The sequence below is a fragment of the Eulemur rufifrons genome, chromosome 9 (genome assembly GCF_041146395.1).
Source record: "Eulemur rufifrons isolate Redbay chromosome 9, OSU_ERuf_1, whole genome shotgun sequence".
Lineage (NCBI taxonomy): Eukaryota > Metazoa > Chordata > Mammalia > Primates > Lemuridae > Eulemur > Eulemur rufifrons.
In genome coordinates this window covers 43193446-43308144 of record NC_090991.1, presented here as the reverse complement: position 1 = coordinate 43308144, position 114699 = coordinate 43193446, and the positions used below count along the sequence as shown (strand labels likewise).

The following is a 114699-nucleotide window of genomic DNA, read 5'->3' as shown; positions in this document are numbered from 1 at the left end:
AGACTAATCCTAATACAATTTTCAATTTTTTTTTTAAATAAAGGCCTTTTCCCCTCAGACCTAACACCCCTTTCTCCATGTTGCAGGAGGGGGCAGGCGAGGCACCTCTAGGGTTCAAGTTCGGCAAGTCGTGGGCCTGTATAGAACCTTCGTGTGAACTTGCCATCGGCATGTGCGTACTGCTCCGGCCCCTTTTGCATTTAATTGGTTTTGTGTCCATGGTGCCATACATTCGAGTTCCTGTCCTTGCTATTTTAAAATAACTACGCCAGCAGGACGTCCACACATAGCATGGTCTGCCTTGCCCTCCAGCCAGCCGGACGTTCGGGTTCTTTGCTTGGCGTTGTCCTGCTGGTCCACTCAGACACTTGCTTAAATCCCCACGCCTGGAGCGGTGTCAGCTGCCCATCCTGCCACTCTCCGGCTCATTCTCTCACCTCTATATCTTAGCTATTTCCTACACAGCAATGTTTCCAATTTGAAATTCCTGTCTATTTTACCATTATATATTGATTTGTTTGCTGTTGTCTCGCTCCAGGAAAAAAACGATTGTGTCTCTTGTTCATCTAGGTATGCCCACCTTCCTGGTGCGACGTCTGGCATATGTTACGGACAACCACTGCTTGTTCAATCAATTAATGCTCGAATCAGAGAGTGAGGGAATCAATGAATAGATGAAAGGCGGGAATTCAGCCTCAAAGAGCTTCCAGTCTGGTCAGCAGAATAAGATGTCCACAAATAACCACAGGACAACGGAAAAGGAGGGAGAGGTTATTTCCGGCTGAGGACACCATCAGGAAAGCACCCCAGACTTCCCACACCTGCCGGACACACCTCAGTGCTTACTACTTCTTTTTCAATGGGACGGTCTCCCGTGGGAATAACAGCCAAAGTGAAAATTACTTAGCACGTCTGGTTATGTAGATGGTTATGTACTTCTTGGTTACTCAGAGATCGTCAAGCAGTGTCAACAACAACCCATTGATACACGGGAGTTCCTGCCCCTGTCCTCCCCACAGCCCTCCAAGGCCCTTCCTCCACGCATGAACCCCCCTGGCCACATCGTGTGGCAAACTCAAGGGTCCAATGAGATACAGGAAGTGAAAATGATGTACAATGAAACGTGCAATACAGATGTGCAGGACGCTGTGACTTGGTTCACTAAGCCAGGCTACCTTGGGGTTTTTCTACTGCTTTTCTTAGTGCTTGTAGACACCTTATTCTGGGGCTGAAGTTCCTTGCGTTCAATTCCCCCTGGCTTCGCTGAACATCCTCTGTTTGCTGGGACTTCATTCCTGCCTTGCTGGTTTTGCACTAAGCAAAGTCCTAGCCATGATCAGAAGCACCACCATCTTCACTAGAGCTTGGCACAGTGGAAAGATGGGGGGCTTGGGTAGCCGTCGCTTAGGAATGGGGGGACCCCCTGAGCAAGTCACTTTATCTTTTTGAGCCTCTGTGTCCTCAGCTGTGAAAGGAGACTCACACCGTCTGTTGCTCAGTAGTGTGCTGGTACGCGGCGGGCACCCAAAACGCTGCCCTTCCTCCCCGCCTCCCCAGGAAGGGCCCTCGGGCACCCCCACATAATGTCCTCTTATGACCTCCACCCGGTGGGCCGAGTGATCAGCCTGGTGCCAAGACCCAGGGAAAGGTTGTTGGCAGCGAAAAGGAGGCAGAGTGTGTCCCGGGCACAATAACCAGCCTCTGACCTCAGGAAGGAAGGACGGAGCTGACGGTGGGAAGTGGGGGCCTCAAATCACCCAGAGTCCTCCGGCCACCCTAATTCTGGGGTCGACAGAAGTGAGGGGTGAGAGAAGACGCTGCCTTCCCTGGCTGGTCCCACCTGTTCTTGGCCTCAGCCACGCCTCACTTGTGCCCACCTGTCAGTCCCCAGTCCCCTGCCCACCGGGCAGTCCCCAGCTCCGTCCCCTGCTGCCCTCACTCCTAAGGGAGGCCGAACTTCTCCCGTGGCCCAAAGTCCACACTCAAGTCCTCAGCACTGGCCAGAGCCTCTGTCACGGGAGGTTCCACGTCCCAGGTGACATGGGAGGAAGGATGGCGTGGGAGGCAGTGACCCTCCTCCATTCCCACCAGGCTCCCTCTCTTTGGTGGAGCTGGAAGGAGAGGAAAGGGATGTCCTGGCCTTCCCAGCACCCCCATCCTCAGAGCCTGTATCTGCGACGTCACCTCCTCTCCTGCCTGGAGAACAGCCCACGGCCTGTGCCCTCCTGGTGGCGAGGCAGGAGCACTGGGCGGCAACACTTCAGTGACAAGGAGGAAAAGGAGCTGTCTTCTGGCCCTAAAAGGGGGTGGTGGCAAGGCCCCAGCACTCACACCTCAGCCCACAGGGGTGTGACTTTTCAGTGTGATGCCAACACTGTAACCAACCACTCCTAGAAGGGCTGGTTGTTGGTTTGTTTTCACACAGGGTAGTGTTCTTGGGCTCAAGAGGTGGGAGCTGTAAATGCAGGGGAGTGTGCTCTTTCCTGCTGTCACTCCTGGGGGCAGCTGATGCCCGTGACCTCCAGCTCTGAAACAGCCCCAACCCTGGGCACCAGGCGACGACAAGCCCCAGCCTTCTCCGCCCTCGCCTTGTCCTGCTGTGAGGCTTCCAAAACGCACCCCGTGCCACTGGGCCCCTCGTCCCTGGGAACTGAGGGAGAACAATCTTCCCCTTAGGAAGGACAAAATGAGGCAAAGGGACCCTTGTGACCAGGGGCAGGAGGCCTGTATTCAGAGGTGTTTAGAAGCTAAAATAACCGAGCAGCACCACACAGTCCCCTTTGGAGAAAGGACTTTGAGGGACGCAACACGGGAAGAGCAAGGCTATGGAGATCTGCCGCCTGGGCTGAGGCAGCTCATGCCCGTCAGTCTCTCAGCCTCAGTGTCCTGACCTGTAAAATGGGAGGGTAACACTACCTCCTCCGCAAGACAGCTGTGCGGGTCAAACGTGAGAACGCACAGGCGGGCCTTCTGCGGCTGAGTAAGCTCTACACAGATACGAAGAGGAGGAGGAGAAGGAAAAGGAGGGGCTGCCACGACTGGACAGGGCATGTTTCCAGGTGTGTGCTCTGAGTCTCAGTGCTGGGGAGGGGACACAAACCCCCAAGGACTCCTCCAACTTTGAGATTCTCGGATGGTTGCAGAGCTGTGGGAGGAAGCTCCCGTGGTCTGTGTCCGTTCTTGGGATTTCTGCGTCTTGGTTTGCATCTCTGTGGCAGGTGGAAGGGGCAATGCCTCAAGTTTGGGTCCTTTGCCCCTCGGACCTGGCCCCTGGGAGCCTCTAGGCTTGGGGCAAGGGGAGGGCAACGTGCAGGGTTGGTGCCCTCTGGTGGTCAGTGTTAGCACTGCATCAGCTGCCTCAGCTGGTGGGACCAGGCAGGAGCAAAGAAAGTGGCCCGTGCCCTGAAACCCCAAGATCTATTGGCTGTCCTTGGCCCCCTTTTCCAGCACACAATTCTCTCTGTTGGGTGGAGGGAACCATGCAGAGAGGAGGAAAGGGACAGGATAGAGAGTGGGAAGGGTTGGCATAGATCTCAAGGATTGGCTCTCCTGACATCGCCTCGTTTCGGGGGATCACGTGGGGGCCTCCTCACCCCAGTGGATGACCCCACAACGACACATTGCCACCTGGATGCAGGCAACCCCCCTTTCATTGGGTAGTCTCTCTAGCTGAGGCCCTCTGTGTAGAACCCTCACGAGGCAGGTGACGATGGGGAGGGAAAGGTGAGAGGCCGGGGACGTGATCCCATGATGAGTGGAAGGAACTTCTAAATTATCCATCAGCACACCTATGCATAAATGTACACAGAAAAGAGGTGGGGGCACAGGTGGCCAGGGTATAAAAAGGGCCCACAAGGGACCACTGCCAGGATCCCGAGCCCCAGCTCCCCGAACCGCTCAGGGTCCCGTGGACAGCTCACCCAGCTGCGATGGCTGCAGGTAAGCGCCCCTCGAGTGCCTCTGGGCATGGTGTGTCCAGGGGAGATCCGGGCCCTACAGGAGGGATGGGGGCACTGACCCTCAGGTTTGGGGTTTCTGAGTGTGAGTACAGCTGCCCAAGCCCAGATGTTCGGCCAAGCTGAGAACGTTCTCAGTGCCTGCGAGGAGGGGGAGGCAAAGGCACAGCACCTGGGACAGGCAGGGAGCTGGCCTCCTGCTCTGGCCCTCCCTCGCCCTCTGCTCTCTCCCCAGTCTCTCGGACCACCCTGTTCCTGGCCGTGGCCCTGCTCTGCCTGCCCTGGCCCCAGGAGGCCGCCGCCTTTCCAGCCATGCCCTTGTCCAGCCTGTTCGCCAACGCTGTGCTCCGAGCCCAGCACCTGCACCAGCTGGCCGCCGACACTTACAAGGAGTTTGTAAGCTCCCCCAAATGGGTGCTGGTGGGGGGTAGCAGGGAGGGGCGAGCTTCCCCCAGAAACAATAGGAGGGCAGTGAGGAGCTCAGGGTTGTTTTATGCAAGTGAAGATGCAGTGAGATGAGCATAGCCCGAGGGGGTCCTGATAAAGTAGCCGTGAGAGCCGCCCACCGGCATTGACCTTCTCCCAGGAGCGCACCTACATCCCGGAGGGACAGCGATATTCCATCCAGAACGCCCAGGCTGCCTTCTGCTTCTCGGAGACCATCCCGGCCCCCACGGGCAAGGACGAGGCCCAGCAGAGATCCGTGAGTGGCCTCCCTCTTTGGAAGCAAATCCCCCTTCTGTCCCCAGGCGGTCCCCGGTCCCCTTTCTGCCCCCCAGGCTGGGAAGGAGGGAGGCACGGGCACCCACGCCAGCCCTCCCTGCAGGACATGGAGCTGCTCCGCTTCTCGCTGCTGCTCATCCAGTCGTGGCTCGGGCCCGTGCAGTTCCTCAGCAGGGTCTTCACCAACAGCCTGGTGTTTGGCACCTCGGACCGCGTCTATGAGAAACTGAGGGACCTGGAGGAAGGCATCCAAGCCCTGATGCGGGTGAGGGTGACACTGGCGGTGCCCTACTCTGGGGTCCCGCCTGCTTAGCAGAGGGCTGGGGAAGAGAAGTAACGCTGCTCTCTTTTTAGCAGTCAGCCTCCACCCAGGAGAACTCATCTTACTCCTCATTTCCCTCTTTGAGGGACTTCCAGGACTTTCTTTAGGCTCAGGAAGGGAGGGAGGAAAAGGGACAGGAGAGAGAGGGAACAGCTCCTAAGCACTCAGCCTCTCCTTCTCTTCCCTTCCCTTTGCAGGAGCTGGAAGATGGCAGCCCCCGTGTTGGGCAGATCCTCAAGCAAACCTACGACAAGTTTGACACAAACTTGCGCAGTGACGATGCACTGCTCAAGAACTACGGGCTGCTCTCCTGCTTCAAGAAGGACCTGCACAAGGCTGAGACGTACCTGCGGGTCATGAAGTGTCGCCGCTTTGTGGAAAGCAGCTGTGCCTTCTAGTCCCACGGCATCTGCTACCCGTCCCCAGCACCTCTCTTTACCCTCCAAAGTGCCTCTCCAGTGCCCACCAGCCTGTCTTAATAAAATTAAGTTGCATCATGTTGTCTGGCTATGTGTCTTTCTATTATGGGGTAGAGGGGGATTCAGGGGGCAGGGACCCATCTTGTAGAGTCTGTTGGGAACCACGCTGCTGAGATGTAGCTGACCTGGCTCTTCCTGGGCCAGAACAAAGCCAACGCGTTACTCCTCTCGATTACATCGAGTCCACCTCCCCAGGCCAGCGGTCCCAGCTTGCTGGGCAGGCATAGGTCAGCAGGTCATAGGTCACCCCCATAAAGTACTTGGAGGCATTTCTCCCTCCCCCACCAGCACCAACACCACCAAACCTAGGCGCCGCCCCCACCCAAAGAGTGGGAAAAATGAAAACGAGACAGGCTATTAAGTGCAGAAGCAAAATACCCCAACAGGTGGGAAAACAATGAGTAAAATCATAGAAGTACTTGTGTGCATAAAATTGAAGGTGAATGCATATTAGGTCCAGCTACCCTTGGGAAATGAGAACTGTGCCAAAATAAGTTTAGAATGTACAGAACCAGAGTGTTTTGGACCTGAATTGGGGAGAGAGAAGTGGAAGAGAGATTCTAAATTGGGGGTTGCAAATGCCAACAGGTGCCAGGCAGATACTAGGTAAGTAATAAGGGCTGGATGGGAGGAGTTAAATCGCAGCTGACATGGCCTCCTTGGGAGGGACGCTGCGGAGGGGCGAGGACAGGAGCAACCTGCAGACCTCAGGCCCCGGCTAAGGTGAGGCCCGTCCAGCCTGTCGTCGAATGCAAGGGACAGGGCTGCCAGACCTGCGGATTCTTCGAGACTGCCAGGACATCCAGACGTAGGTAAAATCTAATTTTTAAATATTGGCAGCTAATACATATTAAAAAACACTTTAAGGGCAAAAATTAGCCCAAACACATTTGGTCTTCAAGCTGTCAGTGCTCAATTTGCTCTAAGCGCAGTGGACTGGGATAACGTGGTATAAGAGAAGGAATCAGGCAGATTTGGGCTGTATGTAATTTGTGCTCCTGAACAAAGTACTTGAGTGATCCAAGATAACAATCTGTTGCTTTACAAGGCCTATGTGAGGACTAAATGAAATGATGTTTCTGAAGGAATTGACATAGCACTCAAGACATTGTGGTTATTTTTGCATTGAATATTGGGGTGTTTCATGTTTTCTAATGGAGTGTCTAACACCTGCTATTAAATCATTCGAGGCTGGGCTTGTAGTCCCAGCACTTTGGGAGGCTAAGGCAGGAGGATTGCTTGAGCCCAGGAGTTCAAGGCCAGCCTGAGTAACATAGCAAGACCCTGTCTCTACAAAAACATTAAAAATTAGCTGGGTGTGGTGGTGCATGCTTGTAGTCCTAGCTACTCCAGAGGCTGAGGCAGGAGGATCGCTTGAGCCCAGGAGTTCCAGGTTCGAGTGAGCTGTGATCACACCACTGCACTCCAGCCTGGGCAACAGAGTGAGACTCTGTCTATAAATGAATAATTCTCTTTTCCTAAAAGCATCTCAGATGTCTCCTATTTCCAAATGAACTTGAAAGGCAGTGATTAATGCTTAATAGTTAATTTTTAAGTCTCCCAAGTACCCTGGCTAAATGACTAGTGACCTATAAATCAATACTAAGATGTTCACTGCAACTCTATTATCCAAAAATGATTTTATGAGGTCGAGAATTCTTCTTCAATGCAAATAATCCCCTAATTAATCATCTTGAAGTTCAGATTTTTATGTGCTGTTGTGAATTTTCTTTATAACAGGACCCACCTGTATTCATTGTTAGATTTCTTTTTTTTTTTTAATTTAGTAACATAAGTCCTTGGGAAGTGATTGAAGGTTAAAATATCAGAACTCCACAGCTCCATTTCTTAGCTCAGAAATCATTTGTCTGCCTTACATCATTCTCTTATTGTCTGGCATTCAAATTATGGAATTTTGGAGTTCAAAGGGCCTCATAGATCATCCTAATTCCTTCGACTTTAGGACTCTTATTCTACATGATCCATCATAGATGGTATTCCCATTACGACTGTGTAGCACTAGAACCAAGGGAATCACTATTAAACAAGACTACTCATTCTATTAAGCCACTTTGATTTCAGAAAAGTATTTCTTTCATTAACCCTGTAATGTCCTTCATTTGGCCTTAAACTTTTTAGGAAATTTCATGGTCTTTAGAAGTTGATGTAATGAGTACAAATATATTGATCTCTTGGCTTGAGTAGGTGTTTTAAAAGGGTGAGCCATCTTAATGAGCGTTTGTTGAATGAATGTGGCTGGGGAGTTACAATGTTCAGTGCCTACACGGGTGTAAAAAGAGGGTTCTAAAGTGGGGTTATTGGCCGGGCGCGGTGGCTCACGCCTGTAATCCTAGCACTCTGGGAGGTTGAGGCGGGTGGATCGCTCGAGCAAGACCAGCCTGAGCAAGAGTGAGGACCCCACCCCCCACCCCCCGCCGTCTCTACCGAAAAATAGAAAGAAATTATCTGGCCAACTAAAAATATATATAGAAAAAATTAGCCGGGCATGGTGGCGCATGCCTGTAGTCCCAGCTACTCGGGAGGCTGAGGCAGTAGGATCACTTGAGCCCAGGAGTTTGAGGTTGCTGTGAGCTAGGCTGACGCCACGGCACTCACTCTAGCCTGGGCAACAGAGTGAGACTCTGTTTCAAAAATAAAAAAATAGGCCGGGCGTGGTGGCTCACGCCTGTAATCCTAGCACTCTGGGAGGCCGAGGTGGGCGGATCGTTTGAGCTCAGGAGTTTGAGACCAGCCTGAGCAAGAGCGAGACCCCCATCTCTACTAAAAATAGAAAGAAATTATATGGACAGCTAAAAATATATATAGAAAAAAAATTAGCCGGGCATGGTGGTGCATGCCTGTAGTCCCAGCTACTCAGGAGGCTGAGACAGGAGGATCCCTTGAGCTCAGGAGTTTGAGGTTGCTGTGAGCTAGGCTGACGCCACGGCACTCACTCTAGCCTGGGCAACAGAGTGAGACTCTGTCTCAAAAAAAAAAAAAAAAAAAAGTGGGGTTATCTTAACAGAACTGGACAGCAGGGGGCGCTACACTCCAGAGTGTCCACTCAGCTCCAACTGCGTATAGCAGACTCAACTCCTCCACTGCTAGTTGAGAATTACAAAGATGCTAGCAGATTTTGCAAAGTTTTAGAATTTAAAAAGACCTTAAAGACCCTCTACCCTAAACTCTTTGATTTGCCAACTGTTATTAAGCCTTTCAACTCTTTGGCTGGGCAGTGGGTGGCAACCTTAGCTACAAATTAGAAACACCTAGGGTGTTTTCTAAACAATGGCTGCGTTAGCCTCCACTCCCTGAGATTCTGATTTCATTGGCCTGAAGATAGGGTCCAGGCAAGAGTAGTTTTATTTATTTATTTATTTATTTTTTTCACCTACCTGTTTCTGAAGCAAGAGTAGTTTTAAAAGCTCCCCAGGTGATTCTAACGCGCACACAAAGCTGAGCACCATTGAGTTAGGGACCACAAAGATGAGATAACGGTGTCCACGGCTATTGTACTGGTAAAACAGGGAAAAAGAAGACGAGAGACCTGGGCCAGTTGTGGCACTGTCTGCTTCTAATCCTAACCAATTATTTAAAAATTTTTGCTAATGAGCCAGTCACAAAAAGACAAATACTATCTGATTCCACTCCTACCAGGTACTTAGTCAAGTTCATAGAGAAAAAATGGTGGTTGCCGGCAACCGAGGGGAGGAGGGGGGAGTTGTTTACTGGGCACAGAGTGTCTGTTGTGCAGGATAAAAAGCGTTCTGGAGATGTGATGGCGCACGACAGTAGGAATGTACTTGACGTTACTGAACTGTGTGCTTAAAATGGGTAAGATGGTGAATTTTATATTTTATCACAATTTAATTTTTTAACAGTATTTTCTAATGAAAAAAATCTTCCCTTGGGTAAGATTAGCAAGACTCGCACGAGGAAGAGTTCAGTAGGCAGGACTCAAGTAATCTTTGACCCCTGGAATAATGTTTTTCTGACTCCTTGTAATCTTTTGAATTTGCTCTAACCTGAAATGGCCACTTCTGAATTTCTTCCCTGAGCATTTCCAAAACACGCAAGATGAGTTTTGTCCCTTTGTACGCAGTTGAGAGCAGAACTGACACCTTCCCCAAGTCTTCCGTGGAATTACAGGATCTGGACTTCTGGGCCAAGGCAAGCTGACACTCTGCTTCTTTAGTTCAGAAGGCCTCGGTGTGGCTGAGAGATGCTCTTGAGTGCTGCTAGTATCAGGGTTCCCAACTCGTCCTGGTTGCATGAAGCATTCCCAATTTTAGCAGTGAAAGTCCCACGTCCTGGAATGCCTCAGCTCAGTGCAAACCGAGCTAGTAGGACTGGTATTCGTACTGGAAGTCCTAAATCTCAGGAAGCCGAAAAGGGGGGTAAGTAGAGGAAGGAAGAGGAAAAAGACTAGAAAAATAGGAAAAGGTATGTATGACTTTTGATGGCCCTCAATGGTTGCCACGGATTTCTGCCTCTTGCTTTGAGTTTGTGATTATAATTATGGGTATAATTACCACCAGGATTATTAGTGTAATAATAAAAGCCAACACTTGTGAACACAGATGTATAGCACCATACCAGTGTTTTATAAGTACCATGTCATTTCTTTCTAACCATAATCCTATAAGGTAAATACTATTATTATCCCTATAGTAAGAAGCCCCATTGAAGATTTAACTTATGCTTTCTCAGGTCTAGAAAGATGCCAGAAAGTCACCTTGACCATCCTTAAGAGGATGAACTTTTGGAGTATTAAAGGTCAGTCTTCCCCTGGAGAGAATCAGGGTAGCTGCAGTTTAAGTGTGAGCTGGTTGCTCTAATGCTGAGAAAGAATATGATCAAAGCCTCTTACGGGGTGGGGCCTCCTGGAGATAGTGAAGGCAGCTACCCTTAGAAGCTCGATTATATAGGGAAAGAGATGTTATGAGACCCTTTGTGCTTTAGGAATTGATGAGGAGTGGCTGCCTGACCCTGGCTGTGTGGGTCACTGGGGAAGGAAAGGGAACAGGTTCCAGGCCTACACAGGGAAGAGCCTAGCCCAGATCTGAAGCACTCTGTGGGACGGCTACTCCAAACTACTGAGCTCTGAGAACTGTAACCCTGGATGCCGAAGCACCAAGGAAGCCAGTCCCTACCCTCCACCCCACAACCTGGACCTGCAGAACTCCTTGGTTTGATGGCATCTGTCAACACTGACACCCTGTGGCAGTGAGAAGCAAAGGCACTAGGAGACTAAGCCATCAGACTCTCCCTACTGGAACTAGGAAGTCCAAATGACGTCTTCTTCCCTTCATTTTGGCTTCACTGTGCCGCAGGGCACTGAGGCCATGAGGTGGGGGTTGCAGCTGTGGGACAGCCACAAGTCTGATGCCCCTGATCCTGATGCCAAAATGGCCATGGATCCCTGTACTGGGCTGCTCTTACTCCTCTCCTAAACCTGCTTCCTAACTTACTTTCCCAAGTGCTCTGTTCAGGAAGGTGGATAATGTATATTAGACTCACATGATGAGAGAACAGTGGCTACTAAGTAGAGATATTGAGGTTGAGAAGATTATTTGGGGGGATGCTATTTTGCAAAGTCCAACAAGATATTTCCAGTCTCCTTCCAGGAAGGCTTCCTTGATCCAGGTCGGGCTTTCTCTTAACAACCTATGCTTTCCCAGTCATAGGACTTAATGCACAAACGTAATCTCCTGCTCATTTGTCTACCTTCCCTGATAGACTACAAACTCGTGGAAGCCAGGGACAATGTTTAGTTCACCATCGTATCTTCACTGCCTCGTATGTGAAGGCAAAGGGTTATTTTCACGCCAAATCCACAACCCAAGACTCAGGGGAGGTCTGGGAAGAATGGGAGAATTTTTTCCCTTTGGTGTCTGATACTGCATTCTTTCTAGCTAGTATCTGCAATTTGGAAGGCTAGGGACCTCTATCTTTTAGTTTTGAGAGTAGGTCAAATAGGCTACTGCCCTGAGCTAATGTACCACCTGCCCTGGGCTGGTTGTTTATGTTACCAGCTTGGTACTCTTTCCTTAGAAATTGTATTCAAAGTTCTAAAATGCAACCATTTGGCTTAATGAAAGCTTTCAGCAATGACACAGAAGAGAAATACATTCAGATATCATAAAATCACTTTTATTTTTTACCATAGCCAACATTTCAGTGAACATTTCATGACTAATTTGGGAGGAAAAAATATGGTTTTATGATTTCTTATGCCTTCTCCAGGGGTGAAAATACTACTTCCAAAGAACAGAGAAGGAAGCTGAATCATAAAATCACATGGTGAATATTGTCACAAGAGGATTCCTCTTGAAACTTAAAGGAAACAGTTTGCAGACAGATGAAAATAAGCACTTTATGGAAAGGGAGAGTAAACACGGAACTCTAACCTAGGAGCACATACAAGTTAAAAAAAAAAACAGAAACTGTCAAATGTGAGCTCAAAGATGATTACTCTAAAATGGACTATGAAAAGGAATTCAAAGATGTTTGGAGCCCTTAACCTATGATGCCAATTTCATGGAAGAATTCTACCTTCTACTTCAGAGACAGAACACTGGGCTAGGTAAGCTGCTTGTCTGGCCCAATGTCTAATTTCTTATGATTTTTATACCCCGCCCCCCAAGAGCCACAACAGATGGTAACTCAGTTGACGCTTAACCAGTCATGGACCTTTAATGATATCATCAAGCTCAGCTCTGGGAGTTTGCATTCCAGAAACCCAGGTGAGGGGGAGCAAGGGAAAGCAGAGAGGGGAGTATCCCCTTCAAAGTCTTGTCCCTGGACTAAAAAATTAGTTCCCAGTTAGTCATCTGGAAACCATGAGAAATGAGTTGCATTTCTAAGATGTGTCTGAATATCTCTTTAGTCTGATGTTTGAGAGAAAAGGGCAGGATCTTCTTTTCGGAATCTAACAGTGGACTGATTAAGCACATAAAAAGAAGCAAGAGACCTTCTCACTAGTTGAAAACTGAGAATGAAATTCCTAGTGACTAGTGTGAACTCAAAGGAGAAATGTGAGCTGTGGATGGATTGGACACAAGGGACATGGGGGCCTGGAACACTGTTTTATGGGACAGAAGAACAGAAAACTTAATGCAGCCTCACATTCTGTTTCTTCCTTTCTCCTCTCATCCTCTCTTCCCTCCCTGGGAAACCCCAGTAATAGAAGTCTCATTCAACCAAAAGCTATTTCTATTCAACAATTATGTGAGTTGCACTTTTCTGCTTGTTGAACAGCAAACTGGCTTTCCTCCTCTTTGTTCTTCTCTTTCTGCCTATAGGGCAATGTCCTCCTCTCTATTTTTCAGGGCCGATAGTTCAAATATGGTGCTACAGTGATTACACCGAGGATGATGATAATAATGATGAAGATGGTAGAGCTGACTCCTTCATCCAGTCCTGCTCAGGCACAGAAAACAGAATTGGGAAAGTTTGAGGCAAGAAAATCACCCCATTCCAGCCCACCAAGCCCCACTTCTGAGTCTCATCCTCCCCAGCCCAGTAAAAATCTTTCTTCTTTCCGCGCTTGGATAAGAACTCCAACCCCCTGAGGGATCTCCTTCCCAGGCCTGGCAGCAGGGCAGCAGCAGTCACCTTCAATGACAACAGCAATGTCTTTGCTCACAGAGCCCAGCTGGTTAGTGGCTGTGCAGCAGTAGGTTCCAGCGTGGTTCTGGGTTGCCTTCTGCGGCACATCAAGGTTGAAGGTGACCCCGTTCCAGGTACACACCAAGGCTGGAGCTGGGTTTCCCTTTGGGATGCAGGCAAGCATCTGCTCCATCCCTTCTACCCACGTCTGGTTGCCAGGGCAATCGGATTCCTCTAACCGTGGCTTGTCTACAAAAAAAAGAGTCCCCCAAGGAGCCGAGCTCAGTGCACCACATTCCCTCCTTACCTCCCTACTCAGCTCCCTCTCCCTCCCCTAGCCCAAATGCTGCCCCCTCCACCCAACAGCTTTCTTTCCCAAAGGAGCACTCTCAGTTCCTTGCTTGGAGCCAACTCATCTTTCCTCCCTTCCCTATGGACAAGGAGTCTGAGATGCAGCCTAGGGTATGTTTACAGATTCAGACTAAAGCTAGCACTGCTCTGCCCATGGTGGGGCCCTGGAGCCCTGCTTCTCATCTTTGCTTCTCATCTTTGCTTCTCAATGGATAAGGCTAGGGGTCAACTCAGGAGGATTTTTCTATTTTTCAAAATCCACACTTTTATATGGAATTTTTAGAAATTTCCCTCCTAAGCATAAGCTTCAACTATCACTTCCTATGTTCTCCTCAGCCATCAACGCTCAGCTAATACTGCCTGATCACTTTAACCGTTTTTCTTTCTATTCTCAATTTCCCTTCATCTTTCTCCCCATTCACTTCCCTGGGGGTAGGTAGGGTAAGCTTGGAGAGCTCTCATTTTATTTCCTCCTTTGATTTTTTTTTTTTTAATGAGAAAAATGTGGCAACTCTAATAATGAAGCTACTGGCCAAGATCTCTGGAAATGGGAAACTAATAATCTTTGTTTTGATGAGAAAGATCAGGCTTCTACTCACATAAGACGTGGAGCTGGATCACAGTGGTTTTAATCAACTGCTGACCCTTCACCTCCAAAGAGGCCTCACAGGAGAAATTTCGGCCATCATCTTCCTCTCTGACCGTAAGCAGAAGCCAAACAGGCTCCCCAGGGGCAGGGAGATCTGGGGCTCCCTGAAGCCGAAGAGTAGGGCTGGGTGATGTTAATACATGCCCTGAGCAGGTCACGTTAATGTCTGTCCCTGCCAACGGGTATGATTCTTCTAGCTCCAGAATTGGTGGAGGGAAACCTAGAATGAAAGGAAAAAGAGAACCACATACATTTCTCAAAACTAGCAGCGACTTCTGTACTCTTGCTGCTGGTGGTATCCCTCAGGTAGACAGACAATGGGAAAAACTTGAGATACCATTGCTGCTTCTGCAAAAGAAGGAGCAAAGACTAGCACTCTGGGAGGCCAACGTGCGCAGATTGCTTGGGCTCAGGAGTTCAAGACCAGCCAGGTGTTGTGGCACGTGACTGTAGTCCCAGCTACTCGGGAGACTGAGGCAGGAAGATCACTGGAGTCCAGGATTTGGAGGTTGCAGTGAGCTAACATGATGCCACTACTCTCCACCTGGGGCAACAGAGTGAGACTTTGTCTCGGAAAAAAAAAAAAAAGAAAGAAAAGAAAGGAGCAAAGGGGTGGTTTGGGGATTTGAGAGCTTCTCTTACAACAAATGCAGCGTGTACACATTTGGCTATGCCTCTGCTGCAAGGACAGCAAGATGTCTTTTCATCTTACAGATGTCCTCCTCACCTCAAATAAATATTCCTGGAAAGAGGTCAGGCATCCACAATCGCTCTGTAAGCAGGATGGCCTAAGGAGACTGAGGGTGAAGACTGGAAAGAACTATCACAATATATGTCCCTAAACTGCCTGCACTTACCAGAGGAAGATGAAGACTAACGTTCATTTGAGAGTATTCAGCAAAAGTTAGTAGGGATATCTACAGTCAAATCACCAACCCATCACTATGTAAGTTTTCAGCAGCAGAGAATCCATGTGGGGAAGGGAAGAGGCTGGTCACCTACTGTAGACTTGCACTGGCTTTCTTGTTTTCTGTTCCATTGGACCCAGAGATACAAGGCAGGACAGCTCCTGATCACCAGTCTCCATTGCCCGAAAGGTGGCATTGGCCCATGCTGTGTCCCCCTCCCAGGAAAGGAAGAGGCTCAGCTCCTGATCTCCCAGAGACATGTGGAACATAACTTCTTTGGCAGGAAACACCCTGGCCACCTCACAGCTCACAGTCTCTGCCATTCCAGCCTCCACAAGTGAAGAGACCCAGATCTGGGGGCTCTCAGAGAATTCTGCCAAAAAACAAGGAAAGAAAAGAGAAAAGCCATGATAAATCATGTGTCATGCAGGACCCCACAATGTAGGAAGGGAGTGGGGCTAAAAGATCTCTCTTCCCCAGGTTGACTTTAAAGCCCAATAGAGGTGGAGCACAATCATCCCCACACCTAAGCCCTGTGGGAACTTAGCTCCAAAGGCAAAGACAAGAAGAGCACAGTGAGGCACAAACTGGGCTCTGACTCACCAAAAATCCGGAGTACTTTGATGAGTGAGCTTCTTTGAAAGAGCCTTCCACCTTGTGAACTCAAGTCCAGTTCTGCACGGCAGGAGAAATTGCACCTGTCATTCTCCCTTTGGGCTCTGACACTGATGGTGACCTCAGCTCTTTGGGAGGCCACAGCCAAGCTCACAAAGTTCTTTCTATACAGTTCTTGGTACCCTTCCTGGAGAAGGGTAAGGGTGAGGTTCTCCAAGGGTGCTACACTGGGCACATGGCATGTCACTGTAAAGGCTTCATCCACGGCCACCCATGTAGGCTGCAGTTCCAGGATCACTTCCTTTGGTGGCTCTTTAAGACAAAAAGGGAAGGCTTGATGAGTGCTACCCACCCCTCCAGAAAGAAATGGTATAGGACAGGAAGCCTGATCCATCTGATCATTGCTGATCAACATCTGATCAACAGTGTCAGCTTTCGGCCATCCCTGCCCCAGATGGGACAAGTTAGCCTTCTGGCTCTTTTCTGCCACTTATCAAAGGCAGCTAGAGCCATAGCTAAGAAGTGTGACTGTTGAGGGGAAGTCCCTTGCTTTGATTGTTGCTGCCATTCTGGAAAGCCTTTATCTCTTACCAGAGGTGCTTCAGAGGCATGAGCAGCTTCTGAGGGACTCCTTAGCAGTATACAAAAACTGTAACTAACCAAATTCTTACCCCCAGAGACCACATGTATTCTTATAGCCATATCTCTGCAGACGCAATTTGCCCACCTTAAAGACCCTCTTCACCCATCTCCTTCCATTAAAATCCTAACCATTCTGCAAGAGGGCAGCTCAAGAGCCTCTTTTTTCATGGAGACCTTTCTAACTATCACAGGTCATAAAGACCCTCCTTTCTCTAATCTCTATTTATTCTAAGAGCTTGCATCAAATAATTCAGCACTAACTTTACATTTTTTGATACTTCAGAAGTTAGCATTATCAGCACATGCTTCCTGTATTTGAGCATATTCTCAAGCACAGATGTCTGGATGCCCTCTATGGTCTGTTCCTAATTTAAAACCCAGCAGGAAGCCTACATCAAAGGGCAATAGAAGTATTGGCTCTAGCATCCCTAGAGTATGACAGGAATCTTTATTGCAGGCCCTTATTCTCTCTCGCAATTAGAACTATTTGTCTATTCTTCCCTAAATAAGACATATTGATGTTTCCCTACACCACCCTCTTCCTCTCCAACCCTCAGTCCCACTCACCATACACAGTGATGCCAAGGCTTATGTCCTTTTGGATCCCTGCACAAGAGAAGAAGCACTGCAGAACAGAATTCTTTGTGACATCCTCCAGGAGAAACTCTTTCCACTGAGGCCCTTTGCCCACTTGGGTTTTCTTTAAGAAGGTCTCAATTCCACTGGGTCCTGGCTCTGGACAGGTGGTGCTGCAGTTGACCGTTAGGGACTGTCCATACTCCACCAGGGCCTGATTTGGCCAAACAGAAACCTCAAATAGCTTTTCTGTGGCCCCTGAAATGAACCACATATGCCAAAGACTCTGGTGAGGACCATGAGACCCAAACAAAATATAGAGCCTATTCTATGTAACTATAAGTTAGAGACCAGGGAACCTGCCCTGAATAAAAAGGTTCAGTGGAACAGACAAGAAAAAGACCTTTAATTAACAAGTTAGAGCCCTGCTTCTACCCTGTCTTCTTTCTTGAGATCTTCATTTCTCCATTAGTGTCACCAAGGAAACTATGGAGTTGCTAAAAATCATGCTCAGGAAACCATTCTCTTTATAAACTTTAAGAATTATTGGAAGCTCCCCAGGATTGGTTGCTGAGGTCCTGCATAGGGTCAGGAGATCCCTGAGCAAAAGAACTTTATTACTTATACCTCAAAGTAGTGTCTCACTCAAATTATGGTTAAGGACTGCCTTCACCAGGATCACCTGGAATTCTTGCAAAGCTGCAGATCCCAACTCCACCTCAGAGTGAATGTTTAAAAACATGCGAAGGTAGGACCTGGAAATATGCTAGGGAATAAAACAAGCCTCCTGGGAACCCTTATGCACAGCAAAATTTGAGAACCAGGGGCCTACAGGTGACTCCCAGGGTCATTCATTTCCCATGGAACTTTACACCGCTTCTTCTCAGAGTAAAACCATTCCATTTTGATTTTATGCTAAAGCAACAGATATTTCTGGATGCTTGCAAGTTAAGTCCATTAGGGAAATCTTCTCAGATGCGGTGAGAAAAACATCAGATAGATTTCAGACGCCTGATGTAGGTAAGGGACACAGTCTCCTGAAGACTTCCCACAGGTCCCCTTTAGCTAGACCATGCCCACCATCCACTCTCTCCCAAATACCAGTCCCCTCTGGGAATACATCACACTTTTAGCAATGGTACCCGGAAGCTCCAGTTCCCCCTCCCGCCATCCAGAGCACTCACTTCTTGAAACTGAGCTATGGGCTTTGTTCTGTCAAGATCCTACTGTAGTTCACTATGACGCAAAGGATGGCAAGAAAGACATAAAAATACTCTCGAGATGAGAAACACAGGACAGTCCTGGGGAAAAAGGGAGCTAAGCTGAGAAAGCATATTTCCTAGGGAGAGTCCTCTATGATAGTCTATTAATTTGGGTTTCTCAAGTGATCCAAGAAACTGGAATCTCTCCCCAGGGTCCAGATGAATGAATACTGAAGTGTCACCCCACTCAGGACTTCCCATTCCCTTCCTCACTGACCAGACACCGGTGTCCCGGCATACACTGGCTAAAGAAATTTTTCCAAATAGCCTCACCTGGGCAAGGGATCAAGACCATTAGGGCCCAAACATCAAACAGAAGCGTTTTCATCCTCATGAGAAGAGCTAAAGGCTGGAGAGGAAGAAAGAAGACAGCAGTGCTGGAGAAAGTGACCAAAAAAAAAAAAAAAAGTACAGAAAATTCTTTCTTTGACATTGCTAAAAGTCATCCCCTTTCTTTAAACCTCAATAGTCTGGAAAATATGCAGCAAAAACATCAGTAGTGTGAGTGTACTAGAAGAACTTCTCACATCTATTTCAGTTTGGCTTATGTGCACAGCAAAATGGGAAAATATGAGACAGAGTGAAGGGATATTTGATTATCAAGAGCCTTGTATAAGCCTGTATTGCACTTACCTTTTCACTAGTTTGCCCCTATTAGACTGAGTCAATAGAACAGTGTTAGCATGGAAACATGAAAAATTGAGTTTAGAGAGATGAAATTTGGCAGTGTTTATCTGGCACTATCCAGTGGAAAGTGACCCTGAATCTAGAATCCTGTTCTCTGATGTAAGGGAGAAATGTTTCACCAGGCCTCTCTCATGACCTCTATGAAATATTCCTTAAGACAAATCATCTCTTTCTGATCTGCCTCCATGTTTACCAAGGAAATTTTGGATTATTACTTTGGCTAAGTCTTAAGTGACCATTTCTCTGTTCTCCACCAATTCATATCAAGTTTTGTCTTTCAAAACCCCATTCAAACTAATTTCTTCTGAGAAAGGTTTCTTAACTAGCCTTGTCCTACTTCACAATCCCTCACTTGTACATTATCTGTAGCTCACTTTATGCCAAACAATATTTCTGAACCTGTGTACATTAAAACGTAATTCACTTTGGTGAATTATTTCAATGGTGTAATCATCACTATACTAGGAACTCCTTGAGGACAAGAAGCTATATTTTCCTTATCTCGTAAGTATCTCCAGCACCTACCACAGTACCTATGATATTGCAGGTATTCCATAAATGAATGGCTATCCAAATTTTGTAGTTGAATTTTCATAAATTGGGTTGGTACAGGTCTTCCTCTACTTCTGTGCTGGTCTGAAAGAGTTTTTTTGTCTTTTTTATACAGCCATAATGTAACAGGCTTATCAAAATTTATACTCCCAAGTGAATGTTACCCTTCAAAATAACCAGTTCAGGAGGCTACAAATAACCCTAGTTCAGTGATGACACCATTATTCAAAACTTTTTTTAGGAGTGATTTAGAACTGGCTTTTAAGAAAAATCAGTCTCTTTACTAAATTGTCCTATTATTCTTTGAGCAAAAATGATATTATTCAGTTGCTGTATTCACCAAACTTAGCTCTAAGTGACTTACGTCTCTTTCCAAGAAAGCTCTGTTATCATTGAAGATATTCTAAATAAAGACCCAGACTCTGAAGGAAATTTCAAAACAAGAAATTTGAGTAATAACAACTCTGTTGGAAAATGTACAAAAGCCCCAACTGGGACTACTTAAATTCATACATTCTTTCTACAAACAATTACTGAGCACCTACATGCCAGGCTCTTAGTAAGGTGTTGAAGATACAGAGATTTAGCCGGTGACAGTAATTCCTGGAAGTCTAGTGGGAAAGGCAAATGCAAATAAAAATAACAGTACTCTGTGCAAAGTGTTATTATAAAAAAGAAGGGGGAATAAAGTGAGGATTATGTCAGTTTATTCAAGTCAAGTATATCAATAAAAATGTCAGTGTTCTGATTTTTCATACCTTCCATAAGATTTAGAAAATATCAATTGTGCATATCTAATATTATTATGGAAGTGGCATGGGAAGAGCAGAGGAAAATGACCTTCCCACTGCTCGAAGGGCATGCATAATATTCATTTAACTGTATCATTTTTTAAAACATCAGTCATAAATTTGTACATAGTATTAATATAATCCAAATTAACTTTTGAAGTCCTTGAAGTAAAGTGCTGTCTTCATAACACCTACTTCAGGGCTAGGCACTCAGCTGCTCTACAGCTCGTTTCTATGACTCTTTCTCTATCACATCTGGTCTAATAATTTCTTTTTTTATTTATTTTTTTTGAGACAGAGTCTCACTCTGTTGCCCAGGCTAGAGTGAGTGCCGTGGCATCAGCCTAGCCTAGAGTGAGTGCCGTGGCATCAGCCTAGCTCACAGCAACCTCAAACTCCTGAGCTCAGGCGATCAATCCTCCTGCCTCAGCCTCCCAAGTAGCTGGGACTACAGATTTGTGCCACCATGCCTGGCTATTTTTCTATTTTTAGTAGAGACAGGGTCTCACTCTTGCTCAGGTTTGTCTCAAACTCCTGAGCTCAAGCAATCCTCCTGCCTAAGCCTCCCAGAGTGCTAAGGATTACAGGCATAAGCCACCTCACCTGTCCAATAATTTCTAACATTTAGTGAACATAATTCTAGACACTGGACCAAGTGCTTTACTTTCATTATCTCCTACCAATCCTACAATTATCCTCAATTTTACAGATGAGAAGATGGAGGTGAAAAGAGGTAAACTAACTCAACATAGATCACACAACTAATAAAAGGTGAAGCCAGGTTCAAACCTAGGCATTTTGACTAGAGCGCAATCTTCTTAGTCTTTCACTGCTTCTTTGGATTCCATGAATCCAGATTATTTGTGTTTTGATGAGGCCACAGTGTCACAAACAATTCCCCAGCCACCAGGAGGGTGGGTTGCAGGAGAGGGGTAGGCAGTGAGGGGAAGGTGGGGAGCCCCAAGGTTAATCCATGAGTTCTATTTTATTAGTCTCTCTCTAGCTTGCTGATGTTACCTTCCTCTGCAAAGCGTGACCTTGCTGTGAATTTATCTCATAGACTATTTTCTGCTCTTAGAGTCTTAGCTAAAAAAAAAAAAAAAACCCATTTCTGATCACTATAAGCCAAGCTAGTTGGTTTTTCCTTGTAGTTACTACTAGTATATATCTATACCCATAAATAATCTATAAGAAAACAGTCCTGGGAGGGCTTCTTTTTGTTTCATTCTCATGTACTGACACATACTTTGTTCTATGTTGTTTCACAGAATTCACTAAAGTCCCTCTCCCCTATTATCCCCACAGCTCTATTCTTTCATCCTTGTTTTCACGGGGCACGTTAAGATCAGGTTCTGAAACATGAGATTTTTGTCTTCATTTTGTTAAGGAGAAAGAAAGCAGCATCCCTGAAGGGAAATTATTTTGAGATCTTTTAAAATTCCTTTTGCTTATTCTGCAGATTATATATCCCAAATGAAAGGTTTAAACTGCCTGAAAGTCTAGTCCTGCACTCCAGCCACCAGGAGAGGGGTAGGCAGTGAGGGCAAGGTGGGCAGCCCCGAGCTGCTGTCGGATCGCTTTGGCGGCCCAGCGTGCACTGGACTTCGTGTCCAAGGTTGGGATTCTCACCTTCCATTTATATGCATGGGTTTCTTATAAATACGAGTCACAGTCAGCCCTTTGCATCTTCTCTTCCCTCCGCCTGGAACGGGGGCTACTCTGACCACCCTCTTTTGACCTCCGCGTGGCCAGGGCCCCCACCACAGCACCCCCTCCATCCATGCTACTGCCGTCTGCTCCCAGGGCACCATCACCTTCCAGCGCACGATCGTTTACTTACTAGGCCTGTAAGCCCCATGAGGGCAGGGCCCTAGAACGGTGACAGCCAACGACCGTGAACCAATGAATGAGTGAACTAGTGAAAATAGGTACAAATCAGTGTGTGCGGGACTTTGCCCCCTGCATGTATACAGGGCATAAGCCAGTTCTTGCTGGGAAGGAATTTCCGTCTAATGGGAGAGGGAACTGTACACAACGTGGCCATGGAGGCTTATAAATGCGGGTGGTATTGTAAACATTTAAAAATATGTGGAAGAAATACTTCAACGCGTGCTCCTCGGGGCTTCCAGCCCACCACGGGGCGGACCTCCACAGATTTGACAGGACAGCCGGGAGGAGAAACCGGCATGAACCGAAGCAACAAAATAAGACCGAAATCCTTACTGAGCCTTAGTAAGGCAGTGCCGTTCGCACACCCCTAGCCCTGGCAGGGCCGCTCCTAGCCGCTCGGGTCACCACTTCTACGGTAACGGCTGCGTAGCCAACTCGGCTCGCAGGCGTCAGCACCGCCTGGAGCCGGCGCGCGAGGGCGCTCCGGGTAGCGGGGAGGACCTGCCTAGAAACTCGTGACGTCACGTAAGAACCTTAGCGGGATTGGTTGAGACAAGTAGGGCGGGAAGGAAGCTAAAACGACAAGAGGGTGAGACGGGAGCCTGTATCCTGCTTGGCAGAGAGCGCAGGATTTGACGCACGATAATCACTATTGAACAAAACAAAATGAAAACAAAGGGGAAAGGGTTGTTGCAGTAAATAATGACTCTATAAAGAAAACAAGAGGTTGTCCTCCCCTGTGCATGTTCGTTCCATGATGCTGCCTGATATCGTGAGACGTCCCGTGGGACAGGGAGCTGCGCGCGCAGCCGCATTCCCGCCTCGGGCCGCGGCCTCGCTGGCGTTAGGTCTTGTTTCTTACTCCCTCGGAATCCTGCCACGGCCGTTCCGGCTGCTCCCCGCGGTGGGGAGGCGGAGGGGCGCTGGAAGATGGGTTTGGCTGGGTTTTGGCAATATTCGAAAAGTCCCTTTTTCGCGCCCCGCCCCTGTTTTCATACCCTGCCCTCCACAAACAAATAATTTGCTTGAGCAATTTGCATTCCCTTCTTCGCTTCCTACCGAACGTGCCTGCGTTCCTGCTCATCCCTGCCCAGGAGCTATCAGTAAAGTCTTAAAAACGGGGTGAGCTGGGACATTCTCTGTTGCATCTCACCACCTGGGACCCCTACCCTTAGCTTCCACGTCAAACGTTTTCCGAAGCCTCTTGAGGGTCCGTTCCCAAAATACTTGCCCTGAGCCCAAGTTGGGTCGTCTCGTCGGCTTCCTGGTGTGTCTTTGGCTCTCCCTCAATCCTTGGCCTGACCGTGAGCCATGGGCTGAGTTCCTTGATCCGGTAACATATGAAGATTTGAGAGGTTTTTGTTTTTAAGGAGGGCAGTTACGTGCAGCTACCATCTTATTCCATATAATTACCCTCGAGGGAGGCACTGCTGTTACCCCCACGTTTGGGGTGAGGGCACAGACTTGGACCGCAGGACTATCCTGTCTCTTCCCAATTCTGCATTTAGTGTTGTCAGGTTGATACCTTAAAAACAGCCATGGTGGAAGTATTTGTGGCTCTGAAATTGGCAAAGGTTAAAAATCAGGGGTTTTGTTTTGATTGTTTTGTATAGAACAGCATCTTCTTTATTTTGCTTACTTTAATTTCAGAACAAAATAAACAGAAAACCACAATACACAGTATCCAACCCCATTGTCAAATTAGGGAGGGCATGGTGCTTGAGGTCCTTGTATCCAGCTATAGACACAAAGATAGGTGGGGGGGGGGGAACCAAACTAGACATCAGCAGAAGGAGCCAGGTGGGACAGGACCACTCAAGGCTGCTGTGGGAGTCATGGGGACATTCAGACTAGAGTGAAGTGGGATCATCATGGCTCACGGCAAGTTCAAACTGCTGAGCTCAAGCGATCCTCCCTGCCTCAGCCTCCTGAGTAGCTGGAACTATGGGTGAGCACTGCCACGCCCAGCTAATTTTTCTATTTTTGTAGAGATGGGTCTCGCTCTTGCTCAGGCTGGTCTTGAACTCCTGAGCTCAAGTGATCCTCCCGCCTCAGCCTCCCAAAGTGCTAGGATTATAGGCGTGAGCCACTGCACTTACATTTGGCAGGATTTTTCATCTACTTACTTCTTTCAGGTACTTTTTTTTTTATACTAGTCAAGTGCAAAAGCGAGAAGCGGGGAAAGTAGTAGAACAAGGAGCTGAATCTGTAACTCACTGTGAATAGCTTTCAGGTACTTTTGAATGTCATTTTTTATTTGTCAAATGCTTACATTTTTATTCTTTTTTCAATTCCTCAATGGCATATCAGCCTTAACTTTCATTTCTTCAATGAAAAACTTAAATTTCAACATCATTAGGATGGTTAAAATAATCCCATCTGATAAAAATAGCTATATGGTATAAAAATATTTCTTTAAATTTCTGGTAATTTTATAAATTGGTCACTTAGTTGAATTTTGGGAAATGGGCTTGCTCCAGCTGACCCATTTCTTTACTTGAAAGGTACTTTTCTAAGGAAATGGAGAAGCCATTCCTTCAAACAGATAATTGCTTTGGCCCAGGTAGTCCTGGTTTGGGGTCTGGGTTGTAGAAGCAGCTGGTTTGAATCTGACAAAAGCAGGAGAAATCCCAGCTAGGCACTGTCCTCTTCTGAAGTTGCCTCTCTTTTGACTGCTTTACTTGATTTCTGGGCTCCCCAAATCTGCTGCTTCCCTGATCCCTCAAGAGTCTCCTTATTCTTCCCCTGCTCTTTATTCGTGGGGCTGTCAGCACCTCCCAGTTGTTGTTTATAGAGGCTAAATGGTTAGTTAGGGTCAGTGCAGTCTTAACCAGAATTAGAAGAACAGATGGGTAAAGAGTTAAAATCAGGAGTTAGTACTAAGTGAATCAACCTCGGTTGGCCGATCAGAGTCAAGGTGGGACTAAGATCTAGGCTAAGGAAATGAACAAAGAAAAATCCAGGAATCCAAAAGGAAGGTCACAAATCAGTAAGTCCAAGAGAGTGCGAGCATAAAGATCAAGACTTTGGTAGCCAAAGTTAACTGTTAAGATTAAGCTGGTTTTGACCTTCTGTCCTGATGAGTTAACTGCTGATCAGGATTGACTTAGAACAGACTCCTGGAGTGGGGAGTGGAGTTGACTTTTACCAGCATTATTTCCTGAGCAGGCATAGTTTCCACAAGGTCCTTATCCTCCTGGAGTTCACACTGCAGGGGTGTGTGGGTAGACACAGAATGCCAAACAAAAGCCACAGCGCAATGTGATGAGTACTTTTACAAAAACTTAGACCAAGTGCTATGGAAAACAGAAAAGAGAGCAACAAATTGATGATGGCAGTTGGAGGTTGGGGATAGGAAGTCATGGAAAATCCCAGAGGCAGTGACATTTGGGTTGGCCTTGAAGGATAATCAGAGAACTGAGGAGGAACAATTATTCATTTAATAAATATGTATTGAGTATTTAACTTTATACCAGTTGTGGTTCTAGGTAGTTGGGGCACAGCAGCCAACAAGACAAAGCCCCTGCCTTTGAGGAGCTTACATCCTACTGACATCATAGGCAGAAGGAACCACAGCTGTGAAAGACCTGGGCCTGTTCAGGGAGGGGTGAATTCAGTGTGGCTTGCAGGTAGAATACATGGGCTGTTGGTGAAAATAAAGCTGAAGAGAGCAGCATGCTGGTGCACGCCTGTAGTCCTAGTTACTCAGGAGGCTGAGAGGGGAAGATTGCTTGAGCCCAGGAGTTTGAGGCTGCAGTGAGCTATGACTTAACTGCACTCCACCACTGCACTCCAGCCTGGGTGACAGAGTGAGACCCCATTTCTAAAAAAAAGAAAAAGAAAGAACAGGCTGGGCACAGTGGCTCACACCTATAATCCTAGCACTCTGGGAGGCCGAGGCAGGAGGATCACTTGAGGTCAGGAGTTCAAAACCAGCCTAAGCAAGAGTGAGACCCCATCTATACTAAAAATAGAAAACATTAGCTGGGCTTGGTGGCATGTACCTGTAGTCCCAGCTACTCAGGAGGCTGAGGCAGGAGGATGGCTTGAGCCCAGGAGTTTGAGCGTGCAGTGAGCTAGGCTGATGCTATAGCACTCTAGCCCAGGCAACAGAGTGAGACTCTGTCTCAAAAAAAATAAAAATAAAAAATTAGCTGAGCTTGATTATACATGTCTGTAGTCTCAGGTACTCAGGAGGCTGAGGCAGGAGGATCTCTTGAGCCCAGGAGTTGGAGGCTGCAGTGAGCTATGATTATGCCACTGCACTCCAGCCTGGGCGACAGAGTGAGACCCTCTCTCAGAAAGGAAGAAAGAAAACAAAGGGAAGAGAAGAAGAAAGGAAAGAAAAGAAAAGAAAGTAGAGTTACTTGGTTGAGGTGGGGCAGGGGGGCTGGGGAGAGGAACTCCGCTTTGTGCTCTCTCCTTACTCTCTGCTTTCCTCAACAGCTTCTGAGGCGTTTCTGAGAAATACGAAGGACAGTGGTTTAACCGCACTGCTAGAGGTAATGGAGGGCACACCAACATGGGTGAGTGGAGAGATGTGATCTGATTTTCTTTCTTGGGATAAAACTGGCAAAGGGCATAGAGTAGCATGGCCAGTGGGTACAGAAGCCCACTGGATGGGTCAGGGAAGAACTGCTGAGGCCCTACCTAAGGTGGGTAGGCTGGATCCAAGAGAGAGCTGGGAGGCAAAACCAGCAGAACTTGGTGACTAAGAATGAGGGGAAGAAGGAGAGGGAGGAGAGAAAGATGATTTCAAGCAAGAGCAGAATTTGAATCCTTAAGGCTGTCTCTATTCTCTTCCTTGCTTTTGGTTGCAGGCACCTTGGGCATCTGGTGGGGTCACTCCATCTTCCTTGGCTTTCTGTTGCCTGCAAGACCAGTTTGAATGTCTCAGCAAGGCATGGCTGGCCCTTTGCCATGTCCTCATGCCCTTAACCAGGATAGGTACAGGGGAGGAAAGGTAGACTGAGAGGACAAAGAGACATTGATTTTAAACAGATGGCTTCAAATGACTAATGGAGCATCTAGCAGGGCATTGGAAATATGGATCTGAAGCTCAGGAGAGAGGTGGGGTTGGAACTAAGAGATTTAGGGTCATTAGAAAGTAGACAGTAATTGAAGGGTTGGGAGTGGATGAATATGTCTGGGTAGATCAGGGATAGAGAAAAGGGCTAAATATAGAAACCCAGAAAACAAGGACGCTTAAGGACAAGTCAGAGATCCCAGTGGAGGCTCTTGCCTTATTGTTCCTCTGTGGTAGCAGTCTGTTTTTTAATTCTATCAATAGCTCTGGGTCCAAATTCAAAAGCTAGAAGGTCACCTCTGAGAGGGTCTAAGGAGTGACCACGAAGAGGCCTGCAAGACTACAGTGCCACCCAGGTCTCTCAATGTGGTATAACTCTTCTCTGCATGGGAAGAGAACAAATGGTAGAATCATGCCCCTGACCTTGGCTCCAGAGATTCCAGGAGTGTCACCTGGACTGGTTGTAGCCCCAAAGTCTCCTACTTCTTTCTTTTTTCTTTTATAGACTTTTTAAGAAAAGTTTTAGATTTACAAAAAACATTGAGCAGATAGTGCTGAGAGTCCCCTATCCCTCTCCCTCTATTCCCCGTGTTATTATTAATAATACCTTTCATTAGTATGGTACATTTGTTATAACTAATTAACCATTATTGATACATTATTATTAAAGTCCACAGTTTATGTTAAAGTTCACTCTTGCTGTTACACAGTTCTATGGATTTTGACAAATACATATTATCATGTATTCACCATTACTGTATCATACATAATAGTTTCACTGCCCTAAAAATGCCCTGTACTTCACCTATTCATCCCACTTTCCCAATCCCTGGCAACCACTGGTCTTCTTACCATGTAACCTCAAACTCCTAGGCTCAAGTGATCCTCCTGCGTCAGCCTCCCAAAGTGCTGGCATTACGGGCATGAGCCACCGCACCCAGCCTATTTTGCCTTTTATAGCATCCTTTTTAATGGATGCATAACATTGTCTCATGAATTATCCTGAGCCAGTCCTCTATTGTTGGACACTGGTGCTGTTACATGACTTCAAGAAAAGACTGGCATGGTAACACCAAACCTTGGGTTCACACAGCAGCAAATCACACTTTGCTGACCTGACACAGGATTCGCTTGCCTATGTTCTTCCACTTAACTGTATTTACCAACATTTCATTATCTTTGGGCAAAAGAGCCTTTTAGATGGAACACACTATCTTGGAAACCAGAAGAAAACATCTGGTATTCACTCTGATGGAAGAACCAAAGCAAAGCAGTAAACACCATCTGTCAATTTTTTCTTCAAAGGAGACTTTCCAAATTTCCAAGGGTTCTCTTTGCCAACTCCTTGTTGCAGCAGCAACAGAAGCAAATGAAACCATTGTGGTTTCTCATTCTGGCCTAGGAGGCTGGGTTCCCAGGGCTGAAGCCCACTTCTTGTATGCTGGTATCTGCTTCTACATTGGAATTCTCTATTCTTCAGGCATTTTACCTGCTAGCCTGTATTGACTGACTATAAAAATGTGTGTTGAGAATTGTGACCACAATGTGCCCCCAGAAGAGGCGCTCTCTGTCTTACACTTGATCCAGCAACACTGATGCTGATCCCCCTCACCCTGTACTGCTTCATGCTTTTGACTTACTCTGTCTTTGCCTAATGCATGCATGCATTACCTCCTCCCAGAAGTCATCATTAATCCCTTTCCTTCATTAAAGGACACCTCTGCTCCCCCACCTTGTGAATACCTTTATGTTAGCAGTTGTCACATGGGGAAATGATCTATTTATGCACTTGTTTACTAGCATATGTCAGGTATTGGCACAAAGAAGGTACTTAATAAATGTGTCTCAAACACTGAATACAACATCTGCTGCTTTACCCTTGCATGCAGTCCTTCTGCTTCTCTGACTGGCCAGTGGCCTGGGCCAGGCCCCACCACTGTATCTGTGTGGGAGATGGATGCTCCAGCTAGGACAGGCTCCTGGTACAGCCCCAGCAGTGCTTCCATCTTGGTAAATGTTTCCCACCATGACCTGACTATTCACATTGCTTCTCGTGAAATTCTAATCTCCTGAGGGACATCCATACTGAAGAGGGATCCTTTTCTGGCCTGCTCTAGGGGAAGCACTGGGCAACCCTGCTCCAAAGGCCTTTCTCCAAGCTGTTTGGTAGGTGCTATTTTGCTCACCATACAGCTGGGCAAGGAACCACAGAGTCTATGCTGTGAATTGTCCCATTGGTTATGATTATGTTAAATCCTTTATTATTAAATTACTTTAGTTCCATTCAGCCTACACTGAGAATCTGTAGATGTAATAGGGTCCAGAGGTACTGGGAAAGTCCTTCCTCTAGATTGTAAGGCTGGGACCATAGAAGGGCTCAATAAAAGTTGTTGAATGAAATCCCTGAAAAGTGGGCACTGAGCAGAGTAAGTATCAAGGGGAGAAGAAGGAAGAGAAGAGGGCATTCCATGCTGAGGGAACAAAGGCACGGGGCCACCAGTCCTATAATTGGCAGTGGGAATGCCCACCCCTCGCCCCAACTTCTGTGGATTCTCCACAGGAAACTCAGCAGTCTCTTTTCACAAGGTCCTGAATTGTCCTGAAGTGATACAACAGGTCCCATTTGCCTGTTAGTTGAGCACCAATAATATTTCCTCCTTCAAACTAAAGTTTTCCAGGAAAGAAACCTCTGATTAATCAGGATCAATCAATCAATATCCCTTTCTCTGAATCCCCACAATATTTGCGTTTCAGTTTTAACACTATTTCTTTGTAAGTAATAATAGATCTGACACACAATTTGTGGCATGTAGTGGTTAAGTTCCTACATTGTGGATTCTAGAGCCAGATAAGAACCAGGTTTGAATCCTAGCACCATCACAGTGACAGGAGGCAAGTGACCGGATCTCTCTGCCTTGATTTCTAAAATAGAGGTAAAAATGGTGTCTACCTCATATATGGTACCTACTGCATATGTATTATGGGGATTAAATGAGCTGCTATGTGTAGTACATGCTCAGTAAATCTTAGCTATTCTCTGCCTGCTGTGTAGGAAATCTTTTATCCCTAGTGTGCCTTAGATAGCTTTTTTCTCCCTGACACCTTGAGGATATTTTATCATAGCAATTGCTTATTGTTGACATTATCTATTTATCATTCTCTCTCACTACACTCAATGATCATTTGTTCACATACACTTGTTGAGTTGGTTACAACAAAGATCAAGAGAGACATCGTATATACCTAAAATAATTGAAAACAAGTACTCAAATACAAGTACATGCATGTTAATAGCAGCACTACTCAGCATAGCCAACAAGTAGAAACAGCCCTAATGTTCATCAAAAGATAAATGGATAAACAAACTGTGGTACATACATACAGTGGATTATTATTCAGCCATAAAAAGATAAAAAGAAATGAAGTACTGATACATGCTACAACATTGATGAATCTTGAAAACATTATGCTAGGTGAAGGAAGCCAGGCACATAAATCCACATATTATGATTCCATTTATATGATATATCCAGGAACCCAGGTTGGTGAGTGGCAGGGGTTGGAAAGAGGAAGGAATAGGAAGCAACTGCTTAATGGGTGTGCGGTTTTCTTTTGGGGTGATGAAAATGTTTTGGGACTAGATAGAGGTGGTAGTTGCACAACATTGTGAATGTAATAAATGCCATTGAATTGTTTGCTTTCAAATAGTAAATTTTATGTTATGTAAATCTCACCTCAATTAAGAAAAAGAAAAAGAAATAGGAAGAGAGAGGGAGGGAGAGAGAGAAAAAGAGAGAGATTGACTCTCCCTTCAGAGGGCCAATTTCCAAAACTTTCTCAAAACCAGCACACATAATTACATACCGTGATAATCACTTGGTGGGAAATAAAGGGGATAAAGCAGAAAAGTTAAGAAAGAGCTGGGAGGCCGGGCATGGTGGCTCACTCCTGGCGGTTGGCCCTGACAGCGGTAGCTGCGCATCCTGCTCCTATGGTGGCTCACTCCTGTATGTAATCTTAGCACTCTGGGAGGCCGAGGCAGGAGGATCCCTTGAGGTCAGGAGTTCAAGACCAGCCTGAGCAAAAGCAAGACCCCCCATCTCTACTAAAAATAGAAAAAGTAGCTGGGCATCATGGCACACACTTGTAGTCCCAGCTACTCAGGAGGCTGAGGCAGGACGATTGCTTGAGCCCAGAAGTTTGAGGTTGCTGTGAGCTAGGCTGACGCCATGGCATTCTATTCAGGGCAACAGAGTGAGACTCTTCCTCAAAAAAAAAAAAAAAAAAAAAAAAGAGCTGGGAGCAAAGAGGCTCTGAGGTGGGAAGGGGTTTGGTGGTTTGAGAAATTGCAAGGAGACCATCTGGGCTGATATGTAGAGAGCCAAAGGCAGTGGTTTAAAGTGAACCCAAGGAGCCAGTTCCTGCAGAGTCTTAAATGTCACAGGAGGGAGTATGACTTTCAGTCTAAGAGGAGTGGGGAACTGAGGAGAGTTTGAAGCAAGGGATTAACAGGACCTGAATGATATTTAACTGTTTTATCTGTTTTTAAATGCACTTAATTAGATTGCCTCTTTTCTAGAGTAGCAGTTCTTTTCAAGGGGGTTTGTATCAGAACTACCTGGGAGGCTTTTTAAAAAATACAATACTGAGAGCCATTGGATTGGGAAGGTGGCTAGCAGGAATATTTTGGAATAGCTCCCCAGAGGACTCTGATTTTCTCCCACCCCTACCACTTCAAGAACGACTGTTGCTCTAGAAGCTTGAAAGGGTTGAAATGCCATTAACTGCCTTATCATGAATTCTTTACCCACCTTATGAAGTGGGAGGGGCCATGGTTTAATGACTGTAACTATTCCAGTGGCCTGTTCCCAGACTGACAGCTACTGGACTTTTAGGAAGAGTGGGACCTCTGAGAAGAACAAGAGGAAGGAAAGCAGCAGTAGCGGGGTTATCGCTGATGGAAAGGAGGTACAGCTGAGGACAACTCATTCCTAAAAAAGGCTGGAGAACTGTAAACAGGATCTGGGGTGCTATGGTGCAAGGAGGGAAGCTATCACTTGGTTGGAGATAAAAACATAAAGGATTTTATAGTGAAAAAGTCTAGCTCCTGGCTACTCAAAAGTGTGGTCTGAGCAGCAACAGCATTGTTTGGCAGCTTGTTAGAAATGCAGAATCTTGGGCTCTGCCCCAGACCTAATGAATTATAATCTGCATTCTTAATAAGAGCCTCAGGTGTTTTCTTTATATGCTCATTTAAGTTTAAGGTGCACTCCTGTGTATAATGGGGTGGAGACCCCTGACTATCAGAGCGTAGGCTCCCTAGCACCACTGAAGCACTTTATTTTGAATACTTTCGAATACAGGACAGTGTTTCTGAAAAGGTATTGAATTTTTAAAGATTAAGTGCTATAAATGCTGGAGAAAGACCATATTTAACTGCAGGAAGGTTTTTCATAATCCAAATTTCCTTTAACTAGAAACATCTCCTGGGGAGTAAAGTACCAAGTTTCCTTAAAGTGAGGCAGAGCCATGTTAAAAATGTGTGATAAGAATTGAGCACTTGGCCAAGTCAACCGTTCACACAGCTGGATCAGGTCTGGAGCCACTCATGTCCCTTGGCAACTCCGAGCCACCAGGATGAGCTTTTAAAGGAAGTTGGCGGCTGTTCTGCCCCAGAGAGCAGCTCTAAGTTGAGTCTTTAAGGCTGAAAATGCAGAAGGGAGGCTTAACAAAACTATCTTCAGGGACTGTGGCCGGGTAATTAGGTGAGGCGGATACACCCGGGAGAGTAGCAGCAAGAGCCTACACACTGTTGATACCGTAGCTCACCTTCGACCTCTGACCCTGCGCCTCACTCGGCGCTTCCGTGCCCAGCTTCCGCTCCCGCCCCTCGGGCAAGGAGCTGGCCCAAGGGGTGTGGGCGGGGCTCAGAGGCCGGCGGTTAGGGGCGGTACCTGTTGGGGGCGGGTCTCGCGAGGGGAGGGATTTGAGGAGATGTTCTAGCATTGGGCGGCTAGGTGGAGGCGGGGCCTGGTGCTGGGCGGGGCTGAGCGGGGCAGGGAGTTAGTAGCCGCCTCTTGGTAACTGGACTTGGGCCGCCAGACCTCCCGAGGCCGGGGGCGGCAGGAGAGCCTGTAGCAGATCCCGGACCTGGAATATCCGGAACAGGAAGGAATCAGGATCGGCCGGGGCCCAAACCAGGCCTCTGTGAAGAGCTGGGGAACTTGAATTAGGAAATCCCGGAACCCGGATCAACAAACCCCGGAACCCGGAATACGACCAGAAAGTCCCGGATCGCGGAGTTCAGAGCGCGGAGCGGATTCGACGCGGAGCCTGGAGTCCGGATCGCGACGCCCCGGGACGGGACGGAGCGATGTCGGGTCGAGGCGCGGGCGGGTTCCCGCTGCCCCCGCTGAGCCCTGGCGGCGGCGCCGTTGCCGCGGCCCTGGGAGCGCCGCCTCCCCCAGCAGGACCAGGCATGATGCCTGGACCGGCGCTCCGGGGACCGGGGCCGGCTGGAGGCGTGGGCGGCCCCGGGGCCGCCGCCTTCCGCCCCATGGGCCCCGCGGGCCCCGCGGCGCAGTACCAGGTGAGGAGCGCGGAACGCGCCACAAGGGCGTCCCAGGCAGGGGGCGGAGAGGACCTCGAGTGAGGCCCTAGACAGGAGCTCCTGGACGGAGGGCACAGGGGCCCTGCGTGAGGAACTCACGACGGTAAAGGGCAGGACCAGGGACCCTCGGGCTGCGGCTAAACCGTGGTGGAAGAGTTGGGGGAAAGGGTAACACCGATTCTGCAGTGGAGGGTTTGAAGCAGTTGGGAGGGTCTGGGGTCTTCCTTGGTCCAGGGATTCTGAGTACCTGAGAGATGGAGGAGTTGTGGGGGCTAGTGAATTGTGGGCAGGTGGGTTGAGAAATGTAGTGTAGGTCCTAGGGTAGGGGGGCCTGGGAAGCAATGAGAAAGTTTTGGAAATTGGCCCTCACTGAGAAACCAGGGTTACCCTGCATTGGCCTTGGGCTCACTCTAAGTATGCCCTGTTTTTTCTAGTTGGGAACTGGTAGAATTCTAGCATGTCTGAGATGGCTGCCAGCTGCTAATGAGAAGGAAGGAGGTCTGGCTTCCCACGGGCATGGGAGGCTGAGGCTAGGGCAAAGGGATTCCCTAGTGCAGGGGCACACCTGGGAGCCTTTGCTCAGGATGACTCCAAGTTAGACCAGAGACGATGGTGGCCAGGCCTGAGGAAGGCCCAGCCCAGTAGCAAACTGTTCCCAGCAGACTCTGTTCTGGGCTTTCTGCCTGGTGTCATAGTGTCCAGGAGTTGATTAGTCTGGAGGAGCAGAGAGGCTCCACCAAGTCCTGCTAGTCCGGGACTGGAGGAGTCTGCAAGAGTTGCTTCAGAAGGTGCTGTCCTGACTCCTTTGGGGTTTGGCTTTGAAAAGAGCTTCTCAGGTTGCAGCTTCAAAGGCCATTGAGAGGCAGAAACTTATGGTCAGTGTTTGAGGAACTCAGCCTGACCCTGCTGGTGGGACTCGTTAGTACCCGTCTCTCATTCCAGGTTGCCCAAGAATGCTTGGGAATTGTGCCCATCCTTCTCCCCCCCCCCCCACTTTTATTTAGCCTTCAGGTTCTAACTCCGCCATATTCCAACCCAGGTGCTCCAGCATTTGGCACTGGCTTCTTGCTAATCTTCCAAGGTCTGCGCTGGGGCTTTCTCCAGGTAGAGGTCTCAGATGTAAATGGATCCTCATGGGGTGTACATATCCTGCCAGGACCCCTGAGCCCTCACTTTCTAAAGAGATGCTTAACTGGGACAGTAACTTTTTCCCCCTCTTACTCCTCATTTGTCCTCCGTCCTCAAAAGGAAACAAAGGGTCAAAGAGATACACTTGGTCCCAAGGACTCTAGCTGGGGTCCTGTCTTTCCTATCTTGCTCTCTCCCTTGGGGATTCATGGGCCCCCCCCCCCGCCCCCCCAGGGTATCGCTGAGGGGTCCCTGCCTCAGTCACTGTAGTCCTTGGGCCTGCCAACTGAGACCTGGCCTGGGAGCCTCCTGTGGGTCTTTGGCCTGGAAGGGACCTGGAACAGTTTCTTTGGCATGCAACCCATAGGAAATGTGCCCTTGGGAAAGCCCCTGTGAGGATGGATTCCACCATGTTCTGTGGGGAGTGGCCTTGGGCCTGTGGCAAGGCCAGGCTGGCTGGCTGGGTAGCCCTGGGTGACTAGGTGTGGGGAAGTAGGAGATGGCCCTGAGCCTGGGCTTCTCTCCTCCTCCTCTTCTCCTCCTCCTCCCAGCTGGGAAGGGGAACCCAGCTAGCAAACTTTGGCTTAGTTCAAGGAGGATTCTACTTGCCCTCTTTGCAAGTGCAGTCGTATGATTTCCAGAAGAAGGGACTTGAGATCTGGGAAACAAAGGGGCTGCTGTCTGTTAGGGCTCATGAGTGAGCCGGAAGAGCAAGGATTTGAGGGCCCAAGCTGTGCCAGTAGGTGGGAGCCTGTTGAAAGAAGGAAGTGACGATTCACCTCCCTCCAGACAGAGGTTTTAGCTGTTGATCACAGTTACCTGTGGAGCTTAGAAAAACAAAAAACTGGAAAAAAACAAAAAACCACAGATTAGCAGGTTCACTCCAGAGAATTCAAAACACTTTCTCATGAGGGAGGGGGTGGTATGTTCTCCTTCAACCGAGGTCCTTAGGCCCAACCACCAGGAGCATCAGGGCTGAGGGCTTTGGGGCAGGGCAGAGCATGTTCACCTGAGTCCGAGATGCCTCACCTGGAGGCCGCAGCACAGGCGCAGCTGTTGCCCTGCTCTCCTGGGTGTTGGTAGAAACCAGCTTAGAATATAGGCTGCTGCTGGGCCAAGGGAGAGGAGGTTGCTGCCTGCTTCTGGGGTTCAGGGGACTGAGCCAGGCCTACCTAGTCCTGCAGCAGGCAGGGAGTTGGAGAGGCTGAGAATTCTGGGCTGTGGGGGTTGTTTTTGTTGAAACTCCTGAGTTGTTTTTTTTGAAGGGGAGGAATTAGTTACTGGTGCTTCAAAGCCCAGGTGTAGAGCTTGGCAAGGCTGAGCTGGGACTTGAACTGTGAGCAGCCTTCCCCTGGGGCCCTGTGTGAGCTGGGGGCTCTCAGCCCGGGAAGTCTGGAGCAGATGTCTGGGTGGGACCTATTCCAGGGCCTGCCTGTCTGTGCTGCCTTGTCTTGGGACTTCCTATTACTGGAGCACCTGCCCAGGAGGGGTGGGTGGTGCTGCAGGTTTTGTAAAGGCCCCAGGGTGTAGCTTGGTGGGGACCACAGGGCCCTAATTCACACTCTGTGGGTTCTTCTGCTTCAGTGGTTCCTCCTGTTTGTCTCAGGCACTGGGAAAAACTCAAGTCTGGGCTGTCTGGGGCTTGGGCTTACTGTGGCCAGTAAGCTCAGCTGTGGCCACACTGAGTTTTTTTTCTAGAGTCTCGGCCATGGCTTATTAAGGCAGAGAAACAGGCTGTCTTTTGCCTTTCAGCAGCTCTGATGAATCTCTTCCTGATGGGGAGAGACATGTGGCAGGACTCTCTGGGCACCAGAGCCCCTACTTTGAACTCTTCATCCTCCCAAGCACTTCCCTCCACCCTTCTCCTCTCCCCTTCCCCATGTCTCTGGGCCGTGTTTCTTTTCATCTCTGCATCTGGTCAAGAATCTGACCCTCCAAGATGGGAGCATGGGTTTAGTGCTAGATAAAGTGATGGGGGAAGAATCTTCTCTCCGTGATGCTGGGGTGGGGGAGGCTCCTCTGATTTGGTGCTAGTCTCCACCCAGCCTGGCTTGGTTGGCTGGTTGTGCTGGTTGCATAATCTGGGCCCTGGGGCCAGCCCTGTGAAGCTGCCAGGGACAGTGTGTGCGAGGCAGAGCTGCCAAACAGGCCTTGCAGGCAGCAGCCATAGTGAAGGTGATGGGGGGCAGAGGTTACTCCCAGATGGGCTCCACGGGAATATTGGGAGCTGGGCCTCAGTGGGAAATCCTTCTGAAGGCTTCAAAAAAAGCTATTTCTGTCACCCAGATTCCTGCTGCTGTCCTTGTGACTCTGATCCTTGCATCCCAGGATGATTTTATCCCCATGCTCCAGCTTGGGATTGGTATAGGGCCAGATGGAGCTTGAGCCAGTCCTGGCTGCCAGGTGGTGCCTGGACCACAGACAAAGTCCGGGTGCCAGCTGTGCTCTCTCTGGCCACCCAGGAGCCATAGCTTCCCTTTCAGGGTCTTCTGGCATAGAGGCAGTGGTTGGGCAGCAGGGAGGTGAGAGAAGGATCTGGTTCTGGGTTGTGGGTAAGGGCCATATGGTGACTAGAAGGTCTCTGTACTCTACCTGAGGCCACCCCCACCAGCTGGGACATGTTCCAAGCCATCCTGTTGCAGCTGGTTCCTCACCTGGGGTGCTGCCGCCTGATGGGCTTGCGGCCCACTGGGCTGCCTTTCTCCCCCAGTCACACACCAGGCTGGAGACAGGGGATGGGGATTAGGACTCTGTGCTATCAGCCTCTTATGTCATACTATACCCCTCTGTTTGGCTGCGACACTGGCCCCCATGCAGGGCTTCTCCTCACAGTGGAGGCAGGAGGAGGAGGGCAATGCTGAGTGGAACTGTCTGAGGGCTTCAGGAGTGCCTCAAGGCCAGCTGGTCGTAGGGAGCAGGGGGACAGCACACTGGGGCTGGGAGGCTGTGATGGGCCCTGAAAAGCTCTCCCAGGCCCTTCCCTCTGCAGGCAGGACTCTCCGCCCACCCCTGGGCTCTGGCAGGCCTCATTTGCTGGCACGGCTGCCAGGGCAGTTGCAGGGGGCGGGGCAGGTATGGTTTACACTCTGTGTTCAGGCGCCCGCTCCCCTTTGTTCCTGGCACTCCAGCGGGGCTCTGTGGTGTGCTGCTCAGGGCTGGCCCTGGCTGAGGAGAGGGATGGAAGGCATGGGCTATGGGCCCCAGAGGGCCCTGCCCTTGACCTGTGCACCCCCGTTGGCTCACTTCCCCCAGCGGCCTGGCATGTCACCAGGGAGCCGGATGCCCATGGCTGGCTTGCAGGTGGGACCCCCTGCTGGCTCCCCGTTTGGCACAGCTGCTCCACTTCGACCTGGCATGCCACCCACCATGATGGATCCATTCCGAAAACGCCTGCTTGTTCCCCAGGCCCAGCCCCCGATGCCCACCCAGCGCCGGGGGTAAGACCATCCTATTTCTCCCACCCTACCTAGCCCAGCTCTGGTTGTAGCAGAGGGTTTCCTTCTATTCTGAGGGCCTCTATGACTGAGGATAACTCCTGGCTCTCTTGGCAGAGGGTCCTAGGGACTGAAGGGGTGGATGGCGGGGCGGGGGGGGGCGGTGAGCATCCTTTGGACCATTGACCTCTTACATGGGTTTCTGTCCTCTCCAGGTTAAAGAGGAGGAAGATGGCAGATAAGGTTCTACCTCAGCGAGTAAGTGCTGGCAGGAGGTCTAGGAGGCCTGCCCAGTGGCTGGCTGGGGATGGGAGTCCATCTCCTCCAACCCTGGAAGTGGGGAGGAAGGGAAGGAGCCAGAGCTGTGGCTGAAGCAAGCTGAATTCCTTCTCTGTTCCTCCAGATTCGGGAGCTTGTCCCAGAGTCTCAGGCATACATGGATCTCTTGGCTTTTGAGCGGAAGCTGGACCAGACCATTGCTCGCAAGCGGATGGAGATCCAGGAGGCCATCAAAAAGCCTCTGACGGTGTGTGGAGCCCTGACCACCCCTGGCCTTCCCAAACTTCTCGCCCCTCCCTGGCTTGTTTTTCAGGGGCCAAGCAAGGGTTGGTGTTGGGCTAGAGCGGGATTTTTCACATGCAGGATGCAGCCCGTTGGTAAAGCATGAACTCAATTTAATGTGTTGGGGCCAGTATGTTTTAAATGAATATAAAATAGTAGAAAATATAAAAGTACTTCACAGTAGTAAAGTATTTGCCATAGTAATGAAGGTATTCTTTAATGAACTTTTTGTTTCAGGTATTTATATATAGGTATGCAGATCCGGCGTCATAATTTAAAATGTAAATCTTATAGATTGTGGTCAAAAGTTTGAAAACCACTAGAGAGCAGATAAAAGTAGTTCCTTTTTCCTTCCCCATCCCTAGAGAAGTTTTTCTTTTCCTAATGATAATCTAGAACAGTCACCTGAGTGGTGAAGTCTTTCCAGGAGACTGGGATATTTTGGGGTCATGATGGGTGTTTGGGTTTCATTTAAAATCTGAGCCAGAGGTTTCTGATTTGCCTGGTAGCGCTCCACCTGCCTCTGTCAAGCCGTACCACTGATCCCACTGTGTTAGCATTGTGGGTGATGCATCTGTTTCCCCCATAAATTGTGAATTCTTTAGGGCTGGGGCTGGGATCTACTATTAATACTTCCAATTCTCAGTGCCTAACAAGGTGGAAGTCACATATGCTTGATACCGACTGTCGGATGATTTCATAAGGGAAGATTGGGTAGCATTGTTTTCCAATATTTTGGTCCACCTCTAGTTGTCATTCTCTCTTTAGCAAAAGCGAAAACTTCGGATCTACATTTCCAATACGTTCAGTCCCAGCAAGGCAGACGCCGATAGTGCAGGAACTACAGGGACCCCTGGGGGAACCCCAGCAGGGGACAAGGTGGCTTCCTGGGAACTCCGAGTGGAAGGAAAACTGCTGGATGATGTGAGTTGGGGAGGGAGGTGTCAGGAGGGCAGGAGGCCTGTGCAGGTTTAAGATGGACCAGACACTTACGCACTCCCAGGAGGTGCTGCTTGTGGTCCTGCTTGCCACAGCTCCCAGCCAGAGGTTGATTGTGTGGTTTTTTACAACGATGTTCCTGTGGATGGCAGTCGAGTGTCTTGAAGTCCCTCGCTGGCTGGCAGGGGGCTGCATAGAGAATCTTTTCTCTGCCTCCAGCCTCTTTGCCCAGAGTCTGACTGCTTTCTCCAGGGCCCACAAATGCTCAGTTCCCTGAGCTCCAGGGTTGAAACAATCTGCTTTTTGGGGGAGTTAGCATAGCTTTGGCAGCGTTAGGTTTGAGAGCTCGCAGAAGCACCATCTCACACTCCTTTCTATTCTCAGCCTAGCAAACAGAAGAGGAAGTTTTCTTCATTCTTTAAGAGCCTCGTCATTGAGCTGGACAAGGAACTGTACGGGCCTGACAATCACTTGGTGGAGGTGAGCGTGGACCTGGGGCACAGGGAGAACAAGCTGCCTGAGGACACCAAGCACAGGCTGATGTGCTGGTTGGGCAGAGAAATGGCCTTGGTTCCCTTGGAGGGCCATATGTCCATGCCTATGCCCTTGGTGATAAGCTCTGCTCCCCTCCTCCTCGCCAGTGGCACCGGATGCCCACCACCCAGGAGACAGATGGCTTCCAGGTGAAACGGCCTGGAGACCTCAACGTCAAGTGTACCCTCCTGCTTATGCTGGATCATCAGGTGACATGTCCTGGTGTCATGTCTGGGGCACAGGGACTCATCTGGGGGAGGGGAGGAGATTCCTAGAAACACTTCCTGTCCCTGCCCGATTTTCCTGCTTTGCTTCTTCACAAGAACCTGTTGCCTGACTTCCCTGTGTCCACCTCCAGCCACCCCAGTACAAACTGGACCCCCGACTGGCGAGGCTGCTGGGAGTGCACACACAGACACGGGCCGCCATCATGCAGGCCCTGTGGCTTTACATCAAACACAACCAGCTGCAAGATGGGCATGAGCGAGAGTACATCAATTGCAACCGTTACTTCCGCCAGGTTAGCCAGATGCCATCCTCTGTTCTCTCAGCCCCTGCTGGGCTAGTTCTTGGCCACAGTCTTCAGACTGCTGCCCTTACTGGCCATGGAATGGTTCACTTCCCCCGTGCCCTCAAAGGCATCATCGAGCCTTTGGTACTCTCTCCAGATCTTTAGTTGTGGCCGACTCCGTTTCTCTGAGATTCCCATGAAGCTGGCTGGGTTGCTGCAGCATCCAGACCCCATTGTCATCAACCATGTCATTAGGTAAATGGAAGGTGGGGGATGGGAAGGCTCATCTAAGCAGATTCATCCTTGGTTTGAACCAAAGCCAAAGAGAGCAGCAGCAGGTTGGTTTCTTGCTCCCTGTGTGCAGAATGGGGCCCAGGTGGGTGGGATGAAGACATACACGCTTCCCTTTCCCTTGCTGTGTGCTGCCTGCAGTGTGGATCCTAATGACCAGAAGAAGACAGCCTGTTATGACATTGATGTGGAGGTCGACGACCCACTAAAGGCCCAGATGAGCAATTTTCTGGCCTCTACCACTAATCAGCAGGAGATTGCCTCCCTTGATGTCAAGGTGGGCCTTCACTTCCCCAGCCTCCTGTGGGGCCCAGGATGGGGGTGGGCCGGCCCTGTGAGGCACTTCCATCCATGTAGCTCCTTGGGGATGGCATCTCTGGCTCAGTCCTTTGGGTTTAGGCCTGGGAGCAGACCAGAGGCCCAGTATGACACATGCATCCTTCCCCAGATCCATGAGACCATTGAGTCCATCAACCAGCTGAAGACCCAGAGGGATTTCATGCTCAGCTTTAGCACTGACCCCCAGGACTTCATCCAGGAATGGCTCCGTTCCCAGCGCCGAGACCTCAAGGTATAGTCTTCTTTCTTGAGGATGGAATGCCATTTGAAGCACCGGATGATTTTTTTTTTTATCCCCAAGCACTATTGTTCCAGTTCCAGGGGCAGATTGGCTCAGGGGTAGGAATTTTGCTACAGCTTTCCTCCTGGCTCTTTGCAGATCATCACTGATGTGATTGGAAATCCTGAAGAGGAGAGACGAGCTGCTTTCTACCACCAGCCCTGGGCCCAGGAAGCAGTGGGGAGGCATATCTTTGCCAAGGTGAGGCTCCGTCTGTCCTGGTTGTCCTCCTTGGTTGTGAGGCGCAGAGACCTGAGTCGCTGGTCTCTCCCTTCTCTAGGTGCAGCAGCGAAGGCAGGAACTGGAACAGGTGCTGGGAATTCGCCTGACCTAACTGCTCAGGGATCTCTTCCTTTCCTCCCAGCCCTGGAGCCTGGAAGGGGAGCCCCCTCTGGGTCTTGGCTGAGGCTGCAGACATGTAGGATGGGGTGAGGGGTGTCTGCTTTCACCCTCTACTCCCCAGCTTTAGTTTCATAAATGTAGAGATAGGATTCCTTATTGCTTGGTCCCCAAAGCCTTATTACTTACTTTTCGCATTGGCTTTAATGGGGTTCTCATCAGATGATGTCTCCTCCGCCCCCGGCAGGCAGGCCCAAGTAGGACTGCTGGAGGCTATGCTTTGCCTTTGTAACTGAGACATTTCTGAACCAAAGGCGGCTGGGTTTGCATGTTTACAGACTTCCCTCTGGGGAGAGTGTCGGAGCTGGGGAGCTGGGCGAGGAGGCGGTGGCACAGCCCAGACTTTTCCTAGCCTTTCTAAACCAAAGTTCTTTGCCATTCCTACAAGCTCAGCCTTGCTGCTGGTTTTTTCCTTTGGGTATTTGCACTATTTGGGGAGCAAGTTTTTCTATGTGGGAGCCACTTTTTTATACAGGGGTAAGTTGGGGTTTTTCATGGAGCCCTGTTTGGTGCCTCCTTACTTAATTTCTTTCCTCAATCTATGCAAGCGGCTTTGGCCGCCATCATCTCCTGGGATGCCTCCCCAGATACTTTGGGCTGGGGAAGCGAAGCCTCCTAGAGGAAGGAGACACTGCAGTTCTCAAGCATGGCCTGAGGTCTGGGTGTGTGCATGGTAGAGGGCAGAGGAAGGGGGCTGGGACGATTGTTGCTGCCCTTTGGGGCTTGGCAAGTACCACTTCTGGCAGGTTTGGAAATTCCCAAATAAATCCTTTTGTTTACTGGTGGTGCCCAAACCTGGTCATTGAATAGTACGGCCACTCTGGTAACAGATTGGAGTCCTAGAGGGCTTGTCCCACAGCTTTATTTGAGGGATCCACACAAAAGATGTCTGCTCACTTCCATAGTTTCTTGATGGACATGTTTTTCTCGCTATCCTTCTGCATGACCTGGAAAGAGAGCGAGCATTAAGTTATGAACCGGGTGAACACAGGCCCTGGCCCACTGCTCCAGACCCACCATCAGCAGAGGTAGAAAGATGGAGACAAGTACCTTAGCTACTGCCATCTCAAAGTCCTCCTGGGTGACATGGACTCGCCGTTCCCGCAAAGCATACATGCCAGCTTCTGTGCATACGCCCTGAGCAGGAAAAGGAAGTTAAGGCCCCGTTGCTGTGTCCCCTCAACCCTGAGTGTGGCCCTCGAACCCTTGCTGCCACCTCCAACTACCTTCACTTCAGCCCCTGATGCTCCTGGCATGAGCTCAGCAATTTTTCTCAGGTTGATCCCCCGGGTCAGGTTCATTTTCCGAGAATGGATCTTCAGAATGTCTAGTCGGGCCTGCAGATGGGAGAAGAAAGGGCTGAGCCATGTCCCCACCCCCACAGTCAGAGCCACTCTGAGCACTGCCCATCACAAACCTCCTCATTGGGGGGTGGGAATTCAATTTTTCTGTCGATGCGGCCTGGGCGAAGTAGCGCTGAATCCAGGATGTCAATTCTATTAGTAGCCATGATAACCTGAGTGGAGAAAAGAGAGGAATCAGCTAAGTTCTTCCTCAGCCTGCACCTCAGCCAGGGCCTGCCGCAGGCTCAGCCTGAGGCTGATACCCTCTCACCTTGATATTCTTCGTGGCCTCAAAGCCATCCAGCTGGTTAAGCAGCTCCAGCATCGTGCGCTGCACTTCACTGTCCCCTCCAGAACCCCCTTCCAGCCTCGAGGAGCCAATGGAGTCAATTTCATCCATGAAGATGATAGACGGAGCATGTTCTCGTGCCATGACAAACAGCTCCCTCACCATTCTCGCCCCTGTGCAGAGGCCAAGCTAGTGTTAGGGAGCTGATGAGCCAGCTCCCCACACCCTTTCCATTTGGTTCTCACATTCCTAGCCATGGTTACCTTCCCCGATGAATTTCTGTACCAATTCAGAGCCAGAGACACGAATGAAGGTGCAGTCCGTATGATGAGCCACAGCCCGGGCCAGCAGTGTCTTCCCAGTGCCTGGGGGTCCATACAGCAGCACTCCCTGGAGGGGAACAGCAGACTCAGGACAGAAAGCTGGGCCCTCATTTCATTCAGTGAACATTTACTGAGTGCTGGCTTTATGCTGGATCCCTTGCTAGAGGCTGGGGATGTGAAAAATCAACAGAGTCCCTTCTGAAGCTTATATCTAAACCACCTCAATACCCTGGAAACATTCCCTCCCACCCCCGCCCTTCAGCAGGAAGGGCCCACCCAAACAGGCTGCAGCCTATCCCAACACCTCCCCACCCCTGCACTCAGCTTGGCCTGGGGCAGGAGGAATAAGTACAGCAAGTCCTCCCAGAGAAGCCCTGCTCCTCACTTTGGGCTGTGCAATGCCCAGTGCTTCAAAGAGCTCAGGATGCTTAACAGGCAGCTCGATCACTTCTTTGATCTCCTTGATCTGCTTGTCCAGTCCACCAATCATCTCATAAGTGGAGTCTGGCACTTTTTCCACCATCATCAGTGACACCAGTGGGTCCACTTTGTTGGGTAGGATCTTGTGCAGAGTGTAGCTGTCATTTCTTAGAGCCACCCGGCAATTGGGCGTCACCTGGGCAAAGGAGGCAAGTTTCAGGAATGGTACAGTAAGAGCTGACCCCACCCCCTCACCTCACCTGCTACTCACATCATTGATGTCAATGTTCTTGTCTACATCTACAACAAACTTGCCTTCAGGATGCACCTACAGAAACAAGGGCTTATGACCTTCCCTGACAGCCACCAAATCGCCAACATCACCCAGAAAAACCCATGAGAATCCCGTAACAACATGACAGAACATTGTCCTCCAAGGCTACACACAAATGGCTAGGAACACAGTGAGGAATGGGCCAGTTCCTTGGGTCATGCTGCTTTTACCTTGACTAACACTTTTTTCTTATCCATGGCTCGAACTACTTCCCCTACATAGGAGCCCTGTTCCTGCAGCAGCTGTAGCTCCTCTCGCAACAGTCGAACTAGAAGGCAAACAGACATTGGTCACCTAGCTTCTCCTCTGGTGTTCCCCCCTTTCCAGGACACAATTTAACATGCATGAACTAAGCACCGCTTTGAAGAGAACGACACATGCAAAAAGGCCAAAATTCATGTTTTTAAGGGGGTTGTATTGGAGCACGGGAGAGAGACATGTATGTGAAACGACCACATGATGACACTGGGAAGCATCGTCTCGGACTGGGAGAAAACACTAAGCACAGCTCTGAAGACGGTGCAGGGAGGTTACGAATAGTCACACCTCAAACTGCCCACGTGCATCTTCCCATCTCTCCCCCCTCACCTTTTGCATTTAGCTCATTTCTCTGTGCCTGCAGCCTCCGGAGGTTTTGGCTCTTATCATTCACAATCAGCTGTGGAGGACAAGAGACAAATTCCATTACCCAAGGCAGAATACAGTAGAAGGCAGGATCTTGGCCAAGAGCCTCACAGGTGCGTATGAGTGAGGAAAGGGCACAGAGCACCTGCATGTTGTTTCAGATTCTCCAGTATGATCCTAATGATCCTAGCCTGTCCTCCAAGATCCCCTCTGAAGCCTAGGGCAGCCAGCAAAAAAGGCTGTGCCTCATACTGGTCTAACAGTAACAATCTAAGGGAGAAAAGTTATAGCTGGCTCATGTAACAGTGAATTTCTTGTGGGAAGGTAATATAGCAGAAGGATCGGTAGATTAGGAGCCTGAGTTCTAGCCCAGCTGCTGTCAATTAAAAGTGAGGTAAAGCTAAGGCAAGCCATTTAAAAAAATCTAGGTCTGTTACCAAAATACACAAGGGCGTAGAATCAGCTACACCTGATTCTTTTCAGGACTATTGGGATGAACAAAAGAAAACACACATAAAAGCATTCAAAAATGGTAAACCAAATATAATGCCTGCAATCAGCGGTGGAGTTCAGAATTTTTCCTTGTGGCTTTCCCCATCCAATTTATACTATGGTTGACCCCTGAACAATGGGGGGGTTAGAGGCAAAGTTGAAAATCCACACAGAAATTTTGACTCCCCCAAAACTCAACAACTAATAGTCTACTGTTGACCAGTTAACACATAGACTAATATCCACATATATTTCATGCACTCAACACATACCTAACTTTTCCTTAATTTTTTTGATATTTCTTGGCTACACTGTTTTGAGTTTTTTCAAACTTGCAAGCACATCTTCCCTTTTATGAGTAACCTTTTTCTTCAGGCTTCTAAAAGGGACGGCCTTTGGCTAGAGGTAGCTTCTCTACTAAAATTTGACTCTTGAACATGTGTAACAAATTGAACATTATCACCCTCAAGTAGTGGGATATGAGGACAACAAGAGAATAACTTCATATACTTTATATTACTTGTTACTTCTTATACATACGCTTTCTAGTTAAAAAGAAACAGGAAAAGAGTAAGCTTCTTGCACTGCACTCCCGTCTGCTTCCATCGATTTTCAGACCCCGCCTTCTAGCTCCCTCTAGAGTATTTCCTCACCTGGAGTTCTTCAATCTTGGACAGATAATACTGACGAAGTCCGCTGCCTGCCTTCCCCTCTTCCAGCTCCATCTGAAGACACAAGATAATTATTAAACAACAAGCTAGACATCCAAGGGGTAAAGCCGCTTCCAGGGAACTTCACCATAAGGCTTAATACCTGGCAGCTTTGTGCAGTAGAGTCTGGGCTTTGGAGGCTTAAGACCTGGATTCTAATCCCTTCTTCCCTCCTTCGAACCCTCCATTTTCCTATGACTAAAATAAAAGAACGAGAACGCCGCCTACCTCACTGGACTTTCAGGAGTATCTAAAGATACTATACACGGGGCGCTTTGCACTGTGTCAAGCGCCATACAAACCCGAATATTGTTACTACCGATCAAGCCAGTAGGAAGGACGGCGGCTCGCGGAGCGGCCCGTTCCCTCTCCCTTCGCTCCTCTCACTCACTCCGCTTCTACCGAGTCTTCCTCTCCCAGCTCTGCCCTGACTCACCGGGGGCGGCGCTGACACAGCAGATCCGGCCTCGGGTAGGGCCAGTCTGCATTGGCCCATCTACCCCCGACCCACGAGACCCCTTTGTCCCGGCTCGCTACCCACCTCTAATCACGCCCGCTCCGCATCCATCCCCGGTCCCCGCCCGCCCCGCCGCAACAGCAGCCGCGGCCGCCGCCGCCGCCATACCTGCTCCGGTCCGTCAAGCGCCATCTTCCCTCAAGCGGAGACCGCCGGCATCCAAGCTGCCTTGGCGCGCAGGCGCGGAAGCAGGGGTTTGTGGTCTTAAACCGAAGGCAGGGAAGAGTTCCGGGTCAATGGGCGGGGTGTGCGCCAAGACGACAATAAATGTGGGGGCCATGATGAGAGGGGCGGCTACTTGAGTTCAGGCGCTTAGGAAGGGAAAGAAGAGGGAATGTAGTTACTAAGTGTTGCTTCTTAGAAACTTGGTTTTTAATTCTTGTAATCTGCCTCATGATCCCAACGTTCAATGTATAAGACCCGGGGGACAGACCATACAAAAAAAAAAAAAAAACAACACACACACACACACACACACACACACACACAAAAAATTCACGGCCACACTCAAAATGGCGAAAAACGGAAACCTTGGAGCCAGGGGCGCAAGCGGAAACGGAAGTACGCTTGTTGTCTGCATGTGGTGAAAACGGTACTGAGCCTAGGTGAGTGTGGGGAGCAAGGGACGTAGTGCGATTGCTGTGCCAAGTGGAAAAAAGAAAGCGGAATCTAGTGCTCCGGGAAGAGACGTTCCCAACTTTTACCTTCTTCTCTGATTGAGTGACACTCCCCCATTCCACCATGGGCAAGAAGGGCAAAGTTGGCAAGAGCCGACGGGACAAGTTTTATCACTTGGCGAAGGAGACGGGTGAGTGAGGGTTCGCTCCGTCTGCGAGCGAGCGATCTTTCTCTGGTTATATTCCCCAGATATTGGGTTCCTATTCCGCAGAAGGGGTGGTAGGTGGTGAGGCCCGAGAAACCCTGCTGGTAAAGCACTCCGCGGACTCTGTCGTCACCCCCAGGTTACCGTTCCCGCTCTGCTTTCAAGCTAATCCAGCTCAATCGCCGCTTTCAGTTCCTGCAGAAAGCCCGAGCCTTGCTGGACCTCTGTGCTGCGCCAGGAGGATGGTGAGAAACACTTCGCACAGATTGCTCCTGATGGCAGCTTTCTGGGTTCTGACCCTGGATGGCTTAGAGTTTTGCTGGAGGGCGGTGGGATTCGGTACAGTACAGTAATCTCAGTCTCAGATTTCTCTGCATCCCAGAGCATAGGTCTCTCCTAAACTTTGGGGGCTGTTTCTTTTCTTGATTGCAAAGAAAAGGCTTGGAATATGAACATAGGACATGCTATGGCCACTGCCCTTTGCATAGGCTCCTAACAACAGGGGTGAGAGATCACACAGCTAAGGGATGGAAAGGGAAAGTCCTCAGTATTTTAATCTTTATTCCTTTTTTAGGCTGCAGGTGGCTGCCAAGTTTATGCCTGTATCCAGTCTTATTGTGGGTGAGTGACAGGCGACTTTCCTGGGTTGTTTTCTGAGGTGGATGTATGAGGTACTAGTTTTGTCCTATATTTCCCTCCTCCTTGCATGAGGCAACCCTTTAGAGTACTCTGGCCTGATTTCTTCCAGGAGTGGACCTGGTTCCAATCAAGCCTCTCCCCAATGTGGTGACTCTCCAGGAGGACATCACAACAGAACGCTGTAGGCAGGTAATAGGAGTCTCTCTTTTCTTATTCCCTTTATATGCAAACATCGACATCTCCAAATCCTCTGAAGGTGGTATCTGTATAATGAGACCCGTAATAGCCTTAGTGTTAACTCCAGCCTTTATTTAGAGTCAGGAATGAAGATGTTGTATTATTATTATTATTTTTTTCTTTTACTGTTGTGTCCCTGTGCCTGGCATAGGATTTGGCACATCATGGGCACTTAGCAAATGACTAGACAAATGGCTAAACCAGGGCAATTTTTAACCATTCTTGTTTTTCTGTTACCATAATCCCTTTCCTTTTCTGTAGGCCCTGAGGAAGGAGCTGAAGACCTGGAAGGTTGATGTAGTGCTCAATGATGGGGCCCCCAATGTCGGGGCTAGCTGGGTCCATGATGCTTACTCACAAGGTGCAGGGAGTGTGGGGCTTGGAGAGGAGGTGGGTATGCCCTATCAGGTCGCAGAGGTCCTCAGCTGACTATTTCTACCCCACAGCCCATTTGACACTGATGGCTCTGCGTTTGGCTTGTGATTTTTTGGCCCGTGGTGGCTGCTTCATCACAAAGGTTTTCCGTTCCCGTGACTATCAGCCCCTCCTGTGGATCTTTCAGCAGCTGTTCCACCGTGTCCAGGCCACCAAGCCCCAAGCCTCCCGCCATGAATCTGCAGAGATCTTTGTCGTCTGCCAGGGTGGGCATCACTTCCTTCTTTTGACTCAGTCTCCCAACTACCAAAGCACACTTTTTGATATAGCCTATCATTTTAGGATTCCTGGCTCCTGACAAGGTTGATAGCAAATTCTTTGACCCCAAATTTGCTTTCAAGGAAGTTGAGGTTCAGGCAAAGACTGTGACTGAGTTGGTGACTAAGAAAAAGCCAAAGGTATGTTAGGGGAATGGGGCCACCCTCAGGTCCTGGAACTTTGGAGAGATTGGGCCTGGTGGGCCCTACATTCCCCAGAAGGGACTGCCCAACCTTCTTTATTTCCCTCCCTAAGGCTGAAGGCTATGCTGAGGGTGACCTCACTCTGTATCACCGAACCTCAGTAACTGACTTCCTTCGAGCTGCCAACCCTGTTGACTTCCTCTCTAAGGCCAGCGAAGTGAGTCTCCAGGCTTGAGGGATGTAAGGGGGCCTCAGAAACACGGCCTGAGAATATTCCCTGACACATTTCCCTCCTCCCAAACAGATCTTGCTAGATGATGAAGAGTTGGCCCAGCATCCAGCCACGACTGAGGACATACGGGCTTGCTGTCAGGACATCAAAGTGCTGGGGCGAAAGGAGCTCAGGTCTGTGGTGTGGAGAGTGTAGGGGCCAGGAGTCCTGAAGGCAGGGCAAGGCCAGTGAAGGCCATGATGTTGGATCTCTGGAAACAAGATGCTGTGCTAGAGGTTTGGGGTGGGGCTCTGAACCTTAGGATTTATGTGGCTGAAGCTTAAGATTTCTGGGGTCCACCTAAAGCAGAGAAGGGGGCAGGGACAAAGAGGGAAAAGGTAAGATCAGTAATAGTATTTCCGGGGCAGGTCCCTACTGAACTGGAGAACAAAGCTTCGGCGACATTTGGCCAAGAAGCTGAAAGAGCAAGCAAAGGCACTGGACATCAGGTGAGGAGGGAATGAAACCAGGGCAGGTGTCGACTGGGTATCAGGGGAAGTATCTGGGAAAATAACCGAACTCCTTTGGACTGTTTTGTCAGCCTCAGCTCAGGAGAGGAAGAAGAAGGTGATGAGGAAGAGTCAACAGCTGGGACCACAAGACAACCCTCTAAGGAGGAGGAGGAGGAGGAACAACTGAACCAGACCCTGGCAGAGATGAAGGCCCAGGAGGTGGCGGAATTAAAGAGGTGAGGGGACCCGCGGGGAGCTTGGGGAACCCCTGCAGAGAGTTCCTCAGCGTGTGAAGATGGGAGAAGAGAATGAAAGGTGTGGATAGGGAGTTTGAGCTGAACAGCTTTATTCCCTCAATCCACCCCCTCAGGAAGAAAAAGAAGCTGCTGCGTGAGCAGAGGAAGCAGCGGGAGCGTGTGGAGCTGAAGATGGATCTGCCAGGGGTTTCCATCGCAGATGAGGGGGAGACTGGCATGTTCTCTCTGCGCACCATCCGGGGTCACCAGGTGAGGCAGGGCTGGGGCTCGGATTGAGGAGACAGGAGGATCTGCTTGGGTGTGTGGAGGTGGGGGTGTTGGATGTCTTTTAAAAAAAGTGTGCTGAACGATGATGGGCTTTGGTTGCTGTCTTCACCCACAAGATGACTTGGCAAGGGGGAGACTGGGGAAAAAATAAGAACCTCGCGACTCAAAGGCCAAAAAGAAGCATATACCTAAAATGATGAAATTAGGAAGATATACGAGTGTGATAGATTTATCCTTGTAGAACTAGAGCATCAGGAGCGAGGCTTAGGTTAGGGTAGATGCATCCAGGATACTTGGGTTACAAGCACAGTGAATAGAGGGTCTTCCTCAGAGGGGAGCAACACTCTTCAGTTCACTGAGACCAAGTTAAAGCTTCACACTAGGTTACTTACTCCTGCTGAATACTAGAGAACATGCTTTTCCTGATAAAAGCAGTGTCACAAGCAAAATGAGCTTTCATGGCTCTGGTGTGGGGACATCATAACCACGTTATCTTTGTTGTACAAGAGAAGCATTAGAACATAGTGGCCCTCCGTCAGGTGCAGTGGCTCATACCTTTAATCCCAGTACTTTGGGAGGCTGAAGCAGGACAGCTTGAGGCCAAGAGTTTGAGACCAGCCTGGGCAACATAGTGAGATCCCACCTCTATAAAAAATAAAAATTAGTTGGGCATGGTGGTACACATCTGTAGTCCCAGCTACTCGGGAAGCTGAGATGGGAGGCTCACTTGAGCCCAGGAATTCGAGGCTGCAGTGAGCTATGATTGTGCCACTGCACTCGAGCCTGGTGCTTAAACACCCTGTCTCTTAAAGAAGAAAACAGAACTAGTGGCCCTAGACCAGACACAGGCTCAGGCTCCAGTCCCAGTTCCACCACTAGGGAGTTGTGTGGACCCTGAGGTGACTGCTTATCTTCTTTGCCTGTTCCCTCATCTGTAAAACAGTAATAGAACCTACCTCATAGGGTTTCTGTGAGGAATAAAAAAAGATGGTTGGGTGTAATCCCTCATGTGATAAACAAGAAATAGTAGCTGTCTTTGCCTGGGGAAAATAGATTATGAGGTTCTGACAATTGGTTTAAGTGAAAACAGTTCTGTTAGATGCGTATGTTGCCTGGGCTCTTTTATTCAGTGGAAACAAAATGTGGTATTATTCTCAAAAGGTGACTGAGGTGCCTTCTGAGAATAATTTTTAAAGGAAAACCAATGTTTAACATTTTAAGATCTGATGCTATATGGGCTGTGGGCTACTTTTCCATAAAATCTATTTGTGCTACCACCATCAAAGGCAAGACAGCAGAGTGGGATAAATCAGTAACCCAGCCTGGGATGGGCCCGTCACTTCCCTGGGTCTAAGCTTCCCTGTCTGTAAAAGGAGATGATGTATTTGCCACACATACTTCCTAGCATTGCTGAGGATAGGTAACAGACACATGGCAAAAAAGCTGGATGTTCCTTTTAAATACTTGATTTCTGTTTCTGTTAAACTTCAGTTGTTAGAAGAAGTAACAAAAGGGGATATGAGTGCTGCAGACACACTTCTGTCCGATCTGCCAAGAGATGACATCTATGTATCAGATGTTGAAGAGGACGATGATGATGCATCTCTGGATAGTGACCTGGATCCAGAGGAGCTGGCAGGAGTTGGGGGACATCAGGATCTAAAGGACCAGAAGCGGTAAGGGGTGGGTGGCTGGGTGAGCACGTGAGCGGGAGTGGGGAGGGATTAGGGCAGCGAGGACTCCAGGCACTCAGGGTCACTGGGTCCTCCCCCTGCTTTCCTTTGGGTCTACAGAATGCGATATGCTGAGGTGGAAGATAAAGAAGAAGAAGAAGAAGAGAATCCTTTGCTGGTGCCACTGGAGGAAAAGGCAGTGCTGCAGGAAGAACAGGCCACCCTGTGGTTCTCAAAGGTAAGAGGCTGGGGACAAGACTGACAGGAAACTGCCATCCCCTGGATGGAGGGTAACTGAAGAGCCCCCCCATCCCCAGGATGGCTTCAGTGGGATTGAGGATGATGCTGATGAAGCCCTGGAGATCAGTCAGGCCCAGCTGTTGTATGAGAGCCGTCGGAAGGGACAGCAGCGGCAGCTGCCACCGCCACCACCATCTTCCAGTTTGAAGACTGAGAAAAAGTCTCCCCAGTGCCAGGATGAGGCCCCTAAGGGGCCAGAGGCTTCTTCAGGGACAGAAGCTACCCCTGGCCCTGAAGGGGAAGAAAAAGATGGCAGCTCAGACAGTGACAGCAGCAGCAGTGAGGATGAAGAGAGGTGAGTGGCTGCAGCTGATGGGAGAAGAGATGAAGAGGAAACAGTGGCTTGAAACATTTCTCTACCTTGGCTGCAGATAGGGAGCTTTAAAAATACTGTGCTGATGATTCTGATTGAACCGGTCTGGGGTGTGGGCGGGGTGGCAGAATTTTTGCAAGTTCCCTAAGTGGCTGTAAATAGAAAGCAGGGTTGAGGTGAGGTGGGGGTGCGGCGGATTTTCACTCATGGTCCTCCCTCTTCACAGCTGGGAAGCATCCCGTGGTAAGAAGCGCAGACGTGGGCCTAAGTCCGATGACGATGGGTTTGAGATAGTGCCTATTGAGGACCCAGGTGAGAGCTCTGCATGCAGTGGAAGGACAGGAGACCAGCAGAAGTGTCAGCATTGGGAATCGAGCTTTGATTTTTCTCCTTCCCTCTCTAGTGAAACATCAGATACTGGATGCTGAAGGCCTTGCTCTAGGTGCCGTTATTGCCTCTTCCAAAAAGGCCAAGAGAGACCTCATAGATAACTCCTTCAACAGGTAGGGAGGCCCGAAAATCATGAGAAGTAGCCCAGGATATCGTGGGTAAGTGGGTGATTTCTTCCTTAGGAAGTCTGGAGTGGTTGGTTACTGGGCTGGTGTCCTTTCTGCCCAGGTATACATTTAATGAGGAAGAGGGAGAGCTTCCAGAGTGGTTTGTGCAGGAGGAAAAGCAGCACCGGATACGGCAGTTGCCTATTGACAAGAAAGAGGTAGAGCATTACCGGAAGCGCTGGAGGGAAATCAACGCTCGTCCCATCAAGAAAGTGGCTGAAGCCAAGGCCAGAAAGAAAAGGAGGGTAAGTGGTAGGGGAAGTAGCTGCCTGAGATCTGGGGGGGGGGGGGCGGGGGGAGGCAGGGATGGGGAAGAGGTCACTTGACTGAGGTCCCCTCCCAGATGTTGAAAAAGCTGGAACAGACTAGGAAGAAGGCAGAAGCTGTGGTGAACACAGTGGACATCTCAGAACGCGAGAAAATGGCACAGTTGCGAAGGTAATGGGGGAAGACACCACAAGGGGACAAGGTTAAAGCAGCAGAAAGCAAGTCCCTAACCTGTTCTCTTCCCTTTGTAGTCTCTACAAGAAGGCTGGGCTTGGCAAGGAGAAGCGCCAAGTCACCTATGTTGTAGCCAAAAAAGGTGTGGGCCGCAAAGTGCGCCGGCCAGCTGGAGTCAGAGGCCATTTTAAGGTGGTGGACTCAAGGATGAAGAAGGACCAAAGAGCACAGCAGCGTAAGGAGCAAAAGAAAAAACACAAGCGCAAGTGAGCAGAGCTACTGGGCCTCTGAGAAGAGTGTAAGGACTGGGGGCGGGAGATGGTGGCACGGCCCACTCTGGCCTCAGTACCAGCCCTGCTCTCACTTGCATTGCAGCTGACAGCGAGGGGGGGTACAGAACTCCCACTGTGGTCCTGAGCAGAGAGGAGGATGTCCTCCTGCCTGAAGGACAGTCTCCCACAAAAACACTGCTGAACTGTCTTTACAGACCCCAGACCCCACCACCTTTCCATGAAGAATGTGGGGATACTAGATGAAAAGTCAATGTTAAATTGTAAGGGGAGGTTAGGTGTTGGAGTGGCATTCATTGTAGTCCATTCCTGGGCTTCTGGGCCTCTCAAGCCTTCCCCCTTCCTATTCTTGAATAAAACCAGGGTGGTGGGAGAGATGTCTTTTCTGACAGTTTAATACTGTGTGTTACACTGTTTCATTATTTATTAATAATATGCACCGACTTTGTGAAGTAGAAATGACAGACAATCCACAGATCTCAGTAGTAAAACATTTACTAGAGAGCAAGCAGAAAGGAATGCACATCTTAAAGAAACCTTCACAAAGTCACAAAATTCAAAGTTTGTATATTTCTTTTCCTTTTATAAACAAGATAGAACAAAAATCATTTCAGCAAAAGACTTTTCTACCATTGGGGCAAGTTAAAAAAAAAAAAATACAATGAAATAGAAGACATTTAAAAAAAAGCTGTTGAGGTTTTTTTTTTTTTTTTTTTTTTTTCTTTTTAATTTTAAATTTAACAACACCTCAGACCAGGAGCAACCCTGGAATCATATGGATAATCTTTTCCTTTCAATCACAGTGGCTTTGGAAATCTTCAAAGCCTGGGTCTGGAAGGCTGCTGCTTCCTCTACATGTCTCAGGACAGGATACAAACCTGGCTGGGGAACCTGAGCATTGACTCTCATTTAGAATCAGACATCTCCCTTCCCTGGCAAATGTCTACAACCACCAAATTGCTTCCCAACAGTTCAGTGGGGTTTGCAGAAGCCAACTCCTAAAAAGGGGACTGCCTGGCCACACAGCTAAGAAAAGGAATTCAATTTATAGATGTTTATAAGGTGACATCTTAGTAAAAAATATAAGCTACATATAATATAAACCTAGAGTGAGTTTTGTGCCCAATGAGGCCCCTTCTCCCAAGGTATCAACTTACCCTCATGACAACTCACCTAGAGTCAAAAGAAGCTTCCCAGCTCTCAATGCTTCCAGGGACCAAAGCAGCTTCCCAAGAAGAAGGGCTAATATCTCCAAGCTCCAACTCTCCACTAAGGGCAGGGGGTCCTTACACCTTGGACCCCAACCCAGCCCTGAGACACCTAGTTACCAAAATCTTTCTAAAAATAAAATTAAACACAACTGATTTTGTGATTTAGCACATACCCTCTAACTGTCCCATCGACTCTTCTTGCGCTTGGGTGGCTCCGGGACAGCAAAGCCATCAGCTGTCTTATCTGTCTTGCTGTCTACCTTGTCCATCTTGCTGCTGTCCACCTTGGGGTCCATCTTACTCTCACGATTACAACCTTCTTTCCTGCTTTCCCCATTCCGACCATCGTTTGCACCCCGGCTCTCCCCATGCCGGCCTGCACTTCCGCCATGCCTGTTTTCCCCATGCCGCTGGCCATCGGGATAACGGCTGCTGCCTTCTGGGTAGCGGTATCCATCTCCATGGCGACCACCATCTCCGTGACGTGGGCTATCACCGTGCCGATTGCCACTCTCTCCGTGATTATGACGGCTGCCACCCCGGTTCTCAGTATATCTCTCTCTTTTCCCATTGCCACCCCCAATCCCTTCTCGACTGTCGTTCCCTGAAGCTGAGTTGTTGACTCCCTGGGCTGCAGCAGAAGGGTAGGTCACTGGAGCACTGCTGATGTTCCCAGTATTGCCAAAGCCTGGGATAGCCTTGGTGGCACCGGCGATGGGGCTGTCAGGACTGTTATGGCCCTGTTGTGCTGAATTAGTTGGAACAGAATTCAAGCTCCCTGCACTAGTCCATCCACTTGCCCCAGCGGCAGAGCTTCCAGCCTTCTGATTGCTTAAACTGGCTGCAACAAAGTGACTCTTGTACTGTGACTGAAAGAAAAAGAGACACCGAGAGTAGGTAAGGTAGCAAGTTCAAGAAACTTGAGTAAAATAAGCTTGGGAAATGATAAAGTATACAGAAATTCTAACTATGCAGTCTTGGCACAGTGACGTTATTGCCCTGGTGCCTCTACAGCGCCACCGCTTTTGTTCTATTCTTATGCTGTAAAGGAAAACGCCTGCATCTCTGTGGAGAGATGGACCTCAATGTACTGAAATTTACTTTTATAGCCTGATTGGCTAGAGTAAAACATCAATGTATACAGCAATTCAGCACATTTATGGTTTACAATCTGCTATTTACAATTCAAAACTAAAAAGTTCTAAAAACAAAAAAAAAAATTTTAAAGTTTGATGGCAAAACCTAACTTGAACTGATATAAAGGCTGTTTAGTTTCTATCTATTCAGCTTAGCATCACTATTAATATATTTTGCTCCAGAAGTTTGATTATATAAGATGTGGCTGCAGACGTTTTTGTGGTGTTAATATACGGAATATGTATCACATTATCTTTCCTCAAATCTGAAAACTAAGCCCTGATTTCCTAAACAAGGATTTTTACATTCTTCTATTAGTGAAAACCAGAAAAAATTTTAGAACCAAACTGAAAGAGTCTGAAGACAGATAAAATATGTAAATTAAGACCTAGCTAATCAGATGTCAGCTAGCTACCCGGAAAGGTAGACATGGAAGGAAAAAAGGTTCAGAGTTCATAAGAGGTAACAGAACCAAACTTGTCTTAGCCAAAAAGATGGCAATTACTCTCAGCCAGAGAACAAAGCAGTGGGGAACACAAACCCTACTGCAGAACTGCAGTCCTAGACTCGGAGTAACTCCAGCAGATGAGTAGCATGAAGGGTTCCCTGGTTCCACACCTGCATCTCCAAGTAAGCTACTGTTAACATTATATCCAAAATCCAAGCAGTGAGAATGCCCTAAATCTAGCATCAAGTCTATAAGCCCAGCTACCACCTCAGGAGAACTAGACCCCCTTTGTCATTGCCCAAGAGTTACTGTTAAGAGCTCTTTTAATGAATTGCTGATTTCAGACCTGGAAAGCTGCTTTCATTGCCGTCAGCCGATCTCCCATAGCTCCCGTGGAGGGCTTGTAGGCCTCATAATTGCTCATTACATTATTATTTCCTCGGTCCTAAAAAATAAACACATCTATGAGGATGGAAAAATACCCAGGAAGGCCCACTGCCATAGACTGGGCCTCATGATACTGAAAACTCTGAAACAGGAGCTGTAATGGGAACTAGATATTTTTAGAAAGTTACTTATGAGAAAAGATGAGAACGGTGCAGTGACAAAGAATCACTTAAAAATGCTTATGCCCCTCAATCTAGTAATTGTATTTCTGGAAACTAACCCTAATAATCAGAAATGCAATCAGATTATGCCCAAAGTTGATCATGTATTATTTGCACACACATACACACACACAAACACATTAAGTAAAAATAATAAAGATGTAAAGGCCACAAATACAGCATATTGTATGACTGCTCAGGCTCTGAATCAAGACCATTAAGGGTCTGAATCTCAGCTACAACATTTACCAGTGCAGCCTTAGGTGCCTCTGTTATCTGTAACTATGCAACTGGGCTGCTGTGAAGATTAACTGAGTTAATAGATGTGACTGCTTGGAATAGCCCTGGCACATATTTAAAATCCTCAGTAAATATTAGCTATCACTAAAATCTATATCACTATATTTATCAAAGTTGCCAATTTAACTATAAAGCTCCAGAAAAGTATACTGGCAGCTTTCTTCCCTGGCACAGAAATCAAAGCAACAGAAAACAGGCAATTAAGAAAGCCACTAAGGGGGTGCTTTTGATACCTGCTTTGTGAGAAAAATCAGCTCTCACCTCTCTGATACTATTTCCCAGAGAGTGTAGGGATCATTCCTGAGTCTAATAACAAGCTATAGCTAGACCCTAAGGCAATGTTTACCGCAGCAAACTCTAGGTCAGTGCTGGAGAGCCTATAAAAACAGATTGCTGGACCCCACCTCTAGAGTTTCTGACTCATCAAGTCTGGGGTGGGGGATGAGTTTGCAAATGCTGCTGGTCCAGGGACCACAATCTGAAACTCACTGCTAACGTAGACTAATGTCTTGAGCAAACCTAGTCAGCCAAGTACAAATGATGCTCTGCCAACAGAAAGTTATGTTAAGACCCAGTGATGCAAGGCTGGGCACGGTGGCTCATGCCTGTAATCCTAGCACTCTGGGAGGCCGAGACAGGAGGATTGCTTGAAGTCAGGAGTTCCAGACCAGCCTGAGCAAGAGTGAGACCCCATCTCTACTAAAAATAGAAAAAATTAGCCAGACAACTAAAAACAGGGAAAAAAAAAACAAAACAAAAACAACAAACTAGCTGGGCATGGTGGTGCATGCCTGGAGTCCCAGCTTCTTGGGAGGCTGAGGCAGGCAGGAAGATCACTTGAGCCCAAGAGTTTGAGGTTGCTGTGAGCTAGGCTGATGCCACAGCACTCTAGCCCTGGCAACAGAGTGAGACTCTATGTCAGAAAAAAAAAAAAAAGAACCAGCAATGCATTGACTCAGGCCAGCATATTAAATATAAATTCCCTTCCAGAGAGGGTTTTGGACTCACTGAGGCTTTCTTAGACACAGGACCAACCAGAAAGGCACTACTGTAATCTGGACTCACCGTGTTCTCAGAGCCTAGGCCAGGCCGTTCCCTATAGCCTAGGCCTCCTCCACCAATGTTCAGCTTTTTGCCTTTTCCTCCTTTGAAGCGGGATTTCCGAAACCAGGCATTCTGCATTGAACACAATTCAAGGTTAAGTAAAGGGAAGGAGAGAAAGCCAGAGGAAGAGGACAAAGTTAAAGAGGAAATTAAATAGGAAGAACTTTTTGCTTCATCTTTAGCCAGTGCATTTATGGCAAGGGAGGAACTGCTTACAGGAACCACAGATTAGCTTCTTTGTGGTAGTTTAGGCCACCAAGTCTTCCTTCAGGACCTCCTAGGAGGGAAGTGATTAGATAAACTTCAAATGCAAAGTGGTCACGGCCACTTCTAACTTCGTTGAGGAAAATGAATTTATTTTTTTATTTCTGAAACAACCTATACATACTATTAGACATAAAAATCTGGAGCTTAATTTTAAAGAACTAGTGGGTTCAGAAGCAAAGGAAAAAAGCAACGTGAAGTGAGGCTTATTAGAATTGACTCTAGGAACAGACTCCCAGAAGTAGCCATACAACAGAAATTTTAGTTACCCTCAGAGCCTGAAAGGTTTCACTGAACTTGACCACTGCCGGAATACTACTCACCAGATTTATTCACATTCTCTTAAGAATGCAAATATCTCTGAGGAGTTTAAAGCTTTATATGACAATGACAAGTCAAGTACTTCAGAGACAGGGCAAGCTTAGGAAAAGGGTGAGCACAGAGCGCCCGAGACCCAAAGAAAGATGTAAGAAAATGCCAAAAGACAAAACACATGCTGTTTAAAATTTTAGTTTAGGACTGGCTCTCTATCCCCAGGAAAGGGGGAGGAAACATCATTCTCCTCCTCTCTCCTGCAGTGTCAGTCCTTTACTCCTGGGACCAGAAACATGGCCAGCACCATGCAACCACTGTGTTAGGGGTTAAGAGTTGTGTGGGCTGGGCTATACATTTGACAAACTCTTAACAGTGTCTACTATTAGAAAGTGTTCCTTCCAAACCCATTTGTAATTTGGGAACTGCATATATTAAAATGACTCAAGATTTAGATTTGGCAGAATGCCTCACTCAGTTTTGGACTAGAGAACACCTGGAAGAGGGAAATCAGTGTGGTCAGAGGTCTGAGATCTTGGTCTGTAAGGAATAGTTGAGAGGCACTATATATTTTTTAGAAGATCACACATCTTTAATCCCCTAAAAGAGAAGACTGTTTGAGGGGAAGAGCAGTAGTCAGAATAGTAGCCATCTTTGAGACTGAATTGACTCCTAGCATGCTATGGGGTAAGCAGGTAGAAAATACAGGGACAGATTTTAGCACAAAGAATAATTTTCGACACAGATGCTATTGAATGGAGAAGATGAGAAGACAGACCAGATGAATTTTAGTATCTCACGAATCCCATCTGTAACTCATAAACCTCCCATACCCTCCCCCCTTTTCTTATAACATAGAAAGTTATCTGCCCCGGGGTTGCTGAAATGTCTTTCTTAGTTTTATAATCTGAAGTATGCCTGGCCCCTCACCTGCATTGCCAGATCTAGGAGTTCCTTGGAAACATGCTGATTGGCTCCTTCCAAGTTTCGGACAAGGTCACCAGCAAAATTGCTGTCCTTGGGAGTCAATAAGGTATAGGCCACACCCTTCTCGCCCGCTCTTCCTGTGCGGCCAATCCTATGAGTATGGGTATCAATGTCTCGTGCCACATCATAGTTAATGACAGTCTTAATTGAAGGAATGTCCAGACCACGGGCTGAAATAAAAAGTAACCAAATTCTTTTATTCATCTGGAGTCAAAAGACCAAAGTAAATGTTAGTGCTCTAAGAACCCACATTTCCCTTATCTAGGCAAAGTGCATGGGTTTGGTAAGCTGAGATACAGGCATGTAAGTTACCCCTTTACAGTAAATGTCACCACTGTAGATTCTATGATACAGGGCCATCTAGTGTAAGGGACTTGTATCTTTTGTCATTAATAACCTGACATGACCTCTCTCTTGTACTGGTAATATACTTTAAAAATGTGTCTCAAAGCTGAGAAGTTTTCACCTTTCTGGAAGAAAATACCAATTTTTAAGGGTAGTTATTAAAACTTGGCAGGACAAAGCCAGAAACCATACTCCAAAAAATTTTCTGATCTTGACTGAAAGATGTCCGACTAAGACACATGTAGTAGACCTGTGTAAGATACCTACCACACTCAGACACAATTGTCTTCAAGCTGCAGAAACTCTTTGATCAGAAAGAAACATTAAGTGAAAAGCAGTATCCAGAGCTCCAGACTATGATCCCTGTGCTGAACTGCTGTTCCCCAGTGCGTGGCCAACCAGACCAGCAGTCTTTCAATTCGCCTGCTCAGCTATTACAGGTTTTGTATAGTTAAGACAGAGCACTCTGACAGCACAGAGCCTAAAGGTCATTGTGAAATCCATACTCTACCTGCAACATCTGTGGCCACCAGGACTGGGATGTCCTTTTTCTTAAAGTCTGAAATGACCTTGTTTCTCTCACTCTGATCCATGTCCCCATGGAGTAGCCCAAGATTATGACCTTCCTGCTTAAGGTTATTGGCTAGCTCTTCAGCATTGGCTTTTTTAGTAACAAACAGGAGGACACTCCCTGAAGAGGTAAACTCCACCAGACGCCGGGTAAGCCAGTTCCATTTACTAGGCCCAGAATGGAGAATCTCCACAATCTGTGTCACATCTTCGTTCGCCTAAGAAGGAAGAAATGAAACAGATGATTGTGACATTGACGCCTCAGGCTACCTGAACAGGACCAGGCATTAAATTTTCTACCTGTATCTGGAAGAACCTTAAATAATTCCTTTTCACCTTGGTCCTTACTTCAGCAAGTCAAGTGCAACTCAAAATTTACCTTTCGGCCGGGCGCGGTGGCTCACGCCTGTAATCCTAGCACTCTGGGAGGCCGAGGTGGGTGGATCGCTCGAGGTCAGGAGTTCAAAACCAGCCTGAGCAAGAGCGAGACCCCGTCTCTACTAAAAATAGAAAGACATTATCTGGCCAACTAAAATATATATAGAAAAAATTAGCCGGGCATGGTGGCACATGCCTGTAGTTCCAGCTAACCAGGAGGCTGAGGCAGTAGGATTGCTTAAGCCCAGGAGTTTGAGGTTGCTGTGAGCTAGGCTGATGCCATGGCACTCATTCTAGCCTGGGCAACAAAGTGAGACTCTGTCTCAAAAACAAAAAAAACAAAAAAAAACCTTACCTCTCTTCTCTAATCACCTTGCTCTCCACCTCTCCCTGGTGTACATACATAATTTGTATGTACCTAATTTGTATAACCCAACACTTTGTAATACCTTTTTAAATGCCTTTTCAGATTATTCCTAATACAGTAAACAATTCTATTGTGCCTCCTACTCAGTGTTCCTAGTATAATTCATACATGCACATAGAAGGCACTCAAAAATGAAAACTGCAAAATGTCAAGATGCTAACTACATAGGAACTTTTTTTTTTAACAATAAACATGGCAAGCAACGGAAGGAATTTTCTAAGTACATTTAAGTGACTTTCAAGTCCCAATTCAGAGAAATTTCTCACATAGGGCATATGCACAAGTAGGAAATAAAACTTTATTTTCACCAGGCCTTTCAGGTCACCCCCTTCCTCCTAAGCAAGCAACCTCCCACAATCATTTAAAATATCAGTTCCATCCTAATTCACTGGTAGGTTTCTTGGCAGACCTTTCTGTTTAAGCTTAAAAAAGACTTTTTATTATGAAAATTCTTAAATACAAAAAAAGAACTCATTTACCATGTACTCTTCACCCAGCTTCAATAATTGTCTACATTTTGCCAATGTTGCTTCATTTATCCCCCCACTTGTATATTTTAAAGCAAATCTGAAACGTGTTGCTTCGTCCATAAACTTAGTATTTTAAATTTTTATCTTACTAGTGAGAAATTAATTCTATGTCTCCATAATACAAGAAATAACCCACTGGCATCCCATCCAGCCGTGCTTAGGATTACCTCTCCAATATCTCCCTGCACCACTCGAATAGGGTCGATCAGGATGTCTCTGGCCAACTTTTCAATCTTTTTCCGAAAAGTTGCACTGAATAAGAGAGCTAAAAGGTAAAATAAATTCTGTTAAAGAAATAGTGTGACTTTTTTATTGAACATCTGCTAAATAAGCTTCCTTGACATTCAGAATTATTCAGTTTTTACATAAACCCACCTAAACCTTAAATTTAGTTTAAAAATTGATTCACTAAAAAAAAAAAAAAAAAAAAGATTTTGCTCTTATTCTATTTTTATTGCATTTTCAGTTAAGACAAGTTGTCAGCATGATTCAGAAAAGGGCTCTTGATTTCAAATCAGCAGATCTGTACTGTGCTTTGCCTCTACCCACTGATAAACCTGTATAAACCGGGGCAACCCATTTAATTTCTGAGCCTTGGTTTCATCATCTACAAAGATGAGTAGGGTCTATCTGATGATCTCTAAAGTCCTGTCCAGCTCAGATAAAGTGTCATTGTCTTCCCCTTTATGGTTCTCACCAGTACACACATGATCATTTTTACTTCCATAATTGTGATTGCTTATAAAATAAACAGGTGTTCATTCTGAGTACAAATGTGGTTTAATAAAGCTGCTTCATACATACTCTGTCTGTCAGGACGGACATGACTTGCTATGGATCGAACCTGGTACTCTGGAAGAAGTAGAACAGCAAAATTAATATTATAACCCTGTAATACAGACTGGAAGGCCCGGAAAAAGTCATTTTAGTAAACGTCTCCATGAAAAGTTTTATGAATTAAGGAAATTTTGAAATTCCTAGATATAAAGCTGGGTGCAGTGGTTCATGCCTACAATCCTAACACTCTGGGAGGCCGAGGCAAGAGGATAACTTGAGCTCAGGAGTTTGAGACCAGCCTGAACAAGAGCAAGACCCCATCTGTACTAAAAATAGAAAAATTAGCTGGGTGTGGTGGTGTATGCCTGTAGTCCTAGCTATTCAGGAGGCTGAGGCAGGAGGATCGCTTGAGCCCAGGAGTTTGAGGTTGCAGTGAGCTATGATGATGCCACTGCACTCTAACCAGGGCGACAGAGTGAGATTTTGTCTCCAAGAAGAAGAAGAAAAAAAAAATCCTAGATACATCATTCACCATAAAATTCCGAAAAATTTCCCTTCTATCCCGGGGGGCTATGTCTGGCAGTGTTCCAATCAGAAAAGATAATTATGTGGACAAGAATACAAAGGGTATTAAATGATGTGATGTTCACCTACCCGGGAACACAGATCATGACCTCCACGATCAAAGGCACATGAACAAAAATAATGAATAGAGAAAATATTCCCCCATATACAAAAGGCATTTTCAACTTTCCTCAACTCAACCAAGCCTAACATACTTTTCCTGAGAAGACACCTAAAAATAGTTAAAATCTTAGCTATACTTCTACAGTCTAACTCTACCCAGCAGTACTTTTAGCTTCTCTTATGCTGAAAAAAATTTGCTGAGTCTCTGAAGATATAGAAAAAATTAATATCATGAGGATGGGGACAGAATAAATAGGTATTCAAGGCATACCAAATCCCATGTCAAACATTCGATCTGCTTCATCAAACACAAGGTAAGAGACTCTTTGAAGATTAGTAGCTTTCTTTTTCACATGATCAATCAGTCGACCCTATGAGATCCACAAAGTGAATAGTAAGCATAATTAAAAAGCATTTACAAGGACTTTCTAAAGTTGTGCTCCTGGCAAAAGTGCTAATTCAGTTTTGGATGGTAACAGATGCTGGTCTGACAGCCCAGTACTTCATTTATGCACTACATAGCCCAATCAAGCAGAAATTTTGAAAACTTAATTAGCTTCTTCCTTTACATTAATTGTGATTTAAATTCTGTGGGAAGATGGCCAGAAGCATTTTCATGAGGCATTCTGAAATGACTTGACTTAAAGCGTACTTCTGATGGGTTTTATTGTTTAGACTACACTCTTCTGGAAAGTTCTGACCATACTCTGAATATCTGATTCTGGATGCTCTTGGTAACCATGGATCCACTTTCTAGGCGAGCATAAGGAAAACTATTTGAAATAGAGGGGAATTTGTAGCTCCTAATGTATACGTCACAGAGACTCTTACTGGACTGCTATGTTAGTCAACTGATCAAAATTAAATCAAAGGCTGGAAGCAGTGGCCTGTGCCTGTAATCCCAGCATTCTGGGAGGCTGAGGCACAAGGATCACGTGGAGATCAGGAGTTCGAGGCCAGCCTAAGCAAGAACAAGACCCCATTTCTAACAAAAATAGAAAAATTATCTGGGCATTGGGGCGCATGCCTGTATTCCCAGCTACTCAGAAGGCTGAGGCAGGAGGATAGCTTGAGCCCAGGAGTTGGAGGTTGCGGTGAGCTATGATGATGTCACTGCATTCTAGTCGGTGTGACAGAGTTAGACTCTGTCACAAAACAAAACAAAAAATTAAAAATTAAAACCACAGGCTGCCATTCATCAGGGTATTCTCAACCCTGCTTTACCGCATCTTAGAGGGAATTTCCTGCAAAACTGTTTTCCATAGAGAGAGGCTGAGAAGTCACTTAACACAAGACATACTTACTGGGGTACACACAACAATCTCTGCCCCTTCCTGAAGAGCCTTGGCCTGCTCCCACATGCTCCCTCCTCCATATACAGCCACTGATCGAAGATTATAAGCTTTTCCAAACCGCTTACATTCTGCATGGATCTAAAAGTTGTTAATATATTAGCAAACCGTGACACTAACAAATATCTCTATCACAACCCAAAAGGGAGTTCTGAAAAACAGTGTGATATCATAAAAAAATCAAAACCTAGAACATGCTTTAAAATCACAATTTTATTCATAAAGGTGTAACTGAATAGCAGTGTACCATTATCACTATCAACAAGCTATCTAAAATCTTGCCGTGATTATTCATTTTTTCCCCTTCTTTTCCTGATCCTGTCATTGCCCTTCTACCAAGAAAAATGAATGTACCCTGGAGAAAAACATTGTGAGCTTATAATACAAAATAAAATACAATTCCCATATCATCATACTATTTTTTTCCTCTTAAACAGTAGTTCTAAGGAAAAAGCATATATTTGGTTACATAGGAAATATTACATAATACTTTCCAAAAGTTTCCTGGTAGCATAACAATGTAAATATGCTTAATATTCCTGAACTGTACACTTAAAAATGGTTAAGAGGCCGGGCGTGGTGGCTCACGCCTGTAATCCTAGCACTCTGGGAGGCCGAGGCGGGTGGATCGCTCAAGGTCAGGAGTTCGAGACCAGCCTGAGCAAGAGCGAGACCCCCGTCTCTACTATAAATAGAAAGAAATTATCTGGCCAACTAAAATATATATAGAAAAAATTAGCCGGGCATGGTGGCGCATGCCTGTAGTCCCAGCTACCTGGGAGGCTGAGGCAGTAGGATCACTTAAGCCCAGGAGTTTGAGGTTGCTGTGAGCTAGGCTGATGCCACGGCACTCACTCTAGCCCGGGCAACAAAGCGAGACTCTGTCTCAAAAAAAAAAAAAAAAAAAAAAAAAAAATGGTTAAGAGATAGTTGATTTTGTATTTTACCACAATTTAAAAAAAAGGTTTCCTGATCATACTACCTACTTGACTGGCTAATCCCTTGCTAGTCCACACATGGAAGAAGGTATTCTATACAAAACACATACCTGCTGGCAAAGCTCTCTAGTAGGACACACAATCACAGCGATTGGTCCATCACCTGGTTCCAATTCCTTCTGGTCCATTATATGAATCAACATGGGCCAGATAAAAGCTGCAGTCTTCCCACTGCCTGTTTTAGCAATACCAATCATGTCTCTACCACTTAACGCCACAGGCACACCCTGGAGAAAAAATAAAGTATATCCACTCTAAAATTTCAACTCTAAAGATGCACTGAAAGAAATATCAGAGAAGGATAAATTGGCTATTACTGACATTCATTTCCAATGGGGAAAAAAATATCTTGGGCTATGCATACTGGCTGTGAAATAGAAATATGTGACATTCCCATCGACTTCTTGATTTATAGGAAATAACATCATTCTCTTCATGTGGATTAGCCACCATTTACAGAATATGAATGACTCCATTTTGCTTAAAATATATAAATGAAAAATTATAATTTATAATGGAAGTGATTGCTAAAATTTAAAAAATTTTCTTCCCTTGAGAAGGTATAGAGTCTGTACCATGGGAGGGGAACCTGTGGTTGTGGAGCTATATGTGGCCTTCTAGATCCCTGAGTGTGGTCTTTTGACTAAATCCAAGTTTTACAGAATAAATCCTTTCTGTGAAGTTTGAATTCGGTCGAGTGGCCACACTTGGGCATCTGAGGGGCCACATGTGGCCTTGAGGCTGCAGGTTCTCCACCCTTGGTACAGACTATTTCATTCATGTATAGAAAATTCTCATTTTCTGAATAGGAATAAACCCCATATATGAATGAGAAACAGAAGCTATTACTTATAGTAATAAATGAGAATTTTCAAGTCACAGTGCTAAATTTGTCCATGCACAAATCTTTTTTGTTACATGTAGGCCTAATTATTTTCTTTATACTTCAAGATATTTATCAGATACAAAAGAACATTTCCCAATTACTTAGTAAGTTTTTAGAGTGGTAAGTAATTCATATTTGCTCTTTATTTTTTAAGATTTCAAAAGTAATCCTGGATTTCATGTATATCTTTTTTTCACTTAATTAAAACAAAAGCTGAACACTAAGCCACAGAGGAAGTATGTGGATACCTTCTATCCATGTCAACACAGTTCCAAACTAAACAGTTTTACTTGTTTGTAAACTAAATATAGTTACAAAATATGATTCTACTTCATTTTTCTTTCATTATGTTTTACTTACCTGGCACTGTATTGGAGTGGGCTGTGTGTACTCAGATTTCCGAATCTGGTGCATAAGTTGTTCATCAAACCCAAAATGAGCAAAGCTACTTCCTGGTCTAGGAGGTGCAGCACCAGAGACCTAGAGATAGAGACAACTCCCAAGAATGACTTGTACTTCAACATAAACAGCACAAAGTTCAACAATACTTACCTGAATCTAGCATTTTAGCTTGAGTATGAAGAAGTGAAAATATAAGTCTATAGCCAAAAGCATACACTGAAGAGGCAAAACCTCAAATATAAATCTCACACAAAAAACTCCACGATAAACGTTCCTGAGATAGCTGTCACATGATTTACAATGATTAAGTACCTAAAAATCTCTTAAATCAAAATTAATTTTCTCTTAAGAAATAATGAAGAAGGGAGAAAAATTATTGAATGAATTGGGAAACGTCATTAATTTTCTTTTTTGCTATACTGCATAAATATTAACCAAATGGTAAAAAAAAAAAAAAAAAAAAATGAATAAATCTTACTCCTGAAAATTGCAAATGGTCTCTGAATAAGACAAGCCTACACATACTGGTTACAGAAATATAATCTTACACCTCTGTTTTCAGTGATGCCTAACAAATTAATGTCTCACTTGGTGATGGTCCAGCTACTGTCTGGCACTGTTTTGTGCCCCGGTGAAGAATGGGGTTTATAAACTCCATGTTGTCTCCAACAGTGGTGTCCTTCAATCCTTCTCCAGTGGTGCTGATATATTCAATCTGGATTTCACTTAAAAGCTTTTGGGGGTTATTGGGGGTATCAGCAACCTCTTGGGAAACAGAAAAGTGTACACACATGTACATACACACCGCCTGCCCGCTCAGAAAACATGAGTTCAAACATAACATAGCAACTGGTAGGGCAGACGTAGGCCAGAAAGTTGTCCACATCAGAGTAGATATCAGCATATTTTCTCTGCGGTTTCACTTAACTAACATCTCTCAGCACCCTAAACAATGTGGCCAATGTGCAACCCACAACTTTTTCATGGGCAATTTAAACTATTATTCTGAAATTAGTGCATGCAGGCCTTTAAAAGGTGTTAATTTCTTCTAATATTTTTAAAAAACTATGTTGTACGTAATTTGAGAAACAAGTATATCTTAATTGCAAAATAGTCTAAGACTTCATATATTGTTCACATCTATTAATCGCTTCCTCTTCCTGAAGATGGGGACTCCTACCCTTCATTACTAGCCCGACCAGCATAGGTGACTGAACACATGAAAGAAAAAAATGATCCTATCCTAAAATATCACCTGGAGGACTAAAATAATCAAATCAAGACACATAAGCCCAAGGGATCTAAGAATTATTCTAGCAAAGACCATTTAAGGACCATTAGGAAATAAATTCAAGGTTATTAGTTTGGTTAAGCAAGGCTTAATGATTGTCTTACCCGAAGATTGAGCTTATGTCGGAGATCTATTAACTGCTGTGGAGTGAGGTTGGTTATCTCTTCATGCTCATTGTAAAAATTTTTTTCAAATGGTGGATAGTCAATCTGCAGGTCCAATTATTCAAAGTTAGTCTAGAATTCAAGAGTCAATCCTGTGAGTTTGATTTTAATGCAAAATAACTTCTACAAATATTATACAAGTAAAGCCATTCCAGCTAGGGAGGATAAAGGAATTTATTTTTGACATTCATCCCAAAAAGTACAACTAATACAATACCATTTCCTATTCCTGTTTTCTTTTTTTTTTTGTTGTTGAGACAGAGTCTCACTTTGTTGCCCAGGCTAGAGTGAGTGCCGTGGCGTCAGCTTAGCTCACAGCAACCTCAGACTCCTCGGCTTAAGCGATCCTACTGCCTCAGCCTCCCAAGTAGCTGGGACTACAGGCATGCGCCACCATGCCCGGCTAATTTTTTCTATATAGATTTTTAGTTGACCATATAATGTCTTTCTATTTTTAGTAGAGACGGGGTCTCGCTCAGGCTGGTCTCGAACTCCTGACCTTGAGCGATCCACCCGCCTCGGCCTCCCAGAGTGCTAGGATTACAGGCGTGAGCCACCGCGCCCGACCATATTCCTGTTTTCAATATAAACACCAACCTACTTCCTAAAGAGACTCTAAAGGACATCTCAGATTTGAATAACTTTGAAACAGACTAAGGAATCTTTACAATGCCAAACACCTCAGAGGACAAAGAAGGTATTTTCCCCTATGGTATTAAATATGTTTTGGATTAAGATGTTAACCTAGCTCCATGCATTTAAAAATATTTCTAGTATTCCTTCACAGATAGTTGTGCCTTTAGAGAGTTCTCTGTTTAAAAATATGGAGCTGCTTACAAGTTAGCTTTAAAAAAAAAAAATGTATGGCCAAGCATTTCCAATCCCAAAGAGAAAAGTAGTCATTTCTGGTACTCTTTTCATAGCTTATTGTACTCAGGATAAAAAACATACCCACATCACCATGTAGGAATTTTGCTAAATGATTCTCTTTTTGACATCATGTAATGTCTATACTAAACTTAGTTTTTAAGAAGAATTTAAGCTTTCTATAGGTGGTCAAAATTTTTCACAATTCTGGGTATATCCAAAAAGATTTGGTGAGAAGCGTGACACTTGTTTTACATTTTTGGAAACCTCTTTAACATCTGAGTTAACGAAAACCACCTATTGCATCGATTCAAATCATTGCAATACGTTGTTTTAATTTAAGCCCACGAAGAAAATCTGACCTCAAAAGATATGTAGTTGGGAAAGGGAGGAGAGTACTTTAAAAGACTTTTCAGATATCTGTGGATTTTTATTCTTCTCTGATACTATACTAAAACTTCAGTGGTCATTTCCTAAAGGTTATTTTCATTGTGTAATCTGAAACCATATCATTAAAATTTTTATACTGTTACATCATAATCCATTAGTCTATCATGTATTTTGAATTAAGCTTTTACTCATATGATTTTGTAATGTTATACATTGGTCACATGGAAAATACTGGTTCACTATAGCATGCAAATCATCCAAATGTTGACACATTCATTTCGTTATATATATATTTTAAAAATTACAATTATCATCACTATCAATTTTATCACAATGGTCTTTAAGTACTGAGAAGTGGTCAAGTTTCCTATAGTGGATATAAGTTTTCTGAATTCTAATTTTTGCTTGAAAGCTTGAATTTCTATTATTGGCAATAAACACTTTTGTGTTCCACGAAAAAAGCCAGCTACTTCTGCTTACAACTCAAACACGTAAGTGGCTTTTCCTTAAGATGACTATCATATTTTGGTATGCAACAGAAATGCTTTATGTGTACTTCCCATTCTGTCACATAGAATAAAAAGACATGGAACTCAAGGGTCATGATTTACTAAATGACAATTTTTACTGTTTCATAAGGGCATTCTTAAGTGAAACTGGCCTTCCCCTCCCCCTCAAACTGTAATGTCTGGCAGGGAAGAAAACGACTACTAGTACAGTTTGGTGCCACTGGCTTGATTCATGCTCAGGCATTAGCAGTTTTACCTATCACTGCTTTTACATCACTGCTGCAAATGCTGATAAAATGAAAAAGGAAAATAGTGTTAGTGTTATGAAAATTCTTCTGACTTTGTAGGCTTCCCAAAAGTGTCCCGTTAGGGGTCCCTAGGACCACACTTTGAGAAGCACTGCCCCAGATCTAGAATCCCTAGGGTATACAAGATCTAGTCTGAGATACTTAACTTGGATGAAACATTGATTTTTTTTTTCAAGTGGGCATACTGATATCCTCATTTGCCTTCCTTGACTTAAGGAACCTGTAATTCCTGGCTCCACTTTGAAAAACAGCCTCTTATCTGCCTCAGATCTGGGAGCCACGGTAAAGATTTACAGCAATTAAAAAACAAATGCAAGCCGGGTACAGTGGTGCTCAACTGTAGTCCCAGCTACTCAGAAGGCTGAGGTGAAAGGATGGCTTGAGCCAAGGAGTTTGAGGCCAGCCTGGGCAACACAGTGAGACCCCCATCTCAAAACAAAAAAACAACAAATGTAGGCCCAAGGGCCCATTCTGAAAGGAAGATAGTAGGTGTTGCTTCTGGAAAACAGGTACAACTGTTTAAAAAAATTCTTAAAATTCTAATATCAAACATGAGCAAATAATGTGGCTATAACCTTCAACAACACAGGCCATAAAGTCTCATGAAATTTGTGACTCAAGCACTTAACAGAGACGGCAAGATCCCAAAGCACAAGTATGCTCTTGACATAACAGTACTCAGCTACTGGGAAAACCTAAATATTAAAGATGAAGGAAATTGTGTCATTTTGAAACAAGAATCAAATTCTGTAAGAAACACCATACCTCTGAATGATCAATGGGAGGAAGAGGATCAATGATTTTTTTGGAAGGTGCAATTGGATTTCCATCACTATCATATTCCAGATTGTCTTCCTCTTCCTCTTGAACCACACCAGCAGTTGGGTTTTCTGCCATGTATCGAAAATAAGCTTCCTGCAGGAAAGCACAAGAACATGATCACACCCAAGTACAACTGCTCCTATTTCTAATTCTGTAATTAATGTACAGTATACCAGATGACTGTACAATTAAAATACCTACCAAGTAAGACAAAACTTTTACTAGCAATGATTCCTTTTATAATAGCAGTATTCAGAAGGACCATCAGAAGAAATAAATTAGGCAGTTAGTACTAAAAAATGATTTAACTTGTTTAACAGAAGAGTTACAAATCTGTCTGTTCCATAACCTTCCTGGGATGGAGTGTCTACCTACCCTCCCCAGAGCTGTAGAACACATGCTGTGGCTTTACCAATCCAAGTTGGGAAGCTGACACTGATTAGAAAGGTCACAAACCTGGAAAGGATTACTGCTCACTCTGGGTTCTCATCATTCCACAACTGAACAATGGAAAAAAAATATACTAACGGACAGTCATTAATGTTCCATCTTGAAATACAAGAATCACAAACAGAACTCTTACAAACAAGTAGAGGTTAGATGTTGCTAGAGGCCATCAATAGATCCCATACTACTCTTCCACTTGATTTATCAGAATAAACATTAATTTTGGATTTAAAAAGAAGCTGAATAAAGCTCATATTTGTTTTTGATGTCATAGTTAATCAAAAGTTCCATCTTCAACATGGGGGAAAGCCATGTGAATCTTTATATTACCAACTGGTCACACAGGTAGAAAAGGAGCAAATCAAATGACATTGCCTGCTCAATGTCAGGAATGGCCATTTCAAGTGAAGGCAAGCTCTAGCTTGTCCCCAGTATAGACTTTGTGGGGTAAAAATAAAAGATAGAAATACTGCATAGGAACTCACTTGGTCATCTTCCTCTTCAATGTCATCTCGAATACCCCTGGAAAAACAAGCGGAGAAACAAACTTCCCTGCAAATGTTCCACATACCCAGCTCCATACTTAACAGCAGATTAGTGTTGAATTCCATACAACTGAGGAACTCTCAACACTAATAATAACAAAGCAGCAATAAGCACACTGTAAACTATCCACCCATGATATGTGTGGTTTCACTCCGTAAGCAGCAGTTTGCATTTCTTTTAAATGTGATGATACAGTACCCCTAGAAATATCAATTACTAACAAGGATATAAGGAGTAAAAATTTTCTAAAAACAGACACCAAAGGACCCTAGCTTTGGGAACCCATACAACAATCACAATGCAGTTGTGAAAAACCTTTCATATAAAAAAAGAAAAAAAAAAAATCCTGAATTTGGTATACACTAGAAAGAATGTCACAATTTTTTTATTGTCCCCCAGAGTTTCTAGCTCTAGAGTAACTACTTTCAAACAAAATCAGTTAGCTTGGGGACAAGGACAAAGAGGAAAAACTACATTAACTTCTTTATGAGTCTGGGACTAAAACTCCCTAAACAGTTCACATGGACAAGGGGACCATCACCACTTGCTGGATCTCTCAGGAGCTAGGGAAAGTATGGTTGCTTAGTTCCCACAACCATCTCTTTCTAATCAGACTTTCTGCCTAACTTGGAGTACTTGCTATTCCTAAGGCAACCAGCAAGCAATACAACCAGTGTAGGGCAGCTGGAAGAGGATGCAACATACAGTAAGCACCAAAAAGAGGGCTGAACCTCTATATGGTACAGAAATAGGGAAGGGCCCGGAGCACTGATTGCCAAGCAGAGGCAGAAAAAAGTTCAACCATGCCCAGTAGAAAAAGCCTTAGGAATATATTCAGCAAGGCAAAGAGGAGACTTCTCTTTCCCAGAAAATAAAGTACTTCAACTTCTGACTATGGTTGGTAAAGCATGTCACTCTTTACCTGAAATTAAGTTTTATTACGAATAACATACAGTCACCCCTCAGTATGCATGGGGGACTGGTTACAGGACCCCCACATATACCAAAATCCACATACATTCAAGTTCTGCACTCAGCCCTGCAGAACCGGCATGTAAGACATCAACCCTCTTTATACACAGGTTTTGCATTCCTGTGAATCCACATTTGGTGGGGGGGGAAAGAAAACAAAAAAAGCAAAAACACCCCCGCATATAAGCCAGCTCTCACAGTTCAACCCTGTGTTGTTCAAGGTTAACTGTACATAGTTGTTATGATATAATCACCATTACATCTTATAACCCTATAGGCATTAAACTGTTATATATTAATTATGGGACAAACTCAAATAATGAACCCAAACTTTAGTAATAATGCTCCTCTAACCCCTACTGTAATTCATTTCTTCTGTTTACTAAACAACTCAACTCTTTATAAAGACCAAATACCATTCTACTAAACAGAATGATTTTTAATTATTGCAAACGTAAAGATTTTTGCCATCTGTACACCTAAAGACATATACAAGATACAGGGATAACCTCAAGTAAAGACACTTGTGTATTTTAGTATTTTTTCTCTATAAACTTTGGGGGAATAGGCTTTGTAATACTTTAGCAATTTTCATGTAACCTTTGTGAAAGAGAAGAAAACAACTTACTTTACGTTTTTTCTTTCTTTGTCCTTTTCTTCAAGCCTCTTCATGTCTCTAGCTGCCTGATCCTGATAAAACAAAAGGCTGTATAGAATCACATCAACTAAAAAGTTGAAAGGAGAATTGATTTATAAAGAATTTTTAGACTGGAATAAGTGCCATCATAGCTTTAGCTATGTGTTTTGACAACTGCATTTTGCCACAATCAAATTGCATTTTGCCACAATCAAATTGCATTTTGACAATTATTAATATTTTTCAGAGGAATACCTAAATGCTCTAAAAACTTAGTTATATAAGGATTGCACAATTTTTACCTATAATATACACCATGAGTGGAAAAACTAGCAAAAATGCTTGATTCACAAATATATAACCTTTGGTCACTTTTTAAAAGTTAACGATATAATTATGGCTGTAAAGGGCCTTAAATTCAGGTAAATCAGCCTTTCTCAAAGTGTAGCTTAAGATCATTTACACCAGGTTACCAGTGGGAATGGTAAAAAATGCAAATTTTTGAGCTAGAAAGTGGCTCTCAACCTGGGGCAATTTTGCCCCTAGGCCACATCTGGCAATATCTGCAGACATTTTTGGTTATTCACAACTTTGGAGGTGGGGGTACAACTGGTGACACTAGTTGGCAGAGGCCAGAGATGCTGCTAAATATTCTACAATACACAGGATAGCCCTCACAACAAAGAATTGTCCAGCCCCAAATGATAACAGTTCTGAGGCTGAAAACTCTGCTGTAGACCCACTAAATCAAAACCCTTAGGGGTAGAGTTAAATGTGTATATTTTTACAATTTCCACAGGCAATTCTTACATACAGCAAATTGATAATCACAGATCTAAATTAGTCCTTTTATCATACATTTAAAAATCAACGTCAGAAGAATTAAGTAATTTTTCCCAAGGTTATATATTCTGCACAACAGTTTTTCACTATGTTTTAACTGTTTCTAGCCATGTATTTTGACAACTGTATTTTGCCACAAATTGCATTTTGACAATTAGTAATATTTTTCAGGGGAATACCTAAATGCTCTAAATGTTTTTCATTATAAAACAACATGAGTTTTTCTGGCTATCTTTGATTTATAAAAATGCCACTCCATATACATGGCACGGTCAGGTATACTATCAAATCAAATGTTTCCAATAAAGAGGAATTATTTTAAAAAGAAGTGTTACACACAAACAACCTACTTTTTAAGGGATTGAGCCAGATATAAGATATACTTAAGATCATCAATTGAAGACGACATAAGCAATGTAATGTAAGAAACAGGTCACGAACACTTGGAGAACATATTGTTTAAGCCTACATAAATCCTTTTCTGGAACACTGGTTAAAAATAAATCTTCACCTAATTCAGGCACTAGAAAAGTTTTACTTTCTAGAAAAGTTGATAACTGAGATCAGGAATTAATGCAAATACTTAGGCAACAACACTCTATGCAAGATCTGACAATAGCCACTCTCCCTGTCCTAAAATAAGCAAAACTGTTTTTGATACCACACAAAAGATACCCAGAAGAATGATACGGTACCAAAAAGATTTAACCTCCAAACAACTTCAACTAGTGAAATGTAAGAGAATTTAGGCCATTCTTGGATACTCTCACTCAAAAAAGGCTATGCCAGCTTGCACTACCATAAATTAAATCTAAATTTAAGCCTACAAAAATCAAGAGCTGATTTTTCTTCTAATTCATCACTAGGCATCTCAAGAAATAATGAGACCAGATTCTCTGGGAAACATATCCCTTCAGAGAATGTCTGTATCCTCAAGAAGATAAAGAAAAAGCAATGTGCATAAGACATCTCAAACACGACAAATCATTTATTGCCTTTACCCCTATAGGGAATCATTTAACATATTAACTAAATACCTACTATGTTGCAAGACACATGTATGTCCTGAATAGTTTTGTTAAGTGGTAAGTGTCCTGAATAGTCTGATAAATGGCAGAAATAGACACTACTATAAGAACTCAGGTACAGAACGATACAGCATAAAGAATATGGGGTTTGGAGGTGAATTTTGGCTCTGACACCTACTAGGTGTATACACGTCAGCAAGTAACTTAATCTGTTAGAAATCAAAGGTGGGAAACTCAAATACCTAGCAGGTACCAAGCTGGCAATAAATGAAGGATAAGAAAAGTTGTATTCTTTTGACACAAACATGCTTTGCTTGCACTTTGGTAAGTAGGCACATTCTTCTAAAGAAATATGCTCTAATTTTTCTTATCACCCTCAGTCTTTTATTTTCTGATACTTGATAGAGACCTGAGTTTAGAAAAATATTTCTCCAAAGAAAAATCATAATTCAAGTGTGATGACAAACGGTTTTTAACCAGTGGTCTCAATGTCAAGAAGAAAACAGATTGATGAAACTACGGTGCACAAGAAAAAGCATGCCTTGTCTAAAGCAGGCAGCCATTTGCTCAGCAATAGCCCATTTTTGCCACATAAGAACACAGGCTCTGTATTGCCAGATCTTCCATTTTTCAACAGTCTGAACTATTAGAAAAAAATCTTCTGATTTTAAAAATGTCGGCTCACGTTTTTTATAAAGCAATGTCTAGGTCAAACAAAAACACATCTATGTTGGATTCTTTCTTTCCCTCCTTCCTTAGAGCAGAGATGAATTCTGGTTGAAGACAAGAATCTGAAAGGACTTTATGTCAAAAGCAATAAAGTGACAGTTTTAAGCAACGTGGAATAACACGTTTAAGAACCATGCTTTGGTCTAATTAACCTGTAGCTGTATACCACGTAAATGGGAGAGTAGAGAGCCTAAAGCAGGCAGAGTTAATGAGGATATAAAGTAGGATGACTACTAGTGGCAACAGAAAGGAACAGATGCAGGCTATTGAAAAGATGACAGAATTTGGCAAATTAGAGGAAAGGCAGTATGATGTACTGGAAAAAACTAGGCTTTCAGGACTACAAAGCAAGAAAAATTAGATTTTAGTCCCAGTTCTTCCATATAAATACCAATATGATTTGGGGCATGTGATTTGAATTATCTTAGGGCTCAGTTTTCTTAACAGTTAAAAAATTAGGCCGGGCGTGGTGGCTCACGCCTGTAATCCTAGCACTCTGGGAGGCCGAGGTGGGCGGATCGTTTGAGCTCAGGAGTTCGAGACCAGCCTGAGCAAGAGCGAGACCCCATCTCTACTAAAAATATAAAAGAAATTATATGGACAGCTAAAAATATATATAGAAAAAATTAGCCGGGCATGGTGGTGCATGCCTGTAGTCCCAGCTACTCGGGAGGCTGAGACAGGAGGATCGCTTGAGCTCAGGGGTTTGAGGTTGCTGTGAGCTAGGCTGACGCCACGGCACTCACTCTAGCCTGGGCAACAGAGTGAGACTCTGTCTCAAAAAAAAAAAAAAAAAAAAAAAAAAAACAGTTAAAAAATTATATTTATACGTATATACTTTCTGCCTATTTCCCATGGTTACTCTGAGGATTAAATAAAATAATGAACATGCTTGATAATCTGCTAAAAAGAAACGAAGCGGGGAATGAAGGAAGACGTTAAAGCCAAAGTTTTAAGCCAAGGTGATTGTATGAATATTGGTGTCATTAACAGAAATAAGAGAATCACCTGTTGAAGGAGGAAATATGATGAATTGGGTTTAAGTTACCAGTGGGACACACCCATGTAAAAATGGCCAATATGCTTCTGGAAAAGCAGAAATGAAACCACAGAGAAAGTATGGGGCTAAAGACATAAATTACGCACATGAAAGTTTTAAAAGTAGATGAGGTCACTAAGGAATGTATAAAAAGTGAAGATATTAAATCAATATAGAGAATTGTAAAGGACCTCTGTACTTGAGAAACTGGAGGAGGATCACAAGGATAACAACAGTCAGATAGATATTTAATGATTTTTTCTTTTGGTGTAATGATCTGGTGTTTTTTTTTTTTTTTTTTTTAAGAGTTCCGTTAAGATACAGAAGTACTGATGCATTAAATTATATGTCTGAGATTTACTTTAAAGTAATAATAAAAGATTTAGAAGTGGGAAGGGTTAGGTAACAAGACTGGCCAAAAGTTGTTAACTAATAAAGTTGGGTGAAGGGTACATGAGGGTTCATTTTATTATTCTACCTTGTAACTATGTGTTTGAAATTTTCCATAATAAAAAGTAAATAAGTACAAAGGAAAAAAAAGTCAGAGAAATTAAAGAAAAAGGAAAAAAAATGAAAAATCTCGGGCTGGGGGCGGTGGCTTACGCCTGTAATCCTAGCACTCTGGGAGGCCGAGGCGGGTGGATTGTTTGAGCTCAGGAGTTCGAGACCAGCCTGAGCAAGAGCGAAACCCCGTCTCTACTATAAATAGAAAGAAATTATATGGACAGCTAAAAATATATATAGAAAAAATTAGCCAAGCATGGTGGCGCATGCCTGTAGTCTCAGCTACTCGGGAGGCTGAAGCAGGAGGACTGCTTGAGCCCAGGAGTTTGAGGTTGCTGTGAGCTAGGCTGACGCCATGGCACTCTAGTCCGGGCAACAGAGTAAGACTCTGTCTCAAAAAAAAAAAAAAAAAAAAAAAGAAAAGAAAAAAGAAAAGAAAAATCTCACAAAAGCCTACTTAGAAGAGTAGCAAGGAGGTGGTGTTCATGAGTTTCAATTTCTACAGGGAGGTCATGGATACTGATGAAGAAATAACATTTAAAGTTACAGAATCTAGCAGAAATGTTAGACTGAATGATATAATGTTCATTCCATTTAAGAATATAACAAGGTTATTAAAATAAAAAAAAGACACACACAAATCTTAAGCTACTATGTTCAAGGGTTATACAGTTCAAATTTCTAGTCACAGTCATCTCTGAAAATACTACAGGGCAATTGGAAATAGATACATGAAACTGTAGAGCATGAGAACAAATATTTCAAAAAAAAAAAAAAGGCTAGAAAAATTTTGAACATACTAGGCTAACTTGATCTGTTTCTAATTGCTGAATACTTTAACGAAACAAAAGAATTGATACTTGCCTCAACTTCTGCCATGAATGCCTCCAAGGGATCATCATCGCTGTCAGAATCTACTGGCTTGGAATGGAATCGCTGGCGGGTTGGTGAGTTTTCGGCAGGAATATAAGGTAAATCAACATTGCTAGAGTCTTCTTCCTCATCTTCAAAATAGCTGAAAATTAAAATGCAAATTGGTGAAGTGAATGTTTAGTTTGGGGGTCAGGGAATCTTTCATTTATTAAAAATTTTTATTACAGTATATCTTATTATTAAGAGATTTATCCTATACAGATCAAATTAGAGAACTCCAGGGCTTTGGCTAAGGACCTAATTATTAAGTACTACTTAATATAGACAAAATTCTAATATTACAAAAAAACCAGTCACAGCAGATTCTCCATTTAATTAGTATTTGTTCAAATCACATTCCCAGTTCTATTAAAAGGGATGTGTTTTCAGTACAACTTAGTATTTCATTATTGAATAAATATGGCAAATATTAAAGAGTTTGTGCTATGGGAAAAAATGAGACTTTTGTACGAAACATTAAAAATTAAGTTTACTCTTTATAATCCTTAAAAAAGACTTGGCAATATTTTCATAAGGCTAGAAACTTTCTTTAGAAGTCTTGGGCTATTTTCTGAGAACTGACAGAAAACTTCTAGAATTAAAAATGCAATCCAAAAATCATTCTACCACATTACTTAAATATTCAGAAAGGACAACTTAAAAGTCTAGATATAGTACCACTTTCAGTTCAGAAAAGGATGTCAATACAGCTCTTTATAAACCATATACTAATGCAAACTCATTTATATAATAGGTTTCATTCAACCAATGAAAAGGTATCCAAACCTGGTTAACTGCTCTCTAGAATAATATTTGACTCTGCTGAACCTTAAACACCACCACTGTATTTGATTCCTGAATAACATACCAGCTTTCTAAAATGCTGCTGTGTGCTTTTTAAAAATTTAAAAAAACAATCTTCAGAAGATTTTTTTTTTTTTTTTTTTTTTTAGAGACAGTGTTTCACTTCATTGCCCAAGCATGAGGGCAGTGGTGTGATCATAGCTCACTGCAACCTCAAACTCCTGGGCTCAAGTGATCCTCCTGCCTCAGCCTCCCGAGTAGCTGGGACTACAGCTACAGTGAGCCACCTCGCCCAGCCCCAGAAGCTTTTTTTAATTAAAACAAATATATATCACACAGTGCCACAACCAATTGAAAATAACAGCAATAAGAGATTTCTTCAGATTCAGCAAAGAGAGAAATTATCTATAGAAATTAGACTTCAAACTTTCAAATCCCAGCTTTTTATTACTACTTTATTACACAGCAAGTTAAAAATGAGGGCAGGTGCAGTGGATCATGTCTATAATCCTGGAGCTTTGGGAGGCCAAGATGGGAGGATCACTTGAGACCACGAGTTCAAGACCAGCCTGAACAAAGTGAGATGCCGTCTCCATAAAAAATAGAAAAATTCACTGGGCATGGTGGCACATGCCTGTAGTCTCAACTACTCAGGAGGCTGAGGCAGGAGGATCCTTTGAGCCCAGGAGTTTGAGGTTGCAGTGAGTTATGATGATGCCACTACACTGTAGCCTGGGCAACAGAGAGAGACTCTGTCTCAGGAAAAAAAAAAAAAAAAAAAAATATATATATATATATATATATATATATATGTATGTAAATGTTTCTTGAGAACTGTGGGAAAAATCTGAGTAGACTTTTCTACCACTATCATATGGTTCCAACATGATAGTTTTAAGGACTTAGATGTTAACACAAACTTGTGTTTCTACCAGTTCTGACAAATGCCTATGTATACAAAACAATTTATACTGCATCAATGAAAGCTGCAGTAAAAACCACATGGATCACATGAAATTTTTCTTTAGCCATATTTAAACTTCAATAGCTTCAAATCTTGCAACCATACATTTATTGAGCAACTATCCACTAAAACACTATTCCAGGAAGAAACCACAATTCACTGAATGAGTAAAGTTATAATTAAGCACACTAGGTATTATATTCCTTACAAATGAGTAACTTGTCAATTTAACTTATTAAGAAATATGGGCCGGACATGGTGGCTCACGCCTGTAATCCAAGCACTCTGGGAGGCCGAGGCGGGTGGATCGCTTGAGGTCAGGAGTTCAAGACCAGCCTGAGCAAGAGCGAGACCCCGTCTCTACTAAAAATACAAAGAAATTATCTGGACAACTAAAAATATATAGAAAATATTAGCCGGGCATGGTGGTGCATGCCTGTAGTCCCAGCTACTCGGAGGCTGAGGCAGGAGGATCACTTAAGCCTGGGAGTTTCAGGTTGCTGTGAGCTAGGCTGACGCCATGGCACTCACTCTAGCCTGGGCAACAAAGCGAGACTCTGTCTCAAAAAAAAAAAAAAAAAAAAGAAATATGGAATTCAGTAAGATAACCCACTTAAAAAGTCATCATAATTTAGGAAACAAAGTTTCTTTGCCTCAGTTTCTACTGATGGAATAACTATGTCAAAGCCCAATCTTTGCTAAATCATCAGAAATTACCACTTACGCGTTTTCTTCATCAAAGTTGGCCCGCTTAGATCCAATTTTGTAGAAAGAAGGAAGCTGTGGTGGAGCTGACTTTCCAAAACCAGAAGAAGAACTGGTTGCCCCAAAGGCACTGTGGGACTGTTGTGGGAGTTTGGGTTCCTCCTTCTTCCCAGCACTGATGGCAAAACCTCCAAAGCCAAATCCCCGCTTAGTGCCAGGACCACCTTTATTCCAGTTCATGGTGCCAATGAGTGATCTGTTAGGAATAAGACACACAAATAAAAATTTAACTTTATAAAGTAAATAGCTCCATTGACTTGTATGTCTCTTCCAACTTCTACCTACAATTTTATTCTAAACTTTAGCCTCTCAAAACTATAACATGGTAGCTGGGCGCTATGGTGCAAGCCTGTAGTTCCAGCAACGATCACTTGAGCCCAAGCGTTCAAGTCTGAAATTTGCTACGATCATGCCTATGAATAGTCATTGTACTCCAGCCTGGAAAATGTAGCAAGACACTGTCTCTTAAAAAAAAAAAAAAAAAAACAAGGCCGGGTGTCATGGTGGCTCACATCTGTAATCCTAACAATCTGGGAGGCTGAGGTGGGAGGATAGCTCCAGGTCAGGAGATGGAGACCAGCCTGAGCAAGAGAGAGACCCTGTCTCTACTAAAAATAGAAAGAAATTAGCTGGACACCTAAAAATATATAGAAAAAATTAGCTGGGTATGGTGGTACATGCCTGTAGTCCCAGCTACTCAGGAGACTGAGGCAGAAGGATTGCCCAGGAGTTTGAGGTTGCTGTGAGCTAGGCTGATGCCCCAGCACTCCACTCTAGCCTGGGCAACAGAGCGAGACTCTTGTCTCCAAAAAAAAAAAAAAAAAAAAAAAACCAACAAAACTTTAACATATTTCATACACACACAATGCTAGAGCCTCAACCAAATGATTACATTTTCTAAAATATCGAAGAAATTGTAATTCATTTTATTGGGATCGCAATCTAAACAGCAATGCAGAATTTAATATTATCCCCTTCAAAAGGATTTGACCGTTAATTAACATCTTACTAAGCTGCCAAAATACTTTAAAGAAATATTTCTGGGAATCTGACGTGCTAAGCATTGTGTTAGGCAATTGGAGATACGATGAAAAGAAAGATGAAAAGACTTAATCTCTTAATTTTTATGCTCAAATAATTTATAGTCAGCCAGGAAAAGGAAAAAAACTCCACATTTATAATGCTTGTCATAACAAAGACTGAGGTGCTATCAGCAAGATTGTCCCCAAACTAAAGATTATTCTCTAGTAATGACATCTGGAAGAATCAAAACTTTAAAAAATCAGAAATTGTGATACTATCTATGTATTTGTCTCTGAACCATACTTTGAACTATGCATTTATCAAGCAACTGCCCACTAGAACACTATCCAGGAAGAAACTATGATTCATTGATATGTTGCCTAAAGTATTTAGCTAGCCTATTACAAAGAAACTTAAGCATCGATAAAATCACTTTACAAGCAATACCTTCTGTCTTACCAGTCTTGGCTTCAAAAAAACACTTTTTTAATGACAAAACTTACCTAAATTTTATAGAAAAGCAGAATGCAAAAGAGGAACCAACTTTAAAACTACCTGAAATCTCCTCTCCCAGCTATGTACTTTGTTATTTTTCTTGCTATTTTTTCTATGCAGATGTGCATACACACACAAAATTTAAAAACAAATTTGAAACCATATTGTACATATTTTAGTTACAGATTTATTCACATAATGATATACTATAATAGTTTTCAATGTCGATAAGCATATTTCTTCACTTTACATTGTTATATTTTAGATATATTTTTGAGCTTAACCTTATTCCTTAGAACCAATTTTTAAAATGCAACTGCCCCATCAAGAGAATATGCATTCTAAGTATAAAAAATTTTAAATACTAGCTGGGCATGGTGGCGCATGCCTGTAGTCCCAGCTACCCAGGAGGCTGAGGCAGAAGGATCACTCAAGCCCAGGAATTTGAGGTTGCAGTGAATTATGATGATGCTAATGCAGCCTAGCCAGGCGACAGAGCAAGACTACCTCAGAAAAAAGAGTAAAGAGTACTTTGTAGACCGTTTACCAATAACAGGAAGGACAAGGTGATATATTAACCAGAGGAATTTTATTTATTTAAAAAATGTAAGCAGGTTTATATGCTAAAGGGGGAAAAACAATGAAGTTAGAAAAACTAAAATGTAAAATGTCAAAAAAAAAAAATCATAGGATTTCCTGAGAGAACAGAATAGACAAGATCAAAACCTCTATCAAGAGAAGTAAATAACTCTTCCTCCCAGACTGGAAGGAAGGAGAGAAAAGACGGACATAGGTATGAATCAGTCCTACTAAATAATCAAAAGGCTTGTATAAAGAAGCAAATCAACTTCTGCCAGAGGCAGGCAGTGAGAGCTTGGGCAGGTGAGAATTGTTTAATGGCTCTCAGACTCAGCAAGATGGAAAAGCAATCCTTTCACTAGCAGACAGAGAACACAATGCCCATTTCCCCTAATTCATTGTCTCTAGCAAGGCCAAACAACTGTGCTTTCTATATACTCCACTGACTAGAATGTTAGCTCCATGAGGAGATGGACTTCCTGGATTTGTCCACCACTGTATCCTTGGTGCCTAGCATGTGTGTAGCACTCAAAATTCTGTTGAGTGAATAAATATAATGGATCCAGGCTCTCCGAAATTCATCCTAGTATTTGCAAAAACCACCACCTTCCATCATGACAAAGCTTGTTAATTAGCCATCCACCTTTCCTGATTAAATCTAAGCCAGATCATCCTCAATGAATCATTACTATCTTAACAACTGTTTCGCCTACTATTAAATCACATGCTATATATGCTATTGAATCTTGACAATCAGAGGTTTGAGAGATTATAGCTGATACAAGCAGCAAAAGATATTCCCCCTAATTTCTATTTGGTTGTAAAAAAAAGAAAAAAAGATGAGGTCAGGCGCAGTGGCTCATGCTTACAATCCCAGCACTTTGGGAGATCAAGGCGGGAGGATCGCTTGAGCCCAAGAATTCGAGATTACACTGAGCTATGATTGTGCCACTGCACTCCAGCCTAAGCGAAAGATCAACCTGTCTCAAAAGAAAGTTAGATGATGAACTCTCTTCTACTTAGGCTATTAAAATTAATATTTGCATTCTCTAAGCAAACATTGTTTCGAGAAAAGACACCTACTAGTTAAGAGTCAAAATATAATAAGGATATTAAAAAATTAACTATAGTCCTATTTGTGGGTCTGTTCAAAGTTCTCTTTATTTGGTCTTAACACACAAGTTATAACAATATACCTGGTACATCACAGTTTCCAACAAATTATCAAACTCACATCAAACTCACATCAAATAGCTCTGAAACCTCACGTATGCCTCCATAAACAACTTCTCAAATAGATGACAGAAAAGGTGAAAACACCCACTAGCTTCAGGACATATATTCACCACATAGCTTCCCATACCCAGGAAAATTTCAGAATTCATTAAACACAACAAACTCATAGGCTAGGTGCAGTGGCCCACGCCTATAATTCCAGCACTTTGGGAGACCAAGGAGGGAGGATCACTAGAGACCAGGAGTTCAAGACCAGGCTGGGCAACATAGCAGGACCTAGTTTCTACAAACAGAAAAATTAGCCAGGTGTGGTAGTGTGCACCTGTAGTTCAACTACTCAGGAGGCTGAGACAGGTGGATCATTTGAGAGCCCAGGCAACAGAGTGAGACCTTGTTTCCAGCAAAACAAACAAACAAACAAACAAACATCCCCCAAGAAACTCAACTACATAAAAGCAATCCAATTAAAAAATGGGCAAAAGACATGAGTAGGTATTTCTTTGAAGAAGATATACAAATGGCCATGAAAAGATGCTCAACATCACTAATCATTAGGGAAATCAATACCACAATGAGGTATCAATCACCTCGCACCCATTAAGATGGCTACTTTGGGGAAAAAAAGCAGAAAACAGTGTTAGCAAAGATGTGGAGAAACTGGAATCCTCTCACATTGCTGGTGGGAATGTAAAATGGTTCAGCTGCCATGGGAAATACTACGGTGGTTCTTCAAAAGATTATGAACAGAATTACCATATGATCCAGCAATTCTGCTTTTGGGCAAATAGCCAGAAGAACTGAAAACAGGAACTTGAACAGATAACTTATACACCCATGTTCATAACAGCATTATTCATGATAGCAAAAGGTAGAAGCAACCCAAGTGTTCCTTGATGGATAAAGTGGTACACCCATAAAATGAAATATTATGCAACCTTAAAAAGGAAGAGAATTCTCAAAAACAAACAAAACTTGAGAATGATCCTATGTTAAAAAAAAAAAAAAGGAAGGGAATTCTGATACATGCTGCAACACGAATGAACCCTGTGGACATTATGGCAAGTCCAGTTGCAGAAGTACAAGTATTGTATGATTCCTCTTATACGAGGTACCTAGAGTAAGTAAACTCAGATACAGAAAGTAGAATGGTCGTCATCAGGGGCCGGGGGGAGGAAAGAATGGAGTGCTGTTTAATGGGTAAAGAGTTTCAGTGAAAAGGGTTCTGAGGCTGGATGGTGGCAATGGCAGCAAAAAACTTGGATATACTTAATGCTACTGACATGCACACTTAAAAATGGTTAATATTTTTATGTGTATTTTATAATTTAAAAAACAAAAACTATGAAAACTAATTAGATTCCATTGGCACATGTATTTTTAGATTGTTATTTTATCCAATTTATGAGGGAGCAATGACGCTATCTAGGCCTCAATCTCTACTTTGAAATGCAAACATACTTGTGAAAATTACATTTTTCCTCTTTAAAAGATTCATTTTAAAAATTAAATATCTAATTTGAAAAGAATTAGCTATATAATGGAACCATAAACAAACTTTAATGAGCATTTGCTTTACAACCTAAGTTGGGTCTTAATAACATCCATTATTTGATATTGACCATTAACCCCTAACAACTTTCTGTTGCATGCCCAGCATAATGAAGGACACCTCTCATGTATATCCTCTTTTCATCTCCCCCTCCACTATTGCAATAATTTCCTAACAAGTCTCTCTGATCATTATCCAGCTTCCACCAGTACAAGAGTAACCACTAAATCAAAATATACTGAGTGCCTATTTTGTGCCACTAAGGATACAGTAATGAAATCAGACTCAGTCCCAGCTTACAGGGAGTTCACAGTATGGTCCAGGACAGAGAAAAACCAAATAATGTAATTTCAGGCAGTAAAAGTTCTATGAAATGTAAGCAAACCGGTAAGAGGCAAACTATTACAGACAGAAGTCAGGCAAGGCCTCTCTGAGGTGAATGACCCTTGACATATGACAGGCACCCTTCCCCCCTCACTGTACCGTTCCAAGAATGTCTTTTTCTCTTTTTACACTGTTTAAGTCTATATAAATAGCTTTTCTCACGGAAGGGAGAACACCGGAATAGGTTAGACTTTCTTGATACAGCAAGCTCAAACTGAATCAATTTTGATCATCTGCCACAATATTGCTTGCAGTAAGAATGTTATTGGAAAAGTCATAGTAATGTATATCCAGAGGCTGCATCTATAACCAGTCAATGTTTCATAGTCCATAAGAAGTGACTGCATGTAGTAAAGCATAAAATGATGATGGGAGACAAACAGTGAAAAGAGAAAATGAATTTTTACTTTCTTTGGCAGAGTAGCGTGGTTTGTGTTAATACTTTAGAACCAGGGAAAGTCATACTGAAGGGAAGTGAGTATTCATTCAGACACTCAGCAAAAACCCTCTTCTTCCAGACTCTGGCCCCAAACCTTTGAACACACATTTCTGATTCTGTCACTTCCTTCAACTCAATAGCTCTCCAGTTAATCTGGCTGAAATGAGACCTCCCAGTGTGGCAACAAACCACTTTACCATTCATATTCCCCAAGGTCTCCCCACATGTCCTCAGTTTTCCAAGAAAACCAAGCACTTTGGTGAATCCTCTTCCCTCTGCCTAGATTCTCTCCTCACCAAATCTCTCACTCTATCTACCTTCCTTCAAAGCCCATCTCAAATACTAACTCCTAGAACAAGGACATGAATATGATTTCCCCAGGGAAGTGATATCTCCTTCTTCAACCTCCCTTTCCAGTCTTAAAACACCTGATGTTTAATTATAACTATTTTGTGGTGTTCTCCAATTCCATATGACAGATTTCATGGTTGAAGAAATAGGCTTGTTCATTTTTTTTTTTATCTCTTATAGTATGTTTTTCAGAGTACATACTTTTTATTCATGTTTATTACATATGTAACAGACCCAAAGAGATCTACCACTTGGCTGAGGAACAAATTCAAGATGGCATGAAGTCCACCTTGGTATATGGTTCTAGGCACTAAAATGCTGTGATTTGGTAAGAAATCACAACAGAATTGTAAAGTAGCAGAGAATGACTATGTTCAAACTCTAGCTCTGCCACTAATTTGACATGAACCTCAGGGAAGTTATTTAGCTTCTCTGGGCCTCAGTTTCCTCATCTGTAAAATGGTGAGACTATCACCTACCTCAAGCGTTGCTGTGAAAAACCACAGAATCATAGAACCACAGCTAGAACCCAGGCTAGGCACAGAAAGATGCAAGCTATGTAGAGAAGGTAGAGATGTGCAGAGGAGGAAGGCATTCCATAGAGGAAGATAAAACTACCAAAGGATAAGAAGAGAGAATAAATGTGGAATCTAAGACAATTGGCTAGTTTTTGTTTTGGGCAATGGTGGGAAAATAAGATATGATTTAAATGAGTTTAAAAATAGTGGACTAAAAACTGATTATATAAACCACATTACTTTATCACGTGTATTTTTGGAGGTAGATGAAAGAATTCTAGCGACAGTAATTAGCATCCAGTCTACAGAAAAATCTGCATTGAGAACATCTCACACACTATATACCAGTCAGTACTTTAATGAACCTGTATAAAACTCAAGAATTCCATCACATTTTGTTCAAGCCAAATATAAGTAAATGCTGGATTGTAGTTATTTTAGAAGCATCCCTTCCTTTATGCTAGCTTAAAGAAACCAAGAGCTGATTATATGACTATCAATATGATAAAACACAAACTGAAAGAACTGCACTCCCCCATGAATTACCTTGTTACAATGTAAGTAACCCTTTATTACTCCTCTGTGCAAAACCCTCAGATAGCTCCCATCCCAGTAAAGGTGAAATCCTCACAACAGTCTAAAAGGCCCTGGTTGTTCTGCCCATCCCCTTTCCCCCTCCTTCCCTGACCTCATCTCCTACTACTCCCTCTGCTCACAGGACTCCAAGCACATTGGTCTTCTCACTGTTCCTCTAACAGGCCAGCTTTGTCCTCTACAAGGCCTTCATGCTTGCTGTTCCCCTGCTTGGAACGTTCCTTTCTCACATGGCTCACTCCCTCACCTTCTAGTCTGCTTAAGTATCAGCTTGTCTGTAAGGACGTGCCTGACTAATCTACTGCAAATTCCAACAACACGTTCCCATTCCCTTTTCCAGCTTTATTTTTTTCCCTAAGACACCAATCGTCGTCTAACATATAGTATAATTTATGTGTTTGTTTGCCTCTCTTTCCCCCCACTAGAAAGTTAAGTTTCATGAGGGCAGGGGTCACAGACCTATCCCTAACACCTAAGATGGTGTTAGGGAATAGGCACACAATAAGCACCAATAAAAATATTCATTGAATGAATGAGTTACACATGAGGCTACATAATGCCCCTTCTAGAAACGGGAAAATACATATTTCCCCACAACGCTGAAAGTCTAAAAATTAATTTTTGGTAGAAACACTTATTGCTTACCTCCTATGTGCCAGAACTGGGCTTAGCTCTGAAAAGTTTAAATGAATTAAGACAATTCCTGCCCTTTAGAAACTCCTGGGTGTGTATACGGGGGACAGACATACAAACATTGTTTACCAAACACCATATACAGGGAAGCCACAGGAAACTGATTAACAGCCTAAAGGAGGAGGGCAAGGACAGAAACGCTGAAGTGAGGAGACTATAATTACTCCAAACTCTCGACTAATACGACAGTTTTTCCTCATATTTTTGGTGCGTATGCTTGCAACTCCACATAAATTATTTATTCACGTCAGATAGGCTTTCAAGTGGGCCGCAAAAAAGTTTGTGTGACTTATGGCGATCTCCTCAAGACTGCACAAAGAACATCGACTATGTCTTTTACAGTCTTCTCGTCTAGCAGGTTTTGCCTATTGGGACCCCTAATGTGGGGGCTTGCATCTCCCACCTGCTGCCTGCTTGGGTCAGAATCCTCCCCCGCGGCTACCCCTGCCTCAGAGCCGGGCACCCTGCAAATCCCTTCCTAGCCGGGCGGGCGCCGCCTCCGGAAAGCCGCCAACTGGGCCTCGGTAAGAGTTGCGAGAAGCGGTAGCCGTGGGAGGGCGGCGCGGCTCGAAAGGCCCCCTCCAGGCCTCAGCCCGCACTTCCCTCCCTCCCCAGCCCCCTGGCCGCTGGTGGCCGGAGGCTCCGCGGACTCTTTGTTAAGCGAGGCCGCAGTTCTCCGCCCTCGCTAGGCCCCACAGTTGCCTCCAGTGCCCCCGAGGGTTAGCAGCCCTAAGTCCAGAGCCCCCACGCACAAACCTGCTGCTACAGCTGCAGCAGCAGCTGCTACTACCGCCGGCGCGGAAAAAAAAAAAAAATCTTGCGGCCCAAAGTACGCGCTGTCCGGGCTCCGTCCCGCCGCGCTCTTCCCTCTCCGCCCCCTCCGCCGCCGCTGCCGTCACCGCCTCTGGCCCGTTGCTGAAAGGGGGAGGGGAATGAAAACCTGACATGCGCAGTGAAGAGAGCGCGGACCAAAGGGCGGGGCCTGGGGCTACGGCTCCCGGAAGGCGCTGCAGGCTCCCGGCTTTAAAGTTCCAGAATGCCTCACAGGCTCCTCAGACTCAGACGGGAAGCTGCTGCTGGGTGGATAGTGTTCATAGCCCACCTAGAAGGTGGGTCTGGGAATGAAGAAACAGGGTCAGTGATGGAGCCGCCCAAAAATCCGAAGAGAAAAGGAGTAGGGCGAATACCACATTTACATTAAAATGTCAATCCCCTTAACTCCGGTCCCTTGCAAATACGATTTGAGCAACGTTTCTCTGCTTGCCTCTAGCCACGTGGTCCCACAGAGCATGGCTACCTTTAACTTCCGGAGCACCCGTTCAGTGTGACGCCAACTTGACTGAACCCAAGTGAGGAGGACTAGGATAGGCGAGGACAGTTCCGGCCCTGGGGCGGGGATTATGTAATTTTCCCAGCAGCCCCACCTCGCCTCAGCTGGGTGTGGGAGAGGGAGGTCTCGCGCTGTCCCCGCGGCTGTGTCCCGCCCTCCACGCCGCGCGCAGGCGTAGACGAGCCGCACGCATTCTACGTAACGGACGGCGGAGGCTAGGTGAAGGGGGCGCGGCGTGACTGAGCTACCTGGTCCGGCTCTGTCTTAGAGGCTTCTGGGCGGTGAAATCGCAGCGACCACAGAGGCGGCGACCAGACTGAGAGGCAGGCAGGGTGGAGGTGGCGGACCCAGGAGCGCTGGGCCGAGTTTTAGCCTCGGCTACAGGTAGGTAGCGGGGCCATGACGCGTTAGTCGGTGGGTCCGGGCCAGGCCGAGCGGTGACTCTTGAGTTGCGTGGCCTGTATGCCGGTCTGTTTCTCAACCAACCCTTAAGTCCAGCCTGTAGTGACATGCATCGGTCCCTGCGCCTTCTAACTTCTCCCGACTTTATTTTGTAGGAAAAAAAATTTTTAACTGTCCATCCACGCAAAGGCCCATTTTCTGTTGGTTTGCTAGGGGGTCGGGGATTTTAATGGTTTTCGGGAACTTTCCCACAGAGTTGTCGGGGCGGGGGGTGAAGAAATGCCAACCAGAAGGGCAAAGTTAGAGGAAATTTACAGTGTGCAGCAGGAAGAATGGAAGTAGGCATTAGGATGAATTGATTCTCCATGGTAGGGAAAAACTAGACAAGGGTGGTTTAACAAGCAACAACTTCTGTAGCCAATTTTTGATGAAGGTTTCTAGCTTGAAACGTTTTTATCCATCACATGTAAGGAGACGGGAATGAAATCTACATGATTTCCAGAAGACTCATTTTCTGGCCATTGTCAGGATGGCCTAATCTAAAATGACATCAAGGAATGATGGCCTCACTTACTCCTCTTTCGTTTTTAAATTCAGAGTGAGTCGCTGAGAGACTATTGGGTGAGCTTGCAGAAAATAATCAAACCAGATTTGTTAATGCTTTTGCCTTGACTTGGTCTTGTGTTCCTTGCTTCAGGAGTCTCAGACTGGGTGGCCTGGCAGGGAGTTGAGCATTTGAGAAATGAGTTGACAGGTGCAACAGAGACTTCTGAGAGGGAAGGCCAAGGTACAAATGGCTTGGATAATTTTAAACTTAATAACTTTGAAGGAGCTTTGTTACAGTGCTGAGTTATCTTGGAAATGTTTTTATGGTGTGAACATTCTAAATGGAAATTCTAATTGAAATGATCAGATATTTTAGCAGGCCATTAATCAAGTTGACTGTACAAGGGTTAACCTTTAGTCACTTCTATTTGAAAAAAAGTTCAAGACTGGGATCTGAAAAGGGAAACACTAAAAATGAAGTTTTTTAACTCTTAAAGGGTATTTGTAAGGCACAGCAGAAGAAAGGAATAAGAACTAATATTGAGCACCTTCGCTGTGCCAGGCAGTGTGTTAAAATGGCACGCATCTCCTGTAATACCCACCACAGCCTAGAGGCAAGTATCAAATGGTATTCCTTTTTTGCATGTGGGGAACAGGGAATTTTAAGTAATTAGCCTAAGGTCATATGGCTGGTAAATGATAGAGCTGACTTTTTAAAACAAATATGAGGAGAAATAGGAGAAAAGAGCACATACTTCACTAAAGTTTTACCTCTTTTTGCCACTTTTGACCAAATGTCACAACAAGAGAACTAGGGGGAAAGCCTAGACAAATTAGAAGAGAAACTTTGTTTAACAGGTAATAACTTGGAGGATTGATGACCCTTAGAACTAATGGAAGCTGAAAATGTCCATTCTAGAGTTTAGGAGCATTAATTAATTAAAAAAAAAAAAAGACCATTAAAGGAAGCTAGGGATGGTTGGAGACACATCACAAACCTCTTTGAGGTTGGTGTTGAGAAGGCAGCATGCTTTCCCACAAAATGTCCTCTGGCGCTAACCACAAAGATCAAAGAGTGGAAAGGTGTCTCTCTGTATCCATGGGAGATTGGTTCCACGACGCCCTCATCAGAGACCCAAATCCATGGATACTCAAGTCACTTATATAAAATGCCATGGTATTTGTATGTAACCTACACACATCTGCCCATATACTTAAAAGTCATCTCTAGTTTACTTGTAATACCTAATGCAGTGTAAACACTACGTAAATAGTTGTTATACTGTATTGGTTTTTTAGTTTTATTGTTTTATTTATTTTTTTCCTGAATATTTTCAGTCTGTGGTTGGTTGAATCCACAAATGTGGAACCGACCCATACAGAGGGCCTACTGTACTGTTGGCCTATCTACTTTATGGCATTTCTCAAAATTATTTGTACCTTTCAAAATTTATGAACTTTAATTCTAAGAATAATTATTTTTTTAATATAACCTCAGATGGGAAAATATAATTCTAAGAATATTTCTTGAGCATCCATATCCTTTTGTATTAAACTAATTCCTTTCAGAATTGGTGGTGCTATAAATATGCAATTTAGATCATTCATTATCCCCAAGCTTGAAAAGTAGTACATATTTACTTTTGCCACACTCACTTCCATTAGTACTCAACTCTCTGCACCTGGCTTCCATCCCTACCACTTCCTTGCACTTGTCAATAATGATTTCCTGAATGTTGGAAATTTTTGGTCTGAGGCTAGCATCACTGCCTCAGTTCCACCTCAGATCATCAGGCATAAGATTTGCATAAGGAGCATGCAACCTAGATCCCTTGCATGCAGTTTACAGTAGGGTTCATACTCCTATGAGAATCTAATATGCTATTCTGACAGGAGGCAGGTGATGTGAGTTATGGGGATCAGCTGTAAATACAGATGAAGCTTCACTCCCTTGCCTGCTGCTCACCTCCTGCTGTACAGCCTGGTTCCTAACAGGCCACAGACTGGTACTGGCCCAGGGGTTGGGGACCCCAGCTCTATCATACTGAACTCCTAAAATATGCTATTTCAGGCCTCTGTGCCATAGCTGTTCCTCAATCTGCAGTGCCTCATCTCGAATGCAGGAGGAACCATGCTTTTATTTTTTACAACTATTACTTTTGGCCAAGTGCGGTAGCTTGCAACAGAGGCCAAGGTGAGAGGATCACTTAAGGCCAGGAGTTCGAATCCAGCCTGGACAACACAGTGAGACCCCATCTCTACAAAAAATGGAAAATTTAGCTGGGCTTGGTGGTGTGCACCTGTAGTTACAGCTACTTTAGGGAGGCTGAGGCAGGAAGATCACTTGAGCCCAGGATTTTGAGGTTGCAGTGAGCTGTGACATCATTGCACTCTAGCTGGGGCAGCAAGAAGACCCTGTCTCAAAACAAAAACAAACAAATAAAAAACTTTCTTTTAATTACAAAAATATCTTGTAGAAAAATATAAAGAAAAATAGAGACAAAATGTCCATAATCCTACTATACAAACTAACTACTATTTATGCGTAGATGTATGTCTTTCTAAATCATTTTTTAGATGTGCATTTGCTTTGAAAACAACATAGGTTCTAACTTCATTTGTAACAATTTTTAATGGACAGAAAGTAACCTTGTTTTTTTGGATACACCCATAGTGCAACCAAATATTTTCAAAATTTTCACTCTCCCGTAAGTAATACTTTAGCAAATTACCCTTGAAACTGAATTCCTGTGCAAATTTATGATTATTCAGGAATCATGCTTTGCTTATCTTGGTATCTACTATAGAGATATGCTTAGTGAAGGTACATTTAATTACTTATGGTAGGATCATTTATCAAAAGAAGTGAAAGTCAAAGGAGTTTTTATAATAATTGGTTAGCCTTTGATGATTATTGAATCCTTATGTAATAAAAATCGTGTTTTATTAAATTGAAAAAAAAAAAAAAAGAAATCCTCTTTGGGCAGTGGAAGAGTTCAGATTTTTTTCTTCAAACTTAATTAGACGAAGAGTAAATGGATGGATAAGCAGAGTTTAAGAGTATACACATGGGCACCCATATACACTGTTGTATAATAACAACCAGAATAGTGTCAGTGTGGTAAGCATTTAATTAAAGATAATGGGCAGACTTTTAAAAAAAAAAATAAATAAAAAATAAAAATAAATAAAAATCATGTTTTAGAAAGATGATGGTTTTTAGCAAGGAGAGAAGTAGGGAGAGAGTTGAGACAAGGGAGACCATTTAGGATAATTACTGTGGTTCCTCAGCAGGTAGGTGGTGGTAACTTGGATTACAGTGGTTTTGGAAATCAAAGAAGAAAACACTAGGATTTGATGGCTAATAAGATTTCAAAGGGAAAAGAAAGTGAGAAAGTAGATATTTTATTCATTTCAACAAGTAAGACTGGAAAAATTGGACTGACACTGTAATAGTGTAAAAATAGAGAAATTCAAGCCAAACATAGTGGCTCACACCTGTACTCCCAGCACTTTGGGAGGCCAAAGTGGGAAGATCACTTGAGGCCAGGAGTTTGAGACCAGCCTGGGCAACATAATGAGACCTCTGCTTCTACAAAAGAAAATTTTTATTAGGTGAGTGTGGTTGCTGGCTGTAGTCCCAGCTACTCAGAAGGCTGAGGCAGAAGGGTTGCTTGAACCCAGGAGTTTGAGCCTGCAGTGAGTTATGATTGTGCCACTATACTCCAGCCTGGGTGAAGAGCAAGACTCTGTCTCAAGAAAAAAAAAAAAAAAAAAAGGAAAACTCAGATACCTGCTGAGTTTGAGTTAGAGCTGCCTGTAGGGCAGGTGTCAGCAGACTACCGCCTGAGAGGTGGCCTGTGAAAGAATGGTTTTTACATTTTTAAAGGGTTATTTAAAAGAAAAGAAGAATATGCAACAGAGACCAGTATGTGCCCCATAAAGCACAAAATATTTACTGTTTTACCAGATACAGGAAAAGGTTGTAGGGCATCAAAATAGAGATGTCTGTTAAACAACTGACGACACAAGGCTGGTCTTGAGATAACTGCTATTTGTATATAGATGTATGTCCTTCTAAACCTTTTTCTTTATGTGCCTTAAGGGTTTTAATGGTTGAAATCTAACTACTTTTCAAATGCCAGCTCTAATGTTCTCCCCTTTTTTGGTAAAGCCTTACCTGTTTGATAAAATGATTATATTGCCCTCCATGTTTTTGTATAATCTGGTATATATTTTTGTCACATATATGGTTTCATCTATCAGTTCAAAACCTTGTTCAGTTGTTGGAATACTCAGGTGTCTTTTTCAAAAAGCTATATATAAAATGCTGATACATTGAATTCCATCATAACACACTAGGAACAATTTGTTAGCAGAAAATTACTACTTTTAAGTAAGTAATATAAAATCAGAGCCACCAATGTGCATTTGAGAAGCAGCCTGAGAAGTGGTGCATAGCATGAATTTTGGAAGCAAAACTCTGGGATCAAATCACAGCTCTGTTGCACTTGGTAGTATTATTAATAATTAGCATCTCTGTGCCTCATTTTTCTTATCTGAAATGGGAATGTTAGTACTGCTGCTTTCCTTAGAGGGCTGTTATAAGATTAAATAAGTTGCTTTTTATAGGGCCTTTAGAACAGTGTCCAGCTAGCACTTGGTGTCTTAAGTGTTTGATCTCATGATAATGGTGTTCACACATGCATACACAAAGTTGATGTAAGGAGGAATGGCTTTTCTGTTCCTGGATTATTCTTGCTACAACTAACATAAATAGTTACATCTTATTCTTTCATTATACCCCCTTCTCAGTTCCTATATAGGCCCTCAAAAAAACACTTATTTGAATACTCAGTGTAAATATGAAGAGAAGTTTAGAGAACCCAACCTAAAGAAATTAAATGACTTGATGACTTGTCCAAGATTTTATAGATACCTAGTGCCAGGATCTAGACTAGAACCCAAGCCTCTTGACTTCGCTTCATTTTCCTTTATCTAATGCTATCTAAATCGAATAGTATTGCATGAGAGACAAGCAGGAAAGGTTTATAGATTTATTAACTATTTAACAAAATCTGATGAGTATATATAGAATGGCATTCCATTTGTTTTTTTTTGTTTGTTTGTTTTCTTTTTTAAAGGTGCAATGAAAGCCTTCCACGCTTTCTGTGTTGTCCTTTTGGTATTTGGGAGCGTCTCTGAAGCCAAGTTTGATGATTTTGAGGATGAGGAAGATATAGTAGAGTATGATGATAATGACTTTGCTGAATTTGAGGATGTCATAGAAGATTCTGTTACTGAATCTCCTCAACGGGTGATAACCACTGAAGATGATGAAGACGAGACCACTGTGGAGTTGGAAGGACAGGATGAAAACCAAGAAGGAGATTTTGAAGATGCAGATACCCAAGTGAGGTTCTTTTTTATTGATTTCTGGGGAAATCAGAAGGATGGAAAAATTTCTAACTAGTGCTTTTCCCAAACATTAAGAGTAAAACCCAGATCTAGGGAGACCTTTACTGTCTGGCATCTTAATTTTTGTTCTGTAATTAGAACTTTTCTAAATGTTTTCTGGTCTATTCTTACCTCTTATATTGATAGAATGGATTGTATTTTTCTCTTCTATTGAAACCCTGGCTGGGGGAGGGGCTGGAGAATAATGTGTAGGATGAGAATTATATTATTTAGAACTTTGGGTTCAAAAGCATGGGGAGTCATCATTTTGGTGTTTGGGGTTTTTTCCCCCCAGCTTTTTTGTGGTATAATTGACAAATAAAAATTGTGCACATTTAAGGTGTACAACATGATGTTTTGATATGCATATACATTGTGAAATTCTTAACGCAGTCAAGCTAATTAATATAGCCATCACTTCACATAGATACCTTTGTGTGCGTGTGTGGTAAGAATACTTAAGATCTACCCTGTTAGCAATTTCAAGTATACAGTACATTATTAACTATAGTTCTTTTGTTGTACATTAGGTTTCTAGAACTTACTCATCCTGAAAATTTGTACCCTTTGATCATTTTGTTAAAAGTGTAATATCTCTGTGTTCTGTTCTTGCTCCTTACGCATTCTGTTTTCCTCTATAAATGTTGCCTACAAAATGAGACACAACTGTTGGTGACATTTGTAGAGGAAAACAGATGGTGCCTCATTTTTGTAGGAGGGAGATACCGAGAGTGAGCCATATGATGATGAAGAATTTGAAGGTTATGAAGACAAACCAGATACTACTTCTAGCAAAAATAAAGACCCAATAACAATTGTTGATGTAGGTATACAGAATTCTGAATTTCACACTAACCAACAAAATATCTTGTTATTAATCCCAGAAATATAATTAGTGACATATAGCTGGTATTGATGTAATAGTGGGAGCTGGGAAAGAGCTTGACATCAATTCTTCTGATAAGAATCCACACCTAGGGAAGGAACTCCTGGTTTTTTATTCTAGCCCTCCTAGTTTACTTATAAATGAATAAGTAAGGGGATATACAGTACATTGGATTTATTTTGAGGTGGGACTCAGGACCAAGTGTAATACAAAGGGCTTTCTAGCTTTTCATCCCATTTGATTGTCCTTACATTTCCTTAAAGAATCTTTTACAAAGCTGACCTAGAAAACCAAAATGGGCATATTTTTCAAAGAATAATCATGTTCAGTGACAGTTATGGGTTTCTCATTCTTTATTCCATGAGTTAGACTCCCTCCTTCAGCTTCAGCCCACATTAAATGGAATGCTTTTGCTTCTTTAGGTTCCTGCACACCTCCAGAACAGTTGGGAAAGTTATTATCTAGAAATTTTGATGGTGACTGGTCTGCTTGCCTATATCATGAATTACATCATTGGGAAGAATAAAAATAGTCGCCTTGCTCAGGCCTGGTTTAACACTCATAGAGAGCTTTTGGAGAGCAACTTTACCTTAGTGGGTAAGTTAGGCCAATGTAAATCCAGCTTCCTGCTTAAAAACAATCTGGTAAGGATGGTTTATTCCCATCAATATAAATGTGTAACTGTTTTCATTGAATGCTGAAGAGGACACATTTTATTTTACCCCAAGGATCCTGTTTTTTGTTAGGTTTTGTGTACTGAATAAATTGCATTTATGTAAAAATTTTCTCGTCTTTCATTAATCAACAGTATAATTGCCAAACAGCTTCTGATTACAATGACATAATCAATATTACCAAAACAAATTGATAAAATTCTGGCTGAAACCAAATAATTTTGACATTTTAGGTAGCTCAATAATTGCTTTCAATTCATAAAATTGGAAGTCCCTCAAAATTCCCTCAAGTTCTGGGCACTTTAGTTTTGGATCCACTGATGAGGTATACAGTGAAGTACTTAGAGAAACCCTTTTAGTTATATGGTGTGGGGAATGAGATGTACTCCCCTCACATTCACCTCTGTCTGGCATTTAGCACTTTATTTCTCTTTAATAGTAATCTATCTGCTCTGCAACAGACAAACGTTTATATATTGTGCTGGGTACTTTGCGCACGTTGTTTCTTATTTACTCTTTGTAGCAACACTGTCAGTTAGGTATTGTTTCTATTTTCCTGAGGAGGGACCTGCAGGGCAGAAATGTTAAAAACTTGTCTAAGCTATTAAGTAATTGTGAGAGCAGCGCTGGTAGTCCCAGCTACTGGGGAGACTGAGGCAGGATGAACGCTTGAGCTCAGGAGTTCAAGACTAGCCTAAGCAACATCATGAAACCCCATCTCTAAAAATAAAATACAAAAAAATAAATAGCAACCAAAATATTAAAACCTATGTACCTGTTTTAAAACTCCATGCTCTCTCCATTCTCTATAGTATTTCAGAGTACTTCTTGACCAGGAAATCAGAAAACAATAAGCAGCCTGTGGCTCCTTCCACTTCTTGTTTGTTTTCATTTGGTGTATCAATCTATTTTACCTGGTGAGGTCGAACAGTTCTTTTTGTACATTTAATGAATTAAATAAAGAGAGAAATTATTGGAATTTGAGTTTTTTCTGTATTTAAAATACAACTCAATACCACTGATAAGACTCAGTCATTTAGCTGCTGGAGAAGAAAACTTGGTGAGAAAACACAGGAAGTGCTGAATAGTTTGTATTAATGGTATTTTTTATTCATGGCATAGGAGGTTTTTTTTTTTTTTTTTTTAACTTTTGGCAGAGATATTTAAACTGATTTTGTTCCATTTTCTATCTACTTGAGAGATTTATACTCTAAGATAATCATCGTTAAACTAACAGTATGTGCTGGAGTCCGTAATTTTTTTTATGGAGACAATATTGAGTTTTAAAAGTAAAAGGAACAGTGCCAATCTGTTTTAATCCCTGTCCAAAGGAGAGTTCTGTAAGATAGCAAAGTATTTCTACCCTAAATCTATGATCATTAGGGAATTGGGGTAGAGGAGGGTATTAGACCTCCACATTTTCAGTTAATCACATTACGTGGTTTTATCCCTAGGAGATGATGGAACTAACAAAGAAGCCACAAGCACAGGAAAGTTGAACCAGGAGAATGAGCACATCTATAACCTGTGGTGTTCTGGTCGAGTGTGCTGTGAGGGCATGCTTATCCAGCTAAGGGTAAGTGGGGAACTTCTGGTACAATGTGTATCTTCCCTTAATTTTTCCCAGCCATGATTCCTAATTCTCCAAATTTAGTGTCTCATCCATTTATGTTTGTCTTGAAGTCTACAGATTATTTCTGCTAATTGGCAAATGTGTCATGGAGTGTATTTGATGAAGTATTTGGTTCTTCAAGGCCCTTTCTTTATTGTAGTAAGCAGAAGCTGCAGTTGCGTTAATCACTTCTCTCATTTTTCAGTTCCTCAAGAGACAAGACTTACTGAATGTCCTGGCCCGGATGATGAGGCCAGTGAGTGATCAAGTGGTATGTATTCTTCCCACTGTCTTTCTGTGTACAGACTGAATTCTTTACTTCTTAAAGTTTATTCCATTTCTGCTTGGATTGTGTTTGGTGTTTCTGGCAACTTGTGTCCCTTGCCAAAAAATTGACCCTTTTCTGTTTAGACAGATTGTCGTCTTCCACTCTGCAGCTGTCAGGGGGCCTTGTTCTGCTTTTTTTGAGCGAAGGAGATAATACTCTATCCCCACATAGATCAGCTGAATTAGCCTTGGTAATAGAGGGAAAAGCAATTGTCATAGATAGTTTGCCTTCATAGCCAACTGTGCTCCTTGTATTTGCTTTTATCTTTGGCAAAAAGCTGGATTTCTTTTCAAATAATTTTTGCTTCAAATAATACATTTTTGGCTAAATGAACTCAAATCATGATCTGGGGACCATATGTTTGGTATACTTTCTTTCCTTTATTAACATGTTGATCTGCAAATTGTGCTCTTTGTAAGAAATGCCACATTCCTCCTCCCTCCATTCTTTCAGTAAATAATTGTATTGGCTCCCACTACTACAAGAAACAAGTATACAAGACAGTTTCTTTTATATAAACTAAGAGAACAAGAAATATATATATGTATGTATATATATATGTATATATATGTCAAAGTATAAAGTAGTATTTGTTTAATAAATACTGTGTTAGTGATATAAATTAGGGACTTTGAAATGTCATTGGATTTAAAATCATTGTTATTATTTAAAAGGTGTCATTTTTAGTTGTAAAACTGTATCTTTAATTTTTCTAATATGGTCATGATGGCTTAATCCATTAAAATTTAGAGCCCCATCAGTTAACATTTCTGTCATCTTTTCTCCCCGAAACATCATCTTATTAGCTGGAAAGGGGGAAAGTTTGCTGTATCCCCAAGCCATCTTTGTTTTTTCTTCTTCTTCCTTTTTTGAGACAGAGTCTTGCTCTGTCACCCTAGGTAGAGTGCAGGTGCAATGCAACCTCAAACTCCTGGGCTCAAGGGATCCTCTTGCCTCAGCCTTCTGAGTAGCTGGGACTACAGGTGTGAGTCACAACACCTAGCTAATTTTTCTATTTCTAGTAGAGACAGGGTCTCACTCTTGCTCAGGCTGGTTTTGAACTCCTGAACTCAAGTGATCCTCCTGCCTCAGCTTCCCAGAGAGCTAGGATTACAGGTGTGAGCCACCATGCCCGGCCTCCCCAGCTATCTTTTTGTAGAAATTATTCTTTAGTGTTTTAATCATTTTCAGTTCTTTCCTAGAGTACACTTAATCTTCTCTTTGCCTCTGGACCAACCATCTTTTGTATCTATCTCTATCTCTATCCCTGCCCCGCTCTCCCTACCCTACCCCACACTAAGAAAAATAGCCTCAACAGACTATTTGCCTTGTGGCTCTTTATTTGCCTTGTTTTTCTGGATTCTGTTTAAGGTGTGATGATGGAATAACAGAAAACCCTTTCTTTTACAGCTGCCATCTGGCTAATTCTTTCCCTATATTAACATTTCTGTTCTTCCCCATACTGAAAACGTTTGACCCAAACATTTTAAGATATAATTAATAAGACAAATAGGGGGCCGTGTTTTATCATATCAGACTTTTTAGGCTATAATTTTGTCTTTCTGCCCCATCAGAGTACTCACTATTTACCTGCCTAGGATGTTTTCCAGCACCAACAACCACTTCTCAGATTCTCTGGATGCCAACTGGGTGTCCAACAATTCAGTTCAATTCTGACACTATGTAAGTGGAGTTAGCTTCACATCCCACACATTGAAGGGCTCAGTCCCATAAGACTGCCCCCACTTCAAATGCAGTCTCCAGTCCCAGGTTACCTGTACAGTCACCTGTACTTCTCACTAATCAACTATAAACCAGGGGATCCCACAACCTCCCTTTACATCCAATAATTTCTTAGAATGGCTCACAGAACTCAGGAAAACTCTTTATTTACATTTACTCGTTTATTATAAAGGATAAAATTCAGGAATAGCCAAATGAAAGAGAGGCATAGGGCAAGGTATGGGGGTAGGGGGTGGCATGGGGCTTCATGCCCTTTTCTGAGCACGCCACCCTTCCTGCAAGATGATGTGTTCACCAACTTGGAAGCTCTCAATCTTGTTCAAGGGGCTTATTTTAAGTAACCAAAGATACGTATATCATTCAGGAAATTCTAAGTGTTTTAGGAGCTCTGTGTCAGAAAACTAGAATAAAACCAAACATATTTCCTCTGTTATTCCATACTGTCTGATACGGTTCTTGTTGATTTCTGGTTTTTGGACTTGAGTACTCCTATATGAATGTGCATTAATGTTCTATTGCTACATAACAAATTACCCAAACTTAGCAGCTTAAAACAACACTCATTTATTTTCTCAATTTTTGTTGGTCAGAAGTCCAGCATGGGCCTCTGTTCAGGGTCTTACTAAGCTGAAATCAAAGTGTCAGCAAGGCTAGAATTCTCTGGAGCTTGGGGTTCTCTTCTCAAGGTTATTCAGGTTGTTGGCAGAATTCAGTTCCTTGTGGTTATAGGTCCCTATCTTCTTGCAAGCTGTCAACTGAGAACTACTCTTAGCTCCTAAAGGCCACCCTCGGGTCCTTTCCAGCATCTCCATCTCCCCCCATGAGCCCTTTCACACTTTGACTCTCTTCTTCAAGTAGGGCCCATCCTCTTTTAAGAATTTGCTTGATTAGGTTGGGTACACCCAAGATAATGTCCCTTTTGGTTAATTCAAAGTCCCTTGAGTAGGGGCCTTCTGCCATATAGCAGCATAATTATGGGAGTGCTATTCCATCATATTCACAAATTCTACTCACTTAAAGGGAGGATATGTACACCAGGGGATGGGAATCTTAGGGGTCATTTAGAAATGTGCCTACCACAGACTCTAACAAGTGGGTTTTGTTGTTGATTTTTAAAGCAAATAAAAGTAACCATGAATGATGAAGACATGGATACCTATGTGTTTGCTGTTGGCACACGGAAAGCCTTGGTGCGACTGCAGAAAGAAATGCAGGATCTGGTATGTCAGGTTGTTCCAACTGAAATATATGGAGAAGCTGTGCCTCTTTATTACATAGATGCTCAACTTCGTAGCATAGGATAATTAATTATATCACTTGAGTGTTTGAAGCACTCCTTTGAAATAGGTCAGTACATATTCTTTTGAGGGGGGGGAAGTCGTCTTTGTGCATAATAAAATGTTATGTCTTACTTTCAATTACTTCTTTCCCCAGAGTGAGTTTTGTAGTGATAAACCTAAGTCTGGAGCAAAGTATGGACTGCCAGACTCCTTGGCCATCCTATCAGAGATGGGAGAAGTCACAGAGGGAATGATGGATACAAAGGTAAATGCAATAGAAGACATACATCTGCTAGACCTTGTAGTTATCGGGCACTCTCCCTAAAAGTCTCACTGTACAAGTTCTTCATTTTATGGCAATGCGCTAGTTATGTATTCCTCTCCCACACAAATATTAAAATACCTCTTTTAGCAGTAGATTAACTTGTCAAAAGGATAGTTTGATTAGTCAAGAAGTTCTCTCTAAATCAAGAGCAAATTGTTCCTGGGTTTGCTAAGGACTTTCAGGTTTTTTGAAAAGGGAATATGATTTTAATCCTTTTCACCATGTCATTTAGTCCTTTTTTTTTTTTTTTGAGCTTCAGTTAGTGTGGAAGAAGAGAGATATATAGAGAGCCCCCACCCCACCCCTTTTTTAAATAAGAGATGAGTCTTGCTATGTGCCCAAATTGGATTGCAGTGGCTATTCACAGATGTGATCATAGCTGACTGTAGCGTTGAACTCCTGGGCTCGAGCAATCATCCCACCTTAGCCTCCCCAGTAGCTGGGACTATGGACACATGCCACCATGCCCAGCTGAGAGAGCCATTTCTTTCTATTGGTTGTGTAATGGTAACAAATCTTAGTATCATAAAAATATAGGAAAACTCAGACATAGTTATAAATGTAAGTTCAAGGTGATGAGTTTTTAAAGAATCCCCTGAAATTATTTTAGGTTTTATCTTTATGCTTTCATTTTTGTTTAGAACATTGAGACATTTTCATCTGCTCAGTGAGAAATTTAATCATTGGTGTGACTAATTTTTAAAAAGCTCTGGTCTTAATGACATTGTGCAAAAGTAAGGAAGGTTGAAGAGTGAATATCTTTATGAAAAAAGGGAAATGCATCAAACCCTACTTTAAAAATATATGTATTTTTTTCAGATGGTTCACTTTCTTACACACTATGCTGACAAGATTGAATCCGTTCATTTTTCGGATCAGTTCTCTGGCCCTAAAATTATGCAAGAGTACGTATGAGATAAAAATGTTAAAATTAATTTTCCTTACTCGCTTTCTGTGTTAAAATACCTTAAGGTGTTTCTGCAATTTCCCTTATCAAATGAGTGAGGGAAGTTGGTGACAGGCCTCCTAATGTTCCTTTGCTTTGAGTCCATGCATCATGAGAGGTCATTGGAAACCTATAAGAGACAAACACATGAGCTACCCTCCCCCAGTTTGCATGTTTGCACCACCCATGCAGAGCCTTCCTACATGTTTGCACCACTCACTCAGTGAGGTGGTTGAGAATCTTACAAAATGAATGGCTGATGCTAAGAAAAACAGTTGCTAATTTCTTTTTCCTTTGTAGCATAGGTTCTTTTTTTTTTTAATTTATGATATTAATTTGTGGTGTTTGATTGCAAATCTGGGTATTTTGTATTTTATGGCCTTTTCGGGCTTCCCTGTCTGAATAGTTAGTTGGGTGATTGTGTACTTTCCTAGCATATTATCAGACACCCTCAATGCCCATAGAGTTTCTGGATTTGTAGTAATATTGTTCAAGTGTACATATTTAGGTCTTGGATTTGTTCTTTGAATTCACAGCTTGCATCAGGAGAGCATATTTATTTCCCTTTATCCTTGGTGTGGAACTGGTTCTGACCCAAATTTTTAGCTAAAGGCTTCTCATAGGCTGTGAAGTTGAGCACAGTTAAAAGCCAATGTGGATTTTAGTTGTATGTTAAGATTACTCAGGTCCTTATGCCTTTAGGTAGTACAGCATCATCCTTGCCTTGCTCAACTCAATAACGACACTGGGGACAAAGTTTCCATTGTAGCATTCATCAAGCCTTTTGTTTGTGGAAGGGAAGGCAGTTGGTCAAAGGATTTTTTTTTTTTTTTTTTTTTGAGACAGAGTCTCACTTTGTTGCCCAGGCTAGAGTGAGTGCCGTGGCGTCAGCCTAGCTGACAGCAACCTCAAACTCCTGGGCTCAAGCGATCCTCCTGCCTCAGCCTCCCGAGTAGCTGGGACTATAGGCATGCGCCACTATGCCCGGCTAATTTTTCTATATATATATTTTTAGTTGTCCATATAATTTCTTTCTATTTTTAGTAGAGACAGGGTCTCGCTCTTGCTCAGGCTGGTCTCGAACTCCTGACCTTGAGCGATCCACCCGCCTCGGCCTCCCAGAGTGCTAGGATTACAGGCGTGAGCCACCGCGCCCGGCCTGGTCAAAGGATTTATAGTCGAAAATTACAAAGAAATCTTCAATGACAGAACTAATTATATCTGCTATCCCTAAATTTTTTTCTGGGCCTAACTCAAAAATAAGATGCTTCATTATAGGAAGATAGCATAGGAGTTGGAAATAAAAAATAAAAATCTATCAAAATAAGCAAAAATGTTGCTTAAAATATGGGCCTCATATTTAAATAATAGGCTCATTTCTGGCTCCCTAGGTGAGATGGAATGTACCCTGCTTGGAGGGAACATCACTGGAGGTGTTCAAGTATAGGGTAAAGATCACTTGGGACTGCATCCATCAGATAGATGAGTGGACAAGATGACCTGTAAACCTTCATGCTCTAGGATTATATTTGACTTGGGAATGCCAAACCAAATACTGTGCTAATTATTTGTAGGTATCTGTTCATCTAAGTGGATTGGGTGACTTGTATGCATGGAAAATATCTTTCTTGTGTTCCTTCTTAATAGCCTTTTGTTTTATGACAGGGAAGGTCAGCCTTTGAAGCTACCTGACACTAAGAGGACACTATTGTTTACATTTAATGGTAAGCGTTCTGGGTTCTGTCTGGGTTCTTAGTTTTCTATGACATGATCTTGACAGCATTGTTCCTTCCTAAATGATAGCCATAAAACTATGTTAAAACTAACCCCATGCTTGCTTATTGATTTCTGGGTTTCTTCAAGAAGAGAACCTTTTATATATTTTAATGTCTGTTTTCTACTGCATTTCAACTGCTTAAGAAACTTAGAGAAAGGAATCTATTAACATAAAAAGGGTTGGAATATTAATATTAATGCTGCCATTAACTCATAGAAAAAATGGCGCTTTTTTCCAGTGCCTGGTTCAGGTAACACTTACCCAAAGGATATGGAGGCTTTGCTACCCTTGATGAACATGGTGATTTACTCTATTGATAAAGTCAAAAAGTTCCGACTCAACAGAGAAGTAAGCCTCAAAGCTTTTATTTTAATTTGCACCTTTTATTATTTTTTCCGGGGGAAGGGGCAGGTGGGAAGTCCCTGAGAGAAGGGGCTATCAGGGATTTCAATGATTGAATCTTTGCTAGTTGACTGGAAAGTGTCAAATGGGAGTACTTTTATGAAAGAACAATAAATGGGATTTTGCTACTGTTGGATAGAAATGGATTTCTTATGAAACACTTTGTTTCTTGGGAAAAGGGCAAACAAAAAGCAGATAAGAACCGTGCTCGAGTAGAAGAGAACTTCTTGAAGCTGACACATGTGCAAAGACAGGAAGCTGCCCAGTCTCGGCGGGAAGAGAAGAAAAGAGCAGAGAAGGAGCGAATCATGAATGAAGAAGATCCTGAGAAACAGCGTAGGCTGGAGGTATGACAAACTTAACTTTACTTTACTTTTCTTTTCTTTATTTCTTTCTTCTTTTTTTTTTTTTTTTTTGAGACAGGGTCTTGCTCTGTCACCCTGGGTAGAGTGCAGTGGCATTATCATCCATCACTGTAGCTCACTGCAACCTCAAACTCCTGGTGTCAAGCGATCCTCCCTAGTAGCTGGGACTACAGGTACACACTACAATGCCTGGTTAATGTTTCTATTTTTAGTGGAGATAGGGTCTCCCTCTTGCTCAGGTTGATTTTGAACTCCTGACCTCAAGCGATCCTCCTGCCTCAGCCTCCCTGAGTGCTAGGATTACAGGCATAAGCCACCACACCCAGCCAAACTTTTTGTATCTCTGAGGTAAAACTAAGATTTATGTCATATTGTGTCATCAGTTGTTAAGGTAATCCTATGTAGGAATGTATGCAAGCTAAAAGTTTAGCATTTACTCAGCATTTGGGACATTGTGTCAGTTGATCGTATTATAAAGAATAAATACTCCTTCCTCCAAACCATGTAGTTTGAGTCTATGAACCTGGAAAATGATCTGACTTATCCTATTCCCTTAGCACAATTTCATTTTGAAAGTTCCACTGTCATTTTTCAAGCCAAACAAACATGCAGTAGAAAGAAATTAGGATTTTAATAGAAACTAGCACAAGTGCCCCTTTTGTATTTTTGTTTTCTGTTTTGGGGTTTTTGTTTTGTTTTTTGGTTTTTTGTGGGGAGTATAGTGGCATGATCATAACTTACTGTAACCTCATATTTCCGGCTTCAAGTGATCCTCCTGCCTCGGCCTCTTGAGTAGCTGGGACTACAGGTGTGAGTCACCACACCAAGCCTTGTTTTCTGTTTTTCTATGTAACTAGAACCTCAAACTTAGAACTTTTTAGGCGTAGTATATATTTCAAAGATCAGCATGTTCTGATATTTTTGTGAAAAAAAGATGCCATAATCCAGCTCTAAAATAATTTTAAACTTTGTAAATGCTGGTCAAAACAGAGAAAAGTCCTAGAAGATGTGAGTTTTAATCGGAATAATATTGAGAGGATTGGGCCGGGCACGGTGGCTCATGCCTGTAATCCTAGCACTCTGGGAGGCAGAGGCAGGAGGATCACTTGAGGTCAGGAGTTCGAGACCAGCCTCAGCAAGAGCAAGAGCAAGACCCCGTCTCTACTAAAAAAAATAGAAAGAAATGATCTGGACAGCTAAAAATATATCTAGAAAAAAATTAGCCAGGCATGGTGGCACATGCCTATAGTCCCTGCTACTCGGGAGGCTGAGGCAGAAGGATTGCTTAAGCCCAGGAGTTTGAGGTTGCTGTGAGCTTGACGCCACGGCACTGTAGCCCGGGCAACAGAGCGAGACTCTGTCTCAAATAAAAAAAAAGAAAGAAAAAATTAAAATAATATTGAGAGGATTGAAGAAAATTCTTAGGAGTAAAGGGGACATGCTTCCAAGAAAATGTGAGCTGCTGTGTGGCACTGCACTTGCCAGTAGTGTCATTAATGCTATTCAGGAAAGTGTCTAGGATACCAGAGACCTGTCCTCATCTTACCCTCTTTCTCTTCAGTTTTTGTTTGATTTGGTTTAGTGATAGGCTATTTTCCCTGAAAGTGTAGCTCTTTTTGCAGTCGTCATGATAAATGAAAATGGCTTTTAATGTACACGTGAAGAATCTACACAGGAATAGGTAATGCCTTTTATTTATTTATTTTTTTTTTTTTTGAGACAGAGTCTCACTCTGTTGCCCAGGCTAGAGTGAGTGCCGTGGCGTCAGCCTAGCTCACAGCAACCTCAAACTTCTGAGCTCAAAGGATCCTCCTGTCTCAGCCTCCTGAGTAGCTGGGACTACAGGCATGTGCCACCATGCCCGGCTAATTTTTTCTATATATATTTTTAGCTGTCTATATAATTTCTTTCTATTTTTAGTAGAGATGGGGTCTCGCTCTTGCTCAGGCTGGTCTCGAACTCCTGAGCTCAAACGATCCACCCACCTCGGCCTCCCAGAGTGCTAGGATTACAGGCGTGAGCCACCGCGCCCAGCCTAATGCCTTTTATTTTTCTATGAAAAGGAAATTCTAGGGTTTGAAACTACAATGGGTTAAAGGAAAAGGGGCATCTGGAACTTAAGTTGGATTTTTAGCTTTTTGTGGATATAAAGAATTAATTTTTTTAGAACCACCACTATAAGCCTATCACAGTGGTGCATGCCTGTAGTCCCAGCAACTCAGGAGTCTGAGGCAGGAGGATCACTTGAGCCCAGGAGTTCAAGGTTGAAGTGAGCTCTGCTTTCACCACTGTGCTGCAGCCTGGGTGACAGAGCGAGACTGTCTCTAAAATGAATAAGAAATGAAGGAAAGAAAAGAAAGAGAAGATTATAGTAAATTTCTGATTTGAATAACTCATCCATACGAATGATCTGGACCTCCCTGCCAGTGCCAGTGTAGTAGCTTGTTTGTTTTTATATATTTAATTTGAAAAATACAGAGCAACATTATACACAGAAGTTAAAATTAAACCTTGATTGTCATGTAATTACTATGTAAAAATAATATAACAATCCTTCAGACAACCCCCATCCCTAAAAATAACCAGTGTTAACACTTTATATAGTTCTCTGTGTTTGATGTAAATGTTTCTTAATGTACATTATCTTAAAAACAAGTGTTCTGCAAGTTTTTTATATTAAAAATATATCAATCTTTCAAGAAAGTGATGTCTTTCCAATTTGTGCTTTTTAATTTTCTGAAAACAGTCTCAGAAGGTACACACACAGACACACACATACTCATGTATGTATATGCATGCATATGTATGTATACATATAAAATATATTTTGAATACATATTACCAATAAGAAGTTGTACCAATTTATACTTTTACCAGTATGAGAGCTCCTCTTTACTCATATCTTTTCAAAAACTAGTAGTTATCCTCTTTTTTTTTTTTAATTTGTGATTCTGGTGGGGGGAAATGGTATCTCATTTGTTTTGCATTTTTTCAATTATTGCAAATGGACATTTTTCACATGTATTGACCTTAACATAAATATATTTCTTAACCATGATACTGTATGTCGTGTATCAGTAGTTTTACACATGTATATATGGGAATTAGGGATGGCTAATACCGGGAAAGGAGTGAATATAGTGGAGATAGGGGTTGGGACAGTGGGAAGAAGACATTGGGACAATACCTTGCCTACTTTATGTAGCTGCCCCAGAATAGTATAGCTCTTGAGATTTTTGCTGTTGCTACTTCCTTGCTACTGGGCCCTCACAGGAGGCGGCAGCATTGCCACAGAGGTGGGTTCATTCCTGCCTTTGCAAATCCACACTCAGAATGTATTTTCCCATAAAAGCAGCTTACCCTTAACATTGGTGGTAGTTTCACAGTATCACAGCTGAGGATGCGTCAACATTCAGGCTTATACTGCTGTATAGTTGAAGAGTTCTTTGTTATCTAGTGCAGGAACATAACACAATCAATAGTTCCCAAACCAGGAATTTACAAATCATCCTTTGAAACCTAATTTGTTATACTATCAACAACTATGTATGCTACATGCTTCTGCTTTTTCTCATCCATATTTTCTTGATCCTGTACCCGTTGAGCAGTATAGTCCTCAGGACATTTCTACCCCAGTCTCCTAAAAAAATAAAGTTTGAGATTGCAGCTGAAATAAGCTTTAATCAAATGTACCAGTAATGGCCATCAGTGAAGTCTTACTTTGACTTAGCCTCTAAGGCCATAATATATCTTGGCAGGTATATATTTATCTGCCATCATAAATGGTATGCATATTGGGCTCGTGTTTCCTGGGTATAAGAAAAATCAAACCAGAATAGCAAAACCTGGTTAATTGTAGTAGTTTCTTTCTAAATTGAGATTTTAGTTACCTCTACTTCATTTCAAGTTAATTTTCATTCACCAACATAGGTATTAGCCATTATTTTTATAACTGTATTCTAGAATGTCATTTATGGTGCAAGCCTAAGTTTGTAAATAATATTATAGGCAATATTGTAGTTTTGATTTTTTTAAACATATGCTTGGAGCTTAGTTTGGGTTCTCTCTCTCCCTCTGCCCCTTTCCCTCTTTCTCTAGGAAGCTGCTTTGAGGCGTGAGCAAAAGAAGTTGGAGAAGAAGCAAATGAAAATGAAACAAATCAAAGTGAAAGCTATGTAAAGTCATCCCAGAGATTTGAGTTCTGATGGCACCTGTAAGCTCTGAATTCACAGGAAACAAAAAAACACCTGTCCATTTCTCACCTTAAATTTCAGACACTTCTAGCAAACTGAGATATCCTTATTTCATCATCCACCCTGCTTTTGGTTTGGAGTTTTATGGGGGTTGTAGATAGATTGAAAGGACTCTGTTTCAGTAATTTTCTTCCAGATAATCAAATTATTTTGATTATTTTATAAAAGGAATAATATACGAAATCTGTGTAGTTTTAACATATTTTTAAAATTATAACATGAATCATCAGTGCTTTTAGTACTTCAGTGTTTGAAGAAATATCATGAAATGTATGGGTAGATTGTTGCTTTTTGTTTAAGCAGTTGAAATGGCTATGAGGACTGACTCTAAACCAAGATTCCACAAATAGCTATTGGAATTGCACAATAAACATTGCTTGGTGTTTTCTTCTGTGTCTGCATTAAACTTGTGAAAAAGTAAAATTTAGAACACTATGTGCAGTAATGAAATTTCAGGGACTCAAAACAATGCAGTGTATGTTTTGTAGGTGGGAGGTGCTGATGAGAGTATTATAGGAAATCTGTAGGCATTAGGATACTGACATACATGGAAAATTCTAGGGATAGGTAGTACGAGAGCACAGTTTCTCCTTACCTGATACTACAAGCTAATGACAATGTGAATGCTTTATTTTAAGTGGTTGTATGTTTATTTTTCTCGAGTAACAAATGCATGAAAAATTAATACTTCACCTAGATTAGATCACAGTCAGATCATTGGTCTGTGTGAAGTCACACATGTTTTCCTTCTTGGTTGCTGCAACCCAGTAGATGCATGGAGAAGCTCTATTCTCTGTGCTGTGGCTGTGTACCTTTGTTTCTCCCTCTGCTTCTATCTCTTCCATAGTTGAGGCTGGGTATGTTCTTTTAAAGAAATAGCTATGAATATGCATAAGTATACTTTAAAAATGAGCTTTCCTAAACTATTGAGAGTTCTTTCTGCCTCTTGAGGGGAAAATTCTGGGAGAGAGGCCCATCTATCTGCACAAGCATTTAGCTTGTTCAGATCTCTGCATTTTATAAATGCTTCCTACTAAGAAAGCATTTTTTAGGTCACTGCTTGTACCAGGTAATTTTTGCTGGGGATGGGAAAAGGTTGGGTTTTTCAGTGGGAGTGGGGTGGGTGGGTATTTTTTGTTGATGCTTTATGTGCAGGTCTGTTCTGAGGCAATAACAATAAGTTGCTGTGAAAACAGCATGTGCTGCTGCCTTTGTAACTGCATGGAAACTTTTCACATGGGTTTTTCTCTAGGTTAATACAGAAATGTGTAAACCGAGAGATGCAATGTAATGTTTTTTAACAGTTCATGAAATTAAGTTATTAAAATAACAAAATTTAATTACTTTAATGCTATGTAATTCTAGAATTAGCCTTGTTTTACAGACCTTTAAAATACATTCTAGAAGTCAAAATTGATATGCTTAGTTATCTTTTGAGTAATAAAAGCTTTCTTAAAGTCCCATACATTTGGACCACGGCAGCTAATTTTGTAATTTAAGCATTCATATGAACTACCTATGGACACATATTAAACTGATTGACAAAATCTCAGAGTGCTGCCTTGACTTTCTGGAGTTGTCCTGTAAGAGCATAAACCTATAGGAAAGATCTTTCATTTCAATAAAAGTCAGCATTGAAATACTTGCCTTCTAAAGAGTTGGTCTTGAGTAGTCCCTTTGTTGTTACTATTTAATCACATTTAGAATGTTTTGTAGTTTTAGAGCCCCATATGTTATTAATGGGCTACTCCCTGCAGTCCCCCTCTTGAGCTAA

The 114699-nt window shown here is 43.7% G+C and overlaps 6 protein-coding genes and 1 non-coding gene across 9 annotated transcripts; 4 read left to right on the top strand and 3 right to left on the bottom strand.

Moving 5' to 3' along the window:
* Positions 1–3929: 3929 nt before the first annotated feature.
* LOC138392402 (somatotropin) lies at positions 3930–5399 on the top strand. The gene is made up of 5 exons (XM_069483163.1): positions 3930–3939; positions 4108–4352; positions 4543–4659; positions 4783–4944; positions 5199–5399. The coding sequence occupies exons 1-5, from the start codon at positions 3930–3932 to the stop codon at positions 5397–5399; spliced, it is 735 nt and encodes a 244-aa protein (XP_069339264.1).
* Positions 5400–33158: 27759 nt separating this feature from the next.
* SMARCD2 (SWI/SNF related BAF chromatin remodeling complex subunit D2) lies at positions 33159–42848 on the top strand. Of its 2 annotated transcripts, XM_069482774.1 has the most exons (14): positions 33159–33469; positions 33581–33629; positions 38031–38215; positions 38428–38470; positions 38616–38738; positions 39542–39697; positions 40097–40192; positions 40354–40455; positions 40605–40766; positions 40915–41012; positions 41190–41325; positions 41497–41619; positions 41767–41868; positions 41948–42848. In XM_069482774.1, the coding sequence occupies exons 1-14, from the start codon at positions 33414–33416 to the stop codon at positions 41999–42001; spliced, it is 1485 nt and encodes a 494-aa protein (XP_069338875.1). In that variant the 5' UTR covers positions 33159–33413; the 3' UTR covers positions 42002–42848. The 2 variants fall into 2 exon arrangements, with proteins under 2 accessions (XP_069338875.1, XP_069338874.1); XM_069482773.1 differs by having other exon boundaries at positions 33159–33629.
* Positions 42849–42912: 64 nt separating this feature from the next.
* PSMC5 (proteasome 26S subunit, ATPase 5) lies at positions 42913–47308 on the bottom strand. Of its 2 annotated transcripts, XM_069482777.1 has the most exons (13): positions 47227–47271; positions 46705–46799; positions 46545–46616; positions 45364–45433; positions 44946–45043; positions 44713–44769; positions 44407–44637; positions 43962–44088; positions 43681–43871; positions 43484–43582; positions 43293–43403; positions 43117–43203; positions 42913–43013 (listed from the first exon to the last, which is right to left on the bottom strand). In XM_069482777.1, the coding sequence occupies exons 3-13, from the start codon at positions 46614–46616 to the stop codon at positions 42960–42962; spliced, it is 1197 nt and encodes a 398-aa protein (XP_069338878.1). In that variant the 5' UTR covers positions 46705–46799; positions 47227–47271; the 3' UTR covers positions 42913–42959. The 2 variants fall into 2 exon arrangements, with proteins under 2 accessions (XP_069338878.1, XP_069338876.1); XM_069482775.1 differs by lacking the exon at positions 46705–46799 and having other exon boundaries at positions 47227–47308.
* Positions 47309–47633: 325 nt separating this feature from the next.
* FTSJ3 (FtsJ RNA 2'-O-methyltransferase 3) lies at positions 47634–54853 on the top strand. The gene is made up of 20 exons (XM_069481608.1): positions 47634–47926; positions 48081–48186; positions 48516–48562; positions 48690–48769; positions 49079–49178; positions 49264–49458; positions 49535–49650; positions 49766–49870; positions 49958–50058; positions 50293–50373; positions 50466–50612; positions 50747–50882; positions 52392–52576; positions 52694–52811; positions 52891–53168; positions 53413–53498; positions 53590–53689; positions 53805–53988; positions 54087–54181; positions 54262–54853. The coding sequence occupies exons 1-20, from the start codon at positions 47860–47862 to the stop codon at positions 54452–54454; spliced, it is 2520 nt and encodes an 839-aa protein (XP_069337709.1). The 5' UTR covers positions 47634–47859; the 3' UTR covers positions 54455–54853.
* Positions 54854–55001: 148 nt separating this feature from the next.
* DDX42 (DEAD-box helicase 42) lies at positions 55002–91479 on the bottom strand. Its single transcript, XM_069482772.1, has 18 exons — positions 91356–91479; positions 82698–82934; positions 80158–80308; positions 75142–75203; positions 73481–73517; positions 72492–72641; positions 69593–69697; positions 68156–68275; positions 66960–67136; positions 65864–65992; positions 64831–64930; positions 63900–63947; positions 63263–63360; positions 61702–61978; positions 60789–61015; positions 59244–59354; positions 57617–57715; positions 55002–56554 (listed from the first exon to the last, which is right to left on the bottom strand). The coding sequence occupies exons 2-18, from the start codon at positions 82916–82918 to the stop codon at positions 55862–55864; spliced, it is 2805 nt and encodes a 934-aa protein (XP_069338873.1). The 5' UTR covers positions 82919–82934; positions 91356–91479; the 3' UTR covers positions 55002–55861.
* Positions 88134–88254, bottom strand: LOC138392770 (small nucleolar RNA SNORA28). The gene has a single exon (XR_011235046.1). It is a non-coding gene; the product is annotated as a small nucleolar RNA SNORA28 (small nucleolar RNA).
* A 629-nt stretch (positions 91480–92108) lies between the features above and the next one.
* Positions 92109–114205, top strand: CCDC47 (coiled-coil domain containing 47). Its single transcript, XM_069481607.1, has 13 exons — positions 92109–92313; positions 98022–98290; positions 99050–99157; positions 99643–99817; positions 101349–101470; positions 101712–101777; positions 104696–104797; positions 105012–105122; positions 106002–106087; positions 107794–107852; positions 108144–108253; positions 108487–108654; positions 112771–114205. Exons 2-13 carry the CDS (start codon positions 98027–98029, stop codon positions 112849–112851), a joined length of 1452 nt encoding a protein of 483 aa, XP_069337708.1. The 5' UTR covers positions 92109–92313; positions 98022–98026; the 3' UTR covers positions 112852–114205.
* Positions 114206–114699: the final 494 nt, after the last annotated feature.

What these genes read in the sequence shown, in the direction of transcription:
- LOC138392402 (XM_069483163.1), top strand. An exon ending in CCGACACTTACAAGGAGTTT is followed by an intron (nt 4,353 to 4,542) that starts GTAAGCTCCCCC and finishes ACCTTCTCCCAG; the next exon opens with GAGCGCACCTACATCCCGGA. An exon ending in ACGAGGCCCAGCAGAGATCC is followed by an intron (nt 4,660 to 4,782) that starts GTGAGTGGCCTC and finishes CCCTCCCTGCAG; the next exon opens with GACATGGAGCTGCTCCGCTT.
- SMARCD2 (XM_069482773.1), top strand. Translation starts at nt 33,414, where the DNA reads ATGTCGGGTCGAGGCGCGGGCGGGTTCCCGCTGCCCCCGCTGAGCCCT. An exon ending in ATAAGGTTCTACCTCAGCGA is followed by an intron (nt 38,471 to 38,615) that starts GTAAGTGCTGGC and finishes CTGTTCCTCCAG; the next exon opens with ATTCGGGAGCTTGTCCCAGA. An exon ending in GCAACCGTTACTTCCGCCAG is followed by an intron (nt 40,767 to 40,914) that starts GTTAGCCAGATG and finishes TACTCTCTCCAG; the next exon opens with ATCTTTAGTTGTGGCCGACT.
- PSMC5 (XM_069482775.1), bottom strand. Translation starts at nt 47,250, where the DNA reads ATGGCGCTTGACGGACCGGAGCAG. An exon ending in CGCTTGACGGACCGGAGCAG is followed by an intron (nt 46,617 to 47,226) that starts GTATGGCGGCGG and finishes TTGTGTCTTCAG; the next exon opens with ATGGAGCTGGAAGAGGGGAA. An exon ending in TTGAGATGGCAGTAGCTAAG is followed by an intron (nt 43,014 to 43,116) that starts GTACTTGTCTCC and finishes CTCTCTTTCCAG; the next exon opens with GTCATGCAGAAGGATAGCGA.
- FTSJ3 (XM_069481608.1), top strand. Translation starts at nt 47,860, where the DNA reads ATGGGCAAGAAGGGCAAAGTTGGCAAGAGCCGACGGGACAAGTTTTAT. An exon ending in TGACTAAGAAAAAGCCAAAG is followed by an intron (nt 49,651 to 49,765) that starts GTATGTTAGGGG and finishes TCCCTCCCTAAG; the next exon opens with GCTGAAGGCTATGCTGAGGG. An exon ending in AGTGCCTATTGAGGACCCAG is followed by an intron (nt 53,499 to 53,589) that starts GTGAGAGCTCTG and finishes TTCCCTCTCTAG; the next exon opens with TGAAACATCAGATACTGGAT.
- DDX42 (XM_069482772.1), bottom strand. Translation starts at nt 82,918, where the DNA reads ATGAACTGGAATAAAGGTGGTCCTGGCACTAAGCGGGGATTTGGCTTT. An exon ending in TTGAAGAGGAAGATGACCAA is followed by an intron (nt 72,642 to 73,480) that starts GTGAGTTCCTAT and finishes GCTTTCCTGCAG; the next exon opens with GAAGCTTATTTTCGATACAT. An exon ending in AATGTTTGACATGGGATTTG is followed by an intron (nt 63,948 to 64,830) that starts GTATGCCTTGAA and finishes TACTTCTTCCAG; the next exon opens with AGTACCAGGTTCGATCCATA.
- CCDC47 (XM_069481607.1), top strand. Translation starts at nt 98,027, where the DNA reads ATGAAAGCCTTCCACGCTTTCTGTGTTGTCCTTTTGGTATTTGGGAGC. An exon ending in GGCCAGTGAGTGATCAAGTG is followed by an intron (nt 101,778 to 104,695) that starts GTATGTATTCTT and finishes TGATTTTTAAAG; the next exon opens with CAAATAAAAGTAACCATGAA. An exon ending in AGTTCCGACTCAACAGAGAA is followed by an intron (nt 108,254 to 108,486) that starts GTAAGCCTCAAA and finishes TCTTGGGAAAAG; the next exon opens with GGCAAACAAAAAGCAGATAA.